This window comes from Hirundo rustica, chromosome 4 (assembly GCF_015227805.2).
Source record: "Hirundo rustica isolate bHirRus1 chromosome 4, bHirRus1.pri.v3, whole genome shotgun sequence".
NCBI lineage: Eukaryota > Metazoa > Chordata > Aves > Passeriformes > Hirundinidae > Hirundo > Hirundo rustica.
Genome location: NC_053453.1, coordinates 57198117 through 57342295, shown reverse-complemented (window position 1 = coordinate 57342295; position 144179 = coordinate 57198117). Strand labels below are relative to the sequence as shown.

General features: G+C 41.6%; 2 protein-coding genes and 1 long non-coding RNA gene across 5 annotated transcripts; 1 reads left to right on the top strand and 2 right to left on the bottom strand.

Moving 5' to 3' along the window:
* Positions 1-44405: 44405 nt before the first annotated feature.
* Positions 44406-119066, top strand: STAB2 (stabilin 2). Its single transcript, XM_040061955.1, is given in 67 exon segments — positions 44406-44489; positions 46688-46821; positions 47614-47729; positions 51671-51756; positions 52581-52650; positions 54457-54552; positions 54723-54848; positions 56291-56487; positions 57230-57363; positions 61300-61433; positions 62952-63034; positions 63690-63839; positions 65088-65231; positions 65994-66056; positions 66149-66268; positions 66906-66959; positions 67635-67715; positions 68633-68782; positions 73965-74051; positions 74561-74672; positions 75834-76014; positions 77017-77110; positions 77296-77454; positions 77853-77948; positions 78695-78790; positions 79792-79839; positions 82551-82687; positions 83045-83159; positions 84089-84166; positions 84312-84404; positions 84530-84637; positions 87077-87208; positions 88238-88375; positions 88955-89005; positions 90209-90304; positions 91013-91208; positions 91725-91820; positions 92792-92837; positions 93878-93954; positions 95433-95558; positions 96064-96137; positions 97485-97556; positions 99416-99535; positions 100459-100506; positions 101480-101563; positions 101650-101796; positions 102191-102320; positions 102617-102705; positions 103107-103283; positions 103365-103454; positions 105018-105164; positions 106318-106374; positions 106829-106952; positions 108721-108870; positions 109541-109645; positions 110010-110117; positions 110802-110995; positions 111981-112122; positions 112432-112565; positions 113251-113416; positions 113650-113756; positions 114369-114488; positions 115285-115443; positions 116270-116377; positions 117050-117178; positions 118235-118354; positions 118949-119066. Coding segments are annotated over 67 exon segments (7536 nt in total). The 3' UTR covers positions 119000-119066.
* Positions 59890-107368, bottom strand: LOC120751699 (uncharacterized). 3 transcript variants are annotated; one of them, XR_009207751.1, is made up of 3 exons: positions 107217-107368; positions 85675-85727; positions 59890-60044 (listed from the first exon to the last, which is right to left on the bottom strand). It is a non-coding gene; the product is annotated as an uncharacterized LOC120751699 (long non-coding RNA). The 3 variants fall into 3 exon arrangements; XR_005700516.2 differs by lacking the exon at positions 59890-60044 and adding an exon at positions 60415-60684; XR_005700517.2 differs by lacking the exon at positions 59890-60044 and adding an exon at positions 74019-74261.
* A 1388-nt stretch (positions 119067-120454) lies between the features above and the next one.
* On the bottom strand, positions 120455-140335 carry NT5DC3 (5'-nucleotidase domain containing 3). The gene is made up of 14 exons (XM_040061993.2): positions 140182-140335; positions 137105-137289; positions 134130-134204; positions 133622-133677; positions 131362-131452; positions 129585-129722; positions 128270-128330; positions 127933-128035; positions 127694-127795; positions 126629-126710; positions 126206-126292; positions 124886-125026; positions 124463-124527; positions 120455-123397 (listed from the first exon to the last, which is right to left on the bottom strand). The coding sequence occupies exons 1-14, from the start codon at positions 140231-140233 to the stop codon at positions 123136-123138; spliced, it is 1500 nt and encodes a 499-aa protein (XP_039917927.1). The 5' UTR covers positions 140234-140335; the 3' UTR covers positions 120455-123135.
* Positions 140336-144179: the final 3844 nt, after the last annotated feature.

Genomic DNA, 144179 nt, shown 5'->3' with positions numbered 1-144179 from the left:
CCATGGTTAATGAGAAGAAAGATGTTTCCCTTACTCCTTCTTACCATTCTCTCCCCATCCCTTTATCATGATGGTTTGGGATCAATTAACACAAGTTTTGAGGATTCTTACTTACCTTCTCATCCTAGACATAAAGAACAGCATTTTTTTTAATCAAAATATTTTTAGCTGCTTTTCTCTTTTGTTGATCAGTCTTTTGACAGCAGATCCTTCCTGGTAACCAGTGGCCACTTCAGCTTTTCTCAGATTGACACCAGGAAGGGGAAGGGACACCAGGAGCATGACAAAAGGACTCTACCCCATAACAGATGGGCAAAAAATGTGCACCCTGTGTTGAGACTCTGAAATGATTGCTCCCATGAGTAGGACTGCAGAGCCCCTATGACAACAAGGAGCCTCATCCAAAAAACATCTTAGACTGAAACATAGCGACACAAGGCTTAGCAAGTCCCAGGTGAAATCTCTGCTAAAGAACAGGAGCTCAAATAGGTCATAAGCCTAAAGCTACAATATACCTTGTGGTGTGAGCAATAGCTGAATAGAAATCACATTCAGATTCTTAACCCTGTAGCCAACAGATTACAACAGAGACACAGTTTACAATGGCTGGTTTCCATGATCTAAAAGATCCTTTCAAACCCACATGAATCAATGTTTCTATGGCTATTCTGATTACCAGCACCTACTTCTCCTGGGTTGTTTTCAATTGTTTCGTTTAGGAACTTCTGAATTTCATCACAATGAATGATAAAAATTTTGTTGGTTTTGATAGAATCAGATGCTCATTCCTTCTTTTTGCTTTTCTTTTCCTAGCCATTCCTGGGCAATATTTATGCAGCTTTTATTCACTGCCTGAAGGTGGAAAGGATACTTTGAGCTTCTGGTTTTGCTCAAAATTTCACATTTGGCAAAGTTTGTTCAAACCCCTTTAAAACATCTAAGCCTATCTGCAAGTCAAAAAGGTACAGCTTCAGAAGGGAAAAGAAATAAATCTCTTTGAAATGCTAATGGAGTGGAACACTCTGCCATTTCAAGAAATAATCTATCCTTTTGGAAAATTTGTAAAGGGGCTTGCTCTAATGAAGATATTTTCATTTATGACATGCAATTACAGTTCAGTGAAAACAATATTGCCCTGTCACAGCCTTCTTCCTTGTGTTGTGAAAATAGAAACTCTGTTATGAGAGAGAAACTGCTGCTTTTAGGAATTCACAATGTCAAAGATGAACAAAGCCTTGAGCTCTGTGTAGATGGCTAAAAGGTACAGTTTTCTTTTACAGTGACACCAGAGTTATTTTGCTTTAAGCATTTTTTAAATGGAGGAAACAGCATCTAACATGTGTCTGTCAAGAGCTTTGAGGAACTGGAATGAAAATACAGACAGACAGTAAAATACTTGGTATTGTACCAGCCACTACACGCTTGATGAAAAGTCTACCTAGTACCAGGTTAGGGCTGGTGATGGAGAAAAGATGCTATGCCCAAATATTGGCCATTGCTCTAAGATATGGATCTGGCAATATGAGGGAAAAAAGAAATTTAAAAAAGGAATGTTCAAAAGAAAAGTAAAACAATGCTGCTAAAATCGGCCTGATTATGTGGGTCACTAAGTACTGTGTATTTCCCCTGTAGCATTTCATAGTCGTTACTGTTGCCAGGGGAAGCTTGATCCTCTCATTATGTATGTTTGTCTTTCACATCAGAGCTTCTCTCTTTCTTTCCCTGCCCTGGCACTGTAACAGAAATAAAAATAAGGAATGAACCCCCATTATTACCCAAATACCTACAAAGCAGAGGGAGTGACCCTGGCAGGTCGGTAGGTCAGCCCCCTCATCATTGATGCACTTGCTCCAGCAGACCCCTGCCTTTTGTCACAGGGTCAAAGCCAAGACCTCTGCTGAGTGTCCTCAGTGAAGAATTAACAAGTGTGACAATTTGCAGTCCCTCCTCCCCCAGCCCCGGGTCCTGCCTGTGTGAATGCTGTAAATAGAGACATCTGGATGGAGGCCTTTCACTGCAGTAATTGAAAATGAACATGGATCAAGTTCTGGCCTGTTGTATTCATAAATCTTCAGGCTTAATTACATTAAAGGGAAATCTAGGGCCCAGCTCTATGGAAACGGCAGATCCTATCAGGCTCTCAGATCATGAATTTTTAAGATAAGAGTTTTTTCTCTCTTTGGGACAGTCAGATGAGAAATTTTGATTGGGTCCTTCCAGTGTCAGAAACGTATCAAAGATCTATAATTGTCCTTGGTGTTTTACTTTTCCTTCATAGGTGACACACTTCTAGCGGCGGGGGCTCGGTCATGCGTGGTACTGCACTGCCCCCACGCCCAGTATTCAGGCAGCTGGTCTTGGAGGGCCACAAACACCCTCCATGTGAAAATTTAGCAGAGGGAAAATGTATAGCTGACAGTACCACAGCTCTCACTCACACAGAGCCCTTGGTCCTGCTCCCCAGTGAAGAGCTGGAGCACAACAACCAAAGGGAGTCTGCAGTTCTGCTTGCTTGCTTCAAAAAGAAAACGGATTTTAAGCTCAGGGGAAAACACCAACACATCTGCCCTTTAAAAACTTAGCTGTACTTGAAGGAACAAACTGATATTCTGAAAAGCAATAAGCAAACAAATTAGTGGCAAAAGAGCAGAATGTTTGGATTTTGAAAGAAGCTGCTAGCTGTCAAGAGGTGGCTGTTTCGCAAAAGCATTGATGTTTTCAGCAACATTTCTGTCTCTGAAACGAGCTCCCATCAGTTACAAACTTCATAGCAAGTTTGAGGCAGATTTTCAATGCAGCAGAAGCTTTGATTAAAAGAACACCCAGAATGGAATAAATACATATAAGAGGCAGGAAATTTCTGTGAAGGGAGAGTTTACCAAAACGCTACCCAGAAAAAGTAGTGCTGCAGACTGACCTCTTTAATTAAATTCTGCAGGAACTAATTTGATAGCATATAAGTTAACTGCTGTCTCCACAGCCACCAGATAATGCCACAGATCCACAATACGGCCACATAAAACTGACCCCTCCTGCTCATTGCAAGACCCGTGGGATAATATGGCACAGCAAATAAAGAAATCTTACATCTTGGCCTTTATGAGCACTGAATGGTGCTGTGTGGTTTATCTGTGAGTATTTTCAAGAAAAAGAAATTACCATCCACCAGGAAAAAAAAAAAAAATAAAACACCACACACACAAAAAAAAAACAAAACCAAACCACAAAACCAATTGACTTCCCAATTACAATTTTGCTTCCATTAAATTTCAGCCTCAATGAACTTCAGTAGCATGATTAGAAATTTTCTTTTAATAATAGTAGGGTGAATTCCATGCAGAAACCCAAAATCTGTTCTCAATGCCCGTGGCTGCAGTTTTCCTCCAACCACAGGGGTTTCTTCAGTCCACTCCTTGAAGATCAGGAGAATTTTGCAGAAATGAGTGGCAGTAGATAGCAAGCAGGTTCTCCAAAACTAACAGCCTGTCCTGCCTCTCAGTTTAGGGACATATTGCAAGAAATAAAATTCCTAAAAGATATCTCCTGAACTGGCAACAAGAGTAACCCATCTTCTTTAACAAATCTTAACTTTCTTCCAGGACTGGTACAAACTGCTGTGGCAGAAAACTATCAATAATATTTGCTCTGCAGGAGAAGTGTGGGGTTAATCACAGCCTTTTAAGAACCAGCGCTCCAGTAACAAGTGGTTTTGCTGTCAGCATTTGCCATCATATCGACGGAAAAGGGCAAGGGTAATAACTCAAGGATCATTTATGTGAAACCCAGAGCCAGCAGCACTCTAAGTCAAGGAGAGAGGGAAAGCTCAGTGAGCCTGAGTGAGAAGAGACACACCTTCTGTTAGCAGGCTCAGGGACTGAGCTGGAGATCCAGAAATACAGGCTTCCACCTGAGCTCATACATTTCCCAACAGCTCGGAAGGGTGACGACACTGCCAAACAATTCATGTTGCAGTAAGACCAGTCCTCTTCTCTGCAAGGCTCTCTTATCTGACAGGTTTATTCAAGTTCCTTTTGTACTTCTATAGCCACTCTGCTGCTGGATTCTACATTTTATCTGTGTCTTAATTGTCGTTTTAATTGTTGAACCATTTAGGTGCAACACATGTTATAAAGGTCTTTCTGTTATACATTTGAAGAGAACTCCAGGTTCTAGACCCCCTTTCTGTTGCATTTACTACAATGAAAAAAGGACCACTGGCAGTAAAATTAGCAAAGGCACTAAATGGTATCTGGGGGGCATTTAACCACCCACCTTGTTAATAGCATTTGGAAGATACCAGAATTGTTTTCAAATGTGATACACCTTTCCCAGTTCTGAAACATCTAAGCCATGATGGTGATCAGGGCTTATTCCTACAACAACTGGGCTCATACCCTGTCCTGTGCCCTCTTTCTCACTGGCCAGGTCAGAATTCAGCTCCTGTGCCACATGGCCACCCCCCTGATCTGGGCTCAGGCAAGCCTGGAGGGTGGCACTGAAATATGCTGTGGAATGCCCTGCTCCTGCAAATGCTTAGAAAGGAAAGTAAATTAGCAGCTTTACATTCCTCTTCTTCCTGGCAAGGAGCAGGCAAAAGAAGCAAATTATTAATAAATTAATTAAATTAGCACTATAATTTTAGTTCTTCTCATATATAATCAATGTCTGCCTGGTTACTTACAGAGCTATTTGGCTTCTATCAAGGCATTTTACTGATTTTAAATTATTAAACCTACAATAGAAAGCAGCCATTGTGCATGTGTGGTGCAGCATTTTGTACCCTTCTTTCTGCCTGCACTGTTCTTGGCTGTGAGTTCATTATAGAAGGTAAATTGGTGACTGCTCATTCCCTTTTTTATTGTACTACATGGCAATATACTTCTATGAACCAGGAGACAACCTTCCTGCACAATTTTATTTAAGGTCCTTGAGGTCTGGGTGCCTAACTCTCAGTGGCATCTTTGACAATATCAGTTTACGTCACCTGTTTTGGCATACACAAAAACAGCCACAAAATGACAGAACGGGTAAGGTTTGAAGGGACCACCGAGGGTCGTCTGGTCCAACCTTCCTACTCAGGCAGGGTCAGTCTAGAGAACATGGCACAGAACTGGATCCAACCTGTTCTTCAATATCTTCAGTGAAGTAATGCCTCAAAAATTTAAAATAGGGTGTATTGTCCAGAAATAATGAATGGTAATATCAAAATCCATTAAAAACAGTTAACTTTTCAACAGGCACCCTGTAAAGAGCACCCAGTTGTAGCAGTAAAATTTGATACAACTTTGGTTTACTTTAATTCTTTACCAGTGCTAAATGTACAGCTGTTGATGGATACTACCAAGTATAATTCAGGTGAAGAACTGTCAATAATATGATGGATAACAATGAAAAGCATCTGTTCCATAATGCTGAACAGATCCAACCAGCTAAAAGTCACACCAGAAAGGGAGGATATGAACTCTCTAAGAATCCCAATCTCCCTACACTCTCAGACCTCACATATATTTATTCACATTCCAGTTACCACATGTCTGTTCACTCACAGCCAACTACTTTGTAAGAGGAAATTATTAGGGCTCTAAGGACTAACTTATTTGCTCAAATTCAAGCCAGTGCTTTGGCCAGAGCAGTTTCTGCATGGCATATTTATGCAGGGACAAGTCCATTTAAAACACTAGAATATTTGGGATTAAAATACCACCCTTTTAGTGGTGGGCAAGCGCCAAACCCCAGTAGCAGAAGTCTTCAGAGGGAACATGAAATTGCATCCTAAATTCATGGGAAGTCTCTGTAAAGACTCCTCTGAATACTGATGCATGAAGCCGTGTAGCACAAAATAGTTAGAAAATTGTTCCACCTCCATATTTGACACAAATGTTTCTTTTATATGTTTCTTCTCCTTTTGATTCTACAGACTTCACAGTCTGGCACAATCAGGAAAAAAGTAAAAATTCTTTAGGCTGTAGTTGTATCTTGCCTTTAACATCACACAAATTGAAAATATCTGTTGCAAGCCAAAAAAAACTTGAAAGATAAATTTCAGGGCAGTGATACGTTTAGTTTCTCCATGACTGTACTGCCTGAAATTTTATATACCTCTAGTTTACATGTAAACTATATGTATATATAGTCCAAGAACATTTGAAGTTGCAGTAAAACTCACTATGGCCAAAACCCAGAAACCTATTCCATTGCATGGAGGCCTCACAGCCTCTCTGCATATGCTGAAAGGATGCAGTGGCAGCTGGCAAGGTCATTGTAAATGAGGGAAAAAGAGAGTCTTGTCTCCATTACCAACAGCAGCAACTAATCACTGTCACATCATGATGTGGTTCAGGACTGTCCACAGGTTTATTGTGGCCATTAACCTATTCAAATATTCTACTTAAGGAGAAAAAAAAGTCTGGGGCCCAGTCTCGATCCTTAGATCTTCTGCAGTTATTTCAACAAAGCTACTGTAAAACATTATCATGTCAGGTTACCTCTATACAAAACAAATACAGTGGGGCAAATAAGAGCTTGAATATATAGTATATTACTGTATACAGCCCCCACATGGGATTTTTTTATCCTGTGAGCAATGCAAAATAGCTTTTGCTGCTTGTGCTGAAACAGGGAAAGTCACCAGGCAATACCTGAGGCTCTTCAAGCCCACACCCCACCCCACGTCAATCTGCTCATGCCACCAGTTCAGGGTGATAGGACTTTATGGCCACCTCCCTGCAGTGCAAATAATTACCCCAGAGCAGAGAAAGGGTAAAACACACTGCAGGAAGGAAGGAGAGGAATTGCTCGTTTCCTCCCTTTTTGGAGTTAAGGACCTTTGTCATGTGTTTACATTATCCTGACAATAGGGGGTTGATTCCCACACTAATTTTCTTGTGGGCTGTCAACATTGTTGAGAGTTATACATAAGCAGTGAATAGTTTCTCTATCGCCACTGTTTATTTTAAGTGAGTCTCGTGAAATTAAAAATTATTTCAATTATAGCCATACAGGATTTTTTTTGGTTTGGTTTCGTTAGAGTTTTTTTGTCCAGGAAATGAATTTCATGAATGTGAGGCAATGCAATATGGCAACGTGCAATATGCCTATACTGCATAAGGCTGACACTCTTCACACGCTGCACGCAGCCACTATGCTACCTAGAATAATACCATATCTAGGACTTAGACAACAGGACAACTCATGGGTGAACATCACACAAACCTTTAGACACAGAAAAGTTCTTAACACTGTTTAATCAACACTGTGGTGGCTAGACAGAATGAGAAGTCTCTGCACCTTTTGCAGTATGTGGCAAAACAGAGTATATCCTCAAGAATAACTCAGGAAAGGAGGAAGGTCATGGCATAAGACTGAGTTTCAGAAAGTATGGCTTAAAATTGCTGTGGGCAGGGCCCTCTGTGTGACCTTTGGAGACGGCTGTAATGGCCATCCCAGCTGTACTAACTGCACGTGCACCCCCAGTGTAGGGCCAGCCACTGATCTCAGGTACTCGATGGGGCCAGGAGGGGTAGCCTGGGAATCAGCATATGGGAACCTCTTAGGAGGGTTTATTCCAGCAGTCTGTACTGCCATAATATCACCACCAACAGTATCCAAACTACCTAACACACACCCAGATGATCCATGTTCACATGTCCTTCACAAGGACTTTCAGCTCTTCAAGAGGCAATCAAGACCATCTACCCAAGGAACCTGGGTGCCTCAGGTTGCCCTCACTGAACCTTCACAGCTGAAAAAGCCATGATCCTGACTCCAGACCTCAGACCTGTATGTCAACCTGTCAAAAACTGGCTTTGTGATGCGCCTCACATTGGAAACTAGAGAAAGAAACAACTACTTTAGATGCTTGATAAGTGTATGATCACTTTAAAAACTCAGTGTCACTGCAAATTTTTATGGTATCGACTTCTGTAAAGACAAGGTCTCAGATGGCCTTCGAAGGTGATGCTCTAGCAATTGTTAAAATAATGATCTTTTGATAAAACCAAATTAATTCTATCTATTCTATTCTATCCATTCTATGGACAAATGGAGCTGTTGTACTCTTCTTAAGAAGATGTCTTAGAAAAGTATGCAGCATAGAAGAAATTTCCAGGAAAATACCCATGAAAATCTGAGCAATACTCTCTTTCTTCTAAACTGAGGAAGTCAAAGAAATAGATGCAGATAATTTATCGGTGTATGAACCCAAACTCTCCTGCATGATATGCAGGGTATTGCAGACACTTAACACATCTGCCACTCTATAGCTGCATTTTATTTAGCACTCTGGAAGTACAAATGCTTGCCCACTAGTGGAACCACATAGTTTCCAAAAGCTGTCTTCCATTGAGAGGACAATTGTTTTCTATAGAGATGAGAAACAAATACCCATGACCCATGTCACCTTGCCCCAGCAGGCTTTTGCTGCGGCTTCCTCTGTGCAAAGACAACAAAGTCTGGCAGCAGTCAATCCTGCCAGCCCACACTGAGCCACCACAGAGTGCAGAGCTATTTACCCTTCCTATTAATCTGTCAGTGTTCTAGTCAAACACGTAAAACAATATGGTGTGTGCATATCTTGACTGGTCATTGCTAAGTTACTGAGGAGCAACATGAATGAGTGGAAAACCATGCAACAAACTATAACACTAGATTTTTAAGGTATGGAATATTGAAGTTTTCAATTGTTAGAATGAAGGAAGCAGCCATGGTGTTCGTAGCATGGTGACAATAATGCACAAGCCAGAAACTATAGCCAATCTGCCTCTTTCAGCTTACAATAAACGGGACGTGTTTGTTTTGCTCAGATGCAGATTTAATCCCAACTCTTTCATAGGCTCCCTGCTCTGTGCAGTCAGGAAACAATTAGGAAACTTGGGATCCTGTCCCTCAATTTGCTTCACACAACCAGACTGCTGCCACAGTGCAGAAACCAATGCCTGCAGTTACCAGGGATGTGGCAGGGCTAGATTTTGAAGCATTTGGAAGTTAAAATATTTTTAAGGCACAAACCCTGTCAGGGAAACCCTGTTGAATCTAAAAGCTGTGTAGTGGATAACACCATAGTATCCACTCCAGCACTCCTTACTCAGATATATTCAGCCCACTAGTACCAATTCCTGCCCAGGAGAGCACCTTTAAGAACAAGTCAATACAAGCTATCAGGCTGATGAACCAAGCACTCTCCCTTGCCCTTCTCAAATAAAAATCATATTTGATGATGCTTCAAGGCCCTGTTAGAGCTGAAAATTCACACTGCCTGCTATCTCTTTAATCTGTTTCCTAGCCATGAACAAAAGGAAGAGTGTGCATATGAGAAAGCAGAAATAGAGGATATAGGTCAAAGAGTACATTCTGAGTGTCAGGAAAACTTTATCTCAAAGAGAATAGTCTTTCCACAGTCAGCAAACTCCCCAGGGCCAAACAGAACTGCAAAAAAGCATGACTACAGACATTGCAGAATTAAATGACAGTAAATAATAATATTGAGCTATTTTCAAAAGCCTTAACTCATTCTTTGCTTTATGGTCAAGAAAGTTCTACTTTGACACTGCTGGAAGAGAAGTTAAACTTTGCTGACAAGCATAAGCACATCTGTAAATATGCAACTGAAGGTATTGTAGATATAACAAAATAAACTAAGCAATTTATAATGAACAAAGGCACATTTCAGATTCACTGCTGCAACAATTTCCATAGTTTTATATTTTTAACTGGCCCCATAAACTTCAGTAATTATTTATATAGGAAGGTATTCAGAAGGATAATCACAAAAGGTCTTAGCTTAGTGGTTTCACTCTTCATTGGTAATAACAGAACTATACAAAGCTATAAAGAATTCCTGGATTAGGGTGCAGACTAGTGATTTACAAAGTGATAAATTGCAATAATTAATTATGTTGTAATTGTCCTAGCCAATACCCATTTGAATATGAGGTCCATTGTCTGATCAGCTTCAAGTTGACCAAAATAGGACATAGTATACATCTCCTTGGACATCTGAAAGATGAACAATCCAGAGATGTCCAAAAAGGTGTCTGGAACAGATCCAAAGGCAAAGAAAATATCTTAATCTCAGTCCATGCTCAAGCAACAACTAACGAGACATACAGAAAGCAGATCTACTCCACACAATCATGCTCTCAGTCTCAAATTCTTACAGACAAAATATGGCCCTTCTAGCGAATCACTGCTAGTCACACTGAACTTATTTAACCTCATTATCACAAAGGGCAGGTAAGGACATCAGCATTTCCAGAGAAATCAGGGAACCATAGTTCTGCTGTCAACACAGTTAAGGTGCTAAAATCCTAGACTGCATGGGCACTGGAATGTCTTTCAGCTTGCAAGGAAAATGGCAATTATTCACAACCCTGTTGTGGCAAAGCCCACACAAACTGGGAACAGCAATAGCTCCTCTGTCCCATCTGCTGCTATGTGCTCAGGTCTAGGATTCATGATATTATCTCCAGCACACCAAGACAGAATCAAGTTTTCATAAAATATCCCTAACCTTGTCCTAAACAAAAAATCTTAGTTATGCTTTAGCCAAAGATAACAGATTGTTGTTTAACTCAGGATAATTAATTCTAAGGTACGCACACCTGACTCCCACCAGGACAGGAACACATAGATGTACACTTGATTTGAAATTCCCAGATGCAATGCGCTTACTGTTCTGGTTAGACTTGCTGAGAGGGGTAAAAACTCACAGAATCAGTGTAATATGGCCCTGCACAATTTCAATGAAGTTTTAAATGAGCCAAAGCTTCCCAAGGCCAACAGAAAAAAATTCATTGTCCTTTGTTTCAACTCTCCTGTTAAGGTTTATCTAAGGAGCAAAAAAACATTTATTCCTGTCATCTTAATACAAAATATAACTACTAGAAAAGAAGGAGTTTTGAACTACGAAACAATGTTTGGAGATCTTTAAACTGTAGGTTTAATAGGAAAAGCCAGACCCCTATGAGATTACATTGCAGCTCTAAAATTTTCACACTACATTCTTCTTGTGCAAGTATCTTCAGGGTTCTTAGATACAGCCAAAAAGCTTCAAACAATCTTAAAAAAAAAAAAAAAAAAGAGAAAGAGAGGAAAAAAAATTCTCTGTTTTTATTAAAGCATATTTTACTTGTTTAGGTAACAGAGAAGATTGTTTCATTTCATTTATTAAGGTAAATTAGACCATATTGTTCAGTTCAACCCTTACCACAGTGGCTTCCATCTTATTCCAGTTTGCAGGAAAGTTGTACAGAGGAGTTGCAGATATCAGGCTAGTGATCTAAAAATGCCACGCATTATTTACTTTTGTGGATCCCTCAGAAATGCAACCCTCTATCAAGTAATACCAAAACCTGGTATATGTGTACCAGTTCAATAAGTTATGCTTGAGCCTAGAGACTCCCCAGTGAAAAAAGGCATTATAGGTCAAGGCACCGAGGAGTGTTGTGTGGCCGATTGGTGACCATGCTCTCATTTCCCCACCTTTGATTAACAGCCTCAACAAAATATCAGATCAATTTCCAGATAAAACATGCAGCAATCTTACCTGCTTCAAACACACTGTATTTCAACCTACTAAGCTGCATGCAGTTACAGTTATAATTGAAAAAAAGTTAGGAAAAGGTAGGATGAAGTTTGGGGGCAAATGAGGGGATTTTTCTTTCTTTTTTAAACAAAGTTCTTAGCAACAGGAACAATCAAGACAATGAATATTGGGTTTTTATAACTTTATCAAAATAAAAGATTTTGGTAAATTCAAGACTGGAGGAGTCCTCATGAATTGAATCCCAAAAGAAAAACATGGGACAGAAAAGGGGCATGGCAAAGGACATAGAGAATCATAATCAGTTATATTAGGTTTTTCAAATGAAGAAAAATCTCCTTCACACAAAACTTTAATTTTGTGAAATAATGAACCACTTTGGCTGTTCTGGAGGGAGAACGGGTTTCTCTATGGGCAGAACTCTCCTGGATGCAAATAAGGACCTCTGTTACAAGTTTTTAAAGAAAATAGCTGCCTACTCTGACATGGACTGGGGTATTCACCCCAAGAAGTACTGAGGACTTGGCTCACAATATATCTACTGCATTGAGGCATCTTGGGGAATCCTTCATCAACCTGAGAGAGTCAATTAAGCCAGGGACTCCTTTTCATATGTCTTCTTAATGATATTTTGATAGTTTATTCCAACATTGAAGGGGAGGATAAATGTCTTTTTACAGTCTAAAGCAGTCATATTTAACTAGTGTCTTGTACCTAGACAAGAAAGTCTGGACTGTAATACTGAGCCCGTGGGCTCAGTGGCATGTGTAAGGATGCCCTTTGGACTTCAGGACAGGCCCTGGCTTCACAGGTCACGGGGACTTGGTGGCCATTTCAGGGACATGCTTCAGAAGGAATAGCCGTCTCTTGGTTCCTGTAGGACCATCACAGAGCAGCACTAATAACCAGCCACATCACTAGGCTGAACCTTCCATTTCTCTTTTCATCTCTTTTCTGTGTTTCCCAAGCTCAGTATCCTCTGAATTCTGGCACTTGTATTCAATAATAATTCTGTGGTTTTTAAAATTCTACAGCCTCAGATGAATTAAAAAATCCACATTGTGCGTAATTGTGACTTGCAGTGCAACTTGAAAACAGTGTCTTGCCTTGCTATTTATTTTTTGTTGTTGTTTGTGTCTTTTACAGCTCCTTCTTTGAAAACTACAGGTGTTTGCCGACATAATGCTTCTAGTGCTGTAGAAAAGTTTATTGTGAGGAGCCTTTTCTTTGCCACTTGTCCTGAACCTGTTCACAAACTGCTACATGCGTTCTGCTGATCACCATAAAAATCAAGGAACAAGAAGTCCTCTGTAAGCCTGTCCAGCAGCACCACTATGACACCGGTTGCGACAGCTTTGTGACCCTGCATTGTTTTTCATTCATTCACAAGCTTCTTTCTTTGCTTTTCTTTCTTCTTTTTTTTTTTTCCTTATTAAAAAAAAAAAAAAAAAAAAAAAAGGGTGAAGCCTTTATAGGCATTTTTATCTACTGTAAAAAAATGTGCATGTGTGCTGGCGTAATAGATTAAAAAAACAAAGCAACACAATGTGACAGCTACTTTAGAGAACACTGTGTGGAGTTACAGTAGTTATAGTTTCCAAAACCACCTGCAAACAAATGCAGATACCATAGCAAACTGCCCTTAGGATTTCTTTTTTCCTTTTCCTTACATGCTCCTTCTTTTTTCTTTATTTTTAAGTTCCCTCTTGCTATTCTAAGCCTGCAGTTGGCAATGAATTTATGTGACAGCTATGAAGCTAGTATTAAAATTGTGAATAGTGGCTAGCAGTGCTAGAGCCCATGGTGTTTGGCATCTTCACACAGTAGTGAATGTGGGCTGAGGCTGCTGAAAGGGAGGGAAGCAAAGGGGGGAGGCAGGTGGAGGGCCTGGGTTCTCTCTCTTGTTTATCTGTACACCAGCATCTGAGGGGGGGCACATGATGGAAGGAGCAAGATGCAAGCTCCTTCTCATTTTCATGGCCCTGCATGTTGAAGGAGAAAGGGCAAGATGTGAGCATCAAAAGAGACTGGGGATATTTCTGGGTGTTTGTTGAAGAAGGATGAGCAGACAAGGAGAGGAAGAGGCAGGGACAGGGATTGAAAGGCATCAGTTTTTGCTTCCATCTAAATATATTTGAGCAGACTGACGGAGTTGTGACCACAGGCACAGTATAGGAGAGGACACCAAATTGAGACAAAGTCCCTGGCGCTCTCCCCTGTAGGGCAGGTGGGAGCAAATTAGTTATCTCCCCAGCCTATTTTATACACACATGAACATAAACAAGCTTAAGGGAGCAAAAGCAAGAGGAAGAGAGAGGTGCCCAATGAGGCAGGGAAGGATGTTGTGCCTCAGTGGGTGAGGCTGAGGCAGCGGGGCCTCCCAGTCTCCTCATCCCCCTGTTAAATGGGAAAGAGGGCAGGAGGGAGAGGAGTACAAGGGAGACAAGGCTGAAGGGTCATGGGGAGTAGAGAAACGGTGGGCACCCTTTGGCCTTCCCTCCTTCCAGCAGAATTTGAACATGAGAGGAAATGGAGCCGGAGCTGGGCGTGCAGGATGAAGGCTCGCGCTCCTCTCTCCCCAGAGGCGCTGGAAGGCCAGGCCGTGATGACGGGGCAGGGGCCGAGCCGGGGGGCTGGGGGGAGGGTGCGTGTTATTAGCGGAGAAACCTCAAGACCGAAGTTGAGGCTGAAGAAGATAAAAGGAGCAATATGATCAATATGGTTTCATTGTTGAGGCCCGCTTACCTCGGCGGGAGACCATCTGCTCCCTGTCAATGCATCACCTGCTTGTCTGGCCTGTTGGCCGGGCAACGCGGGCGGGGGGATTAAGGGGGCAGGGGCCCAGCCAGGGGCTGCTCCCCCGTGCTGGGGCAGGCACCGGGGGAGGCTCGACCAGGGTAGGTGGGGAGCCGAGCGGGCTCCGCTATTTCCAGAGGAGGACGTAAAACAAATGCAGCGTTTCGAGCCAGCAGGGCGGTTTCAGGAAGGCCCTTCCTGCCCCTGGAAGTCAGCATTTTGCTGCACACGCTGGATTTAGGGATGCATGAATGAGCTCACCACAATGGACATACAGGGAAGAAAGGCAGCCGAGGGGTCCCCGCAAAGCCAGGCACTTCGCCGCCACAGTCATACAAGGAGAGCAACACACAGAACTCTCAAATTCCCTCAACTCCAGAAGAAAGTCTGCTGTGGAAGACATTGAAATAGTGCTGATATTTTGTTATTTTAATACCACCACAAAATCAGAGCATTTACATAGGTTGAATGTAAGGGGGGAAAGAGCAAAAAAGCCTCAGATGTTGTACAGTAGATTATGCAAAAAAGGTGTTATGTCTGTGTATCACACCCAAAATCATTTGATTTTTTTGGTAATTTTGGATACATTTGATGTTAAAAAATAGCCACTTAATAAGCAGATAAATTACAGCTCCCTGGACTCCAGACTGGGAACTATCAAAGCACTTAACCAATCCCTCAGAAACTGTCAGAGAATACAAAATGTTGCAGGTGTGGTTCCCTTGGTTCTGGCAGGTGCGTGAGGGTGGGGCTACCTCCTGCTCTTCCCTGCACTGGTCATGGGGGCACCTCTGCTCCAGCTGCATAAGCACACTGTTCTGTACTGTATACAACTGCACTGACTGGGGCAGAGGCTATATATCCACACATGGAGATTCCTGTACATATTTATGTGCATGTTTGCACCTACGCACTCATCATCCTCTCACAAGACCTTTCATCTGCTTTACTCACAGCATCATTGCCAAAGCAGTGCCTGCTCTCTCTGTTTTACAGCTGCATTACAACCAGCCCCAATGCTCACTGTGTTCAGGCATTTGGTTTCAATCACCTGTGTAGCAGCTTCTCCCAAAAGCAGGCTGAGGTTCTTCCCCCATTGGAATCACTGAAGATCCACATGGAATTAAGTCAACAACACCAATATTTTAGGACATTGTCACATTCTACTGCCTAATAAACAAATGGACAAAACCCTTGGCAAATCTGGGTGGTCTTCTGAGTTTCTCATTAGCTATTTTTTTAACTTTTCTAACCCTAGATAGGAAGTCCAGGCAGTGATGAGGGGTTTATACACATGAATACAAGAGAAGCCAAGTTAAACTCTTAGCCCTGCAGAGTTTTCCTCTCTACATATCACTCCTTAGGGAGCAAATTTCTCAGGTGAAAACCTAGAAGCAATATTCATTACAAAATACTGAATTTGGATACTGTCATGCCTTGCAAAGCTATAACCAGCAGACATAAGTAACAATTAGACCTGACTGCTTGCATGAATCAATAAGAAGAAACCAGACTCCTAAAGATGGGATGTTTTTTTCTCAGAATAGTATTATTCTTTTAAATGCCATATAGTTCAGAGCAATCCTCACAGGAGTATGGAGTCTTTGAATAGGGATTTAGCTTGCATTTGAAAATGTATATTTCTAAGCCAACAAAAGGTTGTTGCATCAATTATAAATAAATGTGGAAGAAACTGAAAGAATCACTTCTAGGAAAATTAAAATCAATATATGGATAACTAATACTGAGAAACAAAGGTCAAGCACATATCTCATTATGCTGTCTAAAGTAAATCTTTTGCAGTCTCCTTAGCCAAACAATCGAGGAAGTTGCTTGTATCTCCAGTGCTAGCTTGTTTTCCTATTTATTCCAGAAAGGGTATTTCAATTAATCAATTATCTACAATTCAAGATGCAAAGCATCAGAACAAGAAAACTAAGGTTTCTGTTACTTCTTCGCTCTCTTAGGCACAGACTCAGTAAGGTATTTAGACAACTCCGTCTAGTAGGATGTGATATCCTGAACATCTTTTCCAGTCTGAACCTTGGAATTCAGACATCAAGACCTAGCCTGCACAAGAGGAACAAACAGAACATTTCTGTGAATAAATTAGCAGATGTTGGCACCTTGAGGAAAACCAGCTTTGCATGGAATGAAAGTAACATGCATTAGATAACATAAAGAAAGATTCACTGTCTAATTCATAAGTCATTACAGAATTTCCAAATTAAAGCTGGAAGGGACCTTCTTAGATCACCTGGTCCAATCTCCTTTATAAGCAGGTTGCTCAGCAATGAAAACTCCACAGCCTCTCTTGGGTAACTTCCCAACCACCACAACAACAAGTACCTCCTTGTGTTCGGATGGAATTTCATGTGCTTCAACTTAAACACATTGTCTCTTGTCCTGTCACCAGGCTAAGCAGGACATCCTGCTGATAGCACCAGCTACAAAACGGGTCTTATTTCATATTTTCTTCTGAAAATGCAGAGACTTATTTGCCTTTATCAGGGGTTTCATTGTTTATACTAAATTAGAATTCAGGGCCCCATGTGATGCCAGTTCTTCCTTGGAGGCTATTATCAGACAATCTCTGAAAAGGACAACTGATCCAAAAAAATTTCAATTACCTAAAGCAGTATACCTTACAGAAAAGGAACACATACTGAAATAGTCAACAGAAACAGATGCAGGTAATATCAGTAACATTTCTTAGCTTCTCTGGCCAGGGGTGTGCAGGTTGTCACACATATAAATTAATGATCAGCTAGTATTTTCAACAAAGAGAAGGTTGGGTCCTGACCTAGAACAATCAGCAGCAGCAGTAGCAAATAAAGTACAGCTGGGGATGGATAAACCATTTGTCTTCATTGACTAAAATAAAGGGGATATAAGGTGTTTTTGCTAAGTAGCCAAGATACATGAAATAGGGAAGTTTCAGAAGACAAAGTGAAAATAAGAAACAAAATCAGGATATTAAATATGGAGAAATTTGGAGAAATTACTCCAGCATGATGGTGATGTTATATGTGATGCAAAAGAAACACCTAAGCAGGTACACTGGGTGGGGGAAGGCATTCAGGAAGTTACCGAAGTTAATCTGCAAGTGAAGACCTGGGTGAAAGTTTTGGTAGCACGGACTGGAAAACGTAGCCTGTTTCCCTGAAACACAGCAGAAAGACACCTCAGACAGATTTGGATAAAGCACCAAGTGTGAAGGACAAATGAAAAACAAGGTAAAGCCTGAAGGGAGGTTTTAGCGGGGTATTTTGTTAAACCTCTCTAGCCATGGAGAGTAAAACTTCCATTTAAGAAATTGTGCTGAGCACTGGATCTGGTCAGAAGCAACCTGGCTGTGCTAAAACCATGGGCAGAAAGTTTATCTCTAAACTGGGATTCCTTTTCATCAGAAGGAAAGAAAGCCTTTCTTGTGGAGGTCTTGTGTAGTCACACAGGTTTGCAGGAAGTCCTTTCAGTTGGGATTTCCTGTAGCTATCACCATTTTATGTAATAATTTTTTTCTGACCGCTATCATTCAAGAGCAATATTCTATGCATGCAATCCCAGGTAGCAAATTTTAGTGAGATAATCAGGGACTAGTAACAGTATATCCTTCATTCCTCTATTAGTTGGAGCCTGAATGAGCAGAGATTTCAAAAAGTCCTTCTTAAAATACTTGATTTTCATGGATACTTTATACCATGTTGTAGTGGTCAGTCTTTAGAGAGGAGAAATTTTTTTCCTATCCATATTCAATACTCTCCAGTATTGGCTTCTGTCACCCGTTATGGCTACTTAGGGTTTCCAAGCAAACCCTCTGAACAACACGTTTCAGGGATGTATTTGGCCATTTTACATCTTTAGCTGGTTTCCAGCAGATACCAATGTTATGTGGGTTAGACCCTTGTTTGCTCTACTGCGGAATTTACCAGAATGGGTCCACTGTGTTCTCACATAGATGAAAACTGAGCAACATCTAAAAGCCAAAATATGCCACTATGGTACAGGCAGCTGTTCTGAAACTACAGGTCACAATAATTTTCTTTTTTTTTTTTTAATCCCATTGATCACAGCTCCAATCTGTGCAACTCTGTATGGGATAGGCTATCCTCATTCTCAAAACTGATTTCATTGCCTCCACTACCATTTCTTGGATGATCATTGTTTAAAACTTCCATACAATTATCTATAAAATCACTAATAAATCCATGAAATGCAACAAAATTTCTTTTTTTTTCCCACCACCACACCATAAAAACATTGTGGTGTTCATTCTCATTTGCACTCAAAGGATCCACCAGTAAGTAATAGATAAAGCATGTAATAACCAAGGCCTTCTTTTAACAGTTCAATTCCTAAAAATTAAGCACTGGAAAGATAACAGCTTGTCCGTGTAGAAGCCAACCAACCTACTGTTCCTTGTGATAGATCTGTGTTGTCACCATCTTAATGCCTTAACTCAGTGGTAAAGGATTTGCTATAATTAATGTTTTTGGGGAAAAAATCGATTATTAATTTTATGCAAGTTCAAACTGTACTTGGATATGGAGATGGAAGCCTGGAATTTATTGCTTTTTGCAAAATAACCTATGGCTGAGAAGCAGAAAGCAGAGCAACCTTGTGTCCCCAAGTGACTTTAGTCTAATACACCAGCGCTGCCTCTGCTCTGACTCAAACCAAGAGCATGCAAACTGAGACGATATGAAACTCCTTCACATATGAAAATCTGCCAGCACAGGTAAATAAAAATATTGGACTGAATTTAGTCATGAAGAAAAATTACTCTGAAAGATGTTGAGGCAGATAATTAGGTGGTAATGAATGCAGAGCTGCACTTGAAATTCCACTCCAGCACACCGGGGGTGAGCATGCGGCGGGATGCAGAGCTGGGTCTCTGCGTTCCTGCCATGCATCACTGAGGTCATACACAGCATGGCCTCAAGTTGATTATTGCTGCTCTCCGAGGGGTTGTCAAAATATGTAAACTGTCAGCAGGAGACATGCTTTTAATAAAACTGCCTATTCTCCAGTGATATTTTTCAGTTATGAAAAGAACATCCTTTCACATAACATGTGCATGTGAGCAAGAGAGCATGTAAAACACTGCAGCAGCATTCCCAGAAAACAGCATTTTCATTACAAGTAGGCAAATTAGATGTTCATGTAGACTAACATGCTCCACGCTGTCTGTTACATGACAATGAGATAATTTATTGTGAACTAACAAATACACTGTATTTGTTATGTGGGCCTAATGTTTCATACTGATGGCCAGTCCCTCAATTTTTTCAATACATGTCTTAACTCATTGTTTTGGGTGAGAACATACAATCCCAATCCAGTATTTCTTGCGTGCATGTGTGAGAGATAATGGATGAGACTGCAACATCAATGTTTTAATGTATTCAATCAACACTCACTGTGCCACAGAACTCTGTAGATCCACTCACTTGACATCATCTCCTGTCTTTCTCGAGAAGAGGTGTAAATGGAGCCCAGCTGGTCTGCAATGCCTGTGAAAATAATCTCTGGAGACGTAAGGACAGAGCTGGTACAAGCATGTCTTGTATGGCCTATGTCCTATTTCAAAACCAACAAAGCATTTTTAACAAATCCAAATTTCAGATATTTCTCTGAGATTTAGAACTTCTACATTTCTCAGTGGCTTTAAGAATCACAGTCACTGCTCAAGGTAGAGGAGCGGGAACTAGAGAGAATTTATGGATACCCAGTGAGAAGGGGATGATGACTGCCTCATTTTAAGCAAAGATCAAGTACCACCTGCCCTCCATTTGCAGAGAAGGAATATAAATGCAGGTGATTGCATAGAAGAAATTGCAATCAGAGGTCTAAATGTTGTCACACCAGTTCTGAAGGGCTTTATGGGCATGGCAGAGGAAGCTAGAAGTTCTTTTTCCAAGTCTCTTGAATTGCAGCACTTCAGCTCCAGAGCCAGCCATGGGTTGTAGCAATTTGTGCATAGTCATTTCATCCTGGCTGCAGAGCAAAACCAGGATAGCAAATACACACTGACCTTTACCAATAAACAGCTTTTCGCCCTTTATGGTATGTCTTGTTAAAAGCATCTTCGAAACAGCTGAATACATGAGTTTTTTGTTACTGCTGTCTATTAATATGGCCTCTTTTCATGTTCTCCTACATCTCATGGTCACAGACTCAATACCAGTGTCAATGCTTCCTTAACTAACCTCCATTTTTTTATCCTCTGATAAACGATCTTATTTGAAAACAGGCTTTCCATTGCATTGATCAATGCTAGCTAGGGAAAAATAACAGTAGCTTTTTCAAGCAAGTGGAAAACATGACTGACTGCCCACTGCATCTTTCACAGATATGAGATAACTGAGATACTTGAACTTGCAGGTTTGGGTTTTTAGCAAAGTTTATCTAGGGTTTAATTTCAGGGTTTGTCTTCCATTAACTTGTTTTTCTTATTACTTTACTCTTCATCTGTGCATCACTCTGCTCTAAAGTATCCTCTACCTATCCTGCATTTGCTCGTTGCAGAGGTTAGTTTTCTTCCCTGCGTTGCTACAAATGCCATAGAACAAGCAAAACCCAATTTACTTTTTATTTACTATAAGATAGATTTAAAATCATGTAGAGAAATAAACTGACAGCAAGGGAAATTTTTATTTAAAGGGGAAAAGTTTCTCTAAAGTGGCATAAACAAATTAGGAAAAAAAAAAAAAAAAAGCGCCATATTTTTTCATGAGTCTTCTTCTTACTAAAAATAAACTCTTATAATCTCTGTTACCAAAGAGGACAAGAAGTGCATCTCTGCACTTCGGCATCAAGGATCAAAATAACTGTGGTGATGGGCAACCCTAAACTAATATTTGTCTTCATAAATAACTGTTTTGTATTGAAATTCATCATTTTCTAAAAATTGTAGGCTGTATTTGCTTTTTTTACTGTCCATCTCAATGTCTTGAGCAACTTTGTCAGAGTGCCTCAAGATCAGTAACTCATCACAGGCAGCCATAGATGAGTATTGGGCTTGATTCCTCAGATCATGGAAAAGTTTGTAAACATGGCAAAGAAAAGAAAAATCACATTATACTGTCACAACAGGAAATTCAAACATGGAAACACCCAGGAGCCAGGCAAGCACCCATAGCAATGGCTTCCTCTCTTTGCTCAGCTAGCTGACAGCAGGAAAAAAAGACTCAAGCTATCTTTCAGTGCTTTTCTTTACAGAGAAATATGAATGTTAATCAGGAGGCTGATAGACAAATCAATAGACAGTGTCTATCAAAACCCTAATTAGCACTCATAACCCAGTAATTCTCTTCGTAAGAGATACTGCTTACCACATTGTTTTGGGGATAAAGCAGCAAGGAAGGAGACTCAATACTTTCAATCTTTCAATCAGAGGGAGCTCTGATTAAACCTCTACCTTTCCTAACAGCTTTAGTCTCATCCTCTCTTTCTCGATGTTCTGACTGCAAACCCAACACAACTGTATTTCAGGGAACTGTTGATGCTTTAATATAAGTTTCATCCTGAAAAGGGTAATTCTTGGATTGGCAAAATCTAGCTTTGCTGTTTTTTGTCATTATTTCTGAACTGCTCAATATTGTGAGGTGCTCAGCTCTGAGATGCAGTCCTAAACTAACCCTCAAAAAATTAGTTGCCTCTCACAATGATGAAAGGTATAACCTCAGCTCATTCAAAAATGTTTTGTCTTTCATTCTGGTTTCTGATACAGATTTAGTGTGACATTTCTCAGCACAGTTTCACACCAAGTTTCCCCTGCCAGATTTAACTGAAACTACTGAAACATGCCAGAATATGGAGCTATCACCTACAGAAATAATGAGACTTTTTGTGCAGCCTTCTTTTACAAGCCCACACTGCTCCTAAGCACAAAACAGTGCACCATTTAAGGCTTCATGTACTTTGGAGAATTTCACCAGTGGCAGAGAATGTATTTGCTAGTCCCTTCATTCTTCATCGCTTTTCTTTCTGGCACATTGTGGTGTTTGGGGGCATCACTCTGACTGAAGAAGCTCTGCATTAAGCAGCCTGATTCCTAATGCTAAGGCACAAAATCTACCTTTTTTTTTTTTTTCCTTTTTCTTTTTTATCTTTTTTTTTTTTTTTTTTTTTTTTTTTCCCAAGAAAATGCCCCCTTAAGGGACTCCAAAATACCTGAACACTCATATATTTTCCTCTTACGGTAATGGGCACTCTGAGCTAGAGGCTATCCTTCTGTACATGCAATTCTTAAGCCAGAGAGGGAATCACCTCTAGGAACCTTCATTATGAACATGAAGTTCAAGTTTGGTGATTGACAGTGAGGCTGCCTTTACCCTGCAGGCAGTGGTTGCAGGTCACCACAGAGTTTGATGCTAACTTGCAACTTCAGGCACTAAAACCACCCAGGCTTCAGTAGCATAAAGCACAATACAAGCTCCAAAGTTCACAAATAATCTGGATAAATGATATTTTCTTCTGTCTTGGTGACAGAAGAAAAGATCATTACAGCTACTTGGCAATAGTAACCACTGCAGCAGGTTGAGAGGCGGCTCCACTGTGTGTCCAGAGGAGCATTCACACTGTTGCATCACAGTTTAGCCACACTAGATATCATATGAGCATGGTTTCTAGTACACCTATTTATTAAATCTCTATTTCCAGTCTTGCAGGGGAAAAAAAAAAAAAAAATTACAAGTGTTCCTAAAAAGCTTTTCTAAAATGGTCTGTTCACCTTTCAGTGGGACTCTTTTGCAAACCAGTGTCACTCTTCAATTAAAAGTTGTGTGATAACATATATCCTGCAGGAGATTGTTGAAGGTGATTCAATTCAATTGCAGTGTTTCTTAACTCTTACACATCTTTTTCATGTTTATGTTCTCAGCATAATTTGATGTGGCATTTTAAAACAGCTTACACAAAATTAGGAACAGAATTATAAATCTCAGAGGCACAATTATCTGACAAGCTGTATCTTCAACACAGTATCATGTTCAATTTCTCCAATTATATTTTATGGGAAAGAGATAGCACAAAGAAGATAGCTTCCTTTCATCATTGCCCCACATCCTTCTGAGAGGAAGACTCCACAAAGCTTTTTTTTATTGGGACCACATCACAATCTGAAGGTCACAAAATATAGCCTCAAGCCAATATACAGTCATAGAACCACTGAGGTTGGAAAAGACCTTTAGGATCATCAATTCAAACCATAAACTGCCAAGTATCCCAAGTCCAAAAATGCCAAACACTGCCAGCCAAGTTCACCCCTAAAACATGTCCCTGAGCTCCACCATCTTTAAAATATCTTTAAAATACTTTCAGGGATGGTGACTCCTCCACTTCCCTGGGCAGCCTGATCCAAAGAAGACAAGCCTTTCAATGATTTTTTTTTTTTTTTTCTGGTGTCTAATCTAAACCTGAGACTTATCTACTCCCACCTGGATTTAAGGAGATCTCTTTTCTGTGGATTTCATGCCTATCTTCATGCTCCAGCATATTCCTGACATGCTGCCGTGCTCCACTGGGCTCTTCTTGTTATCCAGTGGCCCATACACCTGAGTGCTCTCCATTCCCTTTTGCTGATTCACCAAGTTTCACCAGCCCAGGTTAAGAAGACAAATGTGATATATATTATTCATATTGCATTCTAATTTTAAGTCATATTACACTTTTAAATAAGGGCCATATTCTACACTCAGCAGGCTCTACCTAGTCCCAGTAGCCATAGGGCCGTACACAAGTGAAGACATCCTTTCCCTAACTATATTAAAACTCAAAAAGTCAGCCAAGTTAGGCCAGCCTTTAATTTATCTTCAGCTCATGAGCAATTACTCTCTTTTCTGAAAAGCTGCTCATTATAACAATATTCATACTCAGGTGAACTTTAGTAACAGTGCTATCTTCTGGTAAGTTAGGTACGCATGAAAAGGCAAACAGCACTTTTAAAATAATTTTTAAGTTAATCAGTTACATCTCACTGAAAGTATAATCTCAATGTCAGCAGTTGATAAAATCTGTAGTTCATTTAAAAACTTCATCTTTTCATGTACATTAATTACTGAAAAACAGGATGGAAAAATGTCTAAGAGTGCTTTGCTAATGATCTAGGACTATGGGGTTTTTTAATGTTTCAATCTCTAATTCTAAATTTGGCATAAAAATAGCATAGAGATGGGTTTAGACACATTTTTTCTAAAAAAAAAAAAAATATATTTTAAATTATTTAGTTCTAGTCAACTTCTCTGAATGCTGCTGTGGAAAGCAAACATGTTTCATCTAAACAATGGACTACCACATTTATATCTAATCCTGCTCTCGTCTGTGCTAACATAAATCAGGACAATAACTAAAGCCAATAGGATGACATGGGGTCAAACCAGTTTGAAGTCTGAATGAAGACCACACACCTTTCATCCCTTAGAAACACTCATACCATCTTGCTGTTGCTTCTCTTAACTAGGCTTTGCTTTCTGGTTTTTACATACCAAGCATAAGACCAGCACACAGACATTCATGGATTTAAATTAAAATGAAACAAAAGTAAATTACATGCTTCTCCCCAAGGTTAAGTCAGAGAATCTATAAAATTTCTGATGCTATTTCCTTTAAAGATATACAGGATTATTAAAAAACCCCACTTTTTAAGTAGTTTTCAAATTGAAATTGCTATTATATAGGCTCCTGATCTGGTTATTTTTCACTGCATGGTGACCCTAGAAAACTTTCTCAGCTTGACCAAGGAACCAGAGGAACAGATCCTTCAGCCTTGGACAGCAAAACAAGGTATCCACTGACTCAACACAAGGGGCACGATCTAAAAACTCACAGAATTTAGTGAATCAATGGTGATTTGGGCCTGGGGTGCGTAAAAAAAGAAAAGCGTGATTCCAGCAATAATTCCTCATCCAGAAAGGCAACAGAATCACAAAACATGGAAAGCAGCTCTTCATCCTGCACTCACTGACATCTAAGAAGTACTGGAAAAATATTGTCATTTGAGGTCCAAGGTAATACATTAATACTACACCATTAAATTTATTTCACATTTTAATATATGTTTTGATGCAATGGTATTTTCTTCCTTTTGTTTGTTTTGGTTTTTTTGCTACATACTTTGCCCTTTGATATATAAACTCAGGAGAAAAATCTTAAAGGAAAAAAATTCAGTTGTGGTACAATGTATTTCCCTGTATCATTCAAACTGTCACAGCTTTCTTTTTTTTCTTGATATGTTTTCTGAGGTTTTCTTAATTAGCTCTAGGCTTTGTTTCAAATTTTGTCCCCTTTTGTTTTAAATATCAGAGCTCATATCTTAGTCTGTTTGCAGCACACACACTTGGATGGGAGTTTATCATGCCCTTCAACTGCTCATAGTTCCTTTAAAACAGTAGCTTTGTCCTCTTCAGCTTGAGATAAGAATCCTTAAAATCAAAGGCTACTAGTTAGAAGAGCCTACATTTGAAGTGCCTTGAAGTCTTTTGGTTTTCCTTTCATTTCTGTGAGCCTCAGATCAGCCTGTACAGTCCCCTTTGTTCATTTATAAGCACAAAGAAAGATTCTCTTTTATTTATCAGAACCGTAGCCACTCAGGTAAAAAAGACTTTTTTTTTTTTTTTTTTTTATGAGGGATGTTATGGAGTTATTTAATGATCTTATAAGCTAAAAGCTCATTATGTGTCTCCTTTTAGACCCCTACTAAGGATCTGAGCAGGACTAGGCTTTGCACAGAGACCGAGTGGTTTAACTAAGCTGAACCCACGTCCGCAGAAGACTCAGACTCGTTCAGGCGTGTGGGCAGAGCGAAGCCAAGCACGAGCCTGAGGTGTCTTGCCAAAGCCAGCGGGGTAAATCGGGAGCCGGGCTTGGCCCCACGCGCCTGTGCAGGAATCTGAGCTGTCACCGCCACATGGAGCCAGGATTGACTTATTAAGGGTTTGACGAGGGGCACTTGGTATTCCACAGGGAAGGTGGCCTTCGCCTGTGTGCTGGAAATGAAGGAGTTACGGCGTTTCTATGGGTCCTGTGAGCCTTTTATTTCATTCAGCTCTCTGCTGCTGCACAGCATGAACTGACTGAGCCCCAGAAGAGGTTAACGAGCACAACAGCCATCATTTGTGAGGAGTGGGAAAGAGCCATGTGCTGCACCCGCTTCTTTTCAAGGCTCCTGATTTTTTTTTTGTCTTCACACTGGCACAAGGGCAAGCACCCAGCATAGCTTGTCTTTGGGAGCTTGGCAGCATTCTCCTCTCCTGGCAAACCTGATGAAGCCAAATAAAGTAATCTGTGCATTGTCTCTTCCTTCGCTTGGATGACTTTTTAGTTGAAGAAAAAAGGAACAGAGGGGCTATAAGTCTTTTAGATTGAGGGCCCTGTTACTACTCATACCGCAAGCATCTTGCTTGGGACAAGCTAACTGAAATTATTTTCTGAAATCGCAGTTATTAAGTAGAAATTATTTTTTGAGACAGTTCTCCCTCCACCATCCTCCTCCCGTCTTTTCTGAAGCCATCATTGCATAGATTTATTCTATTCAGCCCTCACATTAGCAGATGTGAATGAGGGAATCTGACTGAGCCTGTCAAGGCAAAGAAAGCCATGAAAGAAGAGAGAGAAGAAACATTACACAACTATAATGGCAGCCACAATGGAAATATGCTGGCGTGAAAGCAATTAATGCAATTGGTGCTCTAAGTTCATGGCTTACTCTAAAACCAAGCAGCCCCTGGAAGCACGAAGCTCATCACAATGTAGGGGACAAACCCCAAGCTGCTGAGGAAAGCACAAGTAAAAAGGCTTTGCTGTGCATGCAAAGCTGCTCTGGGAAAGGGTTTTAGCATGGAAATTCTCTGCCATGAGCTGCTGCTCCATGCTGGAGCCCCACTCGAGGACCAGAAGGCAGCCAGGGTATCACACTTCAAGGCTTTGCTTTGCTGATGTGCATGAATCCTTACAACCACACCATCGGGGTGGCGAGAGCCAAGCTGGGCAGCCTTCCTTCCCTCTGCCTTCCTCTTCTCAATGGAACAAAAAGCCAAAATCCTGAAAAGGTTTGCAAATCAATAGCCATAAGGAGGGAAAGAAGGGGAAGTCCAGCTGGAACATTTTCTTTTGATAATTTTGAGTGTGCCCAAGCAGAAAAATTTCATCTAGAAAATGTTGAAATACGCAGTTTCAAGAACTTGTTCTCTCCTGAAAACAATCTTTGCTGTAACTAGGTATGATCTTACAAGAAAGAAGAACATTCTCTGGAGGTGTCTAACTAGCTCTGTCACACGTACACCCATCTACAGTGGACCCCAGGTGTCCCTCACAGCATGTTTGAGTCACTCAGGACTAGTGGTGCACGACAGCTTTGGCACTGCAGAAGCGTCACTTTCCCACAGCTCACCCACTAATGACTTGTGGTAGCTGAAGCAATCTCTAGACCCAAAAAGTGAAGTGTTACTGAGCATGCAACAGCTTACTACCTTACATGACAGCAGATCTGAAAGAGGATTAAAAGCCATGGACTAATTTGCATATTTTTATCTTCCAGGATTAATACAAACAGGACAAAGGAAGACAAGGGAAAGAAGTTTCCTCTCTGAGGTGTTACAGTGTAAGAAGAGGTATGAAGAGAGATCCTCTGCTGGTTTCAGTGGTCAGACACACGATCATCTAAATCACTCCCCGTCTCCTGGACCTGGAGGGCGGTGATTAGGCATGTGGGGAAGGAGTTGTTAAGGCTCCCTCTGAGCCTCCCTCTGTGTAGGAGAAGATTTTTCCTATACATCTCCTCCATTTCCAGCAGCACCCTGAGAGGACAATGATTTTTATCCTTTCAGGCAAGTTCATTTAGTGTCTTTTGTACAGCCTCAAATTTAAGGACTTCCTTCAACCCGCTGCATAGTAGCAGCAGCACTGTGACTCAATTGTCGTTAGATCTCCCCTCTGGTAGGGACATATGTATAATTTCTCCAGAGGAACGAACATAACTTGTCCCTGCTCCCTTCCCTCAGATCAGGATTTATATTCAAAACAATACATTAAAAAATCTTCTATTTTCTTTTTCCACTATTTACAAAGAAACTCTTTTTATTTCCTAGCATTATATTTGCATATATTATGCAATAGGTTTCTAGTTGTCTCCACAAGTTGTTCCATCTCATTTGCATCTTGTTTCCCTTTAATGTAGTCATAAAAGAACGGTATATAATTGTTTTTCTATTTATAACATCTCCTTCTAGAGATAAAAATTATCTCTCAAAATGCAAAGGAGATTCATCAGTGCATTTTTCCTTCTTCCCTCCCTTTCTTTTTAGAATCACCTTTTTCCTTTGTAGTTATAAATTTGGCTTCTTTTCTTCACTTTTGTGAATTCTAGGGGAGCTATCAGTCACTTATGTAGGTCACAAACTTGTTACACATTATGGTGATAAATCCTGTCTGGAGGCAGTCACTGTAGAGTAAAACAGGGCCCTGCCCCACAATAACACAACAATACATTCAGGTGGACCTGCAGTGTTTCATTTCACCTGAAAATACTGAAATCCTCCCTTTTATTTCCCAGGGCACATGCACGTTTCCTTTGAACTCTGTGGGATCCCCAGTGCTCCAGGTCTGTCACTGTCAGAGCATGGGGTAGGTGGATCTTGGGGTACTTGGCTGTGTTGACATTCCAAGTCTGGCCCAAGAAAAATCAGTGAACCAGAGGGAAAGGGAGGGTGGAAGCAGGAGGCAGTAGGTGACACAGAAAGTCTGGCCACGAAGAAAAAAGGCTGAACAATAGTTTTACTGTTATAGAAAATAAATGAGTTTAGAGTCAGTGCAAACATACAGCGCTATCAACAAACTCGTTAGGAGAAGGTTTGCTGAGGGCCAAAAAATAAATCGGGTATCAAGTGTCACACACCAACATTCCTGTCAGAATGTGAGCCTCAGGCTTTGTACATCATGGAATTAGCTCACATCTCAAGTTTTAATTTCAAAAGGACAAAATTCTACATACATTATCCAGTTACCTTATTGCTCCACATCATAGGCAGTCCCTAAGGCAGTACTTGAGCTATACAAAAGAGCATATTTTCTTTGCTTCTTTCTGTTCAAAATAGAGTAGACAACATAAACAAGATGTTATAAGCCTACTATGCTAATTGGATTATTATTAGAATGCACAACTTCTAACTATTTGACCAAAAAAAAAAAAAAAAAAAAAAAAAAAAAAAAAAAAAAAAGAAGCAGGGGAAATGAGGAGAGCAGCAGCAAGCAGCAGTGTTTGCCAGCTCCCCATTATGACAGGGTGTAAATAGAGGTTAGGCTCATGCCTCCGTCTGCGAGGGGGTCACATCAAACCGCTTTCACCCCACAGGCAAGGTGAAAACAAGACCACACAGACAAAGAGGAATTGAGCTTCAGCTGGCATGACTGGAACCAATGCCAGTCAAAGAGTTCATTGAACAGTTCAATCATTTATCTTGACAGGATATGATTCTTTTCAGGCTCCTTCTAGCACTCAAGCACAGCCAGCTCCTTAAAACCTGACACAGGATTTAATAGTTCTAATGATCCAAATGAATATTTAGTCTAGAAAATTAACTTTTGATAACAGTGGCTGATATACCCTCTTATGGTATACTGTGTTTATCAAATGTTACGGTAATTTATCACTGGGGAAAACAGAATGTTAGCTTTTATGGACAGACTCCAGCACTTCTTTCTAAATGAAAGTTTAGAGAGGGATTTACAGTGGTGCATGCCACACAGGTTGCCAGAGGATGAATTTCATGTCCTTGAAAGCAGAACACATACCTCTGTCACTTGAGAGGAAGTAACAGTGCTGCTGGACCTCCCATTCAGCAGGGTCTAAACCATGTTTTATGCATTCTTCCTGCTTAGTCTGACTTCCAAAGCAGAAACTCTCAGAGAGTTTTCACATTCTCATGATGCATAATTAACATGTTTTGTTATCTCCACACAAAACTATTGGAAAACCATTATTTTAATAAGGAAGTTTTAGCCAAGACTGAAATTAGACAGTAGCACATCCCAGTTTTCCTGTAGCTATGGTCTGAGGCTGGTCTGATGGACCATACAGGGTTAAAAGCATATAAATTTGCAACAGGATTTCTTCCTAAATCCACCCCAAGCTGCATCACACCACTGTGCATCTTTCTGTATTTTACTGTTGATTTTGAGGGCAATGGACACAATATTAATTGTTGTTGGGGTCCTACCTATGACACATTTAGGCCAACTGACTAGAGTGAGCAACCTACTCCCCCTTTTTAAATTGCTCCTTTTCTTACAACAAGCTGACCCTTTTCTAACTCTTCTTGAATGGATTTCAGAAATATCTCCTTAGGTCACAAATCAATTTTTCTTTCATTGTTCTGAAAATATTTCAATTGCATGCAGGGGTGATTTCTCTACTCTGCTGCCACAGAAACACATTTTGGGGCTGCAATGAATAGAGTACCTCATGAATTCAGCATTGGCATCATTAGTATCTCTCTGATAACAACCCAGAATCAGGTGATTTAAGTGAAAAAAATCATCTTGCCCAGTCAGAATTCAGACACACACCTCAGCCAAAATTTACAAAAAGGCTAAAACCTCAAAGTGCAGCTTGGGCAGAAGTTACAGGCCAGTCCTCACAATCCAGCCCAAACCCTCCAGCACAGCGCAAAGTCCCACTTATAACTCAGTAGTTACACGTACAACTGTAGCCTCTGCTTTTAAACGATACCTAAAAATCTTCCCTCTGTGCCTAGAGAATGCAGCTCACTCCAGCAGATTGTTACCCAGACAAATTGCCTCAGCTATAAAAATACACAATGTTTTTCTCCTCTGAAATTATTAATAATACTGTTTTCCTCCTAGATTACTGCCTTTATTGTAGGGGTACTACCTAGTACTTTTGATACTAGTTACCTCTTGGCTTTGTTTAAACAGACTTAACCTTATTAATCTCTTGCATAAAGCCAGATTTTCCAAGAGCTACATTTTAGCATTACGACATTTTTGTTATTTCATTGTGGCAATTATTTTCTATTATCAATAAAAGTTAAACCTATGTTATTTTCTATGTGTTAGCGCCAGAATTCATAATTGCCAATGCTCATGTTAGAAGCAGGCAAAATATTTGGATTGATCATTTTAGACCAACAACATCAATATAGAAGTTTTCATGAGAAAACTTAATTATGCCTTATATTCCTAAAAGAAAAAAATATTTTACTAAAAAGATTCTCTTTCCCATAAATTTTACATGGGATTTGGGTGAAGTGCTTTACATACGTTCAAGCACTTTCTATGCATTGATGTAGCAAAGAGAAAAAAAAAACAAATCCCTTTGGAAGTCAGGAATAACCAGAATGAGAGAGATTTCTTTTGTGAAGGGTTCTCCATGACTAAGAGTCTAAGAGACAAAACGTCTTGGAGCACCAATCACATGGAGGCAATCACAGAAAAGCAATCTAGAGTGCTTGCTGGCAAATAATAATTTAGGAAATAGAAAATAAAATATACCCTACCTGGTATCATAAAACTGTAGCTTCACCAGGGGATTTTCATGGTGTTATTAAGTTTGAGAGACAAGCTCAAGTGGTTTAAATAATTGAAAGGAGAAAATACAACTTCCACAACATCATATCTCAAAATACACTTCTTTGTATCGAATATATAGGGCAGCCTCACTCCAAATACGTTTGAGATTTTCTATTTCATGTTCTGCAGATGATGTTTGCAGCTCTGTGCAGGTATCTAATTTCCAACCAAAGACAATACACTTGGGGCAGCATGAGGTTATAATAACAAGGCAGTCAGAAAACAAGTTACTCAAAGACTGTTGAGAATAATCCCATAATTCTATCTATTGTGCCACCTCTGTTTTCAAAGGATAGAGCAAGACACTTCTCACTGCACAGTTTTCACGAAACCAGCATTATATAGTTTAGATACTCTTACCTAATTTGTAACAAAAATAATAAATATTTCACTTTACAATATCGCTGCTATACTTCTGCATGAGTCCCAAATGACCAAACTATTCTCATTTCTCTGCCTCAAATAGTAAGAGAAAGTGGGGGTATATGTCTACACTGACACCTTGCTTTTGGATATAGAAATTATAGATGAAATATGAAAATCTTTATGGCAATTTGATAGTACAGTGGAGCACCTGGGTCAAGAAACTGAGACAATAGATTTTTCTTATGCAGTACTTGCAAGAATAAAAGTATATGAGTAAATTTTTGTGAATTCTTTGACAAACTGCTCTTCCAAGGAGTAGTTCCCCAACTCCATCAGAGCTATGGCCTTGTATATGACCCAGCCATTCAGAATCCCCAGCAAAATAGTCCTTTATAAAAGCCTCTGAAAGGAACCAAGTGGTTATGGAGAGAAGCTCCTCAAATGGTTTATCAGCTACCTGAAATATGGGAAATGAAGGAAAGATGATTTTCACACTAGAGGGAAAATATTGGCCAGGAAGTGAGATGCATTACTACGAAATCACAGGTGAAAATGGAGTTGTTAATGAGGCAACAAAATATAACATGATAAGAGTATGTTTGGAGAGGTTGATTGTAAGGCTAAATGACTGGATGGATGCAAGAGCACTTCACAAGAATCCAGGGGGATGAGTAGCAGATGAAATGCTGCATTAATCCACACGTGCATGGAAAAAATAACCATTACCCAAGAACAGTCTTCAAACCAGTATTCACAGTCCATAAATAAAATATGGCCCCCGTGTGCCTCCCCCTCTGTGCTATCAGCTCCATTTTTAAGAGTAGACAGAAAAGCATCCACAATGTCAAGGTTTTTAAGGTGAATTGAGAATGAAGAAGAAAATATACTGTTATAGACCAAGAGAAATATATGAGGCACAAGCATATCTTGACTGCTGTAGGAAGCTTAGATCTTTCCATTTCCAAAGAATACAGAGATGAACCAGAAGAGGTTTTAGCTCAGGGAAAGGCAAAACTCAGGTCAGAGATCCTGGGAGACTCCTGTATGAGGGGAAATTGCATCAGCTATTGCACTTGTACCAAGAAAAAAACTAACAGGGGCAGAGTTTGGAGAGATACAATTTCCCAAAGTCATAGAGTATTAGCTATTTCTCACACCCCAGCATCTGACAAAAAGGTTTGAAATAAAAGAGAGAAGCTTTTTTACATACAGTGCAACTACACTGTGGAAGTCACTGCCATGGAGGCAAAAGAAAGAATATAAACCAGATTTAAATAGCTTGTTAGAGGTCAAATCCTGAAAAAGTACTTGAAAAACATTCTTCTGCATTTGATCTGTTTCTTATACTCTTTTGCTCAACCTCCAGTATTGAGCACTCTAGAGAGGAGAGCATCAAATGGAGCATCAAATGAGCTTTTGATTTTACATGGCGTGTTGCTGTATTCTTGCACTCCAACAAATTTCAAGGGTTAAATTCAGAATAATGTGTTCACTCAGGAGTTTTGCCAAGAACACAAATTTAGGCATTTTGCCTCTTAAGAACTGTGAAAGGAATTAGTTAAATCCAACTTTGTAATGGACACAGTGTTTAAAAGCTTCGCTGCCACCCCCAGTGCTGTCATCCTTGGAGGCAAGACTGTCACCAGCACTGTCTCTTTTCACCCTAGACTTTGGTCTTGAGGTATTAACACTGAGTGAAGAATTCACCCTCACCCTTCTACCATATCTTCTCTTGCTACTTATCAGCAGCTCAGGAAACTTTGCTCAATAATAGCATTCATGTTTTAATGTGATCAATCCGTCATTTGGAAGCCTACATTTCATTGATCCTGAATTATTGCACCCTAAAGCAATCTATGGCTGCTCTACTATTATAATTTTGCAGAAACTGCATCTAAAACAGCTCAGATGCTGAAAATATCTAAAGGCAAATCATATACAGGTAACATGAAAAATTGTTAATATACATCACTGAGTGGTAAGGGTTTCCGGAAAGAATCAGCTTCTAGAACCATATTCAGATGCTATTTAACTCACCTAAATAATTATTACTGTATTTTCAAAGGAGATCAGCACTCAGTCTGTTGAAATCTTTTGAAAACCCAATCATAATAGTCACAATGAGAACCTGAGTTCTCTTGCAAAACTAGTCAACAGCTGAGAGTGCCAAGCCAGTGAGAGCTGGATCTCAGACAGAAAACTTGCTTCGTAACACCTCTTGAAATACTCAGCAGTGGTTGATGGGAACAGATGAGTATCTACTCTGCCCTCTGATTGCAGCCTCCATCAGATAAACAACAAGTTGTGATTTTCTGTTATACTGATTTCCCAACAAAAAAAAAAGACTGGATTCCAAAAGACCTTTTATGAAGGAAGGTATTGACTCAAGGAATAAATTTGATTTCCCCTCAGAACACTAGCTCCATGCACTGCAGTTCTCGGGACATCCAGAGTCTCGGGACATCCAGTGGCTGACTGCTTCCTGACTTGTGGATTCACTAGTAAGTAAGAGGGAAATCTGTGTCTTAAAAAATATGATTCTATAGATGTTTGCCTGCTGGGACTTGGAAAGGGGTTATCTGGGGTCATCCTACACCCAGCCCTCAGTAGCCACACCAAATCTGCCGCTCTTGATGCTGTCAGGTTTCTAGTTCCTCGGAGTCCTTATACCCACCCACACCGTGTGTTTTAAGTGTCTAAGACTGTTTTAGCAGCCTCCTGGTACCCCCTGTAGCTGCCAGATGCTACTCCAGGAAGTCACAGCTCACTAGTACCAAAGGCATTCTAAAGTAGCACTAGATGCCAGTGTTTAGGCACTTGAGTTGCTCCTAAACAAAGTTTGAAATAAGCTATTACATCTTTGAGGCATCCAGTGTGCCAGGCAAATGGTATATCCAGCAACTGACACAAAAAAGTGAACATTAATGTTTTTCCTTCAGTAAAATTTTTTCAAACCAAAAATTATTCCAAACGCTTTCTACAAGAATAAAGAGTTCACTTCTTACACATTCGAGTTAAATGCTGCATCGGAAGTCTGTGAAACAATTTTCTGCCTTGTTCTTCTCAACCACAAACTTCTAAAATGTGAAGACTTACCTACCTCCAATTGTGCAATAAGAAAAAGAGAAGTTGCATTAGCAGAAATGACTGAAAGCTTTTTCAGCTCTTCTTTACAAGGAAACTATTTTCTTTTGTCTTTTTTTAGAGGCAATTCTTTCAAAAATCTCTTACTGCAGAATTACAATAAGAAAAGAAGAAGAATTTCCAATTTATGATTTCTACACACATCATAATTCCTCTAATCATTTTCTCTCTTTAGTTTTCTACCTACTTCACACAGACAAGTATCACTTCCTAACTTTCTAATATCTGCCATTTTCGTTCTCCAGATCCTTCCAAATTTTTCTATATTTTTCAAGGAAACTAGAGTCAGAAGAAGAATTAAGAGAACCTCTGTCATTAAAATATTCAGGCCATATTTTTAATGATTTGTTTGGTTTTCTTCTAGGAAGTAGAGGTTGCTTCCCCCCAGGAGATCAATAATGTAATTTCCCCAAATGATTCCTGAAGTTTTTATATAACTTCACAACTGTGGGTCAAATTTGAAGAAGAAGAAAAATAAAATAAAATTTAAAAAAAAAAAAAAAAACAAACAAACAACACCAAAAAAACCCCACAACCAAACAAATAACCAATAACATGAAATTTAAATTGCTTTGTCCTACAGAGTCATTCCTTATCCCTAAAAACCTGTGGGCAGCCAGACAGCGTTTGTCATGTATGAACACTTACAGGGACTTTGGGGTTCTGGTTGGTTCAGTGTCATTGATGGTGATGATGGGCAAAAAGAGGATGCTAAAAATTTGTGAATGTGAAATAATATGTCTTTTCACTGCTTTAACATAGCTCATGTTAATTGATATTAAAATACACTCTGCATACACAGAAAGAGAGACAGTGCTGGATGAGTCTTGGAAGAGTATCTGACAGGAGCAGGAAGAGACGCATTTGCAAATATCAGTTTTGGCACTGGGCCCAAAGATGTAAATTATCCCTCCTTAGTGTTTCACATCATCAGTCTTGTTTCTGTAGCTAATAACCTGGGTGGATTTGAAATAATTGTATTCAATATTTATTTACAGGTGGGTTTGGATTTTTCTCCCTTTTTTTTTTTTTTTTTTTTTTTTTTTTTTTAGTATTTTAGTTGATAACATTTTCAAAAACTTTTTTAAAAAACCCAAACAAACAAGAACCACAAAAAAAGTCAGCAAAAAAATCCCTCAATATTTCTACTTTTAAAATTTGAAAACAAGATAAGCACTCAAAACCTAGAAAGTTTCTATTTTATAACCCCTCGTTAGCTACTTTTTACCTTTCTCCAGGGGACTACTTCGTGATAGTGACTAACTGCTGAAGTGAATAACAGCCTTGGAGAAGACATTTAATTCTGATTGTTCTGCTTGTTCATAGCTCTAAATACTTGACTTCTCCACCAAAACATTCAAAACTGTAGCTCTTTTGTTTTACATTAAACATATCTAAAACTTACCTGTTTGTAAGTGAAGACTTTGCACAGTTCCACCTGTAAAGAACCTTGCTACACATAGGTGAGCCTTTGAAGAGGTTTTTCTGCATGTGTGCTCAGCCTAATCTCATTACCAGCAACACTGGCTTTACATTTTTCTGTTTATTTAGACTTTCTGGTGCATATAAAACAAAATAGAGTCTTTTTACCATAGCTTTTGTATAACTGGAAAGAACCCTTGTATGTTTACTTCATCACCATTTTATACATACATATAGATATAGATATAGATATAGATATAGATATAGATATAGATATAGATATAGATATAGTAATGAAGTTTAGTCTTCAACACAGAAGACACAAAGCAGAATCTTTTGGATGAATCTTCAGCAGGTGCTCCCATGTATTTGAAGTCACTCAAATATCTAACTCATAGTATATATACAACTTTGTGGGAGTCAGGGGAAAGTGAAGAGTTCCCTGGATGCTCATTTTCTGAGGTGCAGCATATGCTTTTTCAGGTAACTGACTATGTCTTCTCCCTTCTACCTCACGTACTTTGTACTCTTAGCAACAGGTGACTGCTTCCAAACAGATAGATAGATAGATAGAGATATCTATAAAACATGCATCATTTTAACATTGCCATAATTGCATTTCTATATCTTGATTATACACTTATATTTATTTTGTAGATTTATTATATGCTTTATGCTAATTTTATATTTATTTTATGCCTTTTAATATTTAGTGGGGGGTTTTTTGCCTTTTACTTTTTAAATATATTTTCAGAGTAACATCTACGCTTCACATATTTCTTTTTATATTTTTATCTTATGGATTTATTTCCGATCTGCTTGTCACCCAGGGCAGATTTTTAATGCCCGTTTCTTTTCTGTGTTCCTTTATCCCGCCTCGCTCGCAGGGGCTGCTTCCCGCGGCTCCGGGGGCTTCGGGGCCGTGGCTTGGGCTCTGCTGCCCTCCGGTGGCCCCGCGGGACGGCCCCGCGCGGCGGCGGAATGAGCGCGCCCGCGCGGCGGCGGAACGAGCGCGCCCGCGCGGCGGCGGAACGAGCGCGCCCGCGCGGCGGCGGAACGAGCGCGCCCGCGCGGCGGCGGAACGAGCGCGCCCGCGCGGCGGCGGAACGAGCGCGCCCGCGCGGCGGCGGAACGAGCGCGCCCGCGCGGCGGCGGAACGAGCGCGCCCGCGCGGCGGCGGAACGAGCGCGCCCGCGCGGCGGCGGAACGAGCGCGCCCGCGCGGCGGCGGAACGAGCGCGCCCGCGCGGCGGCGGAACGAGCGCGCCCGCGCGGCGGCGGAACGAGCGCGCCCGCGCGGCGGCGGAACGAGCGCGCCCGCGCGGCGGCGGAACGAGCGCGCCCGCGCGGCGGCGGAACGAGCGCGCCCGCGCGGCGGCGGAACGAGCGCGCCCGCGCGGCGGCGGAACGAGCGCGCCCGCGCGGCGGCGGAACGAGCGCGCCCGCGCGGCGGCGGAACGAGCGCGCCCGCGCGGCGGCGGAACGAGCGCGCCCGCGCGGCGGCGGAACGAGCGCGCCCGCGCGGCGGCGGAACGAGCGCGCCCGCGCGGCGGCGGAACGAGCGCGCCCGCGCGGCGGCGAAACGAGCGCGCCCGCGCGGCGGCGGAACGAGCGCGCCCGCGCGGCGGCGCCTTCCCGCCGGGACCATTCATGGTCCTGTGCACGGAACTGAAGAGGGACGGAGGATGCTGGTGGAGAAACTGAGTTGTGTGTTCCAGCACTAACTTGCGCTGAAGCCATTCCCTCCTCGGGGGTCGCCTTTGGAGGCACGGACACACTGACACGTGGTGAAAGCCGCACGAACTATTGAGAGGCAGAAAGGAGAGAAGACACGGCCAAGGCAGAAGGGAGAGCGGCTTGTCCACATCTTTAAATAATGGAGCCAAAAAGAGAGCCTGAGCTTCCTTCTCTCGAGTCCAGCTCTGTTTCCTAGGGCAGAGTTCAGAAGCTCTGCTGGCCTGCAGCCCCCTAACACGTCCCAGGAACACCACACTTGGCTCTTCCCAGCAGAGACAGATGTCCCCATGGTCAGCCTTGGCTTAGGGATTCCCATCCTGCATTCCCACACTGAGTTACCCAACCAGCACAGCACATCACACAGCCCTGTAACTTGATGTAAACCGTGGCAAGTTTACACATCATGAGGAGGAAGACAACGAAAAATAACATTGTGTTATTGGTCTATTTGTGAGAATTGTGCTGCATTGTTTTCTGCATGATTTTCTTTCTCAATCAGATTTGGGGATGGCTTTTCCTAGACAAGATAATTGGCTTAAATCAATCCACTATAGCCACAAATACGCAAATTTGGATAATGCTATAAAGCTGCATTTAAAAGGAAGAAAGAAGAAGAAGAAGAAAAAAAAAAAAAAACGCAAAACTGAGCAAGGGTTGATTGTTTAAAGCTCCATATCACTGTCTGCAATTCATTTCCATTTGTAGTGAATTATTAACTATATTAATCTAAGTCTGACTAGACAAAACAGAAATATTACTCTGAAAGCATAAAAATTCTACACAGGCCAAAATTACAGCAAGCCCGCTGCACTATCTAGAGCGAGGAAGGAAGCCATCAGGTAATAACACTGGGGTAACAACACAGCGTCTGCTCCTGTCCTCAGCTCCACAAAATCCCTTAACTTATAGTGCCTGCATTTCCCAAACATCCCCAGCCCTACCACAGCTACCTGCTAAGATCTGAAATGTATGTGCCATTCTCAGTCCTACTTCTCTACCATAGGGTTAGAAAAATCAGTGTAACATTTACAGCACCAGAAATCCATGCCGTACATCCCTCTACCAATCCCAAATCCTGGAATCTCAGGATTTCCTAGGGTTTTCCTAGTATTTTTGCTTTACATACTGCCAACTTAGCAGAACTGCAGTAGAAGACACATACAAAAAAAAAACCCCACCACCCCTCCTGCATTTGTATAAACTGCATTTTAGGTTTGCTTGAGGAATGTCATAAAGATCCATTTGAGCCAGCTTTGAAAGCCCATTATTGGTTCCCAGCTTCTAATATCCTTTAATCACAACCTAAAGCTGAAGCTCCTTACATGCTGGCGCTACACAGCCAGATGTTATCTCAAACCATTTTGGTGTATTTTCCCAGCAGATTATAATTGCAATTAATTTTATTTCAAATCTCTGCAAGGAATACATGCTATATTTAAACACAAGATTTAATGGTTCTGAAGTGTGTTATACCACCAGGAAGAGCCAGAGTGATCAAAGAAAGTCTAGATATTGTACTAGGACAGTACCTCCTCCATTTATCACACCATTAGCTGGCAGCAGCATGGGATCAGAGTCTGTGTATCGTCCATCAAGAATGACAAGGCAGTGGATGGAAAGTAGAGACAGGGACACAAAGATGGCTTTGATAGTCCTGCAAGCCACATGCACTTCCAGGTTACTAGAGTTCTTTCCCCTGCCCCATGGCATGAAACCCTGTAGATTCATCCCCTTGTACATCTGCCTCACAGCTGTACACGGAGAACATTTCCAAGAAACTGGGGACTTACCAGTAAGTCCTGTACCCTACGGAACCCACACAACCTGGGGCTTTACCCATTCCTTGAGGGTGACTTCCACCTTTTTAAGCAACATGCAATTATAAATAACAGGAAAGGGTAGCAGAGGTACCTGTGAGCAGCCCCTGATTTGGCGGTCATTCAGTTTTAGAGCGTGATACTGATTCTAAACTCAGCCTTACAGCTCCCCAGGCCAATACCACCCTGAAAATTTGTGGTAAATATCATTGTTGAAGTTAGCACCACCACACACACCACTCTCCTCATGGCTCCCTGGCAAAGCCCTCTCACCACGGCTTCAGCTAGAATGCCTTTTGTTTACAATTTCACCAGCTGAAAGACTCTTTTGAGAACACAAAAACAAAAAAAAAAAAAAAAAAAAGGGAAAGAAAGAAAGCTGAAGAGGCCACTATGAGGATCTAATCTATGGCTAAGACCACCCCTTGCCTGGCAGTCTGCATTGCCATCAGCTGTATGCATCGTGAGCGCATTGGGGTTTAGATCAGCTGTCTGTGCCTTCTCCCTCATTAACATGGATAAAAGCGGTGGCCTCTGCCGGGTGCGCGGCATTCCTCAGCATACCAGCTGCAGCTCCATCTTAATGCATCCTCTGGGCTTGGAGAATTAATTAGTTCTGATAGTCACCATGTTTCAAAATGATGGCTGTCATAACCCCACAGATAAAATTACACACGCCTGGCACTTTCCACATTGCCCATTCAGGCTCTCCATAGGCCACCGTTGGCTTCCTCAGATGTATGGCACTGGAAAGACTTAACTTGCCAAACCCTTTTTTTAAATATCTCTTTGTTATGTTCCAATTAAGTCTGTGTTAATCAAAGGCAGTATTTCCCAAATATTCCCCCTCCTTTCCCCAAGCTGCCTCCTAGGCAACTTGATGGTTTGTACCCCCCTTCCTCCCACCTACAATTAGCATTCAGACATTTCTCTTGGCTGAGCCAAAGCCTCCCTCCCCCTAGGAAGCCTTCTTCCTATGAACATATTTTATATTTCCCTACCCCTCTGCAAGGTGCTTTAGCCAGTTTCCAAACAAAGAGCAAAGTGACTTCCCTCAGACATGTGGAGCCTCCAACTGTATTCAAAATCCCTGTGACAGTTTTCCTGCTGTGACTGGCTCTAAAACAGAAGCCACATACAGTAAAAAAAACAAAAAAACAATAATTCATTGATTTTCTTCGGCTTACTTTCAAATTACCGAGTAAGAATTTCAAATTTAGCTCAATACTGCCCTCACCCTTGATGCTCTCTTAAGATCTCACTAAATAGTCTGCACCCCCTGGGAGAGGAGCTGAGCTGCAAGTAAGGGTAAAACATACCAGGAAAGCAGTACCAGCTTTTACCATGCAGAGCTCACAAATGTTCAAGCTGCTATGAGTGCTTTCTTCCAAAGCAGTCTTGTGTCTTTCTTTTTTTTTTTTCTCTGAAATGGTGCTTTGTGAAATTGTGAATGATTGTGAAATGGGTGAGCTTTGTATGAATCTCCGAGACCTCGTCATGTGAAGTTCAGTCACCTTTGGTTGCTGGTTGAGAGTGCTTCACGTTCTGAAAGTTAAGGGGAACAATGCAATGTGACCAATATTCAACTAAAAAATTTTAAAATGCAGGAAATTGTGTGGTCATCAAAACCATGTAGAGCAAAGCGGGTGCTGCAATCCTCATGCCCCTGTCTCTGCTGATTTTGATTTACTTTTGAACTGACCTCATGAACTGGGTCTGAGAAAGAGCAACTACCTCATTGTGACGCTGAAATAATCACAAGCATTGTTTTCAAAAACATCAACATAAATGAGCCATCACGTTTTCTCTGGTTGGTTGGCATTCACAGCACAGAAATAGAAGCAGTAACTTGAGGAGAGGCAGTAGGTGGATAGTTAGACAGTAAGAAAGTAAAAAGGCAACTAGTTCACAATTACCTACAGCAGGAGCATCCAGTCCAGGAATGCAGAGCAGAGTAAAACTGTGACACGCAGAGGGGAATACCCCAGCACGTGGTATTTGCAGTATTAAAGCACACAGAGTGACTCTTAACAATCTCTTTCACCAGACTGCTGGCAACCTGAAAGTTTTCAGAGGTACAAGGGTGACTAGCAACTGAAACACAGGGCATCTGAGGAGAGGCTTGGCTGGGTCCCCCATGCAAGCTGATCCCAGCTTTCAGGAAGCCAGCTCCCTACCACACAGGCTGCTTCGAGCACTGGGGGTGCCACCTTCTCACTGCCCAGGGAGCCCCACCCTGTGTGCCAGGTGACCTTTTAGCCTGAATTTCTGCCCAAAGTGGGGCAGGAGCCAGCCAGGTAGAGTTGTAGTCAGACGCTGGCACAGTCTATAACCTCAATGAAGAAGGAAAATGCCCGTCACCAACGGGAAGAAAGGGTGGCTGGTCCTCCTGGAACAAGGAAAGAGGTCATCATAGTAGTGAGGAAGCCACACTGATGAGAAGGGAGAGGAAGGAAAGGGGAAAAGGGTTTACTTCACACAAATGCCTATAAAAGAGCAAAAGCAGATAACAAGAGAGCTGATGCCGTTACTTTTTATCTCAGTCTACAGGACAGGAAAGGGATGTGCTTGATTTACAGCTCCTTTCACCACTGTGCTGCCTGAAGTTTTAACAAGCAAGAGACTCAGCCGACCTCAAGCTGCTGAAGAAGCTGTCAGCTCCTGCCAGCACCCACACAGGGACCAGGCAGACGTGTTTTGGCCAGGTGCCACGGACCCTGCCCAGACAGCCGCTCTGCCCACACTCCAACCAGGCGCTTCTGCAGAAGAGGGAGGGTAAGCTTCATTCCCAAACATCCCACAAAGAATGGGATGTGGCCATGGGCTATCACCACCAGGAAGAGGAGATCCTCCAGGATTCTGCTTTTGGAGTAAAACCTGAGCCATCCCTTCCGCCTGGCCAGATTGTACATTGTATGCAAAGCCAAAGTAGCTTGAAACCTTGACCTCAGAAAGAAGAAACAGCCCTTCTTAGGAGCATACCTACTGTCAGCATGTCCATCACAACCCTGGCTGCTATCATGTCTGCATAAACAAGGAATGATTTATTTCCCTCATCATATAGAGAAAGGAACAGGATCTGATGAGTGCACAGGAAATACCTTGCTCTGCCAACTCCAGCGATTTCGCCGTGTTCTTTCAAAACATATAACAAAACTAGATGGATTTGTACATTATATGTTTATCACCACTCAGTTCTTTAGGAAAACCACACAGGGTTAAAGATTAGGCGTTGTGAAGCACAGCTTTGTATTAAGGCACCCTTAAGGAGCACCTTCAAATGACAGAAAAAATTCTAAGGTCAGGGGGACCAGGCAAAGCTAACAAACGGGAGGGAGCCACATTATTGGGTATTTGAGACATGAGAGAGCCTGCCCTTACAAGACTGACCAGAGCAGTGGCAAAGAGCAGCACTAGAAATGAGCTGAAAAACTCTGAGATTGAAGAAAAAGTCTTGCTTTTGGCAAATCAAAATGGCAAAATCAAAATGCTTTTGGCAAACCTGAATATTCAACTCTCCCAGGCATATCCAAGTAATAAAACTGAGTCAATTTTCTTCTGCTTAGCTCCAGAAAATCAACCAGATTTAACAAAAATAGATTTAACTGTAATAAGAAGCACAGTAGCTACTCCAGCCCCCTATCCATGCTCACCTAAAAGAAGAAATCATCTTCTGTCATGAAAGTTCAGTGTCCTTGGTTTTGTACTATCAACAGCTCCAGAGATGAATAAATGATCCCTGTCAGGATATCCTGTCATTCAGTGAGGGAGGCTTTATTCAGCTTTCCAGTGAAAACTTTCAGCAAATACCCTGCATTTTGGAATCTCTCCTGCCTGGGCAAGCTCCGCGTGCCTTATCCTTCACTCATTTACCTTGGGGAAGACAAGGGTCCTGTTAAAAGTATTTGCCTGAGAATGCAGAAGAAACAGCACCTTTAACAATCATTTGATGTCAGAATCTGAGTTTTCATGCTCTGAAAGAAAAAGGTCCAATTCACAATGGAAAAAAGACCGGGGTTTTTATTATTTTTTGCTTTTCTGGCTGCAATGAAATTATGTTTGACATCACAAGCCCAAGATGAGGTAAGAAGCAGCTTTTTACATAATGGATTATTATTTGTGTGTATTACTCTGCATTATAGAGAGAACAGTTATCAGATACTGTATCTTATATCAGAAGAAACCACTGGTGCATATGACAATGAACCTAAGAGCTCTGTAATTCGGTCCTCTGAAATAACAGAAATGCATCTGTTTATTCTGCATGAGAATTTGGTTCAAATGAGATAGCATGAGAACACTGCAAAAGTCTCTAAAACCAGAATATGTGGCAAAAGACTGTAAATGATGCATTTATCAAAAGAAATTGTGCATTTATCAAAAGAAATTGATTGGGATTTCTGGTAAGTCTGAAGATCAAAGCAGAAATTTTCTATAGTGAAAATTATCTTTCCTTACTAACTAAAAGGATAAAAAGCTATTTTAGACAGATAAGGGATAAAAATCTAAGGAATTGAGACATTTAAAGTAATAACCAAAGTTATAAATATAAATGAGGGGTTTGTAGACCTTTGGAGAAGCGGTGCATTTGTCATGTACAAATACTATGAATCTGTGGAATTTCACAACATCTCTTTTCACCCCCCTTGTAGAGAGGCAGTACAGATTTAGAAGAGGAAAGAAAAGGACAGAGTGAAATTAGAAGGGGGGGGAAACAGACACTTTGGTGTTTTGTTGCTATTTTTGTTTGTTGGTTGCAGTTTTTAAATGGAAACATACATTGAAATGTACAAAAAGTACTGGGAAATATGTTAAAATTATTCTTTTTCTTTAGAAAAAGACTAGAAGAAGAGACACTAAAAGAAGAGACACTAAAAACTCAAGTTTCTTCAATTTTCTTTAAAAAGCAAAAAGGGAAAATGAGGAATTGGGAGAAAATTGAAATGTTACCATTCCAAAACAAATAGTGTTTTACAGCTGATGGTAGAGAAAGGGTTTAAGTTATTTTTATTTAAATTTTTCCTTTTCTAAACACTCAATGAATTTTATTGTTCCAAAAATGAAATTTTGTGGGGTGCCTTTTTGATGACAACCAAATGTATCCACAAACTGTATCTGCATTATATCCGCATATGGGATTTTTTATCTCAAAGATGCCTGGAAAGCACCTATACAATGAAAGGGTTTCATTACCCAAATATTCCCATTTGCCCAGACCAGATTTCAACAGCGGTCTTATGAAGACTAAAATTTGACAACTAAATAGATGTTGAAATGTGCTGATATGTGCAATCACATTTAGCGGCTCAGAGGTTATGAAGCTAATTCTCCTTATCAGCGTCTGTGTTACATCCTCACAAACCTTGCTGCTGAAATGTCCAGCTGTCAAGGGGAGAAACTGCTGAGTGAGGGCTTCATCCAGGACCACCATGGGACAGGTAGAAATCCTGCCCAAGGTGCCAGGGTACCCACCCAGATCAGCTGGGAGGTTCTGCAGCGGCTGTCGCATCCCACAGGCGCCCAGAAGGTCCAAGACCCTCTGGACTGCACAGGGTTATGTTGCTGGTTTTCAAAAACATACTCTGAATTAGGTCATTTCTCACCATTTGTGAATGATGAACTTAACTTCTACAAATACCAGGAAGAAAGAAGATGAAGCCAGTATTAGATGCAGTTCAGCAAAGATTTACTGTTTTAAAATAGACACATAAAAACAAGTTTTTTAAAAAAAAAAAAAAAAAAAAAAAAATGGGGCTGCTCTTCTCAGTGTGCTCTGGTGGGGTCAGGCCCAAAACCTCCACCAGATTTGAATGCAAAGCAAGATGTCATTTGTTGTCACCAATTTGAAAATACCAGCCACAGCCCTTTAGATCAGTACAGTGGTGCTGATTTGATTTTGCCTCCTCCGCACCTTGTTTAATTTTGCCTTTGAGTGGGGAAGGCACTTGTCAGTAGCTTTGGAACTAACACACTGTAGGATGATGCTGTCTCTACCCTGGATTTTAAGTCTCACAAATTTAGAATCTGTTGATAAAACACTTTTAAGAAAAATATTACACTTAGAAGGGTTTATTCTGCAGTGGCTGTACATATTTTGTGCAGACAAAGCTCCTGTAAAGTGCTAATATGTGGCCAGTTACCTAGTTTAGCTCCAAAACAAGGAGCTCCTGCTGAACAGAAAAGAGCTGTGAGAACAGAGCTGAGTTAAACTTGTCATTTTTCAGCAATGTCATTCGGGGTAGTTCTTTTCCTTCTTGTTAATTATTCTTCTCCTATTGCAGGTGAAAAAGCAATGTAATCAAAAGCTGCTCATTAGAATGAAAACCAAATGTGTACCTTGCTCTTTAAACCTTGACACCCAATGCCCTGCTGGTTACACCAAAATTACCAACGGGACTGGGACACCAGACTGCAGGTATCGCCTCTGTCAGAGCTTTTCTCATGAATTCTCCAGTAATTAGAAAAGGTTAATACATATCAAAAATTCTCTAGTCTTTGCAATTTTCTTATGGAACATTTGCCTGTGGCTTTACCAACTCCAGAACTCAAGCTGCATTCAGGGTATTTGATGCTTGAAGTTAAACAGCAAGTGATATAAGAGGAAAACAAACCTTGCTATTGATAGTCTAACAGATTTTCTCTTGAACAGTATCATAGAATCTCTTCTATGTTTATTCTGCATACTTGATATGAATGATACAAAAATATATTATATATTATATATTATTATATCACATTTATGTGTTAATCTTATATAAATAAAGTATTTTTCACACATCTAGATCAGGGAGTTGTGAAGGTGAAAGGCAGGAAGAGATACATCAAAACCAATTTGACATTCTGCCATTCCAATTGGGAAAAAATCAGTATTTTAGAGAAAATGTAACTATTTTGAGCTTACTTAGCATTTAAAGAACTTTCATGTTAAACATTTTTTTAAATACTGCTCCAAATCAAAATTTCGAGAAATGTTCTGTATTTAGGCTGGGGTGGGAAGATAAATACACTGCTCAAAAGAAACAGCTCCAAGGATCTTTTTAGACCTTGTCATTCAATGTATGTTTTAACGAAGAAGAAAAAACGGTAGACCAATACAACCAAGATTAAAGTGCTCTTGTCTGACACTGAAAGAAAAACTTAAAAATTTGATTTTTCCCCATGGGAGGCTTGTAAGTACTTTAAAGCAGCTCTAACTTCTTTTCCACAGGTATTACCTGGAAATTAAAACATACACACTTTCTCTTCCGGGCTGTCGGCATCGTTGTGTGAAGGAATTTGAACAACCTGAGTGCTGCCAGGGACACTGGGGCCCAGACTGCATGGGTAAGTTGGTTTGGCCTTCAGGGTTTTATTTTCATGTTGAATTTGAAGAGAAATAAAGCAGCAATTTTCTTCTTTTCAGAAACTATTGCTGTGAGAAGTTTGCTCCTCAGAGCTTGTTATAAAAGTAGAAATAAATAGAAGTTTTCTGCTAAAACTTAGGGGATTTTCAGAAAATCAGGTATTCAAATTTACATTTTAAAAGAAAAGTTCATAGAAAAATATAAAGAGCCTCAGAAAACCTCCTAGATTTTGAGATTCTCAAAACAAATCATTACAGGTAATGCCTGCAAAATTATTTCATTTGGGAGGATAGCCAAAATGGGTTTTAAAAATTAGGGTTTTCAAACTACAAATTTAAATGTTTCATTTTAGGTCAAAACCACCCTCATCTGCACCTGAAGTGTTTCCAAATCTCTCATTCTTGACTTTGTGATGCAGGGAGGATCTTTTCTTTCAGCTCAACTTGAAACAGTTTCTTGAACTGCCTGTGAGTTCTGAAGGCCATTACTGAAGCAAGGGAATCAGGAGTGCCTCCTCTCCTGCTGCCCCTTCCTCAGGAGAAGCTTTTCAGCATCTCCACAAATGCATCCAATCTCAGGCGACCAAGATGGGCATCCAGAGCCAGTTTCCCTGCCCAGCCAGAGTGTTCCCTCCTTTAGTTAATGGCCTCAAGATCTGTTTCAATGTCTGTCAAGTCCTTTGGCTATAAAATAGATTTTTAAGAAATTATCATTTTAGCCCAAGCTATTATTTAAATACCAGTCATTTATCTACTAAAGGAAAATTGTTTAAACACCAGCCATTTCTCTGCTAAAGGAAAGCAGTCAAACTGCAGCTCACAGCAACTTCAAGGGAAAAGATGTGCAAAGATCTGAGTGCATAGTGTGTGGTCATGTCTTCTGGAGTGACTTGTCTGGTGGTTCACCACCCCACCTCCAAATGCTGCCTCAGGGCTCATCCTCCCACCATCAGGGTGCTCTGGGCAGCCACACCAGGGGCATCACTATTTCTGGAGAGGGGCAGAGTCCTCTGCCCCAGAGTCGGAGCCCTGCCTGCACCACTGTGTGAAGGAGGCTGCAAAGGCAAGGAAGCCCTCTCTTCCTTTGGACAAACTTCCTGACCCCAAAAAAGCAAAGAATCAAGGTCTCAGCATTGTTTCTGCTTTCATTTGGAGGAAAAGAAAATTAGTTATCTCTGTGTTATCACAACCTCTGTAACAGAATATGGCACGAGTTGAAATATTTGGAGGAAAGACGGTCCTTCCTGAGGCCAGGCAAAAATCCCTGAGTAGGGGTTTACTTCACATTTAGCATCTGATGGCAAGGACAAAATTAGGTCTTAAATAGCACTCTGACTTCCTTAAATGATAGCACATGCAGAAACAGACAGGGTATGTGAAAGATCTTTTGTCCTGTTCCCTCCCCATGAAGCACACCAAGCCATCCAGCTGCACAGCAGTCCCTCTGTAAAAAGTCATAAAGTCAAAAGAGAAAAGCACAGGGTCAGAAAAGGTCCAGGAGAAATGAGCACAGCCTTTCCACACTGCCAGCATCATCCAGCCACAGGTACTACAGCTGGTGGACCTCAGGTGCAGCAGGAGCTGCTCCCTACCTCAGCACTGGAGGTTCCCACTCTGGACAAATATTTCCACAACTCCCAAGAAAAGCCTGGGTACCAACTCAAAGCTGCATGGCATGACCAGCTGAGTAGAAAGGACAGCAAAAATAAAGGGGGGGAATGTTAAAAGAAAAAGTAAGGGCCAAGAGGAAAGATACTAAGTTTAATGCTATCATATTATATGGTTCAAAATACTTCTTTTCAAGTACTACTCACTGCTTCAGCCACACAGGGAGTCAAGCGAAGAGAGGTGTTTTAAGATGCTCTGTTTGATAACACATGCAAAGTGCTGAATTTAAGTCTGTGAAGGGAAAAAGTACCAATAGATTTAGGTTCTTTTGGCCTAGATTCAAAGATTTGGCCTTCACACTCTGACAGCCGTTAAGAGATAAGCAAGAGCATCTCTTTCTTACTGCTTTTCAAAAAGCATCTCCAATAAAAGCGAAGGTCTCTCTTCTCCCCGGGGTGGCAGCAGGTGACTGTGCCAGCGCTGCCCTGGCGCCCCAGCCCTGCCTCCTGTGCCCCTGCTGGTTACAGAAGCACTTTATCTGCCTGGCCAAACTTGTACAACACTGTGGCAATTTACCCAGCCTCTGATAAAGCTGTCCCTTGGTGCTGGTATCAAAGCAAGAGACAAGACGTGGTGAAGACAAGGGGAAGTGCAATGAATGCCAAATAAAAAAATAAATAAATTTACACCACGAACTCTGAGTTTTCTCTATCCTTGCACATTCAATAAATAAATCGGTGCAGGTAAATTATTTTCTAATCGGTGCAAATATTAAACAGTTGCCAGAAGTCCTAAAGATAAGATTTAGCTATCTCACGGTAGCCAGAAAAAAAGATTCACTAAAAGTCACTTTAAAGACTAAAGTATATGTATTTATTTCTTTCCCTCAATCGTAGTTATTTAACCTAAATTCTTAAAATATTATTTCAGCACATGAGATAAAGAGCACTAAAATTTTCATTTTTAAATTTATTGATTTTTCAAAAGAAGCTTACACAGATACAATAGACCTCAGGCTACATTAAGGAATAAATTGAGAAATATTAACAGCCTGGTTTAAAGCTAAAGCTTTCAGTGGAATTAAGTGAACACATGTGCACATCTACTTATTTGCTCATAACTGTATCCAAATCAAATTTAATACTCTAACTCAGTACTAACTTAGGCAAGAGGAGCATAAATCCAGTGCTGCTCATCTCTACCCACACAGAACAAACTCTGGGGCTCTTTATAAGCAATAAATCTTACCAGTAAGATACAGAGGAGTACTTGTGTGGACAGTAGGGGTTTGGTTCATTTAAATATCACCTGCATCAAAATTATGGTACCTAATGGGGATTCTAATTACAGGAAGGAAAGGCTTATGGAAGAGAGTTAATACATCATTTCCAAGGAGAGGCAGAACAACTGTGAAAAATATGGGTACTCCTGTGGGAGAGAAAACCTGACAGAATGATCTGACTAAAAACCACTATAATATACACTTCCTATAGGCAATCTTTCAGTAAAGATTTGGATCTTGAAACCTTTCAGACAAAAAAATCATACTATTTTTATTATAAATATGGTAATTTTTTTCTTATCTCGTCCTGATGGCTGGGGTTTTTGTTCAGACTGTCTCACTTTTTATGCCACTGCCTGTAATCATGGTTTTAGCACCAGAGGCAATGAAGAACATAACACACCTTTGGTGCACAAGTTTGATTAGTGACCACAGCCCACTGGACAGGATTTGGTCATGAGATATCTAAATATTTCAATTTCCAAGATCGTGTGGATCAATTATCACAGTCTCATGGAGGTATCAGGGAAAAGAATAAATTTCCCATGTAAAGCAAATGCTTTTTTTTTTTTGGGGGGGGGGGGGGGCGGGGGGGGAAGGCATACCAAACTCTAACTTAGCATCAAATAAAATCCTGACAACAAATTATCAATCCATCAGAGTTATATCAACACACAGGAGTGGTCAGGCAATCTCCACTTGTACCAGAAAAGCCAACAGCTTAGGATGTGGCAGACAGAGGTGGATCAGCAGGGAAAAAACCATACGGTAGAACCATAGAATAAGAGAATTATATTTTGTTCAATCCTTTGACTACAATTCCTAGCCTAAGTTCCCAGACAGGAGAGGGTGATGGTCTCTGCTGATGCTAAAACTCTAGTGAAGAGATTCAGGCAGCTGCAAAACAGCAGCTGTCCCCAGAGTCCCTGTTTGGCCCAAAACCCTGCAGCTGCCAAGGTGGTCACCTGTAGTGCAAGGGGAGCACAGGGGCCAGAGCAAGGTGACTGATGGCTTAAACACTGTCATTTCCAGCATGTCCAGGAGGAGCTGCATCACCATGCAATGGGAGAGGACACTGTTCACAGGGCATAACTGGGAATGGAACATGCACTTGTCAGGTATGTCCCTTCTTTTGTACGAAAAAAAAAAAAAAAAAATGACAACTATAAGATGTAAGCTGTGCTGAAAAATAATGCATGTTCCACTGTATAAGTACATTAAAGAAAAGTATTCCAGAAACAGTAGACATAATCAGCTTGGAGTTCATTTTTTTGCTTGGATTGCACTAATCTTCACAGTATTATTTCTACAGACTTGAGCATGTTCAGGTGAAATTATTAAAAAGTTCTTTCTTCTTGCCTTCCTGAGACAGGTGTTTCGAGTTCTTCTATTTTTATTTTTTTGTTTATTGTGCTATTAGTTGTGGCTTTTTGCCCTAAATAGAAAGTACTTCTACGTGGGGCTATACTCTCCATACATTGTTCTTTTGCTGACAGTGCAACATGCAGTGCTTAACCTCAGGCAAATAGATTTTTAATAAACAATTCAAATTAACTTTTTCTACCTCCCCCTCTACTGATTCGTCTTTACATCAAAAATCCTCTTCTGGGGACATGTGAAAAAGAGACAGAGGCAGAAGTATCCAGAAAATACAACCCAACAAGTGTAAGCCTGATTTGGACATTAGGCTTGATTACTGTACTTCATTGTTACCTTGATATTCAGAATATCTGATTTGAAGATCTATGAATTATTTTTTAAAAATTTGTGGGGGCAAGATTGTTCAAAGGACAATGTTTTCTAGATTGTGGTAGCTATTGATTGAAACTGTCTTGATATTTTCTTTTGGCAGCAAAAGATGCTGTTTTCAGCCTGCTATGCATGTATCTGTGCAGAGATAGATGAGAAACTTAAGTTTTGATTTCCATTGTGTAATTCACAGAAAGGGTTTGGTGGGACAGCCTGTGAAAAATGTTCTGAAGACAATTTATTTGGTCCTGACTGCACATCAGGTAATATTCAACTTGCTTTATTTGATTAGGGAAAAGAAGGGAGCGGAAGCTGTATTCAGACTCTAAGAAATCACAGTGAAATGAGTAGAGGACCCAAGGAGTTCCCAGTAAGAGCTGCTGTCTGCCTCAGAGGGCATAACGGGGAAAGGAAAGAGAGCTCTTTGCTCTATTCTGTGCCAGGGAAATATACAATTGTGTCAAAAGTGTGGAAAAGGATGTGTTCACTCTAGTTTTGGGGTTTGGGTGATTGATGAATTCATTAATTAGCCATACATCCATCAGAAGTGGAAGTCTGACGGAGCAATTAAAACTGTACACTTTTTAAAATGTTTATGCACCACCAGTGTATGTATGCATATAACATTTTCCACTTTTGCCTGCTTTTTAATGGTCTTTTTTTAATGGTTATTTTACCTTCCTGACCCTTCCTGAAAATTACACTTGAAAACCAGAAAACTGCCTGAAAAAAAATTTTAAAACCCTCTTATTCTTAAGTGGCAATAGTTGCTTATCTCAAAGTAAAACTCCTTTTCGTCCCTCAAGATCGACATAATGTTACTTTTAAGGAGTCACAAATGGTCTCAATTTAAATAATCTGTGTTGCCCTTTCTACACTAATCCTGCACCACTGCTGGCTCAAAAGCCCATTTTCCACCAGCTGTCCACTGGATGCCAGTGTTGATACATAGAAATGTAACTGAAAACATGCATTTTCATGAAAATAGGGTATGTGAATGAATTTAATATCATGAGCATAATTCTTTTCCAAGAAGTTACTGGAGGATTCAATTACATATCAATTTAAGCTATATTTTACACTTAACCTTTCAGATGTTCGAGCTCCTCCAAGTGTTCTAAAATAAATAAAATATAAACAATGTTCATTTATGGCTAACTGCTTTTCAGTAATACCTTAGACATTCCTGGCTTTTATATTATGACTATTAACATAGGTAGAGAGTTATAAATTAATTAGTACAGGTGATTTGCATGAACATAAGCTATGTTTTTAAGGGGAAGATGATATGCTACATCACTGCAGCTTAAACATGAACTCAGCAATACATTTCTGTGCCTCTTTTAGACTTTTCTGACCTTTTTTAAAAGGCCTTTCTAATCACTGCCATAATTCAAAGAGTTATAACTATAAAGCTTCTGCAGTATATTTAAGACCTCAAAAATTATTTATACATGGGTCTCACAGTTGTCTGGACTGTGACTGCATCATCTTGTGTGCATATTGTCACTGAGTTCATAATCAGAATATAACCAGAAATGAGAGACTATATGAAGATAGAAGTCTGAGACCTCCACAGTGATTAATTACGCTTTTAACTAAATAAATTCTGTTTAGGGAGGGGTAAAAAAAAAAGTCACAAAAGTCATCTCTTCTTGAGGTACTTGAGAGATACAGAGTTGAAGCAAAAACAAACAATAGCTTAACTGTTATTAAAGAGTTCTATGTTACACATTATGTCCAATTTTGGCTTCAAACTCTTAGTCAAATTTTGCAAGTTTTATGGCATTAGTGACAAGTTAAGATTGGTGTTTACAGTGAGTGTCCTGCAGATTTTCAGACCCCGAGCTCTTAACAGCCTTCAAAAATTCTTGTGTTATTTACTGACATACACAACTGCAAGCAGTGATTGCCTCAGTAACAGAAGCCCCTAAGTTCAGGAACTCAGGTCAGAGCCTGGTTTGGCCAAAGCTGCTGGCTGGGACACACACCTTGCTATGAGCAACGACTAACAGTGTGTTTCCAAACACCATGATGGTTCAGTAAAGCTAATCCATTTCTCCCTACAGTCTGTGACTGCATTCATGGAGTATGCAACAGTGGCATTACAGGGGATGGAAGATGCACTTGCTTGTCCGGATACAAGGGGCTCCGCTGTGATCAGCGTAAGTAAGATTTCCCATATGAGATGCATTCAACAGCTATGATAGAGGTAGAACTGGTAAGGACGAGTTGGTCTCATGTTAGTCGTACAAGAGCAACCAAAGGTTCACTGAACCTCAAAGCCTCACACAGCGTGCAGGCGCAGCTTAACCTGTCCCCCTCTGTCCCTCAGCCATAGCCGAGTGCGAGGTGCTGCGGTGCCCTGCAAACTCCAGGTGTGCTGCCTCAGGTGAGGATGGAAAACAGCTGCAATGCACGTGTCTGCCCAGCTTCCACGGGGACGGTACACGATGTGAACGTGAGTAATTTCCATGTCTGCCCCAGTTCTTTGAATACACCACCACTAGTGTTACAGTTCAGATATGGAATGGGCTTTTGAGCCACATCTCACTATCTGATTTTTCTTGGGCTCATATTCTGTACAAACTGGATTCCTTCAGGGTGAAACAAAATCCTAAAATGTGCTTCAGAAGCCCATCCATCCAACTGGTAGCAAGTTACAATCCATGCAATCAGACTAAAGCTAGGAAATCCCCTTGAAATACATAAAGTGGATACTGGGTCATCAGTGCTTACAAATCCACTGCTGCCATATCCCTTTGCTTGCTACAGTTCAGTGTCATAGATTGCTTCCATAAAAATCAACAACAGCAATCAAGGGATTATATTGACTGAGCATCCATCATGCAGCAGCTCAGTTCCATCAGTAACACAAACTCCACAGGCAAGTAAAGTTCATTTTAGCTTTCCCATTCTTCATGAAACAAAGCTAACAGCAGGTCAGCTAGAGGTAAACTCTACCTTAGAGGTGTCTTTATAGATTCCTCAACTTGCCATTGAGTGTCCAAATTAACTGTATAAGAGCCCAGACTTTCTCTTTCCTACTCACTTTATGTCTTATGGTACCAGTTCTTCTTTCTAAACCAATTGCAACAAAGAATATTGTTTAATCTGATGCTGGAAGCACAATTTAGAAGAGGTTGGCTCAGATCAGTCCCAGCTGAGAAAGAAAGGGAGGAAAAGAGGAGAAAACAGTGAGAAGCACCACTTTTTAGGTGAGTCCAGGGCATGCCATCTTCTAGATACAATGTGTGCTTAACTATAACGTAACCTGGACACAAAGGTGTGACAAGATGTTCTCCAAGCACTGCTTGATTTTGAAAAAGAACAAGCAATGCTATTGCCTCAAAAAAATGGTTCATGGAAATAACTAGTGAGCTTCTAGTGCAATCCTGAAAGTAGAAGAGTGTGGAATACTAAAGCACTTGCTGGACAGTTTTCCACGCAGCTGAACTGATGACATTATATTGTTTAACTACCGGAAAGAAAACAGCGAAGGCCTATTGTATTGAGAAATATTTTCCAGCTAATCTAATACGTGCTTAAAGCTTGCACAGACCTCACACCTCCCACCTGACCTTCTCTAGTTAAAATCCACCAGAGAACAAGGAAATAGTTATTATATTTTAATGAGCACTGTTACATGCTTTAAACTGTTTATAACTCAATTTGCCAAGTTAAGGGATCATTTCTGCTCAAAAGCAAACAGTTGGTTGCTACTTTAGCATAAACACATTCCTCCCTTCCATCTCCATGCAGCCACAGTACTTCAGACTTGGCTGTTATGAAAAGTTTAGTCTGCCCAGGCTTTGTTTGGCATGGAGGTGCTCTGGTAAATCCTTGTCTCCAGTTTTAGAGCTGCGGGCAATGATTCATTTACTTCACTTCTTTCTTCACAAGCTATCAACCCGTGCTCCAAAAACGTCTGCGATCCTAATGCCGACTGCGTTTACCTCGGGCCAAATCTGCACAAATGCGCCTGTCGAGGAGGTTACACAGGGGATGGTCAAATCTGCCTGCCCGCAGACCCTTGTCAGGCAGCACACGGGAGCTGCCCTGCACAGTCCAGCATTTGCATCTATGACGGTCCAGGAAAGGTCAGTGTAACTGCCCAAGAAGAAATAGCGCTTCCTCTCCAAAAAGAAGACTTGAGAGTATGGAAACAGCTCTCAAGGAAATCAAACACTATTCCTAGCTTTACCACAAGCCCTGCTGTTGACCAGGAGGGAGTCCTTTTAGCTCCCCTCCGAAAATAGGAAGGGCAACAGTGTTGTTTTTTTCTGGGGTTATTTTGGCTCTGATTTGCCTCCCCAAAATGGAGGCATTGAAATAACTCATCTCCCAGTTATATTTTGTCTCTTTGACCACAGGGGACTTGTAGAACCAGCAGAGTCCTTACACTTGTACAACATATACATGCCTAAATTTAGTTTATTTAGGAAAGAAGCAGTCTGAGTCTTTGAAAACAACCAATGAGCAGCGCTTTACAAAGACTGCATATTATTCATGATGTTGGGAACTGGCTCTAATTTCTGTGCGTAAAACTCGCACCATCGAAAAAGCAACACTTCAAAAGGCCTGGTTTGCTTGGACACCCTGAAGAGCCAAAAAGGGACTTGGTCATTCAGGGTTGTTTTGCAGTTCATGGTCACGTCTCAGTGAAGCGCATATGTCTGAAACACAGGCTGGTGTGTACAAATCTAAGCTTTATATTTGTGTTGGACTCACAAGTTGATTGACCAAGACGCGGTGTTCAACCCCTAGTTCCAGAAATTATGCTGAAATCCACAATTTGTTCACAGCTAATTTTCTCTCCCTTCTCACATTCTTTTGATTTAGTCCCACTGTGAATGCAAGGAGCATTATACCAACTTTGTACCTGGGAAAGGCTGCAGCATGAAGGACGTCTGTGAAACAAACAACACCTGTCATAAAAAAGCCAAATGCTTAACAGTTGCACCGGGACAGATTGCGTGAGTCTTTTTGCTTATGAAACTTTCACACGGTTTCTCTCTCCTTCCCTAGTAAATGTTCTGCTAAAACAAATCCTGTGGATGGACACCTCCTGAAGTTATCTTTAATGGCTTCTTTATCAAGGACAAATCACAAGATTTAATGGGGTTAGGGTCAGCCAATTAACACAGTGTTAGATTTCATCAGGCCATTTGCTAATACCTATTGAGTTTTATTTTTAAATCACTCAGAGGTCATTTCTACACTAGTAAATAAAAGGGACCAAAACCCCTTTTCTCTTCCTCAGGGCAAGCAGTATTGTCTGTCTCACAGCTAAAGTCTCTTCCAAAACAGAGTAACTGCCTCTTGGCAGCAGTCCCTGGCACATTCTGTCCCTTCAACTGTGCCTGGGCAATGCCAGGGAAAATGCTACTTGGTGTGGGCCAGAAACACGCCAGGCAGCATGTTGAAAATTAATCAGCATTAATTGTGGGATAGCACTGGAAACCTGCCTCTTCTGAGTATACTAATACAGATACCACCAGGGATTCTGCTCCCCAAGCTGTGAAAGCAACACCAACCCCAGCAGATTCCTTAAAACCTCAAGTCAAGCAGATGGAAAACTGCAAAACCTCTGGCAGATCTGGCTCTTCCTGTACAGAAATATGCTACACAGACATTAGGAAAAAGGCACAAATGGCACTGAACTCTACAAAGTTCTCTTAAACCACAGAATTTGCCTTATGTGTTTCTATCACCCAGTGATGGCAGGTACTGGGTTAAAGAGCAGTGCCTGAAATAAGAGTTTTTGGGAGCTGAGAGCTTGAACATGAAGGATAATACAGGCCAGTGTTTGTAAATTAGGAACAAATTATCACATAGATGCATAGACAGAAAGCATTAACTCAGGAGAGAGTATCCTTATTGCCAGTCCTTGTGTCATCATGCAGCTTTCCCTTGCAGGGTAATGTCAGAATCACTTCTGCATAAGTTATTGTGCATTTCAAACAAATTTATCTAGAAAATCCCCTAGTTCTCTTCTACAGCCTACTGTGCTACTTGAACTGCTTTCTATAGACTCACACTTAGTACAGAGTACTACCATACTGCACACCATCCATTGGAATTTTGAAATAAAATTCCAAATCAGGAGCTTTCTTCCCTGATTAGTTGTTGTTTCACCATTGTAAAACAAATTTCGAAAGCTGAGAAAGTTTTGGGAATTTTAGAATGGGAAAATTAAAAATGTATTACTGGGGATGGAAAGAACAATTAAAATTCTCTGCGTATCATTCATTTAATGATATTTAATGGCAAAAAAATAAAAAAAATAATGGACTGGGATTGAAATAAAACTTGAGTTAAGGAAAATCCATATATGAAAGAGGAACTTTACAAAGAAAAACATTGATTTGTAGACATGGGCAAAATAAATAGAGTTTGGTAGGTGACAGACTGTATTTTGGCTGCATCTTAGATTTTAAATATATTTGGGATGGCTTTCTTGGGTTTTGTTTGTGTTTGTTTTCTAAAACACAAGGCTATAACAGAGGCCACAAAACTGCATTGCTTTCTTTCTATTTTTGTTTTGGTTTGTTTTTTCAAGAAGGTAGTTGTGCTATTAGCTTTTCCCACACAGACAGTTCTATTTTCTCCAGAACCAAATTATTTGTACAGGAATAAATCTCTCAAATATGTAAAAAACCCAAACACTGGATTTGTGAATATAACACAGCAACCTCCTCAAAAATCATGATCTTATGTAGATCTTTCCTGAGTGAGTGCTGACACTTTCTATAGTGTTGCTTCAGCACAGTAATCATGTTCAGCCTTGCCCAGAAGCTATGAAGCTCCAACCAGTGCAGAATTACACTCTATATTAGATCATAACCTCTCTGGTTTCCAAGGAGAGCTGCAGTTAAACTCTATTATTCCCTCTCTTAATCCCACTCTTATTTTTCCTCTAGGTCTTCAATGTAGAAATTATTAGCTTCATAAACCAAACCCCTATTATAGAGGATTTTGGTAAAATGGAGACAGAAAGCTGAGCTTTCCTCTTCCAGGGAGAAAGAGTTTTTCTTCCCTGAGTAAGCTGAAGTGGTGATAGCTCCCATCTTTTCCAATCCTTCTGGTCTTCCCCATGCCCAGCCAATTCCCAGAAAGTCAATTCCTTCATGAGAAGGTGTGAGGAAACACACAGGTTGAAGGGTTCAATCCCATGCAATAAGTGCTAATCCCTAATTGTTCAATGTTTTCCTTTGGCACGCAAAGGAAAATCCAACTGTGTTACTTGGATTCCCACTCAGTTATGAGCAATATTATCCTCAGGAGAGAAGTTTCAAACTATGCAGGCATTTCTACAGCCCACTGTGCCCCCAGAAATGATAGCCAAAAAAGTTATTATGTTTAACCCCCTGCTTCTTTATGAACATTGGATGAAAAAGAGAGGAGAGCTTTATTTTGAAACCTGGATCTTCTTTGTGCTGTATTTCAGGGGTAGTTCTTTTTTTTTTTTTTTTACTATGCTATTTCTCAGCTCCATTGAAGCCTCAGTTGTTTTCTTCTCTGTTTAGAAGTGGAAGGGAAGCAATTCAGCAACATTTGCTCATCCAAGTTCCCAAGGGGCAGCTGTTCCTCACTCCCAGCTGTAAACCCTTCATCCAGGCTCCATGGTCATGCTCTATTCTGCTCAAGAGATCCCCTTAAAAAGAAGTGGATTCATCCTCAGAATAGCAGCCTTAAAAATTAGGATGCTTTTAGACTGCCATTTTTACCCAGGATCAGAATCAAAGCTTGAGACTCTTGGCCAAAATCTCACCACTCCTCTGAGCCTGTATGCAGCTCCCCAGATCGCAGGGGCTTGTGGGGACTTTCAAATAATATTTCTGCAAGCAGAGAAACAGCAACAGCAGAGACCATACACAGGAAAAAGCAGAGCATCTGGCATCAGGCTGACAGGTGTGTTAGTGACAGGTGTGTGTTTTTAATAACCAGCAGACGCAAATGGTTAATTATAGAAAGGGCATCTTTTGCTGACATGAAGTAATGTTCCTTCTCTAGTGATGCCATTAGGAAAAAAAATCCAAAGATATGAATCATTGTGGAGAGAGATTATATGAATATTGAGCATGCTGCAGACTTAATTGGGAAGGGTACTATTAAATCCAGTGCCTCTCTGTCCATCTCATGGGCACTGTGACTTGAGTCTGCTTTAGATCTCCAGAGTGCTGGGCCAGGAACACATCACTGGCACCTCTCACGGGCTGGAGTCCCCCGGAGACAGACAGGGTGTTACATATGAGATGCTCTTTGCAGAAGAGAGACAGCAACAACACATACACCTAAAAAAGCAGGAGATTTTGCACTGTATCAGAAAAAAAAATATAATGTTAAAAGTACAATTACTATTGCCCAAAAAACTCAAAGGGCAGGGTAACAAACCACCACTTTTCTTTGTTGAAAGGAGAAAACTTTTTCTACAAAACCCACGCAGGTATTCCAAGGACTGATGAGCTGCAATCACCTCCTTTAACTACCATTAATCCTGCCAAACCCCATGTCATGAGTGAGGTGTTCACAAAACAGACTCCCTGCTCCAAGAGTCACACCTGACACCTTTATGCTGTGCCCTCTCCTCACCCACAGACAGGGCGGTTCAGTGGATTTCTGGGCTCCAGCAACCACAACATTTTGGGACCAGAGGCTGCACATAGCCTTTATTCAAAGTTCCTGCAAGACAGACACCACTGTCTCCTGGCCCAGCTAACAGGAGTCCACCACATCAGGTGAGCAGCCATCAGGCTGCCCCACACACTGACACACTTCACAGAAGAGACAAAGAATCAACTGCAACGCACCAGGGCTGCCTGAAAATGCTTTCAGAGAAACCATAGGTAACAACTGGTGCCAGTTTATTGAGAGCCACAGCTAAAAAAAAAATCCCAATCCCTTCACAGGTGCACGTGTGAGGGGGGCTCCGTGGGGAATGGGTTTGTGTGCTATGGGAACATCATGGAGCGCCTCCAAGAGCTGAATGCAGAAGTGGGAGGACAGTGGCAGGACAAGCTGACATCCAGCCTCCTGCTCATGGGTGAGTAACTGCACACAAGCGGAGCCAGCTTCTGCCCAGGGGGCTGATCCAGCCCTGTCTTCCCCCAGCACCCCCTGCTACAGGAAAGTGCCACCCACAGCGTGACCCACATGCTCCCACTGCAAAGCCCCTCAGACCATCCAGAGGCTCTGCTCCTCACCCCGTGAATGCAGTCTGCAAGGACTTCCAGGCAGAACTGCTAAACGTGCTTCCACAACCCCTCACACTTCATTTGATATCGACAGTGGGTTTCCACCCACAGTGTAACCAGTGGGATTACCCCACTCCTTCTCCCTGCCCTCACTGCTTTGGACAAATGAGGTTTGGTCTAGAATGATACACATTAGTCCATCAGAAATACTGGCATTCTCAGTTATCTTGTGAATTGAACAACCTAACAATGAACAAACATTGCTAGAATTGAGCTGAGTCTTTGACTTGAACTTGTAAATGTGGGGGGGGGGGGAAATCCTTCTGTTTAATATCACTTGCTCAGTCCCACAGAGCCCAGCAATTAAAATAAAGACCATGAATTCCTGAACAGAACAGAATAAGAATCCCCCAGAGCTGGCCAAGGTCAAAACCTGGCAGTGACTTTCATACTCAGCACTGAAGATGAGTATTCTTCGCCTCAGTACTGAGCGTTCAGTTGCAGTTTCTTTGTGCATTTCTCCTCATGTGTCTGAAAAGTGCCCAGCACACTGAGTTAACAACAACCCAGATTTTATGCTCTTTGGTTAAGTTTTGGACATAAGTGTGCCATATGATCTACTGGCCAGAAGCTAAAATGGCTTCAACATTACCCACACAGGTTATCTTACAATATGTTCACTCCACACTGATGTCTTTCAAAAGCTAATAATTTATAGATGTTTTGTAGGACAGCATATTAATTTTGAGATAAATTCTCCGTACAACACACTTGTAACAACCGTAAAGATTTTTCAGTTCTGATTCCACACCTCTAGAAAAAGAGCTGAATATCAGAAATATTTAATGCCTTCAACTGCCTTACCAGTCATCTCTCATGCTGCTATCTCGGATACAGAAATAACCTCTGGGTAGCAAATGAATTCTAATTAACTTTCAGTGCATCAGATTTGATCACCAGTCTTATGCTTGCTGATATTTGCAGTACCAGCTGGTTATCAGCAGCGTATTTCTCACCCCACAGAGACTGAATTGATTTAAAACAGAAGGCTGTATTCCTGTAAGGACACATCTCCAAAGAAACTGCTGGGTTTGTGTTCTTACTCTGGTTTGCATGCCACAGAATCCAGGCTGCCAGGAGCATCCTGAACGTTTTGCCTCATTTTGTGTCAAATATGCAGCAGTACCTGGATTTCACACTCCATCTCTCTCTCATCCTTTAATGACTTGGACTTTGGAATCTTAAAATAATATTTAATATTCAGATAATATTGTTGCTTATTCTCCCCTCACAGCTTTGCACAGTCCCTTTGTTGAATGTGCTTTTCAATAGGCATTTAAACTTTTTTTATTCCCTCTTCTCATAAGAAAATACCTATGAATGGCAGCTGAGCACTCTGGGACCATTTACTGTGCTTGTACCGACAAACAAGGGACTCAAAGGTACAAATGTAAGTAAACAAGAGAAAAGGTTTCACATGGGGGGGATTTGGCTTCTGCAGAAATATCATCTGTGTTGTAAGTGTTTTGATTCAGCAGATACAGATAATTTGCTCTTGTACACTTCTGGTCACATTTAAATCTAGAAGCTACAGACTGCATTTTTCTCTCTTGAAAAAAAAACCAAAATAATTTGGTGAGTTAGGGTAGAACGCTGTCACACCTGAAGTAAATTCTGGATTGTCTTACAGACTATGCTCAAAGCCTTTTCACTCAGTTGAGACAGGGGTCGAACTAAGATCTGAATTGTCAGCAGCAAGGCCTGCAGGCACAGTTTACATAAGGGGGATAAAAAAATATGATGGCTTTAGTGAAAAAAATAAAAAAGAGACTGACATGTAAGTAGCACCTTCCACTGACACCAGGACAATTCTGGAGGCACCTGCTGCTCATGTAGGGACATAAGGGTACGATGTGAGCTGAAATGAAAACAAGAGAGGTCTCCTCATTTTCAGATTCCTTCACCTTGCTTCAGGGCAAAGTATGTAATTTCAGGCTGTAACAACTGAAGAGAACAAAAAACATTAACCATGGTTTTTTGGGTTTTGGGGTTTTTTTAAGATAAAGCCTGCATTGAAATAAATCTCTGTTCCTCTGTTTTTCTAGATAAAGGATCTTCTGAAAAATAAGCAGAAAGCCCAGTACTTCGTTAAACTCCATATTATTGCAGGTCAACTGAACACCAGTAGCTTGAAAAATGCTAACGTTATATACACTCTGACTGGCAAGTCAGGAGAGATGTCAAAGGGAGAAAAAGTAAGTGGCCTTTCAGCCTCCCACAGAAAGAATAGTGCCCTCTGTTCCTCTTACAAGGAGTAGGAAAGCTCTTTTTGCAGGGAGACATCATGGTGAAGATAATTACTGGATTATGAAAAGCTACAGCTGTGGCCACGCATTTACAAGGAGTTCAAGTTTGAAACCTCACTGGCATCCAAGTTCCCACTCAAACCAGCGAAAGAAAAGTTTCCTTTAGTCATGCATCAGCAGTGAGTGGCTTGGCAGGCTAACACAGACTGGCCTAAAATGTTTGCTAAAATGAAGTTATCTTAAATCTGCAGGTGTGACCAACAGCTGGGGGGGCAGGGGGTGGGCATTAAGAGAGCCCAGGTGAAGCAAGAGGTGGCAGGGGGAGGAATTTACGCAGGGAACCTGCAAATACTGCTCACGTGGAGCAAACACTGACTGAGCTGCAGATCCCATTTGCCACCGAGCATCAGCAGCCTTGGAACAATGCAGCAAATGGAAGTCTTCAGCAGAGATAGAACACACGGCAATTAATGAAAAATACATAGCAAAGTTCATCATTAGCCCTGATTATCTAATGTCAGTAAACATGAGGGCAGTCTGATTCCACAGTTTAAAAGACTTGTTCTTTATGGATGATACACTAGATTTTGTAATCTGGAATTATTATTCTTGGTCCATTATGTGTCCCTTGATGGATTGAGCCTATGTGGAAGCAGAAATCAAGTACTTCTCATGTTTTGCAGTAGATCAGTGGCATCTGAGCAGAGATATCTATTTTGTATGTTCAGTGAGTACACACTCCATTTGTAACAGGAAAGTATCCTTGCTGTCTGAGCCCTGTTTGTTTCCTGAAGGCTTCAGTACAGTGCAGAATCAGCAACATTTTATTGTTTTAAATATATATAGAATATAAGGAAATTTATAGAAGTTGACCTTTCCAGTAAAATAATATTTTAAATCATTTCCTGGCAGATTTTTATTACTGGCAGTCACCAGAATACTTTCAGGTACACTGAAATCCCCTCAGAGCATCTCTCTGTTTCTCTTCTGAATTTTGCTGTCCTGAAGCAAAAGAACATGGTCCTGATCCAAAGGAATTTTTTCCATCTCCTTGACAAGCATTGGAAGCAAGCTTTAGCTTCCCCAGATTTAAATTGTTCAGGTGTTGGCAACAGGAGGAGGGCCTTCAAGCTGTGTACTCACTCTGCTCTCATTTCATAATAAAGAATTCAGTAATCATTTCCTGGCTTCTTTCAGGATAATCAATTAAGGATTAGAATCCAAGGAGGAAGGGGGAAGGGAAAAATTTTGCAGGGAGATATTATTGCTTCCAATGGAATTTTGCACATTATTGACAAAGCCATGGACAACGTGGAGCCTACATTTGAGAGCAGCAAAGAGGTGAGCTGTAAGTTATATCCATGCAATGTCAAACTTTCTCTGGAAATAGTTTCACATTAAATGACTGTGAAGGGGGGTGACTGACAGAAACTAAAGAAACTCTACTGAGCCATTGCACATAAACTCACAGAAGCAACATTCAAAGTGAAAAGTAATGACACAGTTTCCACAGAAAACAGACCATCACCCCTCTGCCAAGCTGGTCCGTGGAGGGTTTGGATGTTCTCACTGCATCTGAGTGGCTCCTTGGAAAATTTGCAGTCATGATCAGTGAATTTCACTGAATTCCAGAATCGCACCCTAAAAGGAGGGATATCTGTACAGATACCAGGCAAGACTTGAATTCAAAGTTTCAATTCCTTCCCCTAAAAAGCTACTATTTTTAAAAATTATGATTTTAAATGCTTTGGGGTTTTTGGTGTCCAGCTTATCAGGCTTGCTTAAAAGTTCTCCTCCTTATGTTGCATTTGTCAAATATTTTACTCCTCAACCTTTTTTTAGTGGGGATGAAGAGATAAAAACCCTTCCCCCCCCCACACACAGCTGTATTTCAGGACAAATACAAAATCTAACTATAAACCAGCATAGCACCAGGAAAAACATGCTGCCATCTCAGTCACTTCCAAGCACCACCAGCCCCCCAAAATGAAATGTATTCACTAACAGCTGGGACTCACACAGTAAGTCAAGAAATGCCTCATAAGAACTGGTGTTTATTCCATGTTCCCAACTAGAACAAATCTTACTTTTATCCTATTTCAGAAAACCATAATGTCAGTACTTCAAGCTAATGGAAGATACAGCAAATTTACATCTTTGATAGAGGTAAGGACCCAGAAAAAAAATTACATAAAGCTACTTTCAGATGTTCGTTGACATTAATATGTAATTTCACTTTTATTTTTAAACCTAAACAGAAAACTGGCCTAGGAATGGATTTACAGCAGGACAACCGGCCTTACACAGTCTTTGTTCCAAGTAACGAGGCTCTGAGTAACATGAAAGCTGAGGTTCTGGATTACCTGCTTTCTGCAGAGGTACAGTCTTTCTATAAGGTGAATCCTTCTCAGATAGCAGACAGATAGGAGATGCATACATGCATTGTTCAGAGTTCATCTAAATTAGCTCCCATGATCAAGGTTGAAAGCCATCTCCAACAGTTAAATATCAAGACATCACCTAGAGAGGAAGAGGATCTGGGGTCTCCCATCACATCTAGGGATGATGTTCCTCCACACCAGGCCCCCAAACCTCTGCTTTTGCCCAGACATCACAGCCTGGACAGCCACAATGGCACAGCCCCAAAACCTTTCCTGAAATCCATCGCCCTTGGTAGGAGCAGTCAAGGGAAGTTGCCACAAGGGCCTCACTGGATGGGAGTCACTGCTGATGGGGTCCCAGGAGGTGCATATTGGTGTCCTGTCCCCTGGACACCTCTTGCCTGTCCCAGCACACATGCATGTCATGGAAGGCCCATATCAAAATAAAACATGGTGTAAGGTGAGGGCATGGATGCCAGGATGCCTGCCACAAGCTGAGCACCCCCACTGACCCAGGGCTTTTCTGGTATACCAGCCAGTGATGCTGTTTCTCACCCCCATGTCTGACCAACAAGCCAGACTGGGTTTCTGAGGCTCATTTTGAGCTAAACCAGGCTCTTTTCTGCACCGGCAGGGTTCCTGGAAGTTGCTGGAGCTGGTCCGATATCACATTGTCTCCAACACTGAGGTGAGCACAGCTGCTCTGCCAGCCCAGAGTGCAAGAGCAAGAACCCCTGTCAGGACTGCAGGCACGAGTAGCAGGAAAAGGACTTACTGCCATTGAAATCAAACTATCTCTGAGCCTATTCTGTTAAAATCAGTCTTCTGGTTTTCAGAAAGAGCTGGTTTTTCATCCTCCAAGCAAGCCCCCTGTTTTTCCTGGGGGGAAGTTCATCCCCACCCCAGTCTCTGTTGTGGGAAAGAAGGAAAGAAGACTGTATCCTTAATGAAGGGCTCCATTTAAATCATCTGACGTAGTCACTCCCAGCATAAGGAATGGGATGGGGAGGAACAGAGGGAACATGAGAATCATGTGTACCTTCATGGTACCAGCACCACGCCAATGGTTTATGGATGCAAAGAGGGCTATTTTTAGAGACAGGTATTAACTTTAATTAGACTGATTGCTATAATTGGAAGAAAAATTAATATTCTTTTGAGCAATAAGGTCCTTACATGCAGGAACCAGCAAACTCAGTCATAATTTAATGACACTAACTTTGTTACACAAGTTGGTCTGTCAATGCAAGGCTGACCACATTGATAATTTTGTCACCCCGAAGGAAGTCTTTCTTGTGAAATCTGTCTGAATTTGAGGAGTAATGATGTTATGCTTCTCTCAACCAATTTATGTTCATTTCAGCTAGAGGTTGCCAGCCTTGTCTCAATAGAGCACATCAGGACCATGGCAAAGCAGTTCATTCACTTCAACAGGACCAGCACTGTAAGTCACAGCCCCCACCTGTGAGCAGCTCACTCTGATCAAGGCAACTGTGCATGCAGGGGGAATAAAAAAGGGAATAAGGGGAGGCATTAGCTGGGGAATTTCTTGCTATAATGAGGCAGGAATTTTCAACTTTTCATTCCCACCTACTGTTAACATTAATATTACAAAGGATGCCAAGCAAATGATAGATATATAAGGACAGCCTACAGGGGTTTTGTCCTTATGATTATCCACAGTCCAGGACTGATCCTCAATCATGCTTATTTAAAAAAATCTGCCTTATTTAAAAAAAAAAAAAATCTATCTAAAATATTTAAAATTATTCTGTCACATTCTTCTTCTCTTTTTAGTATTATAGTCTCTGATCCTGATATACCTAGTGAACACAATTTTTAAAGTGTTAATTTTTCAGTAGTTGTGCAAAACCAAATGCTCTTTTAGGTTAGCTTCCTTCTCTTCTGGAGTAGAGATGCACCTACAAAATTCTCGTAAGGGCAGAGCAGCTGCAGGAGTAAATACCAAAAGAATAGGTTTTTTCTCTCTCCTGTGAATTTGGATACATCCCAGATTCTCTCTCACTCTCCCTCGTCCTCTATCAGAGGGAACATCAAGGCACATTTAAACCCACTGAAATCAGTGCCTGAAGGCATCAGTAGTCTTCTCATTGTGGCCAGTCTGTTATCCACCACTACCACAGGCTGACAGGGCAGATTCATAGAAAAACTTTAGATACCTCTGTTGAAGATTAATATTCAAGAAAATACAAAATATATGTGTGCTTCTTGCATAAACAAGCATAATTAAAATTAGGCAGCAAATTCAAAAGCAAGTAACCTTAAACATTTAAAATTAAACCATCAGAAACTGAAGAGCTAAAAACTATTGATTATTAATAATAATTTATTGTTTCATAGGGAAAAGTCTTAGTGAGTGGCACAAAAATGGAAGAAACCGATATTGTTGCAAAAAATGGCCGCATTTATACCCTTGAGGGTGTTCTCATCCCACCCACAATCGTTCCAATCCTACCACATCAGTGTGATGAGACAAGTCAGGTCACAAAGGTAAGAGAATCACAATGAATCTGTATCTCCAACTCTTCTGTACAAGGCATTCCATCTTCCTCTTTAATTTACTAACTTTCTCTGATATCATCCATTTGAAAGAGATATTTTTAGAAATAAATGTATCAATGGTCACTAGCATGACTGCAAAGAGGGAATCATATGAACACATCCTATATAATTTTTAAAAAATCTAGTTGTTGCATTAACCCTTTGAAATACCCTTTGTGTCTCCAGTCCAACTCTTTCCTCCAGTTCCTGGATACCATCTGGAGTACGTGGGAATATACAAGTGTCATGCTCTCGGGGAAAACTCTTCCCTGTTTCTCAGTGAAACTACTCCAGATCAGTATTTTCCTTTTCACTAAATATGCAGAGAAAGGAAACAGCAAAGTAAAATATTAACATAATAATTTTATATTTAGAGATTAGAAATATGTTATTTTCAGCAGCCACAATTTCCCCTAGCCCTGTTTTCCTTCAGAAACAAAACTGCTCATATTTAAAAAGGTGGATTTTGGCAAACCTTTTAGGTAACACAGTACAGACCTTTACTTGGTAACATTCAGATGCTATTTCTGGTAAGAGGGCGAATGTCAGACCAAACTTTTCACTTGGAGTAAGCACAGCTCCAGCGAGCTGCCTCTGGACGGTGTTCAAGCTCGTATCTGGGCCAGTAACAGTTCCGGTACAAAAGGAAAACATTTAATGTCTTAGCTTACAACAGTCCAGAACCACAGCCTGGAAAGAGGTTCCCAGCTGATCTGGACAGCATCAAAATGTAATGAAGAAAACACTGGCAGTAAAGATCTATTACCTCTGGCAATAACTACAAAGTGCTGTATGTGCAATATAATCATAAACCAGACAGAGCTCTAAGCAGCAATCTCTGATGCAAAAAGCAATCCACACCTAGAACACTCCAATAATCTGAATTCCTTACCAAACACCTACCAAAAATTATGTCCAACATCAATCAATCCTAAAGCAACAGACAAAAAAATTTTTAAAGACAAAACAAACACTGTCGGTCACAAAAATTATTCCCCAAATTTAAGTTAGGCACCTCTGTCAGCCTGGAAACCTTCATGCATATTTAAAAATATAGTTATATGTTCCAAGATGTAAGCAGAGCCCTGCTAGCCAGGAAAACACAAAGGAGCAAGGGCTTTTGCAGTTTTCACTCTGCATCTAGCATTTCCATCATTCTATGAAAACAAGAGTAACAACACCTAATAAGTACTACTGATATTTAAAGAGAGTTAAAAGACACAAACCTTGTAGGAGCTGGTAGATCTACACATTTACAACAACTTTGCATCCCTAAAAATGAAACTTTTAGGCTAATGCATACTTATCCATGTAACCATATCCAAATGTTGAAAGCTGCACCTGAGCCTCACTGAAGGACAGCAGGGCTTATTCTTAATGTCACAAAGAGCACAGAAGGGACAACAGGTTCTCAGTCCCTGCCTGATGTGTGGACTACAGCCAGTTTTGATGACCTCTGACAATTGGTGCACGGAGCACCGAAGGAGCAGCTGACCCCAGTTCCCTGCTCCACCCTCCCCCAGAGATCATCACCCCTGTGGCAGATTTGATGGGAATATATCTCTGTGCTCCAATTACTTCACCATAAAGGCAGTGTATCAATCTACTACTGAAAAGAGGCAGATCTGACCTTGCCTGGAGATGCAGACACTCTTGTCTGTCCTCTGCTGGGGCGTGGCAGAAGAGAGAGATCGGACTTCCATCCTCAGGAAAAGGAGGGAACAGGTACACCTGGCTGGGACCAGTCCAGGGGGACAAAGGGACTGAGGAGGTGACACCGTGGCACTGAGCAGCAAGGAGAGCAACACCAACAGGGGGAAATATTGCCCACAACAATCAGCCAGATTTTTAAGTTCTAAAGGAGCAAAGGTGCACTTACAGGAATTTTCAGAAACACAGAGAAAGGCAAGACCCAGCATCAGCTTCAGACATGACTATGCAGCTTACAAAAGAGCTTTTATAATGTCTAAACATATTTGCCAAAATACATCTGACCCACAGACCTTTAAAACATAGTAGTGGCATTGGTACCTCAGCTATTTGCTGCACAAATGCTTTTGTAAGTCTGGTCCTTTATTCTTTTTAAGTCCTGTACAACATGAAGGACTACTAAATCCAAACCAGTACCTGATTCTTTGCCCACAGCTCCAGTGATAAATCTGTGGGAGAAATTCCATAATTCAGGTTTATATTCTCCTGTCAAATGTCTACAAAACACAATGATGTAACACATCAGATTCTGGGTCTAGGATTTATGCTAACTTGATTGAAAAACAAGACATCGATAGTCACAAGGACCATAGCTTTGACAAACTCCATATCCACACTCTGAAAGGTTCAACTTTTCTGAAGTTACTGCACGTTGAGCTTGCAGAGAATTCACCTTTAAAACTGCCAATGTAGTTTATATCCCCTCAGCAATGTACTTGCCAGCCTCTGTCACTATCACATGGTGATAAAGCTAGTCAGGAAAAGCAACCAAAGGGTGAAGACAAAAAAAAAAATCTTTGTACCACTGGATCATAATGGAGTATAGTGTCTATGATGTAGAAGCAAAAAATGTTTTTCTCTTTGCCGCCTATACACAAGACAAATTTCTGTTCACAGTGCCTGCATTCTAGACTCAACCAATCTGTGGTTTTCCAGAAAGAAATAAAATATTCTCATAGAAGTTAAATGTGTAGACTTCACTAGACTCTCAGACAATATTAGTTAACTCACAGGACTGAGTTGAGTAGAGGACACCAGTGCATTCATGTCCTTGTTTTCTTCTGCTGAGAAACCTTCATGTTCATTAAAAGAAGGGGGTGAGGGAAGGAAAAATGGGGAAGGAAAGGAGAAGGTGGAAATGAACAACCATTTTTCAAGAATCAGAGCCAACAGATATAGCCCTGGTGCTGCCCTTTGGTTCCAGATTCATGCTGTAACACTTAGAAGTCATAAAACAGAGGTACTTTAAAATTACAGGGTACACCATCCTGCAGAAGTATGCACCTCAGCAGTTGATATAATGCCTTTTCAAATCCCTATCCCTGTTGTTTCCATCTAGGATGTGTGCAGGTCGTTTACAATATGCACTGGCTCCCTGTCCCCAGGATGCACAGCGCATCCTAAGTGATGTTTCCCATCAGACTCACCAGTTGTCCAAAGGCACAGGGGGAAGGCATGCCCATATTTTGGTCACTGCTCTCCCAATATAGAGAGCAAAAGAACCACATACGAATACAGCAGACCGCATAAAAATACAGATATAGATGATACCTTCATCTCTTTTTGGCAATAATTGAATCATCTGATAATTTCAGCATTATTTTGTTTGCTGTTGCAAAATTCCCTGTATACTTCACAGAAGTTCTTACTTGTTTCTCAGGTAGAGTAAGTCCTATTTCAGCAGAGGGAAGATGTGAGGAATGAGAATGAATATGATGATGCTTTGAGAGTTAATAAACTGAATATGTTTAAAATAGACCTCACATCTGTTAGAAGTTTCCTTTTGATTAAGCATTCTCCCTGAAGTAACAGTCTGCAGACACAGGTTCAGGAAGGATTGAAGATCTCCCATCTGCTTTGTATCTAAGAGATGCAAATTTAGCTGCATATTTCTCCACATACAAAATTCAAGTCAAGCTACCACAAGAATGTTATTCCCCATTTTATAAAAATTGACTGATAGCAGTCCTGTAAACCAGTACTCAGAAGCAATGAAAAGAAAGTTCATATTGTGAAAAATACATAATCTAATGAAATTTTAAAATGCAATACCAGCAAGGTGCTTTCTGTTCTCCAGGTAAATTATGCTGTGATATTAAAACTGTATCACAGAACTCTGTGTAGCTTAGAAATATTACTGTCCCCCTTTTGTGCATGTTCCAGCCTTTCTCAAAACAGAGGTGCATTATTGAACGCCCAAACTTTCAAAAAAATCGACTGTGCCAGAGCCTGCAATGTAACAGCAAAGCTATAGAATTACAGCTCCTTAAGGAGAAATGTATGTAAAGGTTTTCCAAAATATTGCCTTATACACGCTGAACTTTCCTTTTGGAGTTGAAAGATGTTTAGACACGTCCACGTAGCTTCCATGTACTGCAACACCAGGCTGAGAGGAGCTAGTGTACATCCAGAGCTAAATACCAGGGAAAATCCAGATTAGCTTTCACATGCCATTGAAAACAGCACACTCAAACTCTGCCATGCAGGAGTTTTCACATGAGGCTCCAAGCCCAGGTGTATTCATTTTCCCATACAGCTTCACCTATGAAGAACCAGACAATTCATCCTCTCCTGGTCCCAGCCACTCCTGTCCCAGGACTTCTCATGATATTGGACAACAATGAGTGGAAAACACTCACAAGTATCACACCCCAACTACTGCTTGGGAAGTCTAGTTTTTACAGAAGTCATTAGCCCCTGAGAAGTACTTACACCATTCCGGCCTCTGGGGCTCCTAAAGAGGCTTCTGCACTTTACGAGCACCACTTAGTGACAGGCAGATAAGTCTGAAAACTGTAAGCTTTGCAAGCCTTTTGCTAATTCCTAGTTCTCTTGAATCACACATGCAAATGAGTATTTTCTAATACACGTCTTCTTTATAAATACATGGATCAAGAAGCCATTTCACAAATAAAACAACAGATACTACTGAAAGGGCCATTTGGAGCTGCATGGTGGCTAAATCCCACCCTGGTGCAAAGGGGAAGGAGAAAGATCAAAGCAGCATGTCTGGCTGTTATAGCATCTCCCTGGAGCGAAACATCCTGAGGTTCCTGATCTCAGATTCCGAGGATACTGTCTTCATCCTAATTCCACTGCACTCCCACTGGCAAATATGAGACTGCACACAGTATGAGCAGATCCCACTGGCATGTTCATAAATGGGGACAGGATGGGGACTTCTAACACTGAGTCTGATAAGAACAAGGGCAATATCTAGTGGTCTCTGCATTCCCTTATTGAACTGTCAATGCCATTCCTGGTTTTTAATGAGGCCATTGCAGAGCCGGTTCTGGTTCAACACGAGGCTTTTCAGAGACAGTTATCCCTGCAGGCCTTTCCCAGAAGGGCAAAACACAATAAAGATTCACTGCCTCTGCCCTAAGGCACTGAAAAAGGAGATATTTTCTTTATTTTGCAGGAACCAAAATGTTGCAAAGGCTTCTTTGGCCCTGACTGCAGACCATGTCCAGGAGGTTTCTCCAAACCGTGCTCTGGAAATGGGCAGGTAAGCAAAGCATCCAGCAGCACCCTGCCCTCCATGGGGGGGAAAGATGAGCTGCGTCCCAAAGGTCCCTGGAGCATTTCTGCACAACGGGAATATTGGGCTCCACCAGGGCTGCCCCCTTCATCCAGTGTTGGCCATGACTTTCAGGTTCAGTCATACGTAGGAGGGAAGTTGAATCTGTCACCTCTCAGATGTCCAAACAGCAGGTTCCTGGGGTTCCAACACACAGGCAAGGCTGAGTGGCCCATTCTCATGCTTTTATTTGCATAGCACAGAGTAATGACCCAGCACACTATTCTCACATAAAAACCGCAAAGGAATGTAGAATGTATAACACCAAAGAAAAAGCATAAGGAAAGCTTTTGCTTTGATACACCTTTTTCAGCAAAACTGGGTTCTTCCTGAGAATCTATCAGAGTCACAAAATATGGACACACATATAGTCTCTTTTCTAGGGTAAAGATTTGTTTGAATTCATACATAACAATCACTTCTCTTCCATATCACAGTGTATGGATGGCCTGGATGGAAACGGGACTTGTGTTTGCTCTGAGGCATTTCAAGGCTTGAGCTGCCAGTTCTGCTCAGACCCTGGCAAATATGGACCTCAGTGTGACAAAGGTAACTGCAGCTCTATAGCTTCAGCACAAGAGCATGGGCTATTTCTTTTGGACCCCAGTGATGATCTGCTAGGAGTTAACTGGTTGGTAAACAGCCCCTGTGGAGGAAGAGCAAGATGGACCTGGAGTATTTTCATTTCCTATTTCAAAGGGACACATCATAAGGCCAGGGTCAGTGTAAATATTCTAAATTACTTTTTTCAGAGGTCACAGCTTGTTTTATACTAATTTATTGTTCTTTTGGTTTCTGTCTCACTCACACAAGTAATTGAAAGGAAAATCTTTACTATTCTGTTCCCATCTGCTATTGTCCACAGCAGAACAAATTCTGCCTGCAATGACAAACACATGTAATCTAAGAACAACTAGATCTACAAACAAGTCATGTTTAGGCCACTTAACTATCCTTAGTGAATAATTTCTGCTCTGTTTTATAGCTTATAGTTCTGCACTGACAGATTTAATCCTACTGAGCCAAACCATAACACATTTGAGAGTCTACAACATCAAATATAAATACATTCTTCATCTACAAAACCATTTTTAGCCTTTGTTACGAAGCAGCCTGCCATTCATGAAGCACAGCTTACTTGAAGGTTCAGAGGTACATGGACAAAAGCTGAGACACAAATCCCATAATAAATGGTGGTAGTTCCTAAGCTCCAGTCCCACCAAAGTAATAAGTGTTTGCTTTACTAGTCACCACTGGCATTTCTTTGGAATTCACAAAGCTTTCCTTCTAAGTTTTTTGGGCACATTGCTGTGCCTCCAGCAGCACTAATCCACCCAGTCCTAGTAAAGTGCTGATAGGTCTGTGTACCCAGCACTGTGCAATCTAGGATCTGTGGGCTCAGTGTGTAAAGGCTTGCCCTGTCACTGAAAGCACAGCAAAAGTCATGCAATGAATAACTTTAATAGTCTAGGACATAGCATTTTGTTCCTACTTCTCTGAAGCACTTTGAAATTCATTGGTAAGAGCAGTGTAAAAATACAACAGGTTTTAAATAGTTATCCATAAAACATACCTGAAAAACTACAGTTATGATTAACAAACAAGCCCTCCTCTTGAAAAAATAGGAAGAGCTGATTCATAAAAAATGCTGTTAAGGGATAAATGCCTTTTTCCACTGTGGAATTGCACATTATGATTTATCTCTGGTAGAATGCCTCTGCATTTATGGGAAGTGTGATAACAGAATTGACAGCGATGGGACCTGTCTTCCTGGATCCTGCAGAACTGGATACACAGGGAAACTCTGTGAGAAGCAGATTGTTCCCTGTGAGCCCTCCCTACAGCTCTGCCATGCACATGCTGACTGTCAGCTTAGCAATGGCACAGTGAGGTAAGGCAGTAACTTGCATCAAATTAATATTCACTGTGCTGCAGCTCCTTCCCATGTGCACGACCAAAACAGACCCTGGCAGCAGTGCACAGAGAGCAGCCACTGCAATCCTGCTATGCAGCAAATAAGCATTACCATGCACCACATCAGCCTTGAGCTGCAAGATAATAGTTACGAGTTCTCAGTACCCTGTACCTTACATGTTTAACACTGAAAGGTATTTGTATACTGATCTGATCCTTGATTAAAACCCTCCCTTCCTATCAACATCTACAGAGGCTTTTAGGAAGCTCTTATTTCTAATCGCCCCTCAGCGGTTTAGGAGTTTAAGCCTTGTTGAAAAGGAATGAAATTCTCAACAGTTTGAGGATAGATATCTCACTCTGGTCAGCTCAGATAAGTTTTGCACACCACAGCACCGCGGAGTTCGGCACAGGTTCCCCAGTCCTGGCCACAAAACTCTGTTACTGCTTCAGCTGCCCTGCACCTGCCTCAAGCTCACCTTCACATGCAGCAAGTTTGCCTCTTGCCACAGTGTATGCATAATGAGTCACGACAAAGCACAAAGGGGCATGCTGCAGAACCTGAGTGCTTAAGTAATTCCCTCCAATACAGGTTAACCCTGGGGAGGGACCCAGGGAAAACAGGGGGGCTCATTGTCTTGCACACATTTCAGGGAGAGAGCCATCTTCTGTGTCACTGGAAAAGAGCATAGCCAGTCCATAAATATATTAGCTCAACTTTGCAATGACAATATCAGCTCAGAATTAATTTCACTCTCTGTGTCATAGGCAGAGAACAGATCCCTGATTTGACTCAATTAGCCCAGTCAACATTTTGGGAAAAAATCCATAACGTACATACTTGAGCTGCTTGCATCATGAATCCAAGGTTACCGATTTTCAGCTGCCTATAAATAGCAAGTTGCAGTGGAAAACAATCACTGTACTTTAGAGCTGTCCTGTCACGTGTAACGCCTCCTTCCTCCTCTCGTCTCTGTAGCTGTGTTTGCAAACCTGGCTATGAGGGAGATGGCTTGAGCTGCAGCCAAGTTGATCCTTGTGCCGTTTTAAACCCTGATGGCTGCAATATCAATGTAAGTACGTGCTTTTCCCGCAGAAAGGTAAGCGAAGAGGAAGGAAACTCCTGCAGAGGAGTCACAGTTTTCATTGGAGTTCCAGGCTCTTTCCCCAGATACCACTACAGAGCTCAGAGAAGCCTTATGGCTAAAGCCAGATGTCCCCTAAGAGTCCTGAATGGCTGCCTCTGCATCTCCCCTAGGCTGAGTGTGTTCAGACAGGCCCAGGGGAGCACAGGTGTGTTTGCCAGGCAGGATGGACAGGCGATGGAAGGGACTGCTCAGCCATCAACAACTGCCTGCTGCCCACCACGGCGCGGTGCCACGAGAATGCCACCTGCATATACATTGGGCCAGGTCAGGTAGGTCCTTGCATTCAATGTCACCTTCAGTGCATGTCCTCAAACATTTTGCTCTGCGAGAGCTTGGACTTCCTACCCTGTTTTCTTCCTCAAAGCCTCCTCTCCCTCCTAGCCACGATGTTATTTCCACGTGGTGCTCCCTACCCGAAACAGTGTTCTTAAATTCCTATTCCAGTGTTCCTTCCTTTTTATGTGGTGGTGCTCTGGCAGCAAATACATTTTTAGAAAGTACAGAAGTAGATGTCAGGTATAAAGGTCTTCTGCAGATATTAGTCAGTGTCATTCCACTGAAGCCAATGCTAAGCTACAGAAACACAGAGATACTAATTCACCATGTCTAGAATATGCACACTATTTTAATAATTTTAATGAATCACTATGTTTTATTGAAACAACAGAATGACTGTAAGTGTAAGGACGGCTTTCAGGGGAATGGAATTGAATGTACACCCATAAACTCGTGCCTGGAACAAAATAGAAAATGCCATCATCTGGTGAGTAATTAATCATTCCCTGAACAAAATGTTCAGATACATACCACACCTCGCCTCTTGCACACACCATAGGATTTATTTGCCATTTCAAGCCTGCAATTTCTTTTTGAGAAAGCACTTTCCAAGCAGTTCTACAAGCACCAGAAACTGTGTGAACCACATCAGTATGGTACAAAAGCTGAGGATAGACTGCAAGGGCTGCTCCCTAATCTGCCAGTACAGAGGGATTATCTCGAGCCTGGAATGAATAAATGCTGTTTTTCTACCAGCAGTTACAACCCGGATGCACTATCCTATTGGGATATTTACCCAAGTCAAGCATCTCTACCAGGCATCTGTCAGTTTTATCAGTGGCTGTGTGTGCTCTGCTGTGCCCTGCAGTCCCAGTATCAGGTGGGGCACAGGGACAGAGCTGAAGTGAGGAACTCTGGGGAGCAGGGAATGGATCTGCCATATTCAGGTGAAAGAACAGGGCCCAGAATATGTAGGGAGGAAACAAGAAAAGGTGGAGCAAGAGTTCAGATTCCTACAGACTTAGTGCATGGTGGGTAGGGGAGGGAGTTAGTGCCCTGGGCTGAAGGAGTGTGTCCTACAAGAAGGTGAGAACACCCATGGAAGATGGTAAAAAGCTCCTTTGTAAGTTTATGCTTGTATATAAACGGGTCCTAGTAGGAGGCTTCACAGGCCATCCTTGCTGGAGTAGTCTCCTGAGTATTTGACAAATTGTCTCTCTTTCTGGTTCAAAGGCAACATGTCAGCTCAAGTCTTCTGGTGGCTGGGAGTGTGTGTGCCCAAAGGGCTACGAGGGGGACGGTAGGATATGCTACGGAAATGCTGCAGATGTAAGTAATGTGGTCACTTCCTCTGGGCACGGGACCTGCTGCACAGGTCAGACCCTGGATCTTAACCAGAGATATTAGCAGAGCCTTTATAAACAGACAGAAAAATATGATGCCCACCAGTGATCTCTGCAAAGAGTGTTCCAGTGGGAGACACTTGCCTGATTCAAAAATTATCTGTTGTGTTTAAAAACATGGCTTGAAAAGGAGCCTAAGGGAGCAAAGTATATTTCTGGCTTCAAACAAATTGAAAATCTGAAATTGAAAACAAATTGAAAAACGCCAGTCCCAGAGTCCAGACCTGCAGAAGTGCTAAGCATTCACCTGCCAGCTGGGAGCACCAAGCAGTCAACTCCTCTGAAGTTCTGCCCTGCAGTCACTCTCAGTGGAAGCGATCAGTTTATCATGTTGAAACAAACTGTGCTGACCCTCAGGTAAATAAAACCAAAACAAGTCAATTGGTGAAATAAATATGCATTTAACAGCACAGGAAAAATGAAAGTGTCCTCAGTCTCAACTCCTGGCAATAATCTTACATGGCTCTCAGCACTATCTGCCACTCCTGCCTATACTGTCATCCATCTCTGTTCTAAGTACTGTGGCAGAAGGAGGGTTGGGTGATGTGTAAGATGCTGTACAAATATCAGGTAAAACAAACATATATTTCAATCAACTTTGTATGGAGTTAAGAGAAGAATTAACTTTAAAATCACAGGAAGTTAATGCTTAGCCTGGGGTCAGTACACAGTACATACCAAGGCTGGGTACATCACCTAAGCAATCCATGGCCTGATTTTCAAGAATTGGTAACTCACCATTCCCATTACCAGAAAGTATCTGTATTAAGAAAACATTAATGAGATCGCTTTTCACACACACTGAAAACCCCCTTCACCATGTCACATCAGCCAGGCCAGACACAGTGGGTTGCACCACAGCCAAGAGCTCTTTGGCACAGCTAATTATAGCTTACAAACTCATCAATCTCTCTTCTTTCTAATCAGGAGCTATCCACTCTGTCAGAAGCAGCTGCTTTTAACGAGTGGGTTAATGTAAGTACACTTCTTGGTTAATTTCTGTAGTATGTTCAAGTTTGCAGAAATACACGAGCCTTGTAGAGTTTAGAAATGGGAACCTCACAGCAATATTTCCATCAGAGAGGATGCTGAAGGTCTGGAGAGGCATCAGGGTGCCTTTCCCACCAGTTGTGGAGGGGTTGATCATCTGGTTCCCTATTTCAGACTGAAAAACAACTTCTGAACCCAAATTCAGAGAGTAAGGAAGCTCCACAGGCAGCAGAGCTAGTGCTCTTTGAGGCAGGGACCTACATAAGCTGTGACTGGTTTTGCATGAAAACACACCACAGCCCAGACAGCCAGCAGCAGGGTGCAAGCAGACACTGAACATGACCCCAGGTGTCTCCTTCCAACTTCTCTCATTCAATAAAATGACAAGTGGGAAGGGAAGGCAATGCCTTACCCTCCCATTTTCACATGCCCCATGGTAGGAAAATGCAAGTGTATGGCTGGGCAGTGCTGCAGCCACAGCAAGAGAGCAGGAAAAACTCTGTCTGTGCAGGAAATAGAATCATAGAATGGTTTGAGTAGAAAAGGACCTTTAAAGGCCATCTACTCTCCCTGCCATGAGCAGGGACTTCTTCAACTCCTGCTCAGCCTGACCCTGAATGTCCCAGGGGATCGGGTCATCTACCACATCCCTGAGCAACCTCTTCCAGTGTTTCACCACCCTCATTGATAAAGAAAAATTTCTTTCTTATATCTAACCTAAATCCACCCTTTTTTCAGTTTAGAACCATTACCCCTTATTCTTTTGTAAAAGGTCCTGCTAAAAAGTTTGCCCCCATCTTTCTTACAAGCTCCCTCTAAGTACTGAAAGGCCACAAAAGTTCTCCCTGGAGTCTTCTTTTCTCCAGGCTGGGCAACCTCAATGAGGAAAGAAATTAACTTGTGTGGCTCCAGATTATGAAAGAAACACCAAATCAGGTTTTAAATCCCAAAGTTCTGGATACACCGGTCGTCAAAATCTGCTTTCTATTTTCACATGCTATCATTTATTACTGGAGCAGCAGTAACATTAGAGGTCCTACCCTGCCGTGATTGGAACTGTATGAACAAAAATCAAAAGCAGTTGATCCCACAGAGAGTTTAAAACCTAAATGTAAGAAGAGTACAGCAAATGCACGGTGAACAAAAAAGGACAGTGATGTGTTAATGAATAGCATCAGAAGCAGAAGTCACAGCACATTAGTTCCTTTAAGGCTTTTCAAAGTTAGATGGCTTGGGGATCATTCAAGTCCATAATTGCAAGGAACACCTCGGGGAGCTTCTTAAGAGATCTCAGTGTAGCTAATTCAAGTCAGTTGTCTGCCTGGTCCTGAGCTCAGATTGTGGCACTGGACACTGGACAGAGAAACTAAAGAGTTTAAAGAAATGGGCACAATAGGGAATGCTGTTCACCTGCTAGTCCACTCTTTAGATAATGAGGGAGTAAATCAGAAGGAAGATTCTGTAAAATCTGTTGGAACAGATGTGGAAATTTCTGCTACACTTCAGAGAAATGTTATCACTTAAACACTGGTAACTACAAACATGAACAAAATAGGGAGACATATCCATCTGTGGGTTTTTGACTTTGTACTTGAGCAGGAATGTGGTGTTTACCACTTTTCATAACCAAATATTTTTCTTGCTGGGCAGGAAGGATGAGAAGGGGAAGTTTGTTACTCTTTCTATATTTAAATATTTGGAAGGTGATAGGGATGATGGCTAGAAAGAAAGATGATCTTAACAGAGACAAAATTCCCAGCTATTTAAGGGAGCTGATTCCCTTCTTGACTTAAAACCCAATATGGGTATGAAGGACTACCCAAAACATGCCAGCTTCCAGGCAGCATACCATCTGCAAAGAGGTAGAATCCAAGCTCATATCGCTCCCTCAAGTTTTGCAGTATCAAAAATGGCAAATTGTGGAGCCTGTGAAAAGCTTGGAGAATCCCATCTTCAGCAAGATCACATGTAAATATTTAGCTTTCCATTAAAAAAAAAAAATCCACACAACTGGAAAAAATCCTCTCCAGTGGAAACTCTTTCCATCCTTAAGGCAGATAAAAACACGGAAGATTAATTAATTCATGCATGCTACAGATCTCACAGTCCCCATCTAAAATTAGAGCTGTCAGCAGCAAGCTCCACTGCAGAGCTAGTGGGCACAGATAACTCTTGGACATCTTGAAAAAAATCCCAACCATGTTAAATAACAGTCTTCTTCCAAATGTGTCACATTGTGTCATGGGAGTTTCTTATACCATGGTTCATAGTCCTTCTATCTATTAAACAGAATGGAGTGGACTGTAAGAGCAAGTTACTTGAATTTATCAGTAACCAGTAGCATTTATCACCTTTTTTTTTTTTTTAAACATTCAAGTGCATAATACAAAACCTATGAGACAGGCTAACTTTTGTGGGGGTCAAGTTATGTGTGCCATAATAAAAAAGAATCCTGACCTGAACATTATCTCTACCCTTTAAATGCTGGCAATCTATTCTGTAAAATAGACACTCGTTTACCATTTTTGTACAGCTCTAAGTGCTATTGTTCAAGTCATTGCTCAGTATAATAGTTTTTTCCTTTCCAGACTGGTCACAAAACACGTCACATACTCCACTTTGCTTAAAATGTCACCAGCTACTATTTATAGACCATCCTTAGAATGAATTATTTTATCGTCTTTATTTTCATGCAGGAGGCCAGGATAAACTCAGTGTTGTCCACCACCTCAAACCTAACTGTCCTTGTGCCTTCTCTGCAAGCAATTGAAAACATGGATGAAGATGAAAAAGCCTTTTGGATGTCAAAAAGTAACATTCCAACTCTCCTTAAGTACGTTAATGGTTTGAGGGTTTGGCTTTTTAAATTAACTGGGTTTTATGTCGAACAAGCCTTTAGTTTGAAGCCACTAGACTAAGACAGGTATTTTGATTTTAAAGGAAAGGCAGAGGATTCCCCTTCTGGTTCCAGTGGTATAAATCTCTGTAGCCAGGCCACTGAGGAAAAAAGGCATTATTTATATTATGTCAGAAATGTTTAAAGGTCAAAACATGGCTGAACAAGGTGTTGTAGAAGCAATTCCTGCTTAAAATCACAGTTTTAGACACACTAAGCATGTTTATCTGAAATAAAAGAAAGAAAAAAGAGAGAGAAAATACAAAACATTCAAATCCAGTTAATTTCCTTTAGGTATCATGTACTGACAGGAGCTTACAGCTTTGCTGATTTCCAGAATTTATCGTCCTCTGACATGCTGCCAACATCGCTACAGAGCAAATTCCTGCGCTTGTCTAAAGAAAATGGGGTGAGAAGACCTGCAAACCACTGTGGTATCATACTCCAAACCCTGACCATCACTGCCACTGACTTCCTTGTATTACAAACCCACACAGACATTATGCATTTTTTTTAAATGCATGTCATAAAAGTGAAGTCGTAGTTCAATTATGTTGGGCCCTCTGGGAGGAACATTAGCTTGTTTTTCTCCACCACTTTACATCACTGAAATTTGTCCACAATATTATTTATTTCTAATGTCCCAGTAGCTGCTGCAAACACTGGACAGTCTTGTAACCAAGCAGAAGGGTAGTCTTTGCCTGGAGCAGCCCGTGTCAGCTAAATTAAGACAAAGAGCATCAAGGAAATCAAATAACTTACTTTGGGGAACTGGGAAGGTAGGAGGAAGCAATGATAACACACGTCTCCACATATGCAACTTGATAGTCCTAAACCACCTGAGGGTATTTTTAATGGTAAATAACAAGTTACAGCCCTTCCCCTTTAGCCTTTTTATTGGGTAAATTCCATGTTCTGAGCAGGGTTTCCTGGCAATACGCAAGTCAAGTTTAAGTGCTTCATCCCCAGTAAGGGACAGGGAAGTCCTCCCCACCTCCATGCTCCAAAGGAAAAATTATGAATAAGGTCCTTCAAAGCTGCACAGAACTGGGAGGGTGTGAATCAGCTCAGAGCTCAGCCTACACAGTGCTGGAGGCAGGTGCACCTAGCCCCAGGTAACCACTCCAGTGCAAGCAAGCCCAGGGCTTTGCCAGTCTGCATACAGAGAACAGCAAAGAGTCCTGAATTCCCTCCCCTGTGCATGATTCCCTGAGGGTACCCCAGCCTCTGGTGTGAATTGGTGTGAGCGGTGCCATGGCAAGCACTTAGGAAAGTGTGGAAATCCACAGTGGGAGCTGCTGGGAAAACACCAAACCCTCTCTCCTCTCGCTTTTCCAGGACCTGACCCTCGAGGGTGCTCACTTTGTGGCCAGTGACATTGCATCCACAAACGGGGTCATTCACGTTATTGATAAGGTATACAAAATACTGGTAAGGATTTGCTCCTCTGCACCACGAGCACTGCAAAACTATTAACCTCCTGTGGAAATAACTGCACAGAACAGCATTTTGTCCTGCATCTGATCGTTGCAGGTGATGTGGGATATCTGCTCCTTTGCAGGTCCTGACCCCACTCCGCAGCGCTGTCATGCCAAGGCTGCTGGCCCGCCTGGAGCAAATGCCTGACTACTCCATTTTCAGGGGCTACATTATTGTAAGCTTTCACCTCATTTTAACAATGTTTTCAGCACAAGAGGAAGTTCTCTGCTTTGTTTGCATTTCAGACTAGTATCAGACTATCAGTGTTTGCTCTGATTTTTTTAATGTGTTTCACAACAGCAATACAGCCTGGCTAACGAAATAGAAGCGGCAAACGCATACACAGTCTTTGCCCCAAGTAATGATGCCATAGAAAATTACCTAAAGGATAAGAAATCTGCTACTCTGGTACGTATCACTCACAAGGCTTGTCCTAACAGCTCAGTATTTCATCTTTTTTTCAAGGGCATGGGTTACGAGGACACAGATATAGGAAGAGGTTTGTTTCCCGGAAGTTCAGTAAGTTAAGTTTTGTCTGTAACACCAGAGAAGGTGAAATGGGATGGATCTACTGATATTTTCCCAACTTGCTGGAAAAGCCTAGCTATTTGTTCTGTGTTTTGGCCTTCTCTACATTAAAAACATGGTGATAATTTCCAAGACATCTCATCAGTAGACTTTATTTTGGTTTGGGATTTTTAGAGGTTTTTTTATGTAAAGAAGATCAATACAGGAGTGACTGGAAAAAACACTGAAATTAGTTTTTTAGGTGAACAAACTCCAGTCCCCTGACATCATTAATAATGCCATGAAATATTCTGATTCTTTCTTAAACTATCCAGATGATGGCTTTGTCACTACTGCAGGAATGCTGCAGCAATGCTCTGTCTGGCATTTGTACCCTGACATATTTACAAGTTCAAACCACCTTCTCAGCCTTGTTGGTTTCCCTCCAAGATAAGCTATCCTTTTTCTGCATCATCCCAGCAGCTTTCTTCATATTTTCTCCAACTTGAAACAGCTTTTTAGATTGCAGGTATCAAGAGCCACACACCCGGCAGAGGAAGCTCCATCCATGATTTGCCCAATGGCTTTAATTCTTCCCTGTTTCTTCCAAAAATATTTACCCTGCCACATTCCATCCCTACTTGCATGGTTTTCATTTACAGCCAGGAAGCTGGGGAGCACAGAGTTCAAATGACTCGTCCCAAATCACCAAAAACAGCAGACCCAAGGCAAAATCCCACATTCACAAGTGATCAAGCTCCATCTGCTCAAACGGCTTTTGAATGCTATTTGAGTTGTTTCTTGACACAACATCATTTCCACATCACTACAAGAAGAACTGATAACAAACTTTGACAGACACGTAGGACATCAGTCCCAGTAGATCTGGAGTACACACACACACACACAGAGAAATTGTTTTCATTTCCATTACTCACCAATGTTTCTTCTGTCTTTCCTCCATCCTCCCAACTTTGCCTGATGTGGTAATCTGAGGGGAAAAAAAAAAAAAAAAAAAATCAAACGACAACCATAAGGTTAAGTCTGCCTTAGGCTTAACCTCTTTCTTTCAAGTGAATCACTTGGAAGAACTCTGCTGCAGAGGGAAGACTTTGGCACAGGAAGAAGACCCCATTCCTTGGCCCTCATGAGACAAGATTTCCTAACTCTTCTGGTGATTAAAGACAAATCAAAGTAGAGCAGCATTAGCTTTTCCTACAATTCATCAAAGTCAGGAGATTAAATAGGGCTAGACACTGATGGAGATTAGCTCTATCTTAATTCCCGCTTTCTCATCTGCAAATATTTCTTTGCCAATTCTGTGGAGCAAGGCCAGCCGCAAGAGATGTCGAGGCCACTCTTTCACTCCGTGGGCACAGCCAGGCAACATAACAAATCTCACAGCTTGGAGCTGCTTCCTGCTTTCATGCACTTCTGAAGGAGCAGAAGAGCAGGAGCAGCATGGACATTCAGAACAAAGGCACAGTGAGCAACAGGATTTCCCACAAGCACCTTTTACTGCAAAGACAAAGTTGCAGCAGCACCGTCTGTTGGCTAGGCAGCTCCTAAACTCTCCAAATGCCCCAGCTTCTCTCGCATTGGTCAATCTCTCCCCAACAAATCCTGCTTCTGCTTCCCCCTCCTAGTCAGGGAGAGCTCTGAGAGCCCTCTGCTTCAGAACAAGATGCAGAAGCCTTGGGAAACCCACACAAAATTCTGATATTTAGAGAGTAACTTCATCACTTTTCAATGAAATATGAATACACTCTACCAACAAGTTCATAGAAAACATTTCAACAAAAGTCAATTAAAAACAGTCTTTACTGACTGAAGATGCCCTTAAAGATTATGTATATAGAGATATAAAAATATAGGTAGACAGATAAAAAAAATTCTCTAAACATTCACCTCAGTTTATTCCCCTATAGGTTAGCAGGGATTCCCAAAGGAATAAGGAATAGGTATGGAAAGATTATAAAAACACTCATAAATATGCAACCCTTCATGTCAAATGAACCCATGAAGTTCAGAGTCCTAAAAAGTCCTCTGACTTTTCCTGGAGTTCAGCAGCCAGCCCTATGCACAGAAATTCACTGCAGGCTCAAGCAAACCTTGGTCCTCCCTGTTCAACAGCCTTTCACCCTCCACGGTCAATAACATTTTCATTGTGGAAAGAATGCAGGCTCTCTACAGGAGGAAATATGAAATAACCTGCCTACTGGAGAAGTTTCTCTTTAAATTCAGCCAATCTATGTTTGGCTTAAACCCTCTGGAAAATGCTATCCCTAGGAAGTTTTCATTTTTTCTTACATAACTCTGAATGCAATTGTGTGTTGGCAGGATGAAGGCCAAATCCGCTATCATGTTGTGCTGGATGAGAAGCTCCTGAAGAACAACCTGCACAATGGCATGCACAGGGAGACCATGCTAGGGTTCTCCTACCAGGTTGGGTTCTTCCTCCACAACAGCCAGGTACTGCTGTCTGCACTTGCTAGGAGAAACAGGTTTCCTGCTTTTTACAAATCCAGCTTCAGCTTCAAACTGACATGCAGTCAAAAGAACCTGTGCATCCCTCATTAGCTTCTGTGACTCAGCAGCACAAAAGTTGTCACTCAAATGCAAGGCTTGTCTCAGACCTGCTAATTCAAGTCACCCGTGAAAGTATCTTTGACTGAATTTGATTTCAGTTGTGCTGTTCACATCTCAAATTGAATTTTATGTATCTCTCTCTAGCAACTACAAGCCTGAATTGCAGAGCAGCCATTAATCTGACTCCCAAGGACTATTAGAAACCTGCCCTCAATTATAAAACATTAATTCTATTTTCTGTAGATTCACTCCACTTTCAATCCTAAGAGCTCAGAGCACTGGGCAATAAATGTGAATTGCCTTTCAATACCACTCATGGAAAAATCAGGCACAGCAAGATTAAGAGACAAGGCCAGGTAGGGAATTTGGTCCTCCTCTGTCCCAGAACTCCCTCTGGGCATCAACAAAGGAGGACATGAAGTGTCTCTCTCTCAGAGTTTCAGCCCTGTTCTTTGCTCTGCCCATGGCTGAGCCTTGAAAAAGCACCTGCAGTGGAACTGTTGCTGGTGAGGGCACTTTGGGAATGTGGGGTAGCACAGAGATGATGAGAGTCCTCCTTGAAAGAGCAGCAGCTGAGAGGGTTTCCTTGAAGCCCCACATACCCCAGACACAGCAAACTTACCTTTTGGTATGCCTTAGATTCCTTCTTCATAGCCTTTACACCCCTTGGAAAAAGCTGATCTGTTAAATCCTAGCCTGTTACTAAGAAATTTCAACAGGCTGCAAGTCATCCCATGCCCTCGATGCAGTGAAGCCGTTAAACGCAGCAGCTGGAATATGAGCAAGTGCCTGATGCTAACTACCTTCGTTGGTTTTCCTTATGTGATCTTCCACCTCCTCCTGCTCAGGTTACCACAGAGCCATGGAACACCCCTGTTCCTCTCTCTCTAACTGATTGCATGTCTTTCACAGCTATACGTAAACGATGCTCCAATAAGTTATGCAAACGTTGCCACAGACAAAGGAATTATTCATGGACTGGGAAAGGTCCTGGAAATCCAGAAGAACAGATGTGATATCAATAATACCGTGATCATCGTAAGTGGTTCTGTTCATATAGAAGCTTAAAGCCCCTCAGAGAGACCTATAGCCAAACAAAGCTCAAATGTGTAGGATATGTGATACTACTTCCCAGCAAGGAATGCACACATTTTCCACAAAGGATATTCCCACCAGAGTTTTAGTATCTCTTAAGACAACTTTGGTCCTGAAATCAGTATTCTGACAGTCTGGATAAAATATAATCAGAGTAGCTCAGGAATAAGAAATTCCTGAGCTCTAATAGTCAGATAATATTAGTAACGCATTATTCTAATACATCTTTGTAACCAGAACACTTGTTTGTAAAGTGGGGAGCATCATTTTAGAAGAGTAAATAAAAATAACCAAATGATCCTTCCTTCTTCCCCCTGGGGGAAGGATGTCCCCAGAGCTACTCGTAAGGATATTCTTCCTTGCTGAACAGGACAGCTTCCCTCACCCTCTTTGCCAAAGAGGTTATCCTGATAATGCACCTCAAGGACTAGATTTAGAAATATGGCTGGAAATCATTCTTTTTCTATGAAACAACCTGCCTGCATCTCTGTACAGTCTGTTAACCACCTCCCATTTGTGTTGCTTAAGGAGAAGTGCAGAATTTGTTCACAACCATCAAGTTGTCCCCCAGGAACAAAAGAAATAGTAAGTATTTGTTCATTAATGCTAGGGTTGTTGGGATTTTTCCATATCAAAACTAACTATACATACATTCAATCCTATTTTTAATATAATTGCCTGAGTTTCAAAAAAAAGTAGTATTTACCTCAGCCTGCTACATATATTGCTTATAGCTGAGAGACACAATCCACCCTGACCTCAGAGATTTTTTTTTTTATAAATCTACCTGGGATCAAGGTAGCAGAAGGGCAGTTTTATCTTTCAAGGCCACTTTCTCATATGCACTGGGACAACTAAGACTCCTCAAACTGCAAAGTTTACCTCTACTGTGCAAAATGAGGGGAGTTAAATGTGGTCTGGAATATGCCTGCTCCAGAAGGAATTACAGAACCAGCTCTGAGCCCTTCAAATCAGACATGTACAGAAGGGCAAACTCAATCCATCCCCAGCAATATGCTGTAAACTATGCTCACAGGACTTGGGGATCAGAGAAACTTTGGATGCCCAGGTCCAACACATGAGAACTGCAGATCTTTAGAGTTTCTCGATATCTAATTTATCTGTGAAAACCTCTCCATTGGGATTACATAAATATATTTTCCTTTATTTTTTTTTATAATTAAATATGCCAGTAATGGTATTCCAAAGCAGATCAAGTCTCATGCACTTCATCAAAGTATTTGACTGTCAAAACCAAATTTAACTCCTCATGGGTAAAACTCAAACTCATTAACATTTCCTTTACAATGAACAACTGGATGGATTCTTGTGTCAGTCTCCTCTCAGGTGTATACTGAGATCAAAAGCTTTCTTCAGCTATTATTCTTTCCCCCGTTGTGTTCAGACCTAGAAGATAACTTTTCAACAGCTGTTTTTGCACAACTTCCTAACTCAGTTTTCCAAGAAGAATTAGAAAGATCAGAAAACGTGAAAAATGGAAAAAAAAGTGTTTCTGAAACTTCTGAACAGAATCTGTTCAGTTCTGAGCAAAGGCAATTTTAGACATCTTTAAAACACCACAAGACACTGAGATAAACTGATCATACATTCACTAGAAATTATTTCGTTAATACATTTTTATTTTTAAATGTATTTCCTTCCGTTTAATTGTGAATGTGTGAGTCAGTGCACAGCATGCATAAAGCTAGTGTCCCATTTTTTAACACATTTGAAAGTAGCTGATCAATATTATTCAGAAATGCATCTCTTTCTCTAATATTTGCTCAGGCAGGGGAGAAGAAATACTGTGTCCTCACAGAAAACCACATGAGACAGTACACCATCCAGATCGGGTGCCAGCCCAAGTGTGCTAAAACCATCATTGTGAGTTCACTGCTTCTACTGTGGTAAAAACCAGGAATTCCCTTCCCTGAGCTTCATCCTCCTCATAATTCCCACTGAGCACACACAGCATGTCAAGGCAGTTCCTGGCAGTATATTTATTTACCTTTATTCTGGACACAGCAGAGGTTGAAAGGTTAAAGACTGATGATAGCTGCACCACGTGGTGCAAAAGGAGCACAGGACTGGGAAGGGCATCCCTTTGCTTGTCCCTACAAATTCTGCACCTCAATCTGAGGTGGTGAAGGTCCCACCTCAGGGACCTGGGTCCCACCATGGACTTGGGGTGGCAGCCTGTGTCCTGGCACATTGAGGAGTCCCAGACCAGCAGAGCTGATGTACTGCTAAAAGTCACGGAATCAAAGCCTAGTTTGGGTGGGAAGGGACCTTAAAAATCATCTAGTTCCAGCCATCCTGCCATGGGCAGAAACATCCTCCCCTTGACCAGTTTGCTCACAGTCCCCTACAACCTTGCCTTGAACTTCCAGGCACAGGGCCACCCATAACCTCTACAGGAAACCTGTTCCAACGCCTCACCACACTAAAGCATTTCTTCCTAATATCCAACATAAACCCACCCTCTTTCAGTTTGAAGCCATTCCCCCTTTTCCTATCTACTACAAGCCCTTATAAAAATCCAGACTTCTCATTGCCACCCCGACCCTCAGCACAGCATTTCTGGGTTTCCAGACCAGGGAGTGCTGCGCAGGTTTCTTCAGCCAGCAGTGCCAGCCCTGCCCAGGAAAAGCCGGGAACGCCTGCTTTGGGAACGGCGTGTGCCTGGATGGCATCAACGGCACCGGCAGCTGCCAGTGCGAGGAGGGCTTTGTGGGCACGGCCTGCGAGAGCTGCAGCGAGGGCAGATACGGCCGCAACTGTGACCAAGGTACCCAGCGTCCCCAAACCATACGGGAGCTTTGCTAGCCTCATCAGGCGTCCAGACTTTCCCCTTCTATCTTCTAACCATCCTCAGCCTCGATTCTAGAAAGATACAGCACTCCCAGGGTAATAGGCCAGTCTTTAAAACATCATTAATCTCCTTTCTTTCCGCATTATGGTGTTTTCTCTTCAATCCCTAGGCTGGAGACAGAGCCTTCTACTCTGGCACACCACAGACTGAGAAAATAATCCAGCAAGCACAATCCTCTTTAGCACTGCTATTTTTCACCAATTCTTTCCCATTAAAATACGGTTCCAGACCCTGCATTTGGGAATAGATGAAAGATAAGCATAGTTTGAATTTAGAGTTGTTGTGCAATTAGAAACCAAAAGGCACAAGACAACGCCTTTGTTCAACCAGCCTAGAGCAGAAGGTGCCATCAGCAGGTGATGTCTGGGCCGCCCTGCTGTCCTTCCTGCACACACTGCCAGGGACAGCGGCTTCCCCTCATCTCTCCCACAGTGTGCACTTGTGTCCATGGGAAATGCAGCAGCGGGGTCGATGGGGATGGCTCCTGTGAATGCAACGTTGGCTGGAGAGGAGTGTCGTGTGAGACTGGTGAGTGTCCTGTCTTTATTTTTAAGGGGTAAATAGTGAGCATTTCAGAAATAACAGAACTACAGCCACAATCAGACCCCAGTACAGCTTCCCACACACAGTGAAATACGGGTCACATTCCTGTGCTGCAGCAATTAATTACTGTATTATTAGAAAGCTGGCTGAGACACTGCTCATGATACTGAAACGCTTACTTAGATAATTCTCTACCTGTGCCACCCTCTATCTGTCACAAAAGAATATCCCATTTATTAAAGCTATATGTTTTCCAGAGCAGGATTTCCCAGCACATTTTGACCCTCAGATCAAATCTGACCCTCTCAAATTCTTCAAAAAGTTGATTTAGCTATACAATGCCAGATAATAAATTATGTTCTTATTAATGCAATAAAAAAAAAATTAGCAAATAAATCACTTTGTGCTGGCTTAATACAGCTCCTATATCCAGTCAAATTATATTCTATTTTGACATAATTAAAATGTATTCAGCAACTATTTCAAAACTCTAGCTATAATAGAATGAAATTTTAAAATGTTACAAACACATTTATAATAGCATTCAAGATCAGTTTCAAATTTTCCCAGGGAAAAAAAAATCTAATAAGTAGAGTTTTGCAAGAGAGTTGCTATAGTTGTTATGACTGAGAAAAATTTCGGCTCCTTTAGAAAACCTACCCCTATATAATTCTAATATTATACAAGATTAACCAGACTAAATACAGATACATGACAAGTGAAAAGTTTTCCTGACAATACGACACAATTCTTTCTAGTAAATGAATTTAAGTGGTATCCACTGACCTATACAGACTCTACAGATGGAGTCTCTATAGAGGCTGAGAGCACAGTTGTCTGGCACAGAACTCGGACTCCAGCCCCACACACTGGGAGAAAAAGACTCCAAATCTCGAAAGACGCTGACTCTAACTTCTTTTTTTTTTTACCTCTTTTTTTTTTTTCCCCACTTGCAGAGATCAAAGATGATGCATGTAACGCCTCGTGCCACACCAGTGCTAAGTATGTATGAAATGCACTTATTTAGAGGAGAGGGGAGAAAAAGGGGATCTCTTGCAAGGCAAAAATCAAGCCCACCTTGCTCATGACTTCTCAACAGCACATCTCACAGAGATGAGGAGCAATGTAAATCTAATGTGTATGGTGATGAGTCCAAAAAGTTCAAATCTCTCCCCTTCACATCAAAATATACAAACAACAACAAAATGTTCTCACCAGTCCAGCACCAATATTGGGACACTAACTAGTTCTCAGAGGAGCAAGTGGCCCCACTGAGCCATTTACTGAAGTGCATCTGTCCCCTCACCACTGACCAGGGAGCAAGATTTACACTAGTCAAGACATCTCAGAAAAAAACAAGGAAAGGTGGCTGGAAAGAGTCTTCATTTTCAGCCACAGCTCTCCTGTAGGAGCTGAGAAATCAGAGGGGCAAACCTCCTTTTTCCCAGATGTGGGTTGTTCTCTCCCCTGTGTGTTTGTAACCTTCAGTTCACAGTAGCAATATTTTTCCAGGCTTCTTTGGCAAAAATACACTCTCAGATTTGCTCACGGGGACCCCACACATTCTGGAACCAAGACTGCGTTTCTAACAGAAGCAGATTGTTCTTTTCTATTTTTCATCCACTGACATACATCTGTAGATGTCAGGATAGGTGCAGGCATGACAGGAGTAGGGGGCAATCATGAATTGTGAATCATGAATCATAAATTGGGTGCACACAAACAAAAATTAGTGCACAGCTTTTTGGGTGAGTAGACGGGCAAATCCTGGAGCTCTGCACAAAAAAACATAGGGTACTCAAAGACCAAAGCATGGAATTCTAATATCCAAAATATTACATGCAAAACACATTTGCAAATCTTGGTCCAAGTCAGTCCATTTTTATGGTTTTAGCCACCTCTTACTGTATAGTTAAATGCCTTGTTATTTCTATGCAACACTACCTTCAGAAACACTCATAAAAACAAGGGCTGTACAAAAGACCTGACCAATTTTTTTCCCCTCTCTTTTAAATGATGCCTCCCTCCTTTTATTTCATTAGCTGCCTTCTCCTATCAAATGGCACTGCCTATTGCAAGTGTGCAGCTGGGTTTGAGGGGAACGGGACATTCTGCACAGGCAAGTGAACTTTGTTTCTTCCCTTTTGAAAATTAAAAAAAAAGAAACCAAAGAATGCTTGAAGTACTCTCTGGTCACAGTAGAATTGGTGAGAGATGAGCACTTTCCTATGCACCAGTTAAAAACCAGGAATTGTTGCCAGCTCCCTCAAAACAAATAGCAGCCCAACAGGTGCGGATTCGTAGCAAACAAAGGGCTCCAGATCTCCAAGTTGTGAGGCATTGTGCTGAGGGAGACCAGAGAAAATGGAACATGCCGTGCACAGCCCCAGCCCATTGTTTGCAGAGTAATGAAACCTGGTTTGTGACTTTTACTCCCTTTCCCAACAAAGCCCAGCAAAGAGAGGCCAATTCAGGGTACAATAACACTTCCAGCTATTGGAAGCCGCGTAGCTCTACCATTTCCTCAGCTTTCTAAATTTGCTCAGGTTTCTGGTGTGGTAAAATCCATTTTATTAGACAAGAGAGATTTAAGAGACCCTCAGAAAGGGATAATAGCACCTTATGCTAGATGTTCCTCCAAAAATCTGGGTTTTCCAAAGCAGACTGCTTCCAGCTACAATAATCATAATTAATTAAAATTTTTCTTAATTCTTAACTGATTAAAATACTAATGTTTTTCAGAACAGAAGCTCATTTTTCTATGTACAATGGCTAGCTAATCCCAGATTTTCCCCTCTTACTCTGCCTATTTTCATATTCTCCTCTGGCACAAGACAGCCCATTCCATTTTTAATCTGCTGGGGGCAATTCCCCATGTGCAGGAAGAGCTGGGTGACACAGGTCACCCCTAGTGACTCTGCACTCACCCTCGTTCCCACATACAGGATTCCTAGGCAAAACTAGTTGCAGAAAAAAAAAAAAAAAAATCAACTCCCTGGTCTGAAATTGCTGAAACAGCAATTTAGGGTCATTTTAAGCAAAAAATTAAAGCAATTTTCAGGCTGATTTGGGTCACACTGAAGATCAGATGAGGCTCCCCCCTGCTCTCAAGCTGTGAGCATCCAGTGGAGAAACAGTATGAGTATCCATCTGAACAAGAACCAGGACTTTCTGTCACAGAAGGGCTAGGTGGTATTATACTCTAGACCTCCTACAAGAGAAGTTATATGATCTGTGTGCAGAAAATGTCAATCTCAGGGAACATTTAAATGGCTATTTAAACTTGAGATGAACACAAGCATCCCTTTTTTGGTGCTGTGTTGAAATGGGCAGAATTGGAGGACAGACAGTTACTGGAAGTCTGTCCTGGATGAATTCTAACATTCCAGACTAGAAACATCATTTCATCTTTCCCTCTTGAAACAATAATAGGTATTAAATAACTGGCACTGATGAAGTCCGTGGCCCCCTAATTCAGAAAAACTCTGTGTTCTGAAATTGTTAGTAAATCCCTTTAAAGGATGGAGACAAATTATCATGAAAATCAAGAAGCCAGTCCAGCACATTGGTTTAAACTCTGCTGCTGTCCCTGTTCAGCTATTGATGCTTGTGAGAGCAGCAACGGGGGCTGTTCCTCCAAGGCAGAGTGCAGGAGAACAACGCCGGGAAATAGAGCCTGTGTGTGCCGTGCCGGGTACACCGGAGATGGGATCGTCTGCATCGGTAAGAACGTGCCCTGTCTCGTGTATCACACGGGAAAACCACAGGAGCAAGGTTTCCTCTAGGGGGATGATCCTCCTTCCACTCTGACTCAGAAGTGCAGCTTGCTGATACTATATCCCCTGATGCCAAAGGCATCTTTTCCTGCCACACAGCTGGTACTACTCGGCAAACCACGCACCTGCTGCAGCGTGGTGTGGCACCAAATCTTACCAAAAAACATCTGCCTCTAGCAAGGATAATCCCATCTCCAGCAGCTTGATACACACACACTCTCCCCTGACCATCACAAAGACTTTTAGATACTGCACCGCACCTCCCCAGGTCTGGTTTCAGAAATGCTGCTGGCAGGGGTTTAGCCTCCACCAACACAACTGAAGACCTAGACTGAGGTACTTAGGAACTGAGGGAATTAATTTTGTCATAAATCTGCATTTGTAGATTAAAATTCATTCTCCTTGGGTTTTCAGAATTACTCTCTCTTTATTACACTTTCTGTTTTATAAAGAAATCAACCCTTGTCTGGTGAACAATGGTGGATGTGATAGAAATGCAGAATGCACGCAGACTGGACCTAATCAAGTGAGTACCTTGTTAGTGAAGAAAAATAGGCCTATTCAAGTGTTTATTGTTGGGTAAAGAAAGATTTATCCATGTCAATTTTGTTTTTAAGTAGAAAATTGAATTTCATAACGATTTTGAAAAGTATACGTTTTCCTCAAAAAGGCATTTGAGGGGGTGCGCACACAAACATGAAAAAAAATCTGTTTCAGTGAAAGAAATCCAAAACTGCAGAGGAAAGCAGTGTTTTGCTATTTCAAGTGGTTGTTTTTCTCCTTTGGGAGGTTTTGATGTGAAAAGCTGTGAGTTTGAAAGTATTTCTAGACAATGTTTCTTTTATTGTTATAGAAACTGTCCATGGAAAAAAATCCATTTTAAACTAGCCTTTCTCCCCGCACAGTTCAAATGTATCCACAAGGAAATAAAATGGCCCAAACCACAGCTCTTGCATAGGGGTTACAACATTCCAGCATCCACTCACTCCACTGCTGATCTCTGCATCTCTAGAAGTAGTAGCTACAACCTGTTTATATTTACTCTTCCTTACCTGTGAGAATGTAGTTAACATCTGAGTAACAACTTTCACCACAAAAACCCAGCACTGCAAATGCAAATTTATAGGACAGAAATGCATCTGCTTTCTCTAGGGCTCTCACTCACCCAGGAATGAGCACTGGATGAGCACTAATAAGCACTACTCAGACTACTTCCCAGTCTTATTTCTGACACAGAAATCTCACCGAATTTTTGAATTCCTGTATATTAAATGTAAATTCTAATATGAGAACCATTAAGCAGTGAATTGAAGAATATAATTCATTGCTTTGAAATTATTTTCCATCTTCGTGATAACTGCAAATGCAAAATAAAGGAACCAGGACAAAGTGTCAGATGCATTTCCACTACATGGGAAATTGCCAGTAACACACAATTCCAGTGTGTTTTGAAGCTACTTTTCAACACTCTAAAAAAGCAGGGGAAGGAAAGGGATGAGAAGGGAATACCAACCCCTGCAAAACACATGAGGGAAACAAATTTGGGATTTAGCCTGCTTTGTCAGCAAGACAATAATGTGCAGATGTCAGAGGGGTCATTTTAAATGAACAGGACAGCAGAGAGGAGACCAGAGATGGATACGCAGGGAAAAGGCAGATAGAGGTTAATGAAAATTATTACTTCTCAGTGTATTGTTATTCATACTGGCCAAGAAACTGCTCTGGGAGACATTTTACTGTACTTTTAGCATAACAAACTGCTCATCATATCACAAAGAAACTATCTGGGAGAAAAGTAAACTATATATTTGTGTGCTGAAAAAAAATTCAAGCATTTTTCAATGCATGCATGTTTTCTGATTTTGCTTTGTAGGCAGTATGTAATTGCCTGAAGGGATATTCTGGAGATGGTAAAACCTGCACATATATCAGTCTGTGTTCACAAGTGAGTATCCATTTAAGGAGACAACTTCCGATCTCACAATAATTACACTTCTGGGGGTTGTGTGCATTCTAAACTAAGTTAGGCATGCTAAGAAACAATTTACGTTAACCTGACTAATCTTTAAATATTCTTGGTTCAGTACATGCTTTAGTGCTGTCAGTATGAGAGAAACTAAACATGCAGGAAGGGCTTTTCCTCAACCACAGCCTGGCCATAACACAGGTGAGGGCCTGGACTCATCACTGGGTTGTAAATAACTCAATTCAAATCCAATCCAGAGAAACAGACCCTGGCCTGTAGTGCTAAAACCTACATCAGCAAATTATTTTTCATATAGAGTTCTTATAAAAAGCCAGCAAAAACCATTTCCTTCCACAACACCCAACCCAGGACATCCCATGGCACTACCCATTCTGTCCCTCACTTGTCACTGCAGGCTGAGAATTAGCCACATTTGTTTAGCACAGGCTGGCTCACACACTGCATGCCACGTACTGGCAATCAGCGCGGTTCTCTGCACCAGCTGTCCTACTCTGCCTCTTGGCAAGCTGCAGCAGGGACATATCCACTCTCCCACGTACATTAATCCTCTGTGCTCTCAGCACAGTAACAATAATTCTCACCCTCCCAGCCTGGCCTCTCAACTGGCTTTCTCTGACCTTGAAACATTGCAGAGATGAAAAAGCAAGGGCAAAAACAGAAGCTGGAGGAACGGGAGTTTAAAGTTATGAGCCACTGCTCCCTAGGATTTTATATTCTCTAGCTTTTTCTTATGCTGTGCTCCAGCTCTGCTTCCACTTGGCTAATTATGTCTTAAAAAGTAAAGATTGTCTTGAGGAGCATCAATGTCATATCAGAGGCTAACCTGGCTCCATGATGACCAAACCTCTGTGCAGCAAAGCTTGACAGGTAGCCAAGGCTGCCAACAGTCTGCCTAAGCCAAGCCAAACCCACAGCAAGTCAACCCAAACCCACTGCTCCCAGCCAGGCATCCCTCTGACCTGCCAAGTCAGGCCCCAATGGTAGCTCCCAAAAGAGCTTCTGCTCCCTCTCATTGCCATTGGGAAAGGATCCCTGAGATGAACACCAGCAGAAAGGACACCATGAAACAAGCACAAGAAGAGCAAACAAGAAAGCTTTTCAATTTTCCCCAATTTGATTTCAAGCCCAGGATAAAAACTTGTTTGCAAACCGAGGTGGTAACAGGGGAGGACCTACTTGTGACTGAGCAGAGCTCTGAGCCCCAGCACGCTGCTCCTGAGTGAGGAACATCTTGGTTTAGTACAGGGAGCTTTCTGGAGGCAGGCAGCTGGGTGAGATGCATCCACTGCCCCAAGCCCAAAGTTAGACTCATGTGCAGTAAGGAGATGTTTTAGAGACAAGGACAAGGCAAGTCCGTGTTCCAGCTGACCTGAGCCATCAGACAGTCCTGTGCTAATGTTCCTCCATAAATTCAGGCTCCTGGCACCATCCCAGTGATTAAAGGGTGTGTAAATAATTCCCCTTTAAGTCAGCACTGCATTGGCAGAGAAGTTAAGACTCATTCCTAAGGTGCAGAGTGACTTGTAGGCCAATATTTTGCATCTTACAGCATCATGAACTAAATATATAAGGAGGGAATCAAAACTATATCCTCTGCATAAAAGGAGACTTATTTTTTATATACCCCTAAGTGCTCCTTAGTGTTTGGAAGAAAATATATGCCATCAGGTGTTCCACAAAAATGTGGTTTCAAAAAGATCTTATTATTAAACCTTTCTAAATTACATAAACGGGTGGGTGGGGAAGTGGTGAAATTGGAATTGTTTTATACACCTGGAAATAAGGAAATTATATATTTTAAAATTTGCTATTACAAGAATAATGGAGGCTGCAGTGAATTTGCCATCTGTAATGACACTGAGCTGACAGAAAGGACCTGCACCTGCAAACCTAACTACATTGGGGATGGATTTAAGTGCCGAGGCAACATCTTCCAGGTAAAGTGCTTCACATGTCTGCTGTCTCTGATTTTTCTTCACAGAGTCACTTAATACAATGACTGAAACACACCACTTTTTTCTTGGACAAAGTTGTACCCCAGAATTTGAAGTTATCCCAATCCAAGGAACCAGGAATAGGAACACGATGCTGCAAGATAACCTTAACTGCCAAAACAAAGGAAAATCCCTAATGGACAATCATTATGACTGCAGTATTAGGGAGCTTTAGGTTTTAAAGAAGCCTGCTGTTTGACAGAACAGAACAATACAGAAATGATGCCTGAAGTTTTAGCTTTCATGCTTTTCAGATTCTGTGCTGCCTAGGGCTGTAGTTCTGAGCCTCATATTAAGTGTTAGTAAGCTCTCCTCACAGAGTAGGTAAACAAAAAAAAAATCCTTTCCCAGCTTGAGACCAAGGACAACTGTTAAACGTCTGAGGCCCAAAAGCCTAAACAGTGGACTGAAGAGAAAAGATAAGAAGGATTGGTCTTCATAATCTGAATTGGACAATTGACCCCAATATGCAAATAGACCAAAACTTATGAAAGTGTGAGATGTTGTGAGCAGTCATCCATTTTCGTGACCATTTTGGGTCCATCTTGTGTGTAGCCCTGGCCAGGCTCTTGTACTACCCAAGGTGTATCCTTTAAGGCCTTTTAATAGCTACTTTATTCTCTTAGCTCTGTCTAGTCTCTGTTCCAGGTCAACCTTCTCAGGGCACCAGTTCTGGTGACCATGGCAGGACAGCAAGGCACCTGGAAAAGCCCCCTGGACCAGAGGAACACCCAGCTCCTGTCCCCCCACTCCTGCAGCACTTATTCCAAACCAGAAGTTCCCTTTCTTGTCTGAGTGCTGCATACATTCCACAGATGTTGCCTCATATTTGCAGCATCATTACAGAGTCTTGTTCTCTATTGCAGGAACTTCTCATGAACTCCAACACATCTAGGTTTTATTTTCACTTAGAGGTAAGACAAGGTAGAGTGGTTGGGGTTTGTTGGGGTTTTCTTGGAGGGGTTCTCCTCCCTTCTTTTTCTCCAAGAGTGTAGAGCAGAGAGAAGCAGCCAAGAATCTGGTGTGTAGCAACTTCCTTCAATGTAATTGGGACCGGATTTGGATTATCAGTCACAAATACTTGAGATGCTCTAATGCAAACTATTAACTGTCACTAAAACAGTATTAATGACCTAGAGCATTAATGATCAAGAGCAAGGTCCCAGGGAAAAGTAAATCCTCTAGACTCGGCATAAAACTGGTTTTCACCCGTTCATAGTCTGAGATCTGCCAGCACATCTCTTGTGAATTCTGAAGCAAGAATATACCACTCATTTACTACCCCTTCTGCATCTCCAAATGGCAGCATTCTCAGTTGCCTCCCTGAAACATCACAGGGTGCTCTGTGTCTTGCAAGACAGCCAGAGTGCAGCCAGCTCTCACTGACTTTTGGAGACTGGTGACTGCAATTCTCTGTTTACCAGAAACCTCAGGGCAGCAAAGACCTGTACACTGGCCGGCTAACCTAAAGAGCTATAACCTAGTTTCACTTTTGCTACCATGGTAGACAGGTGGCTGCCTCTTGCCTAAAGAGAGCTCTCAATTTAGCTTATCAGTGTTCATTGCAAAGTGCCCACAATAGTCCAGGTCCATTTGTACTCCTAAGAGTAATGAATTAAATTCCCTCATCTCCTGTTTGTTTTTTGCAGAGGAGATCAAGACATGGCTAAAAGACAAAATCTTCTATTTATGAGCAAAGGTGACAGATGAGGCTAGGAGTCAAAGTCCACATGAGGAATTTCTCTCACCCTTGTGTTGCGGGGAAGGGAGCTCAGCGCGTGGCAGCAATGGAGCTGCAGGCACCACCTTCCCCTCCACAGGGCAGTCCCTGTCACTGTGTGACATCACATGCACTAACTCATTGCTTTTTCCTCTTAAATTTGGCAGGCTTTGTCTATCAGAGATATCTCAGGCCCCGGCCCTTTCACCCTGTTTGTACCTCGCTCAGACTTACTGTACAGTGACCCACGAGTAAGTAGAAGGGCTCAGTAAAAATGAGCTTTCTGCTTCAGATGCCTTGCTCAGCTGCTTCTCAAGCCCTCCGTTCCCCACTGCAGGTCAGGGACTGGATTTCCAAAGGAGTGATGGCTCAAGTGCTCCGGTATCACATGGTGGGTTGTGCCAATCTGTTGTACAAGGACCTGACAGCCATCACCAACATCACCTCTCTCCACGGTGACCCCATACACATCAGCTACTCCCAGGTAACCAAACACAGAGATACAGGGAACAGAACAGTAAAGCAGTCTACTCTCATTCACCTTTTAAAAAACTTCACTGGTTCCATTTCCTCCTCTGATGCGCAAAAATAAATAAATTATTTTCAAATAAGATTGCCTGTTCAGCTGAAGCGTTTAGCACTTATTCGGCATTCTGAGAGTGGAGTTCTACAACCCTTGCTTTGATACAAGCTACTTTATCCTCAGACTCTGGCTTTATGAGCATGAGTAGACTTTGAAAAAGCAATGGGAGATTTATTAAAGCTGAAAGTATTGTTTGCTGCAAAGAAAATGTGGTCTCATTATATCAAAGCAATTTAGCATCAGTCTCATTTTTCCTCAAGGTTTCACAGAAAAAATGTTTTTGCTGCCTTTCCAGAGCTCACTGGTTTTGAACAACAAAGCCGAAATTATACTCAGTGATGTTGTTGGCACAAATGGCGTGATCCATGTCATAAACCAAGTTCTGGTCCCTTCACATATGCAGGATTTCCCCCTCAAGAAGGTATGTGCAGCTTATCACCATTCCCAAGCCAGGGGCTTTTCCACAGTTACTGTCAGATATATAAAATCGTATAGGTCAACAAAAAAGTGACACTAAAAAGACCTTATATAAACATCAATACTGCTGAATAAATTCAATATTATATTTCAAATTCATCATAATTACAGATAAAGTAAGAACAGTATAAGAGGACTTTTGCAGAGGGCTTTTACAGCAGCTTTGATTTTATAATAAAAGTGACTTACAGGGAAAAGCAAGTTTTTAACTGCTTTTTTAATACCCAAACAATGTATTTCTTAGGTAAATTGCTCACTCTTCTTTCTTTGTAGGAAAGTCTTAAAATGGTTGCAGCCAAGCATGGGTACATTCTGTTCAGCTCTTTGCTAGAGGTAAGGACACGAGAGACAGGAGCCATTGGGCAAAGGTTGCAAACCATTTTTTTTAAGACAAAAAGCACACACACAGCACGTGGCATCACCGGCAGGATTTTGTCCAGGAGAACCAGAAGGCTCACAATACATTACACAACAACCCTGCTCACCACCAATCACACTCCCCCAGAGGTTGGGGGATGTTAGGCAGCCACATTTCCCTTCCCCACTCAGCTCTGTCCTACTGTGTATCAAACTCAACCCAGGCATCTGGTTTTTAAAGTCAAGGTATTTGCAGGCTGCTGGCCAGGCAGCCCACAGGGCACCCCACCCCAGTTATACCTGACATCCACCCCACAGTGTCAGTGTCACTTTGGACAGAGCATTAATCTTCTGACGCAATTTTCGCTGTGTTGCAGAAAAACAACCTGCTTGGGCTGATCAACGATCCCATTCACAAACCCATCACGCTCTTCTGGCCCACAGACACAGCCATCCGCGGGCTGCCGCAGGAGCAGCAGGACTTCCTCTTCAAGAAGTCCAACACCAACAAACTGGTGCAGTACCTCAAATTCCACATTGTCCGTGACGCAGCGGTAAGCCCTTGCATTTTGGGACTGTTGCCACAGCCAAAACATGCAAGCCCAGACATGTGCATCTCCCCTTTTCTTTCCCAGGTGTTGGCCTACCAGCTCCCCAGCTCCACCTCACTGAAGACCCTGCAGGGCTCCAACCTCAGCGTGAGCTGTGGGGATAACGGGGAGATTGTAAGTGTTCACTCTGCTGGCACAGTTATTCCTCATCCCTGCTACAGGATCTGCTCCTGCAGACCACACTCTGCCTTTGCACAGCCCCCAGGGAGGGTCAGTGGCAGCACAATGTCATTGGTCGTCACTGCTACATGCCAAAAGCCACACCAACAGATTCAGAAAATTATATGGTTTGCACGACTTTTGAGACCTGTCATTTGCTCTCTTTTAAGATGCTATTTGTTCAAAACAGCTCTCAATCACCTTGAAACTGAAATACCAGCACACTTTAACTTCTACAATACCAGTGCAAAACCACTAAGATTAGCCTGGTTTTGAACCCCATGAGTGCAGCATCTGCATGCAAACTTACTGTGTCAGCACTTCCAAGCTAAGGTTGAAGGCATGCACATACCCTGATAAACCAGAACAATGTCACATTTTTCTTTGCAAACGTATCATATCATACCTGGCAAGCAGCTGAGTCTAAATACACATAAAATAAACCTGTGAGCATAGGGCTGGCATATTCTGTCCTCTCCAGAAAAGAAAGCTATCATAGAATGGTTTGGGTTGGAAGGAGCCTTGAAGATCCTCTTGTTCCAACCCCCTGTTATGAACAGTGACACCTTACCCTAGACCAGGTTGCTCAAAGTCCCATTCAGCCTGGCTGTCCACACTTCCAAGGATGGGGCATCCACAGCTCTCCGGGGAACTCCTTCCAGTGCCTCACCAACCTCAAAGTAAAGAACTTCTTCGCAATATCCAATATAAACTCACCTTCTATATGTTTAAAGACATTACCCCTTGTGTGGGCCTGATATTTCTGAGTCTGAGAGATTTTAGCCTGCTAGCAGCTACTAACTTTTTCCCAAGGGAAAATTTCTCAAGAAAGGTTCTTCTCAAAACAATCTTGGCAAACAACTATCCTTTCTCAAAACAATCCTTCTCCATGTGGTGTTTTGCTGTTTCTCTAGTTTAACCAGTGGGATTAGAGAGGTGCCATTCCTAGCCACCAATCAAATTAAGTCTGTATCAGAACACCTTATAAAAGGAAGTAAGAATTAGACAATAAAGCCTTTTTTCTATACTCTTTACCTTCTGAAATATTTGGAGTCTCTCATCTTTCTTTCGTGTCCTACGACACCCTTGTCTTATCATTTACATGCCCTTGCCAAAAATCCTTCTCCAACTCTCACATTATCCCCACTTAGGGACTGCAAGGAGCTCTAGGCTCTCCCTGAGGCCCCTCTTCACCCAGCTGAATAGTCCCAACTCTCTCAGCCTGTCTTCATAGGAGAGGTGCTCCCAGCCCTCTGAGCATCTTAACAGCCCTCCTCTGGACTTGTTCCAACAGGTTCACATCCTTCCTGTGCTGGGAACCCCAGAGTTAGACACAGTACTCCAGACACATATCTGCCCATAGGAAAAGAGGGGTTTGAGCCCCTACAGCCATTAATTTTACTTACAGGATAGTTTGACATTCCACCTTGCCCCAAGAGCATTCCTACAGAGGGCAGGGACCCAAGGAGGAGCAGCTCATGCCTTGCCATGTCCCCCTCTCCCCATCCCATCTCCCAGGGCGCCCTTTTCCTGAACGACGGACAGTGCAAGGTGGTGCAGCGGCAGCTGGAGTTTGATGGGGGCATCGCCTACGGGATCAACTGCCTGCTGACAGAGCCCAGCCTGGGGGGACGCTGCGACAGCTTCCTCACCGTGGACATCATGGTTAGTGCCCGTTTCGGGTCCCTCACCCTGACAATGACACAGCCCAGGGGACAACGTCCACCTCCCCTGGGTAACACTCCCTGCGGCTCCAGCACTCCTGCGAGTAAACCCTACTCTAGCAGTGCATCTGCTGCACTGGTCAGAGAGAAATTAACAAGTGCAGCACAGTGTCTCAGAGGTGTGCAACAGAAATCCTGTATCCACATGAAGCAGCACAGAGGACAAGTGGTTCCACTTCAGACCATTAAAAAGAGGCACCTTACACATGCAAGCAAAAATTTGAGCAAAGATAAATCTTTCTGTCACGCTTTTTAAATAGTGGAAGTTCACACTACAGATTTGTCCATAGAAATCACATTTACAAAGTTCCCTATTTAAAAAGAACAGTATTGCTACTCCAGCATCACACAGTATGAAGCATACAAGATAGAGAACTGCCTACTCTCTCTCTGACACTTCTTGCTTTTAACACACCTGAACAGGCACTGTTAGGGTGGAGGAAGTTTCCTCCACGAACTTTGATGGGTCACACTAATGGGAAATTTTGAAAGTCATCTTCAAACAGTTTCGAGACCAAGTTTACTTCAGTTTTATTTGAAACTACAAAAAGATTTCCTGGAAGTAAAAGAACTTTCAGGTAGTCTGTCTTTAAAAAAGCTTATCGAAACATGTAGTTCAATTATAAACCCAACAATTATGTATATCCCATCTGCACAAGTTGCCTTTTGTTTATGATGTTATTAAATGAAATTAAATATATATCATTTTCTCAAATTTCATCAGCACTTCCTGAGAAGCAAACATTTTTCTGTGTTCTAAATTAGACAGCCAGGTCTGCTACAGATCAATCAATACTTGTTTGAAGAACATTCATCATCTCTTCCTTCCTTCTTTAAACCCAGAGCAGTTTCCTCTTCCAGAACTTATATTATAGTATCAAAACTATTTTCTTGTATTTTTGTGGCACTAAATGATTGCAACTATTTTGTTGTCACTCTCCTCTCGTTTCTCCAGTGTTTCCTGTTAATTTTTTAAGTGCAATAAGCTTTGCCTTTTCTCTACTAGTCTTTTCTGCTCTCATAAAACAGACTTTTTGTCCAAATGGACTTTTGTAGCCACTCTTTTAATATACTTTTCTTTTTCCCTTTTTCAGGGGCATTGTGCTAGCTGCTTCAGTAATTCTAAATGCCCTCCAGGGACAAAACCAAAGGTAAAATATTCAAATCTCATATGTGAACAGTCTAACCTGCTCTTCTCTGTACTTCACAACAGCAAACCAGAAAGAGTTTCTTAGAATTAATAAAAAGTGAACCTTGGACAGTGCTACCACACTATCAAGTGACAAAGCTCTCCCTGGGCAAACACCCAGGTGCTGGTGATGGTGGATGCTTGTTGGTCTCACACAACATCCACTGTAAAAGTGCTTCAGCTAACTCCAGAGCAGCCCCTGCACTCTCAGGAATGGTGCTTAGCATGTCAGGAATCAGAGAGGGTGGGCGTCTCACACCCACACTCTTCACACATCACATTTTGATTCAATGTCTGATTCATCAATTTCTGATTCAACATCAGAAATTATTATTTAACGAGGAAAAAGAACCAAACTCCTCACAGCACTCACTCTCCTGTGTTCTCCTCCCTCCTCTCTCTGTGCTGACACACAGGAAGGAATCCACTGGTGCACCTACGAGTCCTACGGGCTGCGGAGGGATGGCTGCCGTAGGAATTGCTCCATGGTCATCCACATAGCCAAGTGCTGCAAGGGCTACTTCGGGCCAGACTGCCAAGGTAGGACTCCCACCCACATGGCCATCCTGTGCCAGCCCCTTCCCCAGTGTCTTAATTTGGAAAGACAGGTGGCTGCCAGGGAAAAGCCAAAGCTTCCCTTGGAATGGAGAATGTAAACTCCTTCCCTCTGAATTATTATAATTTTGAAATTAAGGAGCTTTAAGACAAAGCTATGGGAATAGGAATAACAGTCCTTTACTAGGAACATTAAAAATGTAGTAGCACAAGAAACCCACAAATGAACAAAAAAAGAAAAACACTTACAGAGTCAGAACATGACCTGACACCTTGTTGGTCAGGCTTTGGAAGCAGTCCAATTAAGTCCTCCTGGAGTGACAGATGCGGTTCTGTTGGAGTAGAGATTATCCTGTAAAAGGGTCCAGTGATGGTGAGATGGGTTCAGTCTTCCTCTGGGAATCCAGTGGAAAACAGGCTGTCCTGTTGTTCTGAACCTCAGATTTTTTCCAGGCAGGAATGCTTGGCTCCTCCCACTGGGTGGAGCATCTCACAATGGGATGATGCAATTTTATCAGTCATGGGGTGAGCCTTAATGGCCCTTAACAGCAGATATCCCCCTGGAGGGAGAATGGATCATGGAAGAGAAACAAACACTGCCCCACCTGGCTCTAACACCTGGCCCATTAACAGAAAGACACCCCTCCCCCCGAGTTATGAGATAAAGAAAAACACCTCCTCAACCTGTTTCAACAGATGGGAATAGAATACATCTTGCATTGCAACGCAAGACACCCAGCAGAGCTGTGCAGCACCCAGCAGGCAAAACTGGGAGAACTGGGATCAGGGGCATGAGGAGAGACTAGATACAGGATGAGGGAACTTGGTTGCAAGAGCTGAAGAACACAAGGTGTTAACTGCTTCTTCAGTTCAGATTATCTCTTCACATTTGGAGCAAGTTTTAAACTCCATAGTCATAGCAGGTGCATGCTACAGGGAATAAAGGCTTCCTGCTGAGGTGTCACCAGCTGAAAGTCCTTTAAACACAGGCTCAGGTTCACACGGCAACACCAGCACACACCTGAGAACCAGTGCATAATTGCTCAGCTACAGGCAAGTGCATTCATCAGCACAGTAAGCTCAGAAGTCGTAGTTCTGAACAGGTGGAGATGATTTGTGAGATTCCATCAGTTCTGAACAGGTGGAGGTGATTTGGGAGGCTCCATCTCAGCAGTTTGTTAGCAGACACTTCCAAAATGTTCTCCAGCACCTGCAAGACTTTTGGGGTAACAGTACAGAGGCGCCCACCAGGGCACACAGGGTCACGATCCAGGTCAGGATCTCTGCTGGCAGATAGGTCCAGCCACACACAGCCCTGCCAGATTGCTCTGTCTGTTTCACAGATAGACACGTGCAGATCCCATGCAATTTTGGCCACCTCAGCCTGAGCTGCCTTTGGGGTCACCCTGACAGCACATAGACCCATAGAGACACACAAGAAAGGCTCCGTTTGGGCAGTGCCATTCACAGATGGGTCTGAACGAGCAAGCAGCCAGATAACAGCATCCACAAGTCAGGGCTGGAAGGATCCTCAACACCTTTCTGATAGGAGCTGCGCAAATGTGTCAAGGAATTTAGAGCATGTGGCTCACCGCAGTCATAAACATCACAGCCACTTTCACACACTTCAGGAGAGATGCATTTACTTGCATTCCCTGCTCAATGATTTGTACAGAACACTAGATAACCAACAATGACAGTGAATAAACATGCACCTGAGCTAAAGAGACACTTTTCTTTATCAACTTTTCAGCTTGTCCAGGGGGCCCAGAGACCCCATGCAATGGCCACGGCTCCTGTGATGACGGGTACGCGGGGACAGGAGAGTGCCGCTGCAACGACGGCTTCAACGGGACCTCGTGTGAACTCTGCTTGCCAGGCAGATACGGCTTCACCTGCAGGCGTACGTTTGAGTTCCCTTTCCATACCAATGCCCATGTCAAGCCTGAACTATTCTGTCAGCAACAACTTTCTAAGTAAGCCAAGGAATTCTTCCCTCTTAACACCAGCATTTTTCCTGAGTGCCTCCTCACACCTTCTCCCACACAGCAGCTGAGTACTCTCCCTCTACACACCTAGTTTTCCTCTGGCTTCCCCACAATTAACAGCTGCTGCTCATTAGGACTGATTTGTCGGGGTCTTCAGTTCAGCCATTAACTCTTTCTTGCTACAGTTCTCCATGGAATTTCCTACTCCACTGCAATGTGCAGATTTTCATTTTCAGAGGCACATTGAACCAATGCAAATCATAAAGTCATAGGACCACAGGATAATTCAGATTGGAAGGGGTCTCAGAAGGTCTCTAGTCCAACTCCTTTTCAAAACAGGGTCAGTTCTGAGCTCCTGTGGTTCAGGATTTATCCTGTCAAGACTTGAAAACCTCCAAGGATGACAATTGCTCAACCACTCTGCAAAGTCTGGTCCTTGGCTTGACTGGCCTCATGGTGAAATACGATAGAGCTAGACTCATTTAAATTATTTCTGAATAACACTGTATCTAAACTGACATGATGATGTTTCTCTGGAGAAAAACTTTCCCACTCTTGCAAGAGACCTCTGTGTTTGTTTTCCAGCCTGTGAATGCAAGAACAACGGGCAGTGCGATGAAGGATACTCAGGAACAGGACGATGTTTCTGTGAAACAGGATGGACTGGCCGTCTGTGTGAAACCAAGCTAGGTCTCTGCCTGCTCTCACCAGACTGTCCATGGAGCTGCAGGTTGAAACTACCTGCAGTTCAACAGAAGGGTTCCATAGATAAGAGAGAAAGGGTTAATAAATGTCAGGAGCCATCTAAGAGCACTTAGGGACTCTGCTCTAGACTGGGAACAAATCCCTTCACCCCACCGTCTCCTCTTTCGTGATACAGCATTGAGTTCCTGCCTCCCCTGTGGAGGGGGCTCTGGGCTGTGGCAGTCAAAAAATAGATTTCTTACAAGTTTTCCAGTTAGCCAGACTGGTATGAAGTGTTCTCCTTCTGCATGAAACAAGGGCACTGTGGTCACAGAGCTCTTTGATTCCAGCTCTCCTGCCTTCCCTGCAGCTCTGCCACCAGCGTGTTCCCCGAGCTGCTCGGCCAACGCCGTCTGCACGGAGAACAACACGTGCCAGTGCAAGCCCTTGTACAACGGGGACGGGATCACGTGCACAGGTGAGCTCCCACCCCCACGCACGGCCAGAAGGCAGGTTCTTCCCTCTTGCACATACACAGGAATGCAGTTACTGCCCACTACGAAATGTTTCCTTGTCCAACCTAAAAACTTCCACTGTGCAGCAGGAGAAACAAATTTAGTATATACGGAGTTCAGGTTTTTTCAAATCAGAAGGCTGACATCTCCAGACTTTTCCAAGCAGGACCATGGGCAACAAGTCCACTTCAGTCAAGCTTTGAAGACAGCAGGGTTTTAAGCTGGGTTTCCCTTAGAGGATTTACAGTGGAACACAAAGATATCAAAGGGGTTTTCCAACAAAAATTATTCTATTTCTTTTTTTTAATGACTGTAGGTAAGGCAGTTCCCTGATAACACTGCTACAGAAAGAGTTCCTCTTTCTGAGCCAGGTGTCTTACATCTTTCAAAGTCAACCTGACCAGAAATCTGAGAGTTGATACCATGTCTCCTGAAACAAGAACATACTGACGAGGCCTTCAGAGACCTAAGGGACAGACGTACAGAAATTCAGTAATGCCTCAGGAAACAGAAACAGATTTTTTTTTTTTTTCCCCATCAAGTATTCTGCTATTTTTAGTGTGAAAGGGCTGGCAATAGTTTGTCTTCATGAAGAACATCCTCTTTAAAAGCAGGCTTTACTACCTTGGTTTTTTCCCCTCCTGCAGCTGCAGAACTTTGCAAACAAAACAATGGTGGGTGCCACAGAGCGGCCGGATGCACACAGCACGGGGTGAAAGTCTTCTGTAGCTGCCAGAAGGGATACAAGGGAGATGGGTTTACCTGCCTTCCAATAAATCCTTGTGCTGATGGGTTCAACGGAGGCTGCCATGAGCATGCCATCTGCATTGTCACAGGACCTGTAAGTTGAATGATTTCAGTCCCCAGTAAGGAAGTCTGAGGAGTTTTCCCTGGTGCCAGCAGAAGTCTCCTCTGTCTGGATCACACTCTGTATCCCTCTAAATCCCGGTTTTCCAAAACAAACTTTACTTAGCTCCAACCTACTCTCCACATCAGCTTGGTATGCTTTCAGCTGAAGGCTGAGAAACAGTTTGATGCCTTTGCTCTTGGGGAATGGGGCAACACAGACGCTGGGATGCTTTGCATACATAGTCTTTCTGTCCCAATCTTAGCTCTCCCTAACTGTCTATCCTTATTTGCAACACTAATTTTTTGGATTAAATTAAATACATTTTGGAAGTTAAACAAAGGGATAGCTGGAAGAATAGTGTCGCTTGTTGATTGCTTGAACCCAACTTCAAAATCTCCGCAGCCACATGATACAAGTTCCATGGCCCACAAAGACAGTGTGGTTAGGGAAAATTCATGCAGGTGACTTGATCCAGCATTTGTCCTGGTGCTTGCAGGATCACTTCTCTACTCCATTTTGGTGTTTTCCTGAGCAGCCTTCCAGGAATGATCTAGAAAAGTCTTGCTGATAATCCATTCCGGCTGTCAACCATCACAATACCTGGATGTCACCGCTTGGTTTATAGTTCTCATTTATTACTGGCAGTGGGCTGTTAAATTCCGTGCTTGCTTCCATGCCCAGTCATTTAAATATCATTTTAATATGTTTGCCATCTGTTTTTGTGAATTATGTGTCATATAACCTTCCAATACGCATTATTAACTTCATGGATAAAATTATGCTTTGGTGTTAATTCAGCAAAGCACCCAAGTACATGTGCAAATGTTTGGCTTAGTTGTTAGAAGCAACTCTTCTGTTTGCCCACTCCTGCTTATATCAAGTGAAATTTCCCCAACAGTTCAGAATTTTGCCTGAAACCCCAGTTTCATGTCAGCTCAATGCTCGTCTTGGCCTTTTCCCTTCTCTCCCTGAGCAGGACAGACGTAAGTGTGAGTGTAAGAACAACTACATTGGCGACGGGGTGAACTGCTCCGTGATGCAGCTCCCCCTCGACCGCTGCCTGCAGGACAACGGGCAGTGCCACCCCGACGCCGACTGCGCCGACCTGCATTTCCAAGGTGAGGAGGGCACACCCTGCACACCACCAGCCCTGTGCCCTGAGGCCAGTGACCAGGAGCTGTAAACTCACTCAGGCCTCTACTTAATGTCCCCACGAAACCATGAGATTACACTTGGAACCTGAATGTATGTACCTGTAGATTCATGAAGCAATGTGTGAGGGCATTCCAGGTAGGAATGTAACCCCTGAGGAATCAATCTGCTCTAACTACATTTCACAAAAGCCACGGGTATTTGTACTGCACAGCTGACTCTGCACCATCACATGGAAACCCCTTCAGGAAGAGCTGTCCTTCTGTCTCTTGCAGACACCACGGTCGGGGTGTTCCACCTGCGGTCCCCCGTGGGGCAGTACAAAATGACTTACGAGCAGGCCAAGGAGGCTTGTGCCAATGAGTCAGCCACCATCGCCACCTACAACCAGCTGCTGTATGCACAGAAGGTGAGGAGGCCTCTCGGAGGGAGGAGATGCCCAGATAGGACCGAGACATAAATTGAGAGGGAGGAGCAAGGGCCAGCTCTGTGCTAATAAGCATCATTTTCCCTCCTTTCTCTCGCCCGTGCCCCAGAGAAAGTTTGGCTGGGAGCAGCTTTCTGACTTTTTACTGGTTTCATGCCTGCTCACACAGCACTGAAACCACTTGCCAAGTTCTTGTTTCCAGTGATGCTGTGGTGAGAGGTAGAATTAGTTGTTCAGAGTATTTTCAAGGGCAATTTAATTATTAACAGTTCTTAAAGAAATTTCCACTTCAGAATTATGCTTCATTTATTTCTTTAAAGTAAGTCTCCAGGGATCTTTTTCTCAAATGCTGTTAACAGACCCATTTCTGTATTGCCTCCCTTGAGCACTTTATACACAACAAATGGTTGATGTCAGTGTGATGAGCATCTCAGCTTGGGTTTGCAAAACTTGTTTTAGAATAGTGGGTCAGACTGTCTGTCTAGCTGCTTCCAACTGTGGAAGGAAGAAGGACACTCACTGTTTAGAGACACCTTTAGCAAAATGTGAGGCTGAACCTGTGCTGCCTGAGTGCCCTGGGGTCTCTGTTCATTCTATGTGCAGTTCCCCAGCCCCATCACCCAGCTTTTCCCCTGAGATTCTTCCCTTCTGGCTGTGCTGACCACAGGCAAGGTACCACCTGTGCTCTGCTGGCTGGCTAGATGGTGAAAGAGTGGGCTACCCCACCGCCTTCTCCTCCCCAAACTGTGGCTCCGGACACGTCGGCATCGTGGACTACGGGAGAAGAGTCAATCTGAGTGAAACCTGGGATGTGTTCTGCTACAGGGAGAAAGGTAAGAGGGTCCTTTGCCTCATCCCTCTGTGAAAATAAAAGCAGCAGCCCAGTTTTTGGTTCCTTCCATCAGCCACAGGCTGATGTAAGGATAACACTGAATGAGACTCTTTTTTAATTTTAATAATAAACCTAACCTACTTGCTTACAAGTAGTTTTTCAGGCACAGGGCAGCCTAAAGCTTTCCTGGAAAGGGTGTTTGCCCATACAGCTCTCCCTGTTTGTCCCTTTCAGATGTGAACTGCACCTGCAAGCCAGGCTACGTGGGAGATGGCATCTCCTGCAGTGGGAACTTGCTGCAAGTGCTGATGTCCTTCCCAACACTGACAAACTTCCTGTCGGTAGGAGCCAAGGCTGGGGCAGGAGTGGAGCAAAGCAGGCCCTGAGTGTTGTATCCAGGGTTTGCTTTACTAGCCCAGCAAACACAGGCAATAGTGACACACCGGTGAAGAAAGTCTGAGGGGTCTAAATCTGCACCTACCTGATCTAAATCCAAATCAGAACTTAGTTACTACTTCTTTAATTACTTGCTCCAAAGATGTTTCTGGGTTCTAAAATTCAGTTGGAAGTAAAAGCCTGGTGCAGCTTTATGCACAACTTTTTAAGAATTACAAGGAACACTGTGCTTTAGAATATCATTGAAATTCTACTAGGAAAAGGCAAAATAATAAGAGTTCTTTACTAGTCACTACTCAGAACAGCACCATATGTATCAGCAGCCTCAAAGACAACAGAGGCCCAATGTCTGCAAATCAGTTTAATATGTACTCATCGAATTAGCAGCTGGAGCTGGGTTTTGAATACAAAATTCCTTTGGGAAGTCACTCCAGAGCTGCTTCATGGCTAGTAACAGAGAGTTCCTTTGTTGTCATTTATACAATGTCATCTTTTCCATTCTCTGCACAGGAGTGCACAATTGCTCTCTAGTGAAACTGGATTTTGTTTCTGCCTAGGACATCATGGCTTACTCCAACACCTCTAGGAAGGGGAGAGAGTTCCTGCGGTACCTCACAGACCCGTCAGTGCACGCCACTCTCTTTGCTCCCAATGACAGTGGGTTAAAGGAAAATGAGGTCAGGGATTTTTCTTTTTTTCCTTCCTTGTTCGAACAACAGTTCTTAAGCAGCTATTATGGGTTTCTGCATTCCATTGAAATCTAAGCTTAGAAAAATAATCTTAATATGATGTGACTTCTGTTTTACCCCATATAATTAAATTGTGCTCACAAAAGCACAAAATGTCTCAAGAAGACATTAATTCATTATTTCCATTTCCCTTCCATGGTTAGGGGTGCAAGGTTATTGAGTGTTCAAGTCACCACAGAGACTTTTCCATCAGGGATTTTAGCAGCCCTCTTATGAAGGAGTCTGCCTGAGATGAAGTCTGTTCTGGCTCATTAGCATGGAGCACAGTTATTTGAAGAAAGCAGCACACAGCTTCGGTATTTCCCACAAGTACATTAAAGGCATCTATTCCTAGCTTCACTTCCATGCTTATCCCTTTTATTCTTTCTTTCCTTCCTTAATTCAAACCCTGTGTCAAACAATTCACAAGGGGTTATGCACTGGTTTACATCTTCAAGCTGTTTGGAATATCTCTGAGTCTCATCACCTCAGGTCATCCTACTGAGGAGTAAAATCCTTTGTCCTACTGGGATTGAGGTCCTGCCTGCTGCAGGCAGCCGAGGTCAGCAGGGTCGGAATGTCCCACTCTTCCCATGCAGATTTCCCAATAACCTCTAATGTCACTGCACTTGCTGCAGCATTAACAGCAGAGGGGGAAAAATGGTCACAGGCACATAGCTCACTAATAAATCCAAAGGATTAAAAATACCCATTAACATTCCTTGTATTTTGCCCTTATTTGCAGACACTTTCTGGGAGAGACATCGAGTATCATTTATCAAATGCCAATATAATGTTTTATGAGGACTTGACCAATGGAACCATCCTTCTAAATCGTCTAGGGAAAAAACTCCTCATTACAAACACTGGGAGCCAGAAACATCTAGTCCCCACTGCTGATCAGGTACCTCTGTAATAAATTTCTCATCTTTGTGCTTTTCCTCCTGTAATGAGGTGACACACTGATCCAGAGGGCGTTTTGATAAGGTTAAAGTGGGCAGCAATGAGAGTTTGAGTTTAGAAGGCTCTTTCCTGTCCAGATACTGCATGATAGCAGCTGTCAAACTGAAAATTTACAAACTTGCAAATGGACATCTCTTACCTGTAAAACTCAAAGAAAACTGTTGAAGTGGCTTTCAGGAATGGAAAAATGGGGATATGGGCTTAATTTAACTCTTCTCTCAGCTTGGTAGGATTATGGGAGGTGGTTATGTGATAGGTGAAGAGACTAAAACAGCAGCTTACCATTTAAAAAAGATGTTGGCATTTGTAAAGTTTCTTGGTAACTTTCTGGGAGAGGCAGGAGACACCTTGCACACAGGAAGCAAACTCCAGCCAGCAAACTTGAGTGGCAAGTGGCATCCTCCACAGTGAAAGTAGCTGCCTGGCACTCAGGAATAACAGAACTTCTAGGTAGAGCTGGGCAACTTCACAAAGATCACAAAAGCTTCAGTTAAAAATAATAATTTAAAAAAAAAAGGATAGAGCAACATGAAGGCAACATGCAGGTGATGGTGACGGCTACTTCATGCACAGTAGAACCGTGACCAGCCAGAACCTAGCCCAGGCTGATGTCCAGGGAGGCAGCAGTGTAACTTTTCATAGGTTTTTCCACAAGTTTTTTCTCTCTGGGTGTCAGAAACTGAGGTGGGGAAACCATCTCAATGTCAATTTCAGTACCAAAGGGGGAAGGGTCAAAGCTCAGCTCTCACTCGTTCTTTTCCTGGCAGAGTGAGATCCGATATGTGGACAGAAGTGCTATTGTCGAGTGGGATATAATTGCTTCCAATGGGATAATCCACATCATTTCAGAGCCTTTAAAGGCCCCATCAGAACCTGTAAGTACATAGTGATTCAGGGTTTTGGGGTGGTGAGAGGTAACTGTGTCTTATTTTACCCTAAACTCATTGCTGACATTTGTACAGTCCCAGTTTCCCTGACATATATGCAGCTTTCAGCCTAAAAGGTTACTTTGAAAGAGAATTAGAAGCTGAAAACCAGGTAGCAGTGACACCAAAAATTTGTCTGAACAATTTCTTCCCACAGTTATAAATTTATTTTCTTTATATAAAATAATGGAGCTCATGTACATAACACAGATTTTTAAAAGCTCCATTTTAGTTTTTCCACTTTCAAGGCACCTTGTTTATTCTCGCCCTGACATTCATTCCTTTCCAAAACAACAAGGCATTTTGATAATAGATGTTTTTTGCCTGCATGAATTCCTGCAAAGTTCTCAGTTATCCAGCTGTCTCCTTGGTCCACAAGGTTTAGTGATGGACTTGGCAGTGCTGGGTGAACAGTTGGAATCAATCATCTATTTCAACATAAACAGTGCTGTGATCCTACCAAAAGGCCACATTTAAATGTCTAGGGAACGCCTACCAGGAAAACAAACACAAGAACAACTCAGGACAAGAGCATATCTCAAAGAGACACTGCATGTGCTCAGGTGCTGTAAGCTGACCACTGCCCACCCATGGATCACTCACCCTCTCCCTTGCTTCCAGGTTCTTCTCCATGCCAGTACAGGGACAGGAATATTCTTTGGCATCTGTCTGGTTACTGGAATTGTGGCTCTTATTGGATATTCTTACCTCAGGTTTAGGAAGAAAAACATAGGCTTCCAGCACTTCAAGGTAGGTGGCAGGTCGGAACATGAAGCTGGGCGGGGGGGGGTTGTAACAACTGCACTTCCCAAATGCCCAGCTTTCAGTTTCTCCACACATCTTGTTGAGCTAGAAACATTCCTGATCACTTCACACTTGAGCTGTTCAGACTGAGCCACAGAGAAAGTGGGGAAGGCTCACAGTCTTGCCTTGGGCATGAGCTTACTTTTGCCCCCAGACCTCTCCACCCAGGGCTCTGCTCACACAGACACTTCCAAAACCGAGGGCTGGCCCAAAGATGATTTAACTACACCACAGCAGTGCAGAAGTCCTTGCCCTCCCAGAAAGCTCACCCTTAGGGAAACAAGGAATTAGAACCACTGAAAGGGCATCTGTTCTCCTCCTCCATTACTGTTAATTTTGTTATTCTGGAGGTTGAAATGTTTCACAGGAAAAAGGCCAGATCCAACAGACAAACAAATTGAAATGACTGTAGGATTGAAAAGCACAGGTTTTTATACTGATGCATTTTCATGCTCAATTTCTCTTAACTAATTTTGCTAGCAACACATAGATGCAGAACCAGTCAGCAACAACCAAACTACAGAGATAAGGGATGAGGAAAAAAGGTTAAAAAATACACAAGAACAAGCCCAAAAGAAAGACTACCTAGAAGAGAAAAGAAATCCCTTCTTGTTCCAGTCCCTGCAACTTGAATCTTCCTGTAGAAACAAAACCCAGTAGCCAAGAGCCAGAGGAAACACTTTTATTTTTAAATAGTTTCAATGAGAGCCCTCAAGACTAACCAGGTACTTTTTACCCCAAGCACCATTTCAGGACTACACTTCCTCTCCCATTTTTGCTGAGGATTAAAAATACGAAGGGAGAGGAAAAGACATACCAGTGTTAAGTGACCTGAGATAACACAACAACCAAAACCACAGGTCATGCCCAGAGGCAGATTTAGACGATAAAGCCAGCTGAATCACAACCGCAGCACCAGCTGGTAGGGAAGCTCAAGTTAACCCCCCTTAGCACACTGGGAGAAGAGGATGAAATTAAACAAGTTTGTGTGCTTTTGTGTAGTCAAAAGATGACACTGACACAACGCCACTGGACAGGTCACAGCCTTCAAATATCACCAACCCCTCATATGAAAGTTCTTCAACATTGACTTCACCAGAACCTACTTACGATCTTTTCTCAGTAAGTGCTCATTTTGACTTGAGATTGAGACACTACTAATATAATGGTAAGAGGGAATGACCTTCTAAAGGAAAAATGTCTAGTTGCAAAAGAACAATTAATTCAAGAAACCAGCATTTGAGTTCATGGCTCTCCCTTCTCCCCCCTGCTTGAAAATGGGCTGCCTCACCTGTAGTAAAATTGAAGCTGTGGCCAACAGCTGCATCTCGAGGCTATCTTCAGAGACAGATGAACTAAACTTGACTTCAAATGCCACTGGGTGACAGTGACACGTCTATACAAACTTTAAAAGCCTTCTAATTTTGTCTTCATGTCTCCTTGCTACAAACGCAGCTGAGAGCCATGCTAGCGCTCCAAAGAATCTGAAACACAGCAGGGAGGGGGCTGGGAATCCAGGGAAGGAAAGATTGCGCCTTCATGTACATGCAGAGTCTAAAATCAAAATGCACCATTTTGCATCCAGTAAAAGGACTTGTTCGGTGCAAAAATGTCAGGTGCCAACTCTGCCATCTGTACAGACAAATCTGCCAAAAAGTTACTCTTGTTTCTTAATGCAATGTTCAAGTCTGATTTTCTTTTTATTCTATTTTATAGGATTCAGATGACCAACAGCTTGTGATTGATGGTCCTCATGATCAGAATTAAAGAGTGAATTTGGCATGAGTCAGCTAATAACACATTTTTATTTACACTTACAGTGGAAAAAAAGAACACCTACATTACAGGGAATAAAATCTTGTTATGAATTAAAAACCAAAAGAGCACAGCTTTGTTTAAGATGTTTAATATAGTTCCCAGAGATACCAACTCCAGAAGTGTTGGCTGAATCTGAGCAGTACCAACGGTGAGTGCTAAAAGCAAAACTGAGCCTCAACTAACCTACCCAGAAGTAGACACCCCTCTGGGAAAAGCAGCTGATGTTCACTCACTTGCTATTTAACTGCTTTTATTCTTCTTCACAGACTTTAAAAGGGCCACAAGCACAGAGGGCCACTAATTTGGCAAATGTCCTAAATTTTCTAGTACTCCAGGCCTGTGCTTTCATTTTGGCTCAGTTACAATTAGAACAGACAAGTGTGAAACAGAACATGTGGTAAACCTCTATTTTTAAACTGAGGGGATTTTTCTGCTGGTATACTTTCCTGTTAGATAGTCAGCAGCAGGAAGCACAACCATCCTGATTGTCCCCCTTGCCTCCTCTAGCTTCTCTGTCTTTCCTCGACCCTAGCTTGGTGTTTAGTTTCCATCTGACCTCACTGTACAAAGGGAAGCAGTAATTGAGGCAGGTAGAAATGCAGGTGACATGAAAGCATTCAAACGAACCATTTTTGTGAAAATTGGATTATGAAGATGAACATCCCCTTGCCAGGCAATGTCTACATTCAGTTCTCCAGGTCTGAGAGGAGCAGCAGCAGCTGCTCCTTCACATACTGTGTTTTTACCAAGCACAGCAGTAACAGCTGCCACCGCCACCACACACTATTAGAGATGAATCAAACTCAAGTTTGATTCACTGTCACCTCCTTCTATCAAAATATTAAATATCATAATGAAAATGTGAGAACATGAAAGAAACCACAAAACAGCAAGAAAGGAAAGATTTTCTTTCTGGCAGCAGTAACATCTCCCCCATCTATAGGGGCAGGAGGGAAGCCCAGGAAGGCTTTCATTACCTCTGGGAACTACCCCAGGAGGCATTCCCTCAGAACAAGGTGATGGGCAAATCAAGGATTGTTGATGCAGCTATCAAGCACAAGGAAGAGAATATAACATGTAAATACACATTCATCTGGATAAAACAAACAGACAGTCCATTTCCTCAACTTCTTCCCTTGTCCCCCTACACAAGTCTGCTTGTTTTCATAGACTTTAGAAAATTTAGAACACAAACACATTCAAACAGTCACACACATCTAGGAGAGTTTTCCCCACAGAATTCTGCGATCAATACAACTCATGTTCTTTCCATCTCCCCAGTCAATCAAAATATTAAGGTTCACAGAGACCAGAAGATAAAGTCCAAGCATTTATTTTTGTAATATTCATGAAATATTTTTATCACCAAAAAAAAAAAAAAAAAAAAAAAAACCACCTCCACAATTCATTAAACTCTTTTTTCTTTATTGACAGGCTATTCAGCTCTGTGTTTTAGATAGACCAGAACAAAAATTTCTTCTTGCTTTGGTGTTCAAATGAACCATACTCCCAGAATTAGTACAGAGACACTGCCCATTAAACATGCCTAAAAATCTCTTTGAAATCTGTAGCATAAGGTTAAAATGAGTAATGCAGAGAGCATCAAGGTGAAATCATTAAAAAAATGTAAGACATTTTAAAAAGTTAACAAGCAGGACTTTAGCACTGAAAAATAAATAATACACTTGAATATTCTCACTTAAATATAGTTGGGTTATTTTAAAGAAACATAACCCTTCAATAATTAACTTTTTTCATGCAACACTGTTTATTTCAACAAGTCATGCAAGATAAACAATATTTTACTTTAGCTGGCTGTTGCAACATAGTTTGGTAGAGAAGTTTGATTTCTAATTTAAGAGAAGGGAAGGGTGAGAAAAGAAAATAACCTTGAAGTAAAACATGCATTATGTGCATAATACAAGCATCCAAGCCAATTAAACTGTTCCTGCTTAACACAGGATGAATGTTCAGTGGTTTGGGTGGGTCTTGTTTTTTAAAGAGTGCACTGAAATCTCTGGAGCATGAGTGGTGCTACACACACGTAAACACCAAGTTCAGTTAAAGCTGAGCATTGGGATAAAGAACTGAAGGCAAATCAGTATATTCCCATCTTCATATTTCATTATCAAGTTATGCTAAATATTTCTTGCACAGTCCCACCAAGTAAACTCCTGATGCAGTCAAACTAACTTCCCGGAACACATTAGCTTTTTATTCCAGCATAACAAGCAGGACAGTCAGATGAACTTACTCATTTCAAGTATATTCATCTGTTTAAATACAGGGGTGTTTAAATCACACACTTCAGTCAAGTTTGAAACAGGAGCATAGGAAAATCAAAAAATCTAAACCGCCTCTGAGAACTTTGTACTGATTTCAAGCATACAGGAAAACTACTTACAAAATTGTGCAGGCTAAATTAGAATACATTCTTTACATTGCAAACATGCTTCTAAAAACATGAAATATACTGTATATGAAATTCAATCCAGGTACTTGCACATATAGACAGGTTAAAAAAAAAAAAAAAAAAAAAAAGAACCAAACCAAACAAACCAAACCAGAAAACTTTTGGTCAACAAAAGTTTGTTTGCCTGATAATCATGATAGAAAGCAAGTGATATCCCAAAATGAATACCAAATGCTATATGTTTTGTTAATCACATGCTTTTAAAAACCAAGCCTTTAATAATTAAAATTTTTAAATTATTAATTATATTATGCCTTCTAAAGTGGCTGGGGTGGGAAGCACCACTTAAAAAAAAAAACAAACAACATTTCCTTTGGATTCAGAGAAAGGAAACAATTCTTATTTAAAAACAACTATATAGCAGTTCTATAAAGTGCCTCTGAGGAAATACATCAACAGATGCTTTCCTTGTGCAAAATAGACATTTTTCAGCTCAAATCTTTGAAACACATATGCTACCCAGAGTTTGTGTTCATGCATTACCTTCAATATCAGTAATTCAATAAAATTTCTAATCTATACCAAAATTATTTCTCTTTATGTGAAATGTGTACCACTCCTAATTTAGCTTTCAGGGCTTGAGCTAAAAACACGTCATCAGAAAACTCTGGGTTTCACTTTCTCATTTCTTAATTTTTTCTTTTAAGTCCTCTGCCCATTGTGCGTGTTTACTTTTGGCTGTAGAAGTCCATTACTGAAGGCTATATGAAATACATTCTCTCCTAGGGAACAGCAAAGCCACATTGCATACCACTGGAATAAGACACTGTTAAAATCTTTAAAAGCAGCATTTAGGATCAAACTAAAGCCTGATAGAGAGATCTGTCTCCACTTCAAAACACAAAATGCAAAACCTCTTGAAACTACTATTATTGGAGAGTGGATACTTGAAATGTTCTGAAACTCAAAAAAAAAAAAAGGTACCTATAAGTTGAGAGAAGGAAGCTGAAGCAGCCCAGGCAACTGCAAGTTTCAGTTTCAGGCTCAGGTCCATCTGCAGCCAAGCACAGACATGGCAAGAACAGAAGCTGCACAGACAGGAGAAAGAGCCCAGGAGCTTGAGCCCAGTGCAGTAGAGCCAGGACACTCCAGCCCTTGGCCCCTCACAGGTAAGGCTCCATCTGTAGCAGCAAGGAGAATAAAAAGCGTGACCATCCCTCTCAGTCTCACCCTAAGCTGATTACTAACTTGTATCACTGAATTACTAATACTGCATTTAAGCCTTTCCCTGCCAAGATCCATTACAGGCTCCAGCTGGAGTACTGAAAAGGGCCAGAAGAGAGAGTCACAGTATTTCTTTGTAAACCACAAAGATCAAAGTTTTCAATGAACAAGCAAAAATAACCACCCCAGAACACCAGCAGTCCTCCCCCTCAGATGTGCCCTCCCTCCTGGCCCACTACTAGTTTGGCAGTCCATTGTCTCTTCTGTATTTAAGAGGAGTTTTCACATGTCTGAGCAGGAGAGGAGAAAAACAGGTACAAAGCTTATGAGAATATGTATGAAATACATATAAACCACGGTAACAGATTTAAATGACTTAAATAAAATACAAGTACATTCAGGAAAACCAACAGATATCTGTCCATCTTAGTGAGGAGCCACCCAGAGTTTATTTGATCTGAACTGTCTCTTGCAGGAAAGGTATTCTGAATGTACCAGTGCACAGCTGGTCTGACCAGCCAGGAAGTTCATGCTGCAAAGGAGTCCTTCTTGGATAAAATGTGTAATCGGGTTCGTAGTTCAAGAGACAGCTCAGGGATGCCATGTAGATATCCGCAAATCTAGAGAGACGTCTCAGGAAGTAAGTTGGATTCTCATCAGTTCTGAATATGCTTCCAAACTGTGCATTGAAGAAATTCCTGTTCATCTCCCTATCCCCCAAAAAGAGAAAACAAAGACAGCAAAGTGAACAGACCTGCACACATCTCTTCACCGGCTGGCATCCATAACCTGAAGCAAGCAGATCCTGAAACCTATTCTATGCATTATTCTCTTGCCATTGTTTTCAAAACACCAAAATGTGCCCCAGAAGTTTTTTACCTCTTGCACATGTACAACCCAGGTCTAGAAATCACAGTTGTGAAGACCTTCACACATCTCCCACTACAGATAAGTTGTCTCTGACACTAGAAATATGGCATGTCAATCCTTCTTTTATAAGGATTGTGAAAGAAGATTTTTGCCTTTATCTAAATACTAATGGCATCCAATGTTCCAAAGATAAAAGACTTCTAAAGAAAAGGCAAGGATTTGGCTTAATGCACACAAAAAGCTTAAACACATCTTGGAATTAAGTTCTGGGCATTAGTCACTACCAAGGATCATTCCTATGTTTCTGAGGAAGGCTGCTTGGAGATACAGCTGCTGGCCTTGAAAATTGTGCACTTCACACCCCCTTAATTTAGGGATTTCTCCTTCATGATAATAGATCATTAGAACTTCTAGCCCTAACTCTGTGATAAATCCCCTGCTAAATCCAATCTAGCAGAGAGCTCAGTTTCTATGTATTCTAAGATGCATTACCCACAATCTGCAGAAATCATGTAAAAAGCCTGTAAAAGTGACCCAAGTCTTGACAAAGACATACATTTTTTATTCGTGCAGACGCTGCGTAATCAGCAGCGACAGCTGAGCACAGAGGGATGGAAGAATCAAAATGAAAGGGAAAGGGATTTGATATGATGTTACCTTTCCACACAGAAAAGTTACATCTGTTCTAAAGACAGTGAACCAGGAGAAGGATCCAGTGTCAGAGGGGAGAAGAGCTGCCCAAGAGACAAGCAGCATATTGGTTTAAAAATATTTTGTTATATCTGTAACTGCCAGGGAATATAAACCAGGGATGGAAAGCAATTGCAAAGAAACCTGTGGAAGACCTTGCATAGAAGCCCTGGCTGCCAAAGCGCACTGCAAATTCTTCATCCCCTGTGTCTTACCTCATTTCTTTTCTTTCCTTCTTCCATTCTTCTAAAATCATTTGGGAATCAGGATCACGGTGAACCTGAAATATAAAGTATGGGTAATCTGCAACTAAGGATAACTTTGTAAATAAGCCTTTCTATTAATAAACCCTTTTCAGCTAACAGGACATGAGCAGTAATTCAGAGATCCAGATACAGAACTTATCCACGTGCACTTTAAACAACCAAAAGCAGGAATTGATCCAGGCTGACCAGTGGAGAAAGGGGACAAGATGCTGAGAAAACTCCTTTTAACTAACCACACAAATAATTGCATTCATCCGCAGTCCAACACTTCAGTGAGGCTGAAAGCACTTGCAAGCATCAATGTCCAGCATTCAGAAATTTGGCTGGATCCCTTAGGCTCTCCAGAGCCGATTACACACACAGAGCACAAACCTGCATGTGTTCCAATAATCCTGTCAAGGTTTGCAGCCAGGTCATGGTTTGAATGTACTTCTCTGTGTTCATGATTTTAATCTCCGATCGTAACTCTGGAATAATCGCACCAGTGCGCCAGCCATGCTTCAGGGTCAAGTCCTATTTACCAAGAATTACAAAATACAGATATTAGTCTCAAAAAGTACTACTTAAAAGAAAAGAATCTGACTATTGTTTATCCCAAAGCAGCACTAATTTAACTGCTTTTTATGTACAAACAGAAACATGAAACAGTGGGACTTAACTGTGCCAATGGACAATAGAATTTAATTTCAGATTAAGCATCAAATCCTACATTTTTGGAAAGAGATGAAGAACACACAAGCACTTGCAAATAAACACTAATTCATTAAGTTTAAAACAAACAGCAGGAAATTCCTCCGTAGATGAGAGCTCTGCTGCTGCCACAGTACCCGGAGGAACCGTGTGCTGGGTTTGGGCTGTTTACCCACACACCCAGCTGACAGAAGGCTACAGCCAGGAGCCCCAGCTATTCAAGCTCCTCCTGGCACGTCCAACACAAGGCAGCTGCCACCTGTGCTCTCCTCTCCACTGTGCCAGAGCAGAACAGAGCTGCGTCCTCCTCTTGGCCCTCAGTCTTCTGAGGCACCCAAAGTTACTGTTCTTTTTAAAAGCAGACTGAGGAGAAATGCTAATATCTGCTGCTGCTGCAACATGTCACCAAGCTTGGCAGCAGAAAAGTCATATCCAGGCATTCATAAGAAATCAATCACAGAAGAGCCAAGTGGTGGTCACTTTGCCTAAAGTAACAATTAACAGAGCATTGGTTCATAAGCTGGCAAACAAACAAACAAAAACAAAAAAAACACCTAGAGGGTGGAGATACAAATCAGAGCAAGATCTTGGAAAGAACATTTACAATTAGTGACAGGAAGATTGCCTCCTGCTTTCAAAACAGAAGTTCATTCAGCTGTCATCCAAGTCAGGCATATCCTGTACATTTGGATATCAGTGTTTACTCTCTATTACATCGGACACAATCAGTATCTGGATCAGGAATACAACCTCACACATTCCTGACCACGGTTAGTAAACAAATTAAATGCCACAAGTCAGGTGGAAGATATGATTGGCATTTTACAGCACCAAGGTTCTTCACAAAAAAACAAAAAAAGCCAATATGGCTTAACTACCAAATTTTGTTGGATTTTAAAATCTCAGATGAAAGTGTGTTACATCGAATAACTCGGGATGAAGAGAGGAAAACTAACAGAAAACCTCATCTTTTCTCTGATTTTGGGAAAGCAAACTACTTACTGCCAAGTCACTGTATATGTGGTCACCAAAGTAGAGAACCTTAGAGCCCCTCCAGCCAGTAAGCTTCAGAAATTCATACAAGTTACCCTGCAGAAATAATGACACAGACATTGTAGCAGCATGTAACTTGCACCTTCACAGGCATGAAAAAGGAACTTAGTACTCCACAAAATATTTCATAACACCAGTCTTGTCTTCAGTTTATACACTATGAATCCCATATTTTACAGGTGATTTCAGTGATAGTAACACTTGAAGAGACAAGGACATACAATATCAGCAATGAATTTGTACAATTTCAGACATTAAAATAACTCTCTTAAAGAATGCATCTGCATTTTAGAAGCTTTTATATCCAAAGAAGCTTGGGATTGTAGGAAATAGGTATGAAATTTCAACAGAAGGAGTCTGTTGAAAGCATACCTGTTTGTAAATCTGTCCTTTCTGCAGCTTGTGAATCTTGTCCCAGAGCAAGACTCCCCTTTCATTCACCTTCCGAAATGGTCTAAAATAGATATGCAATTGTTATGTTGCTGTAGAAATCCTGACACTTCTTAGGAAATTAAAGTATTAACATTAAAAATATTCATCTCTCAAAGGGAATAAAAAATATCTCCAGCATCTGAATTTTGTAAGAGAAAAAGCAAAATTCCAAATCTTCCACTTTAATCAGCAAAAAGCAATGTAATTCTCCAGTATACCTATGACACTTATAAACACAGTTTGAGAACAACTGCTGAGAAGTAAGGCAGGGACCCCAGGCAAGGGGAAGAAACAGCATGAACTATCTGTCACTAAGGAGAAGAGAACACAAATAAAAACGTGTGTAAGAACCTTGCCCAATCCCTCAGCTTGCACACCTGGCCAACTGAAGATGAGAGAGCACAGGAGTGGGGCCAAGACATAAAGCAAAGTTCTTTTTAAAATTAAATGCAAAAAGTAAAGGGAAAATAATCCCACCTCCCTCTATCTCACTTTCAAATCACAAGCACACATAAAGGAACCGGTCTTTTTCTAGGGTCAAAGTAGGGCATACACATTAGAAATGTGTTTACTTAATCACAACTAGTCCAAATATTCCAGTCTGTCAGCCAGACAGATGCCTTTTAAATATCATGTGTGATGAAAAAAATCCCATAAGGAATGGAAGATATTTTCCAGATAAAGGTCTGGTTTGAAAGGCATCAAGATTTCTCAGGTTTATTAAGAAAGAAGCACATTTCACCAACATGCAAATAAGATGTTGAAAATGGCTTCTGTGGCCCTAAGTTGTTCCAGTAGACAGCTCCTAGAACTTTCTTAGGCAAGAAAGGGGAAATATTCAGACTTCAGCATTAGGTGTTGCTGCATCTTGTAATGACCTTGCCCAGGATTTCATCAAATATGATTTCATTTTACATTGCAGCCAAATGAAAATATTTCCTAACACACTACATAGCCTTATATGGAAGAGCTGCTTGAATCATTCGTTACTGACTAAACACCCACCTTCGCTTATCATTGAAAAAGTTTGGTTTCTCAGCCTGGACAATGACCACATCAAAGAGATCCCTCCAGTCCTTGCCAACAATGAACTTCATGCCTTTGTCCCTAAAAAGTACAGAGGAATATTAACAATGAAGTGTAGCAAAGTGCAGTTGTATGTGCAATAAAAGGAATTATACTAGAGAACCTCATCTTCCCAATCTTTTAATGCATAGTTAAACAGAAAACAACTGCTCACTTACACAAAGCTGCTGGGACTGTTTGTGATGAGAAACATCTTCTTGCCATGATCAGCCAGCTTTGCTAACACTGCACGAGTCTGTTCAGCATAGCAGATGTATTTCTCTGTGAGTGTTGGGGAAAACACAGCATTAATTGAGAAAACTCTAGTGAAAAACTTTGTATGCATTCAACCCAGAGGTCAGAACACAAGGTTATACTTAAATGCACATTTGACAAGTGGGAATAACTCTTTCAAACTTTAAAAACTTAGAATTTGTAATCTTTAAATATGGAAGCCAGAAAAATCATATACTATCAGTAAGAAAACCTTTGGTAGGTTATTCCATTAGTACTTACCAATATCTGCTTCAATTGCTCTGTACATTATTCCTTTGATATGAACATCCCTGATTGAATCCTGTAAGGAAAGCAATGAGGAGTAAAGGACTTCATCTTTCGAAGTGTACACCAAATAGCAATAGTAATGTGTTTTTAAAACAACTCCTTTCTTAACACTTGCAATTTTACAGAAATGTCATGTAATGTTCAATACAATTATATATATGTACATATACATCTATATGATGTCACCAATAGACAAAGACTGAGCTTGTTTTCTGAGAAATTAACTTCGTAATTTGGGGAAGTACCAAGCAGAGAGTCTGTTTTACATAACTCTGAAAGGTTGCTCAGGAGGGTGAAGTGGGGTGAAAGCCCTCTGCAGAAGCAGAGTCATCACAGATTTCCAGCGACCTTTGAAGCAGAACACATTCCTTTCCCCTTACAAAAAAAAAAAAGTTGTACATCTGACACATTTTAGATTACAATCACTCACAAATGCCCTGATTATTTACATAAGAAATTTATGAACAGATGAAAGAAGCTAAATGTTTGAACAAAGTACTTATAAGGCGCTCTGGAGGCATTTAACAGCTCTCCTGAGCCAGCTCTGCACCAGATAGCTGCTTGGACAGAACAGCGGTACTAACACAGGGCATGTCCTCAAAATACACCACTGTAGGGTTTCCAAAAAGCTTGTAACGCTGAATAGTACAGAAATTTCTCTACACACTTCAGAGAAACCACAAGAACTGGCCTTCCCTATTTTACAGAACGATGACATAAAATTATCTCCTCTGCAGGACACATCCTGAAGAATCAAGAAGGTCAAATTACCCTAGACTAATACCAGAGCTTTTCTGGAGGAGGAAGAGGTAAACAGGGAAAATAGTTCAAAAGTATGAGATAGCAAATGATGGCACACTAGTCAAAATGAAAGCTCTAAACTAGAATTCCCTATAGCCTGGTATAGGGAATATATATATATATATATATCACCCTGATAGTGAGAAAAAGGATATGTTCAACAGTCAAAATAACTTATCGCCTTACAAGATCTTCTTCACCTTCCCCCTATTCAACCCTCAAACCTACAAAAAGAGCAACAGACACAGAATGTCAGCTTTCAAACAAATTTCAGTCGATTCTTTTCTGAGCTCTACCTTAATTTTACTTACGTTTTTACAGTTGTATACCCATAGTTACTCCATACAAAACCTAAGATGAGGTATTTCACTAAGGCTGGCACAACAGGTGAAAGCTTCCTGAAGTGCTCACATAGAAGACACACAAACATACAAGTTTATCTAAATCTTCAAAGCTTGATATCTACCTTGACATCTTTGTACAGATGAACAGGTTCATAGTCTATGTTGTTTTTCAGAAAATATTCATTCACACAAGAAAGGAGTGTCATTTCTGGCAAGGAAAATATATCCATGAATTGTTTCATTGTATTTCCTTGTGAGCTCTACAGTGATGGGAAGAAAAGGAAGAAAAAATAAAATAAGACATTTCTCAGATTAGAACACTTCATTTGTTCAGTATAAACACTTCAGCTTAGTTGCAGATATTCGGCTTTTGCCACACCTGTTCACATTGCTACAGATTGTTTTTCAACTAAGACCTTCACTACAGTTATCTCCATGATTAATTCTTCAAATAAATCCAAATCAATACTCTTAAGAGTGGTATTTTATTTCATAAAAACAAGACAGTGCTCAGCTAAAAGTCAAGAGAAGGCCTTCAGTAGAAGTCTGCACTTCTGCAAACAAGAGGCACTGATGGATAAGGAATGGAGGTTTTCTTAGTTCGGTGGGTTTTTTAGTAAGTAGAATACTAATTAGGATTGCAAAACAATTTACCTCTTTGAAATAAGATAATAACAAGATGTAAGGATCTACAATAACTAGCACAGTAACAGAGGAAGAGATTTCTAGTCTTCAAAAGTTGTAACAATAGTTACGTTTCACGGAAGTAGAGAATCTCATTATATAACAGCAGATACAGCCCAAATACCTTTAAATAAGAAGGGAGGTAAAGCAAGAAACTCAGGATCAGATTAACACTGAGCAGAGGTTGCAAGGGACCGCTGGAGTCATCTTGTCCAAGCCCCAGCTCAAGCAAGGTCACCTAGAGCCAGCTGCCCAGGACCTTGTCCAGATGGCTTCTGAGCATCCAACAACAGACACTCCACAAGCCCCTGGACAACCAGCCTGTGCCAGTGCTAGGTCAGCCCCACAGTAAAGGAAGCATTTCCTGAAGTTCAGAGGAAACCTCCCGTGTTTCAAGTTTGCGTCCCTTGTCTCTTCTCCTGCCACTGTCCTTTACAAGATCAAAGAAAGTATAGACCTCAACAGACCAAGGCATCCCACTGGGAATGCCAGAGCGATAGGCACAACTGCTGCAGAGACTAGATTCAGGAATTCTAAATTCAGCTCCTTAAAATAGGAAAAAGTGCAAGAAATAAAAGGTTCCACATCACAAAGAAGGGCTTTTCATGTCAACATGAAATTAAGACCTGTACATGAAAGGGGTGAAATAAACTTGGCTTTTTAGCAAAAAGTCAGCTTCATCCTTCATTTGGGAAAGAGGAAGCAACCCACCACTGGGAAAAATCAACTTTCTTGGCAAAGTTTAGGATTTAACATAGAAGTTTCATCTTTTATCACTCATCTTTTGTCAAATCCTCTTACTTTCACTCGGCCAGTTCACATGCAGGAGTAGCCTTCGTACATTTACTTGCTGCTACACCAGCTAAGCCATCAAACCACCAGGAAAAAGTAAAGTACATGAACCAGATATGGTTCATTTCCCAGCCCTTATCAGATTCTGTGTGCAACACTGAGAAAGTAATTTGATTTTCTGTGTTCCACCACTCTGTCTGTATGACTTGGTAAGGGAACAGTCAGAGAAAAAGCTACAGCAAGTGGGACAGAGAAAAGTAATTTTTCACATTAGAGGGCAAACTTCACATATAGCACTAAACCTAAGTCAATCATATATTGAGAAAATATAACTGCTAGTTATAATGAGAACAAAATTTAAACACCACTACCCTCATGCCAAAAAAACCTCACCCAATTTTAAAGACCGATTTATGGTTTTACCTTTCCATAAAAGTCACTCATTTGTTCCAAAGGGACATGGGAACCATCATACATTGCAATGACTTCTTCATCTGGGACAACACTGAGGCCTCTGGAAAAAAACACTAGCTTTAGTCCAAAAGTCAGATTAAAAATTTCAAGTAATCACCAAACCCTGACAGATTAGCACTTAGATCTGGATCTTATTAAAACCATAATAATGTCACAGGAACATTTTTGTTTGTAAGGTAAAACAGCATCTTTCCTTACCAAACAAGTAACATTGTAAAAGGCTCACGCACACAGAACACATTCCAATTTTAAGTACTTCTCTACTTTCTTATGGGAAAAGAGTTTATTAGTCTCCATTAAAGCTATGCCTCAAGGGGTTTTTTAAGAAGTGGCTAGAACTTCCAGTTTCTTAACACAAAGTAATTTTTATACAGCACTGATATGATAGTGTTTAAATCAGATTATTCTACAGCATGACCTTGAAGATTTAAGCAAGTGAAAAATATACACAACCTTTAATTAAATAAGAATTTATTTTAAACTGCATGAACAGTTTAGTTTCCCAAAACTGAAAATTACTTGAAGGATGGTTGATAATTAAAACATTCAAATAGAACAACAAATAGGAAAGAAGGAGATAATATTTCCCCCCAGAGTGTATCAACTATTAAGAGAGTAAAGGCTTTAGTTTGGTTTCAAAAGTTTACAGCATCAAGCATCTTGCATTAAAGCATCTAAAAGACTGCAGGCATGCAAACATCCTCACCAGAGGCCACAGAAGTTGAGATTTTACTCAGGATTAAAAAAAACACTAATGCAAACCAGATCAGCTAGTCTCCTCTTTCCAAACCTACTTTTGGTGTTTTGCAGCCGAGTAAAACAGACCATTATTTCAGCGCCTCCCTTTCTTGGTCTGACCAAGAAGTATTGCCAGGCATTAAAATAAAAATAAATTAATTCACAAGCCTAGTGCTTTCAGTGCTTAGAGTCCACACCAGCTTTGCAGTGGAAAGGCATGATACATGAACTTCCTCAGAGCTTCTGTGTTGGCAGAATCCCACATTAACCAGCTCCTTTACTACACTTCTGTCCCCACACCAACTGGGACACGACTCTGAGCTGTTGCTGGCTGAACTCCAGCATTCAAGTCAATCTTGTGCACCAACAGGGAAGATAATAGTTGGGTTTTGTAATATACAGAGTTCAGCATCACCCTCTCCACAGTAGCAAGCACAGAGAAGTGCAGCCAGAATGTAAACCAGATGCTAGGTAACACCATCAGAAGTGAGCAGGTACCTTCTGGTCTGCAGACACCTATGCCAAGTGCTATTTGAATACTGCTAGAGAAAACATTCATGCACCAGGAGCTACTTAAGCACAAATCAACACAGGACAATGGACACGTGAAAACCACAGTGGAGAGATGACTGCCTAGGCAAAGCTGAAGATTATTTCTACCACAAGACTCACAGTCTTAACACAGTTCACAGTGCAGCTGCACAACCACACATCATCTTGACCTCAGCCCCCACAGCCTTCAGCCTCTTTTTTTTCTCCCCTCATCCCTGTAGCGTGTTCGGGGAAACTGTTTGAAGGTGTGGTACAAACCATCATTTCCAGGTCACATCACCTTTGGGACCCAAATTTGGGTGTTTTGTCTGCATGGTGGGTGGGGGAAAACAACTAAGAGTGCAACAGAATAAATCTAGGTAAAAGTTTTTTGTTCAATGACTTTAAGAAAGGTGGCCTGGTGGCCTGGCTTATCATTCAATTTAAAATCTGGTACCAAGTGTGGTGCAAGTTTGATTTGGTTGATGTGTCCAAACTTAAAAGCTCTATGTAAACACAGCAGGACCTCTCAAGTGTCTCCACAACCACACCAAAGTCATGCTATCAGGCACTCTGTGACAATTATTTACATAGAAAGCAGGAGCAGAGAGGTCCTCAGGGTATTTTTAGATGTCTTTCAGCACAATTTAACAGCCGGAAACAAAGTGAGTCAGCACTATGTGACCAACCAGCTTGCCAATTCTCCCAGGGCTGAACTGGGGAATCAGCTGTGCTGGATCAGGCAGTAGATGTGTACAGGTCTGTGTGTACACACACAGGTGCAAAGAAAACCCCTTCCAAAAGGCTGCAATGCCCATTTGTGTCTGTGCTCATCAGGCCACAGTTCCTGGTAAGAATCCATGCTGTACACTAATAAATGCAGGTAAAAGGCACAAAAAATAAAAGCATACATTATAAGGGAAAAAGTAACTTCACCCACCTGTAAACTGTTCCCAGCTGAATATAATGAAAAGCATCGATCTTCATTAATAATGCCTTGCAAGTCAAAAAAAAAAAAAGTTTTTATCACTTCAACTATTTGACATGAAATTACAAAAGTCAAAGCAATTTTATCTACAGCCTTTCTGCCTCAAGAACACCTGTACACTCTCCCTACAACGTCCTTCACAGCTTCCAAAATACTTTTATCCATTACTTTTACCTAGTATTATGCTGTTGCACCCTAAGTTGTCTTTCCCCACCCACCATGAGGACAAAAAGCCCAAAACATGTTCTAATTCAGAGCCATTTAAAAAAATAGTATTATTCTTACTGATGTTAATAATAATAGTAATAAAGAATAAAGATTGCTATTAAAGAGAAAAACATGAAACAAAATCCTTACACATCAATGCAGAGTGAAAAGTTGAAAGGCTTCAAAGGTCTCTCATTTTCTTTGGCTAGGTTTTCAGCACTACATAACTCATCACAAAGTTATTTATACATACCCGGTGCACATCATAATGAAGCCCTCTGATGGCAAAATTGGGATCGTAATCATATTTTCTTATTTCTGCAGGGTACTAAGAAAAGAGAGCAATGATTTGATTTTAAAACCATAATCAAAACAATAAAAATTGTTTCTGTGGAATTTTAAAAGCCCAAGTTTTCTATGCTTTTCATTTGCTCTAATCATTTAGGGGAATTTTTCATGACCTGGTGAGACTTGCAGGAACATATGTCTGCAAGACAAGGCAAACATTTTTCCATAATCCAAGGTAATTTTTTTGAATCTAAGGCCATCCTGGTCCCTGAAGTTAGACATTCAGGTAGTCTGTAGTACCTGTACCTTTGACCATTAGCCTCTTGCTCAAAAAATAATTTAATATATTCTTAGCACATTCTTCATACATTTAAAAAAAAATTAATTTAGAGATGCACATGAACTGAATGTCTGTCATGTACTCTTCTCTTGAGTTAGTCTAACATTTTTCAGTACAAGCCCATTATCAGTCAACCGTAATTCTGTCCTGCTTTAAACACAGGTTGCCATGAAAAGAAATGTTAGGTGCATGTCTTGGGCTAAGGGTTTTCTTCACTTGTTTTTAAAGGGTGAAATGCTTCAGTAGTTTCAACAAGGCCTGAGAAAACTATAATTTCTTTCATTAAGCCACTGAAAGGCAATCCTTTTTCCTCCCACAGGCTGCAGCAGCCTTTGAACCTGACATTAGTTTTTCACCTTCTCTACAGCAGTCTCCATACATATACGGCTAATTTACAAGCCTTCAGGGGGAAAAGGTGCATTATGCAGCTTCAACAGAGCCTCTAGCTACTATATAAGAAATAAACTGTAATTTTCCCCCAAAGTTCTTATCTTGCTGGAGAGGACTTGCTCTGCAACTGCTGCAGATCCCATTTGTACTGAGTACAGGCATCTACAGTTAAAGAAAACAGTCCTATCAACCCTACTATCACTTCCAGAAGGCACAGGGCAGGCTACTGATCTGAATGAAGAACAGTATCAAAAGCCGACAGACAAGCTGGAAGCGGTGTAGGTTTGCTCAGGGAACATGAAGCAGGGGCAACACAAGAAAAATCATCAGGGAACTATACAGAACGTGATCCACTAAAAACTACCATGCACTGCACCTGCCCCAAAGTAAACACATCAAGCATGTTCAATGAAATTTATTTCTGACTTTGTCAAATTTCCGCATACTTGACTTGCTAATTTAATTTATTCTACTAGAAAGTTGTCTCTTCAGATCCATGCCAGTACACATGAGAAAAAAGATCGAGCTTACCTTGGCATACAAATAAAAGCTTCCTTGCAAACCAAACAAAGAAATGATAAAAATAGTTTGCTTATCCCACTTTCGGTAGGGACAAATATAACTGGACTGAAACAGAAGTCCTGATAAAAAGGCACAAAGCCTGTGCACCAGGAAAGAAATAAACCCAGGAGCAAGAGCTTACATAGAACACCTGCCGCCACCTCCATGATCAGCATTATATTGATATTTATTCTCTTGGACAATTTCTTGCTTCCTACACTTCACTTTGCAATTTTTGATGCATTGCCTCCCATCGCCATGAGCAAAATTTGCTATCTTTTGGATTGACTGTGACAGTCATAGTGGACACATTCTAGACTGTTTCTTCTACTGGTAAAGGCAAAACAACAACAACAAACACCCACAGTATAAGCAGTTACAAGACAGAGTACCGATAAAAACTGAAAACTGTTGTTCCTCAGTAAATTCGAAAAGAAGACAATGTATTTCAATAAGCTATATCAAAAAATAATTACAGTTTTGTTTAATAGAACTCAGGAGAGTTTAACCAAGACAAACTGGAAAGCTATTGCTACCCAAATCCATTCAAACAGTAAAGGCAGAACACCATTAGAATTTTTGTCTATGAGAATTATTCTTGACTCTTACAGTAACGTGGGTTTTCCCAAGAACCATATAGCCTTAATAAAGTTTATTTACACATCCCGCAGAAATTGCTATCAAGATGCGCCAAAATAGCAGGGGTATAAAGCTGTGTATGCTTGTAGCACCCATGAAGTTTTGTTTGTTCTTCCAAGGATATTTATAGGTGTTTATATATAGCTCCTAACCTTTAGATTAAAATATGAAAGTGGAATAACACCACGCATTCGGATTTAGGTTGTATAAAAATACACAGGCAGTTTCATTAAGTTACTCCATGGACTTTTTGTCTTTTACCTTCCTGCAAGTCCTACAGTTTAATTAATTTTGCTTCTTTTAGTCCACAGACTTTTTCAGTCTTTCTCCCAGCAATACCTTCAGTTTCCCAAGTCGCTCATCTCCCCCTCCACTTCCTAACACACGGGAGCTGTTCCCGTCCCCAAACTAGACAACAAACAAACAGCTCCAAACTGCCTGGATGTCAAGTGGTCACCAATGCAAGAGCACTTGGAGAGGCAGCAGGGCAGTGCTCTGAGCCAGACACTTCCTTGTGTGCAGGCTCTGATCACTGCACACGCTGCCCCTTCAGCCCAGGCAGCCAAAATGCCAGGTACACACAGAGCACCTCGCAAGCACTGAGTGCCATCAAAGCCCTGCTAAGGAGTCCAGCTAAAAACATTTCATGGGAAAATTAATCGCTGCACTCACAGCAAGGGATGAAACATGCTAATGGGTAACTTTTAAGCTTCTTATTTATTAATGTGACTCCAATAAATGACAATCAGGAACAAACAGCAAACCACATGCCCATATTAAAAGATAAGACAAATATAACCATATTCCTTAACAGACTGTTCTCTGCTCAAAACTGCAGCTGAGAATATAACAGGGCTTCTGTTGTGCATATGTAGCTGTTGTACAAAATGTGCTATAAGGGAGCCAAGCTAGGACTGAGGCATGAAAAGATGATTTATGCCTCTCAGTCAAAAATTATTTATTATACCCTTTATTCATAAATGTATTGTTACTCCATTAATTTTACTTACCCGATGCTCATTAATAAGAAGATCTCGAGCAGCATTGAATATGAGTGTGTGCAGATGTTTAGAATAAAAGACCAATGTGTAGTCATAATCAAACCCATAAATTTCAATGTCTGACAGGCTCATTTCATTGTTTGAAAAAATAGCATCTGGATTCAGCATGTTACTCATAATTGAAGGAACCAACTCTGCAAAGAGGGGAGAGGATAAAAAGTTATACCAGCCTTGTACTTTTATTTAAATAAAGACACAGAAATCCATTAGCAATTGCTAAATATAGACAAATGATGATGGAAACTATCAAATTAATTCACACTAACCAGCTGATCCTAGACAATATGATGCTATTGAACATGCTGTCCCTAACTTGTCTCAGTGATCTGTAGTTTTTATTCACTTTTCTCTGCCGTCCAAGTTTGAAGAGAAGACGTATTTTGGCATCTCGCTTATCAGAGAACAACAGATAATTTTTTGCTATCTCCATTAACACATTTATTAATGTTTTTGAAAATTAATTTGGAGTAGAATAATATTATTATACTATTATTACTAGTCTAAGAGCCTTGTCTTCTCCTCCCATTACTTGGTCCAGCTCCTCCCTTGAAACAGAACTGACATTGTTTTAATGTGATATTGCTTTAATTTTTGCTTCACCCTTTCAAGGTTATCACATTAATCAATTTCAACTCACATGAATAAACTATATGCAACTGTGTACGTAACCATTATATACACATGGTTATGCTTATTAACCTCCTAGAGAATCAGAAAACCAAAAATATTCTGCTTATTTTCTACACACACAGAGGGTGTAAACCAATTCCATTTTTAAGGGTATGTTTCTGTTGATATTTGATAGAAAAGTATACTGACTGAGAGATTAAAACCTTGATATAATAACTTTAGGACCAGCACCAATGTCAGTACTCAACATTGAAAGTGTTTATATTTCTTGTTTACAAAATTTGAAAGAGCAACATTAGAAGGTTAAATGTTACTCTCCTGGCAGCATAAAACATGAGCATGTTTTCCTTCCTTCCTTTCCCATATACTGTCTTTATACTCCAGACTTCCCTACCAAGTGGAAAAAAAAGAGGAACATTCATCTCAAATCTGTGCTTGGAAAGGTGAGTTTAAAGGGAATATGCTTTGTTTGGCTACTTTCTATATAGGTCTAAAAGGAATGATCAAGCTTCCCTCAAAAACTTCAGCTCTGAGGACAGATCCCTACATGCTCCACCACTGAAAACATCTCAACAAGGCAGGCAGGTAGGTGTGGGGTCTTCAGACCCAAGTCTTTTAATTTTAAAGAAAAGAAAAAAAAATCAAATTCACTGAGTTTAATTCCAAACTTCAAATAAAGCCCAACAATTGAATCAAATGCAATTTGACATGCTACAATTAAGGCAAATATTCCTACTCTATAGAAAGGGCCATGGAGCATTCAATTAACTTGAAGTCATAAGCACAGCTTTTAATCAACTTCCAAAATCACTTTACAACACTCATTTATGTATTATCAAGTATTTTTTCAAATGTCAATTGTGCAGCTTGGTGAGTCAACACTTGTTTTAAAAATAAAGATATTTATGTAGCTATATATAGATAAAAAGATACTTCAGCTGAAAACTAGCTTGACTGTTGGCTGTCTGAAAACAGACAGTATAAACACTTGGCAGCTATTAGACATTCTGGCCAGCAGACAGCATCACAAGTGCTATAAACCTTGGGTCAAAAAACAGGAGAGCCTTGTAGCCTTGTCATCTCAACATCATAACTAACTGAAATATCACATACTTGAAGCCATCCGTTGACTTAGGTTGTAACATAATAGCCTGAAATATTCTAGAAGCAGTTGCCTCATCTTTCGCCAGCTCACACCCACTGACCAACTTATTTTCTCACAACATTACCCTACCTCAGCTCTTAAGTATTATTTGGGTGTGGTTTAGAATAAAAGAAAGTTAATTCCATAAACAGGAAAAGAAAAAATAGATTCAAAATAAAAGGCAGTTTCCTTCTTCCTATCCCTTATCTCACCCTCCAAAGCCCACAGACCTCTCCTGAGATCGCTAACATGGCTTTTAATTTCACTGCTGAAATGCTGACGCTATTTTACATTCACAAAATGCTTTGTTAGCACCCAGCACTGTGAAGTCCCAGCTCACATTCAAGACTCCTAAGGAAAACACAATAATTTCTTTTTTTAAGGGCAAAGCATGCAATCTAAAGCATTATCCATTTCCACTATAGGACATGCTCTTCCACTTGCTTTCGTGGAACACACTCTGCCTCTTTTTCCTTCAGCTCTCAGAAAAGACCACATTTTCAAGCAAGTAGTATCTTGGTAATTCTCTTCCCATCGGAGCAAGAGCAGAAGCAAGCAAACGTTTCTCCTCTAGTTTTTTTTGCCTGAGCTGAAGAACAAGGTTTCCCAAGGTCCCGTATTGTATTGTGAGTATTTTATGACGCCTCACACAGTGTTATAATGGAACCGCAGCTGAAGCGAAAAGAGCAGTCCAAAACTTCACAGCAATTAAACTTTTTGGAAAAGCAGCCAATTTCAGAATAGTTGTGCTGTGTATATATATAATAGTCATCAACGAGATGACCGACTTCTCGATTTTCTTTCTACATTCGCTGTTCTACACGCAACACAGCCCCAACCCTGCCACTCGGCCCGGCGCAAGCTGCACTGTACCAAAGGCGCTCCGCAGAGCCGCGGCCCCGGACGGGCGATGGTGCGAGGGGCTCAGCCCGCCCTCCGAGGGGAGGACGGAGGGGCAGCCGCCCCACAGCCCGTGTCCCCGCCGTCGGGCGCCCACGACCCACCGGCTGAGGGCGTCCCCGCGCTCCGGGCCCGGCCCCGGGCACACCACGGCAGCGCGGAGCGCACGGACGCCGGAGCCGCCGCGGGACGGACCCGCGCCTCGCCCCCCGGACCCTTCCCGCTCCCCCGCAGGCTTCGTCCTTGCTCCGCTCCCAGCCGCCGCCACGGGTCCGTCCGTCCCGCCGGGAGCGACGGCGCTCCGGCCCGCTGAGGGGGAGCGGCGCCGCTGCCGCCCGCGGGGGCCGCTCACCCTTGGTGACCCTCTTGGCCTCCTTGTAGCGCGACCACAGGTAGCTCTTCATGTCGGGCGACGGCTGCTGCTGCTGCCGCGGGGCCACGGTGCAGAGGGGAGCGGCGCCCGCGGCGGGCAGGACGCGGCCCCGCCGCCCGCCCGCGCCCGCCCTGCCCGCCGCCAGCAGCGCCCGCGCCGCCACCGCTGCCATGCTCCGCGCCCCGCCGAGCCCGGCCGCTCCGCCGCCGCCGGCTGAAGTCACTTCCTCGGGCCCCGCCCCGGGCCGGGAGGCGGGCCCGGCCCCGCAGGTAGCGGCGGGAGGTAGAGCTCGGCCGCCCCCTCGCCTCGGCCCCCCCCGCTCTGGGCGGGATCGGCCGCGCCGAGAAGAGGAGCCTGAGCAGCGGATCGCGGCCGGCGCGGCCCCGGGAGCTCACCCGGTGTGGCCCGGCCCCGCGTCTCCCATCTGCCGTCTCGGGGAGAGACAGCAGCGTCCACCGTCACCGCCGGCAGCGTTCTATCAGCGCTGCTGAGCAAGCTCAAGGGGAGCTGCCTGGGGAATACACCCCCGACCTCATGGCCCTGCTGTTCTTCAGGTCAATGCTGTGCTCGGAGCTGCCTGCGATTCTTTCGCCACAAACACCGCATCAACAGAAAATACTTACTTCTCCAGCTCGCTTGCCCTTCCGAAGTACAATATACACCTGCTTACATCTGTAACAAAAAAAGCTCAAAGCACAAGCTGCACGTAAAATACACGAAATTCTACTGCTGTTTTGAGGTGCTCATGAAGCATTAGCCACTGATAGCTGTAGACCCTGGCAGTCGAAGAATTTGAGCCATATCTATTATACTTAGAGAGAAAAAAAATTAGATGATGCGTGGCTGAAGAAGAGCCAGACTAGACCACTGCCACAGTGAACTGGTTACAACTCCACATGCAGAATTCCTGATGTGTTCAGAAACTTTTTACAACAAAAGGAACATATTCTTTTTCCAGTACAGTAAACATTGAATACAACTTGTTCTTATTTCAAGGAGATCTACATAACCCATTGTCACTTATGTCTGGAAGTTACCCAGCCGTTCCTTCCCATCCATCTCCACAAAAAAAAAAAAAAAAAAAAGGCAATCCTATACAAAACTGGAGGATAGAATTTCATACAAAATACTACTCTGAGCATTCTCTCTCTCTCTCTTTTTTTTTTTTAATAGCAGAGAATGGCACTCACCTTATTTTTACAGGCAAATTCACAACAAAATGAAAGAAAAATAATCAAATTTGGATTTGAAAGTGTCTGTCAATGTGTTCTGTACTTCCAGCCAAGGCTGAGTTCTTGACTGACAGTACAATTGTTACAACTGGGATTGCCAAATATTTGATACAATAAGTACTTCCCAGGGATGGTTATTGGGGGAGACCAGACACAGCTTTCATCAAAATTCCTACGTTATCTTTTATGTTAATTGCATTGTCATTTCAGTATGTCATTCTGGTATCCATCACTACAAATCCATCACAATGAATTCTGGGAACAAGGAGAGAACAAGATCAACAATATTTAGAAAACAGAGAAGGTGAGAGGAAAAACAACATCCTAGAGAATTGCTAATCTGGTACTTGCCTTCTTTGATGTTTTCAGTCTGACAATATTTTTGCAGAACTCTGTAGCAAACAAAATTAATTCTCCCATTTAACTTTCAGCATCAGATTTTCCATGTACAAATACCAAAAAAAAAAAAAAAAAAAAAAAAAAAAAAATTAATCTATGAAATTACAAGTCTTGGTAAAAGTAATTTTGAATTTATGGCATAGATCTAGAGTATTGTAGGTTTTCTTGTCAGCCCAATTCTTCACCACCTTCAACAAAAAGGTATAATAACTGGACAGCTTTTTTAACCCAGCCTATGTGTTAATTAATCCCACAGGCAATTCTGTTGAAATTAATAGAAAAAGTCTCATTGTTCTTCTCCTAAAAGCAGCCTAGCCTGGTCTCCAAGTCCCAAGACAATAAGTATTGTGAACAATAACCACTTTGTTAGGTGAGGCATTCTCAAGGAAGAACTACAAAACTCCTCTGAATAATACAAGAAGGAGCAGCAATGAAGAAGATATTTCCAGCAGTCCATGTGTTGACACAGGTGTTGTTCGTTCTGACATAAGCACTAAGAGAATACTGCAGAGACAGGGATTTATGTTCCCTCACTGTGACACCAGCATTAAGGTTAGAAAAGTTTAGTAAAAACCTGGAAAAAGACAGTACAGTGCTCTGTAGCACTATCACTCATCCCTCAAAACCTCAAGGCTTTAAATTTTCACATCAATTTCTTTTTTATACCATCACACTGGAATGTCAATACTTCTGTTTCTTCTGCAAGCGTGTGCAAGACAGAGCCTTGGATGTGCAAACCATTATTGCTGATAGAAATCCCATCTTTGCTGCAGGCAGCTTAGGAGTAATCAGTAAAAAGATCATTCTCCCTACATATCAGAAAACATGTTTTTCTACTGTTTGATATATGCAATACAAATAAAAAGAAAAGTAATTTTCTTTATGTAATTTTGCTAGTTAAGAAAACTTCCATGGGGTGTTTGGCCAGCGAGCTATTCTCACAGATCAAACTAATCCCTAAGTGTTAGCAGAACTAAAACATGAGGTAAGGGTGTTTAAAAATAAATTGTTAAACAACTCAGCTTCAGACAACTCTGTCCTTTCCTGTGTCTGCTGGTCTCCAAGTAATGACTCAAATACTGGAAAATATGTGATAATGTAAACTGGTATGAAGGAGCACACATGGAAATTAATTTATCTTCTTCCAATACTTAAATCAGCTTTTATTTAAGCAGAAGAGAACATGCAGAAGTAGAGGATGTCAGCTTCAAGAATTTTTTTCTTGAATGGCGCTTACCATGAAATATGATCTTGCAGGCTAATGTTACTTTAAATACTTCTTAATCAGATCAGTCTAAGCAATACTAAAGATGACTAACTGCAATGAAACAATGCACAAAAGATCCCTCATTTTATTGTCAGAGTTAATATCACCTATGATATTTACTTGGTGCAAACTGAAAAGCATTTAGGTTGTCTGACAATTAAAAAAAAAAAAAAAAAGATAAAACTCCATACCCAGCATAAAGAGTTTCACAGAAGGATTACCCTCCAAAGAAGAATCTCAGAGGGCTGTCTTGCAGAACAAGAGAGAGCATGGGCCCAAAACCAAAATGGCATGAGTTTTGTTATGTACATACCACGTAGGCTAATTTATACCTGGCATTTATACCTGGCATCCCACTATTATTCATGGCCTGTGGAATTAACTAGGACTTGGGTGGGGATAACAGACACAATTTCTTTCAAGCTAAAGAGAATACTTATGAACTACTTCACTTTTGACTGAATTTTGTGACCAGGAGTAATTCAGACCAGAGTAATTCAGTATCCTCATTGACAAACAGCAGCTCTTTTAGCGCTGCTGGAGGCTCAGGACACAGATGCCCTGTGACCTCTGCGTGTACATACATAAAACACCTCTGAGAACCTGTCAAGTGTTTCGTATATGTTACGGATGACAGGTCAGACACCACATCTAACTTCCCAGGCTTGAAAATTTTGTTGACACAGGGAAAGCACACAAATCTGCAACCTGCTCAGCCCTGCCACCTCCTTCCCGCATCTGAGATCACTGAGAGCACTCAACACCTCAGAAACCACTTGGCCAATGAAGACACTCCTGCACTTAAGTCACTGAGGGATGTTTTTCTAATCAGCTCGTACAGCCTTCAACTAAAGCCTCTGACTGGGCTAGGAGATACTGCAATTCATTGAAGCACCATTAAATGAAATTAAAATGCAATGCTAGGAAAGCTGCAATGTCTTACTGCAGTTTCTGTGGTGCGGTGTTCCAAACAGAACGGCTTCGTAAGCAACAAAACCATTTGACAGATTCTGTCAGACAGAATCACAGAGGTGAATGACCTTGGACTGACAGAGAATGGGCAAAAGGCAGCACAGAAA

Bases quoted from the DNA above. Each gene is read 5' to 3' on its own strand.
- NT5DC3 (XM_040061993.2), bottom strand. From the start codon at position 140,233: ATGAAGAGCTACCTGTGGTCGCGCTACAAGGAGGCCAAGAGGGTCACC. The intron at 128,331-129,584 runs GTAGATATCAAG...CTTTCCTTACAG, and splicing joins ATCTGTACAAAGATGTCAAG to GATTCAATCAGGGATGTTCA. The intron at 126,711-127,693 runs GTGGGTGTTTAG...TATCTATTTTAG, and splicing joins TTTTTCAATGATAAGCGAAG to ACCATTTCGGAAGGTGAATG.